A 144,179-nucleotide genomic window follows, 5' to 3' on the forward strand; every position below is an offset into this window, starting at 1 on the left:
CAAATCCCCGACCCTTCCTGGTCCGCTTTTTGAATTTCAGGGACCGGGATAGGATCCTTTCCGCAGCTCGTAAGCTCCCTTCTCTACCATATGGCAACTCCTCAATCCTACTGTTCCCGGACTTCTCGGCAGACTTGCAGCGCAAGAGAAGGTCCTTTAATGATGTCCGCAGGCGCCTACGGGAAAAGGATATTAAATACAGCATGTTATACCCCAGCCGCCTTCGGGTGCCTTATAACGGATCGGTGAAATTCTTTGACACCCCAGAGGAAGCAAATGACTGGCTGATCACTCTACGTTAATCTTCTACAGCTATCCCTACGTTGATGGGGGGTACTACTTGCCTGAATTATTATCCTGTTATGGGCTCCTGGCCTTTTTGTTTTTTGTTTTTTGGTTTTGCTGGCGGGTTGTTGATACTGCTGCTGCGGAACTCACGGGATATTACTTACCCACTGGATGGGTGGGCGTTTCTTCATCCTTCCTGCCAGCGGATGGCGTACTGACCTCCACCTCTCCTAGGGCATCTGCGGTGCTTTGCCATTGCTCGAGCTGATCCATCCTGACTCCGCTTTGTTTTTGTTTGTTTGTTTTTTTTGTTACAGGTCTTGTCCTTTTAGCTACTTCCTTTTAGCTCGGAGCTCCCCGGACGCGGGACACTTGAGGACTTATCAGTTCTTCCCCCTCATTACAGGGTTTTGTGACCTGGAATGGAGTAAGCGGCTTAGAGTGGCCGCTGCTTCGGAACTTTTTTTGTTTAAAAGTCTGGAGGTTTGAGTTTTGGTTAGGTTTTGGGTATCAAACTGGCCATGATTTTTAGTGCCCAATTGTTTTTCCCCAATTGGGGCACTCTTGGCCAGTAGGGAGTTGTGGGTTTTCTTTTTTTCTTCTCTTTTGTTATTTTAATTCCCCTTTTTTTTCTTTTTTTTTCAATGTGCACTCTGAATCCACTGTTTATCGCATCTGTTCTGTATGCTTTACTTCCATGTGTCATGCTCCCTGGCGGGCTAAGGGGTTATGGTGTAGGTATTGCTATGTTATAACATGTTCCCAGCTGTTTCAATGGATTTGAGACTGGTGTCTTGGAATGTTCGGGGTCTTAATGATAAGGTTAAAAGGGCCCTGATGTTTAAATACCTGAATAGTCATAGACCCCATGTCCTTTTTCTCCAGGAGACTCATCTTCTGGGGAATAAAATACTAGCACTGCGCAGGCCCTGGGTGAGACAAGCGTTCCATGCTACGTATTCTAGCTATGCAAGGGGTGTGGCCATCTTGCTAAGTAAGTCTTTGGCTTATAAAGTTGTTCACCTGCACACTGATCAAGGAGGCAGATTCCTTATCCTGTTATTAGAGATTGAACAGGTGGTTTATGCCTTCGTTAATGTATACCTGCCCCCCCCCTTCCATCCGCAGATCTTGTATAGGATTAGTGAACTGCTGGCTCCCCTCCAATTCTCCAGGTTGTATATAGCAGGGGATTTTAATTCCATCTTGGATCCATCTCTGGATTCGTCCAACCCAAATAGGGTATTTTCACCAGAGCTACTGCAATGGGCTCAAACTTTTAACTATACTGAGATCTGGAGATGGAAGCATGCGGGTGCTAGGGCTTACTCTTTCCACTCTTTCACACATAAATCGGGCTCCAGGATAGACATGGCCTTCGGCAACTCTGGGGCCCTGACATCGGTGAGGGGGGCACTGTATTTGCCTGCAGGTCTCTCTGATCATGCACCTTTGGAGGTTACCTTACAGTTGTCGAACGTCAGAGGTAATGCTTGTTGGCGCCTGGCGCCCAAATGGGTGCAGGATTTACGGGTGGGGGAGGAGGTCACTCCTAAACTGAATCAATACTGGGAGTTGAACGAAGGTTCTACCTCGGCACAGATGGTTTGGGACGCCTTTAAGGCCAACACTAGAGGAGAATATATTTCAGCTATCAAGGCGGTCCGCTCTGAGCTGTCGTCCCAGTTGCGGACGCTCGAGGGGGGCGAGGCCAAGGCGGCTGAGGCGTTTTCCGACTCGCCGACCTTGGAGCGCTTTACTCGATTGGCTGAGTCACGGCGGGCCTTGTCCCTTCACCTTGCTGAGGCTACTCACTTAGATTTGAAGTCCCTGGCAGGGAAAATCTTTGAATCCGGGGACAAAAACAGTAAGCTTCTTGCGAATTTAGTGGCTGATTCTAAATTTCAGACAGTGGTTTCGGAGATCCGAGGGTCCGATGGTCAGTTAGTGTCCGCACCTGATCAGATACTTACTGAATTTAAAACCTTTTATGAAAAACTGTATGCTGAAGTCCCAGGGGGATCGGTGGAAGAGCAGAGGGAGTTTCTTTCCTCTCTGGATTTGCCCACTCTATCACAAGAGGATTGTGCATTTCTAGACCAGGATTTTACCTTGGAGGAAATAGAAGAGGCAATTTGCTCGTTCCCTGGCGGGAAGACACCTGGACCCGATGGCCTACCTGGCGAGTGGTACAGGTTGTACGCCCCGCTGGTCGCTCCCAAATTGTTGAAAGTGTTCTCTGACAGCAAAACTCAGATGGCACTCCCTCCGTCCATGTATCAGGCACACATAGTGCTTATCCCCAAGCCTGGCAAGGACATCTCCCTTTGTGCCTCCTATAGACCGATTTCCCTGCTAAATTTTGACCTGAAGATTTTGACAAAAATGCTGGCCACCAGGTTACGAACGGTCCTGCCCTCCCTGATTGATATAGACCAGACCGGATTTATGCCAGGGAAGTCCACAGATATAAATAAAAGAGTTTTTACTCATTTGCAGTTGCCAACCACTGAGTCTTCCACGAGGGTAATAGTGTCATTGGATATCGAAAAAGCTTTCGATTCTGTGGCATGGCAGTTTATGTCCCTGGTGCTGGAGGTTATGGGTTTTGGAGAGGAATTTCGTAAATGGATTCACGTTTTATATAGGGAGCCCTTGGCACAGATCAAGATAGGTGGCGCCTTGTCAGCGCCTTTCGCGGTCCGGGGGGAACGAGGCAGGGTTGCCCATTGTCACCGGCTCTTTTTGCCCTGGCGATGGAGCCGCTTGCGTCGGCCCTCAGGAGGGCGGAGGGGGTTCGTGGGATACGGGTGGGTTCCATACAAGAAAAGGTAGCTTTATATGCAGACGATCTCATACTTTTTTTAAGTGACCCTGCCCAGTCTCTCCGGGAGACACTGCTCATTCTTTCCCACTTCACTGAGTGTTCGGGGTTGAAGGTAAATTGGGACAAGTCTCAAATCATGCCCATAGACAGGGGGGCTAAAGCGGCAGCGGATCCCGACCTACCATTAGTGTGGACGGACACAATCAAATACTTGGGGATTTATATCTCCTCCTCTACCTCTGATTTTTGTGCCCTTAATTTGGATCCATTGGTGCAGAAGATGAGGACTAGACTGAAGGCGTGGTCACATCTCCCTCTCACCTTGATTGGGAGGATTAATTTATTTAAGATGAAGCTTTTGCCTGCCTTCCTCTATGTTCTCAGACATGCCCCAATCTGGATTCCCAAAAAAATATTCTGCATGATCAATTCTCTCCTGGTGTCGTTTCTCTGGGGCGCTGGTCAGCCGAGGTTTCGGCTGACGGTGTTGCAGAGGCCTTGGGGGGAGGGTGGGTTGGCGTGCCCGGACCTACACTCCTATTATGTGGCGGCCCTTCTGTCCCATGCCCACAATTGGCTGGTTTCGGATGAGTCCAATGCGGCGGTGGTTCTGGAGGCGGCGTGGTTGGGGTCATATGAAGCACTGAGAAACTTGATGTATCGCGGTCTTCGGGCCCCGTTCCCTCTTACTGCCGCAATGCGGGCGGTTGTGAGGGCATGGAACGTAGCTAGCTCGATGCGCCCCGTACCTTTGGGGCACATCTCCCCGCATAGTCCTCTATGGTTTAACCCAAACTTACCGGAATTTGGTACTATTCCTGATCCTGGTGTGTGGGCCAGCAGGGGTATCAAATATATCGAGCAACTTTGTTTTGAGGGTAAAAAACAGACCTTTGACAGGCTGAAGCAACAGTACGCTTTGCCTAACTCACATTTATTCAGATTCCTGCAACTTAACCATGCCTTTCGAACACAGTTTGGAAATGCCCCAGTGGCGTTCTACACTTCGAGGCTAGAGACGCTACTCAGAGATGATGATCTGTCTAAACCTTTGTCGGCCATATACAAGGTTTTGCTCCCGAATGTTCACACCGGTCTCGAAATCCTGAGGGCAAAGTGGGAGGCGGATTCCTCCTCTTTGGACACAGAGGACTGGGAGGACGTCTTACAGTTAGTGTCAGCCAGGGATAGATTAGTGCAATTTAAAATAGTGCATAGGGTATATTATACTCCGCAACGTCTCCATAGAATCTACCCGTCTGTCCCTGCCTCCTGTTGGAGATGCAACTCACTCTCAGCGGATTTTATACATGTATTCTGGGGCTGTCCTCAAATAGCTATTTTTTGGGTGGAGGTGACTAACTTTATTCGGTCGGTTACCACCGTAACGGTACCGTTGTCTGTTGAAATATGTCTTTTGGGTTTGGTCGGTTCGCTGGCCCCACGCCGAGCGATCAGGACACTCCTGGGATTATTGTTATACTATGCCCGTAAGTCTATTGTTCTTAAGTGGAAGGCTCCATTGGCCCCCTCTATTAATTTTTGGAAGAGTTTAGTGAACACGGCTCTTCCACTGTACAAGGCCACCTATCTTTCGCGTGGCTGCGGAGCTAAATTTCATAAAGTATGGGATATCTGGACGGAGTCAAGAGACACCAATGCTGACTCGAGTGCTGACTGACAATGTTTCATTAGGACTTAATGGTGGCGTTCTAGGGTATTAACATGACTGTAGCCCTGGGTCCTCCTTACAGGGGCAGTGAGGGGTTGGTTGGGGGGGTGAAGGCTTGCATGCTTCATCCTGGGATGGCCTACAGCCTGCAGTAGAGCATGAGTGAACTAGAAGATTGTCCTGAGCAGTGAGCAGTGGTGCTAGAGTGTACGGTGGGTTTTTTCTTTTGTTGTATACGCTGGTGGCGGTTTATTGGGGGGGGGGGGGGTTGTTGTTATTGTTGACTCAGGGGGTTGTAGTAGTAATCAGCCTGGGTATGCCCAATAGGCTGTAAGTTGTTTTATGTTTTAATTGCAAACTCAATAAAAAGAATAAAAAAAAAAAAAAAAACTGTGAGAGCGCTGAAAGCTTAAAATTGGTCTGGTCAGGAAGGGGGTGTAAGTGCCCAGTATTGAGGTGGTTAATGTAATGCAGTAGATTTTAAATGTTATTCTTGAAAATGAAATGATATTAGAGACTTTTAATAAAGCAGAGAGAAAAATGCAGTGATTTAGGGCTCTTTACACATGAATGATCTGAACGTGGACCGCTCTTCAGCAGGTGTTGTATTGTCTCCTCACCGCCTGCTTTAACCCCTTGAATCTTGTACTAGCACACTGCAACAGCGTTCTAAATAGCACCTCCAAGCGTCAAAAAACGCAGCATGTTTTTGCACGCGCCAAAACACATAGTGCTGTAGTACTATACGACTGGGTCAGCCCAATTTAAAAATAAAAAAAGAGGTAGGGACTTTTTTCCTGTATCTCCTCTCCGCGGGTAGGGCAGCCCATTGAAATTAATAGGCTAACTATCTGCAGAATGCAGGTCGCACAAATGTGAACCTAGCATTAGAGTAAGCAGCAAAAATGTATGTGTTACTGCTCTTTCTACATTAAGACCACTTTCACACTGGAGTTGGCCTGTGCGGTAAAGCACCGTTTGTTTTAGTGGCACTTTTCGGCCGTTAGCGAGCCACTTTTAACCCCAAAGAAGAGGTTAAAAACGCCCATGTTGCGCCGCTTCCGAAGCACTTTTCAGGCGCTGTGCTGCTCTGCCCATTCATTGCCATGGGCAGCGGTGTTTTGGGAGCACTGTATACAGCGCTCCCAAACTGCCCCAATGATGCTGCTTGCAGGACTTTTCTAACATCGCAAGTGCACTGCCCCAGTGTGTAAGCACTGAGACTTTCACATTCGGGCGGCATGGGAGGCAGTTTTCAGGCGCTTTACAGGCACTATTTCTAGCGCTAAAGCGCCTGAAAACTGCATCAGTGTGGAAGGTGTCTATAGGTAAATCTGATTGGTTGATATGGGTTACTGAACTTTGCAAATCATCACTGCACTGTATACTGCTTTAGCACATAAGCTTACCTATGATGGTCAGTGGTGGATGTTGTGTGGCTGAATAAACGCTATTGCAGACACAATTGGAGCAGTTACCAATAGTAATTACTCAGTGGCTTGATCATCTATACTAAGTCCCATATACTGTTGTCAGATACCAACTTGTCCTGCAATCATCAGGCCAGAGGTTGTCCAAGCTATAGTCAATCCTCACTTGAAAATCTTCCTGGTTCTCCCCCTGGATGCTACTCCTCTATTACCTCAGCTGGGTTCTCCCATATTTTAGATTCTTCTTCTGTGTCTAGGCATATGCAACAGTATTCACTTTATGCCTTCAAGCAGGCCCAGACTGTCCATAGGGCACACCGGGCATTTGGCCGGTGGGGTGGGGCTGCTGGGGCCACATAACCGTGTGGGGTCCAAAGCAGCTGTGGCAGCTGGGCTGCTCCTTGAACCCATGCCACTCACTCGGCCCCTCTGTGGCTGGCCAGCTGCCCATTCAGTTCAGCCATCTGGGCCGGGGGCGGAAACCATGTCAGCTGACCTGTGAGTTACAGGCTGTGATCGTGAAGGGGAGGAGCTGGAAGAGACCCCATTGCCTGATGTGGGGATAAGTGTTACTGCTGCCATCTGCTGCAGACACCAGACCGGAGGAAAAGTGAGTGCCTGACTGCAGCGGGGTGGCAGCATATAGAGGAATCAACCTCTCCATTTTCATCCTGCAGGCTCTGAATGCCTTTGGGAGGAAGAAGAGGGGAAGCAGGCTTTCAGAGGCTGCAGGAGGAAAATGGAGATTGATAGACATGTGCATTTTCGTTTCGTTACGAATCGAAATTCGGACGAATTTTCATTATTCGGACATTCGGATGCATCCGAATTACCGAATTACAATGCTAACTAATTCAAACGAAATTAGAATCAAATTCGAAAAATGACATTTTGCAACCCGAATTTGGGGCCACGTGACCTGCCACGAGTGCCACATGACCAAGTTGTGGATTGTCCACTTGCCAAGTCACCTGCCACAAGTTGGTTCCTAGCACCAAGTGACCCGAGATATGGACAATATGTCAAGTACTTTTCTGCAGGAGAGAATGACATTTTGCGACCTAACTTTGGGGCCACGTATCTCGGGGCGACTTATAGCTAGGAGCCAAAAATGTGGTATGCAAACACAGTAGAACTAGCACTACAACATCAAAAAATTTGGGGTTTCTATCTCCAAGTGACCCAGAGTTATGGGGCCCCAAAGTCGGGTCGCAAAATGTCATTCTCTGCTGCAAAAAAGTGCTTGACATTTTGCGACCCGAATTTGGGGCCCTGTAACTCGGGGTCACTTGGAGCTAAAAAAACCAAATTTGGAAATGTTGTAGTGCTAGTTCTACTGTGTTTGCATACTAAATTTGGGGTTCCTAGCTATAAGTGGCCCCGAGATACGTGGCCCCAAATTTGGGTTGCAAAATGTCATTCTCTTCTGCAGAAAAGTACTTGACATATTGTCCATATCTCGGGTCACTTGGTGCTAGGAACAAACTTGTGGCAGGTGACGTGGCAAGTGGACAATCCACAACTTGATCATGTGGCGCTCATGGCAGGTCACGTGGCACTTGTGGCAGGTGTCATGGCAAGTGGACAATACACAACTTGTGGCAGGTGATGTGGCAAGTGGGCAATACACAACTTGTGGCAGGTGACGTGGCAAGTGGACAATGACATACAGCATATGTACTTGCCTTGCGATCGACATCCGTGACTACTTCAATCAGGCATGCTGACAACTTCATTGATGTGATAAATATAAATGAAATAAGATGTGTGTGTTTTTTTGCACTGGTAGGCCGCGTACACACGGGCGGACTGTTCGCCCAACCTTGTTCGGCAAACAGTTTCATCAAACAGTCCGCTCAAAATTTGCATGAGCGGACTTGCCCACACACGAGCGGACTGTTTGACGAACAAGGTTGGGCAAACAGTTCGCTCAACTTTTGAAATGAACGGACTCGCCCACGTAAGGCGGAGGCAAATCCGCCCATTTCGAGCGCGTGTACAGGTAGGCGGGGCCCGCGAAGGAGACGTCGCGGGCTCCGCCGCCTGGAATGGGCTTAAAGGGGAACCCCAACGCCGAAAAAAATCGGCGTGGGGGTTCCCCCCAAGTCCACACCAGACCCTTGTTCGAGCACGCTACCCGGCCGGCCAGGAAAGGGGGGCGAGCGAGCGCGCCCCCCCTCCTGAGCCGTACCAGGCCGCGTGCCCTCAACATGGGGGGTGCCTTGGGGAAGGGGGGGCCGCGCGGCCCCCCCACCCCAAAGCACCTTGTCCCCATGTTGATGAGGACAAGGGCCTCTTCCCGACAACCCTGGCCGTTGGTTGTCGGGGTCTGCGGGCGGGGGGCTTATCGGAATCCGGGAGCCCCCTTTAAGAAGGGGGCCCCGGATACCGGCCTCCCACCCTATGTGAATGAGTATGGGGTACAATGTACCCCTACCCATTCACCTGTGAACTAAAGTACAATAAAAAACACAACACAGAGAAAAAATATTTTATTGCACAGCTCCGGGGGTCTTCGGGGGTCTTCTCGCCGGACTCCTCCGCTATGTGTGTGTAGCTCTTTTGCTAGCGGAGGAGTCCGGCTTTCTTCCTCCCCGCCGCCGGCCTCTTCTCCCGACTTCGGGGGTCTTGTCCCCCTCTTCGGTTCTTCTGCCGGGCCACCGCGCCTGGTCCGGTGGCCCGGTCTTCTGTCGCCGTCTTCCGTTCTTCTGTCGCCGCCTTCGGTTCTTCTGCCGGGCCACCGCGCCTTCTTGTAGCTCTTTTACAGGCGGTGGCCCGGTCTTCTGTCGCCGCTGTCGTCGCCGCCGCCGCCGCCGCCTTCCGTTCTTGTTCTTCTTCTTGTTCTTCTTCTTCTCCTGGAGATGTTGACTCGACGAGCTCTCCGGCCAGAATGCCAGAGCCGCGCTGTGCGGTCACTTATATAGTGACAATGGGGCGGTGTCACATGGTATATGTCACATGGGTTGGTCACATGGTGACCCCGCCCCCTTACGATGTCATAGTCCCCATGTGACATCAACCCATGTGACCAACCCATGTGACATATACCATGTGACACCGCCCCATTGTCACTATATAAGTGGCAGCGGAGCGTGTCCCTGGCATTCCGGCCGGAGAGCTCGTCGAGTCAACATCTCCAGGAGAAGAAGAAGAACAAGAAGAAGAACAAGAACGGAAGGCGGCGGCGGCGGCGGCGACGACAGCGGCGACAGAAGACCGGGCCACCGCCTGTAAAAGAGCTACAAGAAGGCGCGGTGGCCCGGCAGAAGAACCGAAGGCGGCGACAGAAGAACGGAAGACGGCGACAGAAGACCGGGCCACCGGACCAGGCGCGGTGGCCCGGCAGAAGAACCGAAGAGGGGGACAAGACCCCCGAAGTCGGGAGAAGAGGCCGGCGGCGGGGAGGAAGAAAGCCGGACTCCTCCGCTAGCAAAAGAGCTACACACACATAGCGGAGGAGTCCGGCGAGAAGACCCCCGAAGACCCCCGGAGCTGTGCAATAAAATATTTTTTCTCTGTGTTGTGTTTTTTATTGTACTTTAGTTCACAGGTGAATGGGTAGGGGTACATTGTACCCCATACTCATTCACATAGGGTGGGAGGCCGGTATCCGGGGCCCCCTTCTTAAAGGGGGCTCCCGGATTCCGATAAGCCCCCCGCCCGCAGACCCCGACAACCAACGGCCAGGGTTGTCGGGAAGAGGCCCTTGTCCTCATCAACATGGGGACAAGGTGCTTTGGGGTGGGGGGGCCGCGCGGCCCCCCCTTCCCCAAGGCACCCCCCATGTTGAGGGCACGCGGCCTGGTACGGCTCAGGAGGGGGGGCGCGCTCGCTCGCCCCCCTTTCCTGGCCGGCCGGGTAGCGTGCTCGGACAAGGGTCTGGTGTGGACTTGGGGGGAACCCCCACGCCGATTTTTTTCGGCGTTGGGGTTCCCCTTTAAGCCCATTCCAGGCGGCGGAGCCCGCGACGTCTCCTTCGCGGGCCCCGCCTACCTGTACACGCGCTCGAAATGGGCGGACTTTCCGAGCGGGAACAGTCCGCTCATTTCGAAAGTACAGCGGACAAGCCCACACACGGGCGGACTGTTCGCTCAAACACAGTTTCAGCGGACAGTTTTTCGGAATTTCCGAAAGACTTTGTCCGTCCAACTGTCCGCTGAAACTGTCCGCTGAAAGCCCACACACGAGCGGACTGTCCGCCCAAACACTGTTCAGCGGACAAGGTTGGGCGAACAGTCCGCCCGTGTGTACGCGGCCGTACACTGCAAGTATGAGAAGTTGATGTGACAGATGTATATAAGTAAGTAACTAACCATCTTCCAAAATTTCTAATTCAAATAGAAAAGATTAGAAAAAAATATAATTTAATAGAATAAAATAGAAAGAATATACAACCATCTTCTGAAATTCAAATTTCAAATAAATTTGAATTTCGAATAGTATGAATTCAAATTTTTTAATTAATTCATTTTAAATTTGGATAGAAAAGATTATAATAAAATAGAAAATAGAATAGAAAAACGATAGAAAAGAACAGAATAGAATATATTATATTTTATTCTGTTCTGTTCTATTGTTTTTCTAGTCTATTCTTTTATATTCTATTAAAATCGTTTCTATTAAAATCGAAATCATTATATACTAAATTCAAATTACAGAAGATGGTGGTTTTATGATATATATATATTTCTTTCCGACATTCGAATTTCTTATAGAATATATATACTGCAGGAGATCTGATGGAAATAAATAGTAATCTGCAAAAAAAGAAAAATGAAATTTATTCTAACAGTCTGCATGAGATCTGCAAAAAAAGAAGTGAAATGGCTGTTAATAGTCTACAGGAGATCTGCTAAAAAATAAATAGATGCTTATAGTCTGCAGGAGATCTGGTGAGAAAACAAAATAGATACTAATAATCTGCAGGAGATCTGCAAAAAAAATGAAATAGATGATAATAGTCTGCAGGAGATCTGGTGAAAAAATGAAATAGATACTAATAGTCTGCAGGAGATCTGCAAAAAAATGAAATAGATGCTAATAGTCTGCAGGAGATATTATTAAAACAAAGGGTAATCAGTGTACCAGTGCAAAAAAAACACACACATCTTATTTCATTTATATTTATGGTATCAATGAAGTTGTCAGCATGCCTGATTGAAGAAGTCACGGATGTCGATCGCAAGGCAAGTGCATATGCTGTATGTCATTGTCCACTTGCCACAAGCTGTGTATTGTCCACTTGCCACGTCACCTGCCACAAGTTGTGTATTGTCCACTTGCCACGTCACCTGCCACAAGTTGTGTATTGTCCACTTGCCACGTCATCTGCCACAAGTTGTGTATTGTCCACTTGCCACGTCACCTGCCACAAGTTGTGTATTTTTGCACTTGCCACGACACCTCCCACGAGTGCCATGTGACCTGCCACGAGTGCCACGTGACCTGACATGAGTGCCATGTGACTGGCCACGAGTGCCATGTGACTGGCCACGAGTGCCACGTGACCAAGTTGTGAATTGTCCACTTGCCACGTCACCTGCCACCAAGTGACCCCAGATATGGGTAATATGCCAAGTACTTTTCTGCAGCAGAGAATTACATTTTGCGACCCGAATTTGGGGCCACATATCTCGGGGTCACTTATAGCTAGAAACACCAAATTTGGTATGCAAACATAATAGAACTAGCACTACAACATCTCCAAATTTGGTGTTTTTAGCACCAAGTGACCCTGAGATACGTGGCCCCAAAGTCGGGTCACAAAATGTCAAGCCCTTTCCTGAAGCAGAGAATTACATTTTGCGACCCGAATTTGGGGGCACATATCCCGGGGTCACGTATAGCTAGAAACACCAAATTTGGTATGCAAACAAAATAGAACTAGCACTACAACATTTCCAAATTTGGGGTTTCTAGCACCAAATGACCCCGAGATACATGGCCCTAAATTTGGGTTGCAAAATATTTTCGAATGCGGTTGAAATCATTTCGAATCATGTTGAAATCATTTCAAATTCGGTAGAAATATTTTCGAATTTGGTTGAAATATTTTCGAATGCGACCGATTTTTCGAATTTGGTAGAAAACCAAACGAAATCCGAAAACGAATTTAAGGAATTTAACGAATATAACTAAATGAAATTAATTAATTAAGGAATTAAAACGAAACAAAACTAAACACATTTTTTCCTTGTGCACATGTCTAGAGATTGATTCCTCTATATGTAGCTGCCCCCACAGATCCTCTTATCCAGCGTCTTTCTGCTGCCCCCTCCCCCACATGTTTTCTGATTCCCCCATGCTCTCCAGTCCCCCTGTGCTCTCCAGTCCCCCCCCCCCCCAGTGCTCTCCAGCCTCTCCAGTGCTCTCTGTGCTCTCCATCCCCCTAGTGCTCTCTGTGCTCTACACCCCCCCCCCCCCAGTGCTTTTCATGCTCCCCACCCCCCCAGTGCTCTCTATGCTCTCCAGCCCTTCCAGAGATTTCTGCCCCTCAGTACTCACTGTGCTCTCCAGCCCCCCAGTGTTCTCCATGCTCTTTGCCACCCCCCCGCCCCCCGTGCTCTGCGCCTCCCCTGTGCTCTCCATGTTCTCCAGCCCCCCCCCCCCCCCCCAGTGCTCTCCTCCCTCCCATCTGTGCTCTCTGCCCCCCCCCCCCCATTCAGCCTGTCTATTAATGGTTCAGCAGGAACGGGCCGAGATTTTAACCGTGGATGGCCAGCTTAAGTGTATAACCTGTGAATAATGATGGTAAAGGACTCATGTTAAATACTTGAATAATCCTGATAATTACGTTTAGTTTTGTACTATTAAAATCATGGAGTACAATGTAATTAACATGCTTTAAGAGATACTAAAGGAAACCACAGCACAGAGGCTGCAAAGCTTGTATTCTCCTCTTCATCTTACTTTCACCTTTCTGTAAATTTGTAGGTGGAAATAGGAGGAGGGAGGGGGATTTCAAATGCATATATAGGCTTTAAATACTTGTCTACTGGGCACATTCATCATGGCTGATCCTAGGCAGGGTGCGTGGGGTGCTCCGCACCCGGGCAGCGCAGAGGTGGGGGGCGCCGAAGCTCCAGAGTGCTGCTCCCCTCCCTCCTCCTCGTCTGTGTCCAGAGGCAGAGAGGTGCAGCGCATGTAGCGGGTGCTGCGGTTCCCCATACCACCAGCAACTGACAAGAGAGCATACCGCTCCCGCTGTCCCCAGAATCCATGCTGTCTGAGTACCGCTGTGGAGTCTAGTAACAGAACACGTTCCAGTAATAGACACCACTAATCTTTCTGTCCGGTGCACGTGGAGCAGTCTACTGTCTGCCCCGCCCCCTCTGCATGTGTCGGCTCTTCTCTTCTGGGTTGGCCGGAGCTGCTGCCAATCATCCAGTGCACTTCCGGAAATGCTGTTCGAGTGCCACCCTCCTAGTAACCAAGGATGCCAAGGATGCCCTGCACCCCTGCAATGTGCACGGTGCTTCTGCTCCCAAGCTACAGTGATCTATTGGACAGGTACTGATCTATGGGGACACCTTCTGTGGGGGACTCTGAGGGGGGACACCTGCTGTGGGGGGCTCTGTTGGGGGACACCTGCTGTGGGGGGGCTCTGATGGGAGACACCTGCTGTGGGAGGCTCTGATGGGGACACCTGCTGTGGGGGGGCTCTGATGGGGGATACCTGCTGTGGGGGGGCTCTGATGGGTACACCTGCTGTGGGGGGGCTCTGATGCGGGACACCTGCTGTGGGGGGCTCTGATGGGGGACACCTGCTGTGGGGGGCTCTGATGGGGGGACACCTGCGGTGGGGGGCTCTGATGGGGGGACACCTGCTGTGGGGGGGCTCTGATGGGGGACACCTGCTGTGGGGGGGGTTGATGGGGGACACCTGCTGTGGGGGGGCTCTGATGGGCACTTTGATATAAGCTGCGCATGCCGCAGGTCACTCTCCCCAGAATGTCCCTCATTCTCAACTTTAAAACTTGGGAGGTATGCAGGAGCGGATCAGGGGAGGAGAGACTGTGCCACCGCTGTCCCTGTTATCAACGGGAAGAGGGCTCTCTGTGTTTACTGCCCATCCCCCTCCCTCCTCCTGTCAGAGGAGGAGAGCGAAGCAGCCGGAGATTGGAGCACCCGTGTCTGACTAGAAAGAGCAGCTGCGGGCTCTAAACACCCCCCCTCTCCTCCTCGCACTGCTGTACTAGTGAGCGGCACTTGCCAGGTCAGCTGCCCGCTATGTTTCTTCTCCCTCCTTCATAATGGCTAGGGAAGAAATACAATAAAAAGGCAGCAGAGAATAGGATTGTGGGACATGTAGTCCTGAGGACTGGCGGCCCCATTGTGACCCGGAAACTGCAACCCACACAGCATGCTCAGCTGAATAAGAGAGGGGGGGATAGAGAGAGAGAGAGCACCAGGAGCCAGGGAAAGCTTTTGGGGAAGTGCACCCAGGACTCCAGGGAGAGGACAGTGCTGAGGGGATGCCATCAAAAAGAGAACCCTGCTGCCCTGTGCCACCAGAGGGGAAGCCGCACAGCCTGGCGTCATCCCCAGTGAAGAAAGGAATGGATTGATTGCCAGAATACAGATCTGAGCACCACCGAGCGGAGTCGCCACGGGCGACCCAGAGTGAGCTGACACCTGATCAAAAGAACTGATGTTGCTGTATCGCCGAGTCTGGTGAGAGGGCTGGTCGGCCATTATCTACTTCCATACTTAGGAACTGCAGTCTCTGACCCTCTCCTGTACTATGTCTGCAGTCTCTAACCCTCTCCTGTACTATGTCTGCAGTCTCTGACCGTCTCCTGTACTATGTCTGCAGTCTCTGACCATCTCCTGTACTAAATCTGCAGTCTCTGACCTTCTCCTGTACTATGTCTACAGTCTCAGACCATCTCCTGTACTTTGTCTGCAGTCTCTGACCGTCTCCTGTACTATGTCTACAGTCTCTGATAATCTCCTGTACTATGTCTGCAGTCTCTGACCATCTCCTGTACTATGTCTGCAGTCTCTGGCCATCTCTTGTAGTATGTCTGCAGTCTCTGACCATCTCTTGCAGTATGTCTGCAGTCTCTGACCATCTCTTGTAGTATGTCTGCAGTATCTGACCATCTCCTGTATCATGTCTGCAGTATGTCTGGGAGCTCTTTCTAACAGACTCTCTAATGGAAAGCCCTCTCTGTGTGCATTAGCGGAACCCCCCTTCAGGTCCCATTAGTGTACTCATTTTCTTTATTGTTAAAAGATCATGGTAGGATCCCAGGGTAATAAAGACTTCTTAGGGGAGCATCTACGAGTTTGAATTGTAGCCATAGAAACATTTGTAAAGGGGAGGAGTTAGTAAGAAGACCACGCCCATGTGGGGGCGCCAGAAATATTTCTGCACCCAGGCGTCTGTGACCCTAGGATCGGCCCTTACTTTCATCCCCTTCCTGACTAGGCCAATTTTCAGTTTTCAGTGCTATTGCACGTTGAATGACAAATTCGTGCTCATGCAACACTGTACCCATATTTCAATTTTTATCATTTTTTTTAGATAGATAGCACTTTCTTTTGGTGGCATTTAATCACCACGTTTTTTTTTTCTAAACAAATGAAAAAAAGACAGAACATTTTTGATAAATCTCTGAAACCTGTACATGCCCACTTCTCACACACTGGTGCTTGCCCGGTTCATTGAGGATTGCCATTGATGCCGCTGCTGTTCCATCTCTATACAGCAGGTCCAGTTTATAGTGTGTGTCAGCTGTTCCCGGTCTGCAGACTGCATCCTAAGGGCCCCCTTTGTACCGAACGCAATTGGGTGAAGTTGGATGCATTTTTAACTGCAAAGACAGACCAGAATTAAGGTAACCCTATGGGCAAAGTTCACATAATTGCAGTGCAGTTCAGCACAGTTTAAAAAAAAAGTAAAGCATGTTGCATTTTTCCACACCAAAAATGCAGAAAATGTGCTTCAAACACCACACCTGCACCACTCACCTTTCAAGTGTTTGTTAACCTAAACAAAAAAAAAACAGATCCTGTTCCCTTAAAGCATGTTATACAGCCCAGTGCTTGTGCTGTGTAAGTTGGCCCCCTGTATCACCTAAAAAACCTGGCTGTTACTGCCTGGCTATACCCTCCCCTCTGCAAACTGACCACACTAATCAGGGCTGCTGAGCCCTGACACCGTGGACAGAGTACGTGCTTGAATAACTGCAACTAAATCCTCTTATTGCCTCTGTCCTTTTTTTAAAGCCTGTGGCGTGCAAAACACACCCAAAAACTTCTACCCGGTGCCAAAAAAAGTGCACACACATCAAGAGTGAACACAAAAACGTGCAACGGGTGTCTACTGTCCTCCACTAGGAAGGACCTTACCCTGATCCCCCGGGGCGTTAGGCTCCAGACGGGGACTGAGGTACCAATACATGGCCCATCTAACCGAAGATAGAGGACCGCCTTTCTCCAGAAGGTCTGCCGAAACAGACCCACCCAGGTACTTGGATAGGGGCTCCCTCGAAGGAAGACCCCCCAAAGAGAGGGCGAACCAAAACACACAAGAATAAAATAAACAAATAAAGTGGGGAATGGATAGTGAAGAGGGAGAGTGAAAAGGTGGCCATTGTGAATACAATGACCAGGCCCTCCGGCCAGAAACCAAAAATTCCTCTGGTCCTAGCCAAAAGGCCCAGCCCTAGAGGCAGGTGTGAAAAAGCGTGTTTACAGTGAAGTGACCTTCGTGCCAGACTTCAAAGTAACAAGCACAGTGAATGCAGGGCACCCCTGAACTGCCACTTCAGAGGCACATCACCATAGGCTTTTCAACAAAAGCATCCCAGACCACAGCAGCCCTCACCCCAGCCAGAAAGGCATGGAGATCCAGGAGCTTAGTGAGAGCCCTTTGCCATCAGGCCTCACCCTCGCTCCCATCACTCCTACCTAATTACATTCAGGAAGTACTCGCCGTTCCCCCGGTGGGAGAAAGGGGAACCAATGTTCCCTCCCAAAAAATAGACCGGAGCTAAAGCTACCCCAATCCAGGCCAGAAGGCCAGGGTCCCCTCCCCTGGCACCGACCAGTGGTTCTCCATCCTCATCAGAATACTTCCCTTTCGGCTACGAACCGCTCCAGGTAACCTTCACACAAGCAGGTTTTGCATAGCAACCGCCACCCCTGCTCCACCTCGCAGGAAACAGGGACGGAAGCAAGCGCCTCCTCCTGGTAACTGATAAGAACAAATACTACACTTGATCTTAGCCAAAAGGCCAAGAAGCGATCTTATTGCCTCTGTTTTTTTTTTTTGTTTGTTTTTTTTGCCCATCAGTTCTGTTGCACTTTCAAACCAAACATCAGTAAGAACCCACAAGGATTCTCTTCACAGTCCACAGTGCTTAACACATCACCTAGGCAAGATCTCCTCTCTCAAAGAGTTCCAAACAGAATTCAACCAGCGAATATATCTTTAAAAACAAATTTAAAACAGCCAGCCAATCCTCCCCTACCTACCCCCACCTCTCCACTCTTCCCATCTCCAAAAGGCATTTGCTTCTTCCACACCCATCCGCCGCCTATCCACCAATAGCACCAAATATAATTTAGCCATACACAAATTTAAACAGTCCTCTTCCCTCACCACACGCTTACCCCTCACCTCCCAACACCTAACCTCCCACATTACCTCTTTAAATATGGCCATAAAAACCCATACTCTCCTTTTTTTATCTCTATCCCCTTTCACCAAACCAAAAAACCAAGTATAGATATCACCACCCACCACATCCAAAATCCGACCTACAAAGGGAGCCAACAACTTCTGGACCCTCTTCACAAAAACACATCCAAAGAGCGCGTGCTCCGCTGTTTCCATCCCATTACACTTCGGCCTAGGGCACCTATCAGTCCTGGACAAATCACGAGACTTCAAAAAGGCTTTAGTTAATAAGCACTCCTGAAATGCCATCCACATCACTTCCTTTTGATGATTCGAAGGCCCCATACACATAAAATTACTCCAACATTTCTCTGTCAACTTCGGACCCAACCCCCTTATGTTTGCCACCACCTCCTCCTTTCTAAGCCATTTAATCAGAGGGCCCTTCCCCACTGCTCCAACCCCTAACTTCTTTAAATCGTACATCCTGTAAAATTGTTCAAGTCTGCCATAAAAAGAGGGTGCCACCAAGGCCATAGGCCGCTGTAAATCCCTCTCACACCATCCCCACCTCGTCAAGGACCAGCCTGCAAAGTAACGTATGAGGCATGCTGCCTTACCTCCCCCAGAAAACACCTTAAAATGTCCCAACCAAAAATGCATCCCCAAAAAGGAAGCCACATCAGGAAAGCCACAGCCCCCAAGCACGACTTTCTTCATGACCACCACCCGGGCCACCCGTTCCATCTTGGCTCCCCAGAAAAACAAAAACAAAACTCTAGTCATCTTTTGGACCCATCTAACGTTAGGAGGGAAAATCACAGAAAAGTACAATAAAATAGGCAACACCACCACCTTCACCACCAACACCTTCCCGTAAATTGATAATTTCCTCAGCCTCCAGAACTCTAATTTTTTAGAAACTCTCTCCATAGCTCTCTCAGCATTAACATTATTCAAGGGGTTTCTTTCAAAATGAGTTCCCAGTATATCTATGGATTCGGAGATTTTAACTTTAGTATTTTCCAATACCAATGAACCGCTTACAACACAAGCATGACTTTTGTCCCAATTAACATTCAGACCTGATCGACTCCCAAAAATGCTTAACAATAATTCTGCCCTCCTCACCTCCCCCTCCGAAGAACAGACCACAGTAATATCATCCATGTAACAGACCGATTTTACAACATTACCGCCACTCTCTGGGACAAAAATACCTCTCAACCTTTTATCTTTTTGTAGGTGGCAAAACAACGGCTCAATTTCACATATAAACATTAAAGGGGACAATGGGCACCCCTGTCTCACACCCGACTTAACATCAAAAGTATCAGATAAGCACCCATTAACCAAGACCTGACTCTTCAAACCATAATACATCCCTTTCAAAGTCCTAAATAATGCACAGGGGAAACCCATCCTCTCCAATACACAAAATAAAAAGGAATGAGAAACCCTGTCATAAGCCTTCTCCAAATCAAAACCCAACAAGGCTAAAGGCATATTATTCAATTGGGCATAACACGTCAAATCACGCAATAGTACCAAGATATTCATCAATCTTCGCCCCGGCACAGCACAAACTTGCCCTTCACCAACTAAAACACCCGCCACCAACCCCAACCGATTTGCCAAAAGCTTTGCCATTAATTTATAATCTACGTTTAAAAGAGTAATAGGCCTCCAACTTTTAACCTCCCTCCTCTCCCCCTTTTTAAAAATCAGAGTGATCACACCTTCCTTCATAGAACTAGATGTACAACCAGACTCTATGCACAATTTCAGAACCTCCAACAAGTAGGTCTTCAGTATTGGCCAAAATTTGATATACTACTCAACTGGCAGTCCATCCTTCCCTGGGGTTTTATTTCGTGCCATACTTCTCAATGCCTCCTCCATCTCTAATTCAGTCACACTTTTAACCAAACCTTTCACTTCCATCTCTTCAAGGTTATTATTCACCACTTGACAATAGTCCACCATTTCCTCTTTCTCCACCATCTCTCGGGCACTATATAAATTCTCATAAAAAGCTCTTACCTCCTGTACCACCTCTTCACCTTCCACCTACACTCCTCCTACCAATACAGAGCTCATCACACTTTTAGATGAACAGGTTTTTTTGAAAAAGAAACGAGTGCACTGTTCCCCTTCCTCCATTTCCTTCACTTTCGCACGGAACATTATACTTTTCCCCTTCTCCCTCAACCTCCGACTTCTCTCCATTTTAACTTCTTCTAATTCTTCTGTTACCTCCACACCTGCCTTCACACATTTGTATAAAAAATGTAATTTTTTAATCAATAACTCATCTTTCCTCTTTTCCGCTCTCACCTTCTGACCACACAATCTCTTGAAGAAAAGGCCACCCGTACCTTCACCCAATCCCACCACTGCAATATGTCCCCAAAATCCTCCTTGCAGGATACCAAAGTCTCAAAAAAGACACAAAATTTTTCATAAACACCTTCATCTTCAAGAATTGAGCAATTCAATTTCCAAAAGCCTTTACCAAACTTCACTTTAGCATCCAAATCCACTTTACACGATATTAACACATGGTCGGAGAATAAAACAGGTTCCGTAACATAGTTTAAGATACCCAAAAATTCTGAAACAAAACAAAAATCTATTCTAGAGGACACCGAACCCTTGTCTGAAAAGAAAGTGCAACATCCTTTAATCGAAAATCCCCCACCAACTCATTCAACAATCTTGAGGTCACATCCATCCCACTCACATTTTCAGATCCATGTCTATCACCACTATCCCGAATACAGTTAAAATCACCCACAACCACTACAGGAATTCTTCCAGGTATATACATTCTAATAGTATCCAAGAAATCCTTGCGCTCCCTCTTCTCAGCAGGTGCATAACAATTCAGGATCCTTAAATGCCTGCCCCCAAATTCTACCACCACCTCCAAACACCTCCCTGGCACCACAATCTCATATGAAAGAATACTTATGTTGGGATTAAGAATCAAGATACCGACTCCCTCCGCTCTGGATGCACAACAAGGAGCCCACACTGCCATACCCTTCTCCCATTCTACTAAACCAATTGGATCATCAATACCGCATTCTTGCAAACAAATCACATCCGCCTGAACATATTTCAAAAAATTAAATACTGCAGTCCTCCTACAAACTGACTTCATCCCTCTCACATTAATAGAACAAATGGTCAAAGCCATGAGAAAAAACAAAAATTTAACAGCCATCATGAACATTTAAAGGTCATCATCTTCCTCTTCTTCCTTAGCTAAAAACTTCCTCTGTCTTCAAACTACAGCTGGAGAGCTGGCAACCTCTTTACCAGAGGCTCCAGAAATAGAAATTTGCAGGGGGTCTTCCCCCGAACTGTCGCTGTCCTCCCCTTCCGCTCGGGTACGTTTACCCGTAGAACCAGACTCTGCTCCAGACAGAACCTCCATTCTTTGGCCACACTCCAGTCTGGCCTCCGTTGAAGTATCCATTCCTTCCTCTTCACTAGAAAAAAGCTCTCCCAAAACTGCAACCACGGAAAGTGGCTTCTGTCCCCCCAAAGGAACTTCAGTCTGATCCCCACTCACGATATCCCGAGATGTTCCTTCAGAAAAATCTTGACCTCGTTGACTATCCTCTTCCACCACCTCCTCTTCACGGGGGGAGTCCTGGATCTTATTACCTTTTCCATCCACCACTTCCTTACCCTCTACAGCGACAGCGTCAGTAGCCTCCGGAGCAGCAGCAGAGTCCGCCACCACGTTACTCACATCTGCTTCCGGCACACCACCACCACTCTCCCCTGCTTCATTGGGCAAAGACACAGGCACCGCATCTGCAGGGAGAACGACACCAGGAGCTGCCCACACAGTGGCTCCCCGAGGTACCCCCTCCTGTGCATCACTTGCAGGCCTCCGTACCTCCTCCCCCCGGCTTCTTCTTCCGTAATATAAATCTCTTGCCTTCAGGTATTCCTTGCACTGTCTGGCCAAATGGCCAGGCTCCTTACAAATGTCACAGGTCTTTCCCATCAGACAGTCTTTAGCCTTGTGCCCTATCTGGCAACAAAACCTGCATTTCCCCATCATTTCACATTCATTAGAAAGATGTCCATACATCATACATTTCCGACAGTACTTTGGTTGTCCTTGATAGTGCAAAAATCCTCTTTCACCCCCAATTGTAAACACTGCAGGCGGACGCTTCACTCCTCCCACACAATCTTTATCTAGCTTGAATCGTCCAAAAAACCTATATTTTCCCGTCCAAATCCCGAACCGATTTAAGACTTTTTCTCCACCCTTCAATTCCTCACAGTAATTGGCCAAAAAAGCTCTTACCAAGGCAAAATCAGCAAACGGGTTATACATATGTATAATAATCATCTTTTAATCTTGCATAAATAAAGGTACCACATCTATCATCTTCATCACCTCCACATCCTTCTTCTCCTTTGAAGCTTCAAACACATTCCAACAAACCTCGACAGAACCAAATGTGACATCGTAAATTCCCTGCATGGGAAAATCCTGTAGACACACGAGATCTCTTACCTTTACATAAAAGGTGTCTATCAACACGTCCACTACAATCATCCTCAACAAAATCTTCTCCTTGAATTCTGGCTTAACCAGGAAACGCAGCGAATCTTTCATCCCACGATTCGCCATGACAGCAGAGACGCACACCCCTAGAAAGGGGGGTCGCTCCTCGTTGCCCGGGGACTAGGCCTAGGGCCAATAGCAGCAAGGGGGGGCCCTTCGAAAAGGGACGCTCCCCCCAAGGCCGACCTTCGGGTACCCCGGGCACCTCTTGACTAAGTCACTTGCAGTCAAACTACACTTGATCTTAGCCAAAAGGCCGAGAAGTGATCTTATTGCCTCTGTACCATAATAACAAGTGTCCCTGTGTCTGTGTAATGTAAAAAAAATCTTCTGTTCTGCACCTATATAAGCGTGGCTCCCTGCTCTCAGCTGACTGAGACTGAGAAAAATTCTGGACAAAAAGGAGGCCTCCCCACCATCAGACTACACTCATCAACTTCTGTACAATCAGTTCACTCATGAATGGATCGAAATTTGGCCGGTCCCTGCTGAATCAGCTGAAATGCGATCCATCTATGGCTGGTTTACTCTGTCAAACCAGATCAAGATAATAGAAAGTTTGGGGCAAGAACTGACTAGTTCTACCTAGATTTCTTTTTCCTTGACATCATTTTCCATCACCTTGTTATTTCAAATGACAGTTCTGATCTACTGCAGGACCTGCTAATATTTAGACCATAGTGAACAATGTAATGAAAGAAAAAGATAAAGAAAAGAAAACTTATAGATATGACAGTAATGTAATGCAGTAGATTTTAAAGCAGAGCTCCAGCCTGAGAAAAAAAATAATAAAAGTCAGCAGCTACAAATACTGTAGCTGCTGACTTTTAACCCCTTCGCTCCTGTGCTACAGCCAAAAGACGGCAACAGCACTAGGGATGGCCGAACTGTTTGCCCGGTGGTCGTTTTGCGGCAAATTTTGTGTGTTCGCGATTCGTCCCATCGGCGGACTATTGCCGCTGTTCGCCCGGCAGACATATGTGTTTACAGTGTGAAAGAACTTTGACCCATGATGACACATCCATCATGGGGTACAGGACAGCCAATTGAGACATTTCAGCACATGGACAATTGGACATTCCCCCTACCTTATGAATAGACCTGATCTGGCGGCCATTTTACATTCTGTCTTATGTCATTATAGGGAGAGGTTGCCGTGTGGAACAGGGAGAGACTATAGTGACACAAATCACTAGCTATTAGGTCCACAAAAGTCCTTTTAAGGACTGGTATGGTATAGGTGTAGTACAGTATAAAGGGTTCAGTGCACTGCTGTGCTGGTGATTGCAGCAGCCTGTCTTCTGTCAGTGCAGGGAGGGACAGGACACTGTGTGCAGCAGGGACAGTCAGTTTAATCACTAGCTATTACTATTAGGTCCACAAAGGTCCTTTTAAGGACTGGTATAGGTGTACAGTATATAGGGTTGTACACATATAAAATACTTTCTTCCAAATATAGAAAGAATATTATACTTGACTGCTGCTTTCCTTTATCAGTGTAGGGACTGAGGTACAGTCTGCAAATCACTAGCTACTAGTTCCACAAAGGTCCTTGTAAGGACTGGTATAGGTGTACAATATATAGGGTGCTGGTGCGCTGCTGCAGATTACTGCCCTATTCTGCAGAAGTCCTTTATCAGTGTAGGGACTGAGGTACAGTCTGCAAATCACTAGCTTCTAGGTCCACAAAAGTCCTTGTAAGGACTGGTATAGGTGTACAATATATAGGGTGCGGGTGCACTGCTGTAGATTACTGCCCTATTCTGCAGCAGTCCTTTATCAGTGTAGAGACTGAGGTACAGTCTGCAAATCATTAGCTGCTAGGTCCACAAAAGTCCTTGTAAGGACTGGTATAAGTGTACAATATATAGGGTGCTGGTGCACTGCTGCAGATTACTGCCCTATGCTGCAGCAGTCTTTTAACAGTGTAGGGACTGAGGTACAGTCTGCAAATCACTAGCTACTAGGTCCACAAAGGTCCTTGTAAGGACTAGTATAGGTATACAATATATAGGATGCTGGTGCACTGCTGCAGATTACTGCCCTATTCTGCAGCAATTCTTTATCAGTGTAGGGACTGAGGTACAGTATGCAAATCACTAGCTACTAGGTCCACAAAGGTCCTTGTAAGGGCTGGTATAGGTGTACAATATATAGGATGCTGATGCACTGCTGTAGATTACTTCCCTATTCTGCAGCAGTCCTTTATCAGTGTAGGGACTAAGGAACAGTCTGCAAATCACTAGCTACTAGGTCCACAAAGGTCCTTGTAAGGGCTGGTATAGGTGTACAATATATAGGATGCTGATGCACTGCTGTAGATTACTTCCCTATTCTGCAGCAGTCCTTTATCAGTGTAGGGACTAAGGAACAGTCTGCAAATCACTAGCTACTAGGTCCACAAAGGTCCTTGTAAGGACTGGTATAGGTGTACAATATATAGGGTGCTGGGGCACTGCTGCAGATTACTGCCCTATTCTGCAGCAGTCCTTTATCAGTGTAGGGACTGAGGTACAGTCTGCAAATCACTCGCTACTACGTCCACAAAGGTCCTTGTAAGGACTGGTATAGGTGTACAATATATAGGGTGCTGATGCACTGCTGCTGACTGCTGCCCTATTCTGCAGCAGTCCTTTATCAGTGTAGGGACTGAGGTACAGTCTGCAAATCACCACTAGCTACTAGGTCCACAAAGGTCCTTGTAAGAACTGGTATAGGTGTACAATATATAGGGTGCTGGTGCACTGCTGTAGATTACTGCCCTATTCTGCAGCAGTCCTTTATCAGTGTAGGGACTGAGGTACAGTCTGCAAATCACTAGCTACTAGGTCCACAAAGGTCCTTGTAAGGACTGGTATAGGTGTACAATATATAGGGTGCTGATGCACTGCTGCAGAATACTGCCCTATTCTGCAGCAGTCCTTTATCAGTGTAGAGACTGAGGTACAGTCTGCAAATCACTAGCTATTAGGTCCACAAAGGTCCTTGTAAGGACTGGTATAGGTGTACAATATATAGGGTGCTGGCGCACTGCTGCTGACTGCTGCCCTATTCTGCAGCAGTCCTTTATCAGTGTAGGGACTGAGGTACAGTCTGCAAATCACTAGCATCTAGGTCCACAAAGGTCCTTGTAAGGACTGGTATAGGTGTACTATTTGGTGTGCAGTATATAGGTTTGTAATACATGTATAAAATACTTGCACATATAGAAAGCATAGTATAGTGCATTTCCACTGTGCAGCATTGTGACTGCTGAGCGGTTCTGCAGAGATACTACAAAGAGTGACAAATGCAATAAAAAAAGTATTATAACTGGTGTGATAGACCAGTGGCCCCCAAAAACAAAAGATTGAAGCGGGGTGTTATATACCTTCTTCCACATACATACTGCACTTCTCTAGAGACTTTTGTCACAGGGTCATTTAAAAAATGACAGGCAGAGGAAGAGGCAGGCCCTTCCACAGGGGTGGTAGGGGTAGGGCAGGAGCAACAGACTTGAGCCAAAGTGGCAAATTGCAGAAGGTGCATGTGATTACGTCAAAGGACGCACCAGACTTGGTTGAGTGGCTCACTCAGCCTTACTCTTCTGCACCCTCCTCATCCTCTCGATCTGCACCCTCTTCTTCACTCTCTGCTATGTGCACCCCCAAAGACACTACCACCAACACCACCACCACCATATACCTTCCGCTTGAGTCACAGGAATTATTTTCTGATCCATATCAAGACATTTCCGATGCGCAGCCACTCTTGGCATTGGATCAGGAAGAGGAGGTAGCAACAACCACCGCTCAGCAGTCTGACGACAGTACCCAGATCAGCCCAAGGAGGAGGTTTGTCCCCGCTGTTGCTGCCTACTCCGAGATCTCTAATTATAGCGGTGGGGAAGGTGACGTCGATGATGACATGTCTAGTGATGCCACGTGGGTGCCCACAAGAGAGGAAGAGGAGGGGAGTTCAGAGGGAGATATGGACCAGCAGATAGGGAGGAGAAGCAGGAAGAACTTAGATTGCACAGGAGGGACAAAGCAGAATGCGAATGTATCAGGAGCAAGGCATCAACCATGTACGGTCACATCTGGCGCTCCCAGGACGCCGGCACATGGCTCCGCAGTGTGGGCTTTTTTTAACGTGTCCGCTAATGACAATAGTGTTGCCATCTGCAATCTTTGCAGTCAACGCATAAGTCGCGGTAAGCCCAACACTCACCTAGGGACGACCGCCTTAAGAAGGCACATGAGCTGCCATCACTGAGCCCAGTGGGAGCAACGGAACACACAAAGCCCCACTCCAGGCTCTCACCGTCCAGCCTCGTCTTCTACTTCTCCTTCTCCTCTCTCCTCACAATTGTCCTCCACTCACGTTTTTCTGCAAAAAGGCAGGCTTCCGTGGGCCAAATGTTCGAGCATAAAAAAATGATGATGCCGGATAACCCTCTTGCCCAACGGTTGACGGCTGGCTTTTGTCAGAACTGATAGCCCGCCAACTACTGCCATATAAACTGGTGGACTCGGAGGCCTTTCGAAAATTTGTGGCCATTGGAACACCACAATGGAAGGTCCCAGGAAGGAAGTATTTCTCACAGAAGGGCATCCCAGAGCTATATGGCCATGTTCAGCGGCAAGTGAATGTATCTCTGGCACACAGTGTCGGTGCCAAGATGCATCTGACCACAGACACGTGGTCTAGCAAACACGGGCAGGGAAGGTATATTTACTGCCCACTGGGTGAACCTTCTGATGGCCGTCAAGCATGTAACCCGTGGCACCCGTGTAGATTTGGTTTTACCGCCACGGATTGCATGCAGGCCTGGCTCTTCTTCTCCTCCTCCTCCTACTCCATCCTCCTCCCTCTCCTCCTCAGCTGACTCCTCCTTTTCCGCTGCTAGTGTCTCTTCCGCTGCGCCGCCCAAGCTCCCCAGAACCTATTCAACATGCCAGGTGAGACATTGCCATGCCGTGCTGCATCTGTTGTGCCTGGAAGCCAAGAGCCACACTGGCCCGGCACTCCTTTCAGCTTTGCGTTCACAGGCAGATCAGTGGCTAACACCGCTCAATTTGACAGTTGGTAAAGTGGTGTGTGACATCGGTGTCAATCTGTTTAGCGCATTGAAACAGGGCAAAATTACACATGTGCCATGCATGCCACACATCTTAAACTTGGTCGTGCAGCGATTCGTTGTCAAATACCCTGGGGTCCATGACATCTTGCGGCAGGCAAGGAAAATCTCGGCCCATTTCAGAAGATCTTACACAGCCATGGCTCGCCTTGCTGACATTCAGCGGCGACACAATCTGCCGGTCAGACATCTTATTTGCGATTGCCCAACGCGATGGAACTCAACCTTCTATATGCTTGATAGGCTGCTCCAGCAGAAACGTGCAGTTAACGTCTACCTGTAGGAACTCTGCGGCAGAACAGGTTCTGGGGAGCTGGGTTTTTTTTCCCTGCACCAGTGGCTGCTAATGCGCGACGCATGCAGACTTCTGTGGCCATTTGATGAGATCACCAAACTGGTCAGTCGCAGCCATGGCGCCATCAGTGACATGGTACCTTATGCCTTCTTTATGGAGCGTGCATTACGTTGTGTCATTGATCAAGCCATGGAGGAGCAGGAGCGGGAAGGTGAGGAAGTCGCAGTGCTGGATGAATTCCCAGGGGGGCTACTCTATCTGAGACAAGTCAACAACAGGAGTCTGAAGAGGAGTCAGAGGAGGATGGTGCCGGGGCGGATGAGGAGGAGCAAGAAGAGCATGCTTTAAACCTTTCTGGGATCCCTGTTGTTGTGCGTGGATGGGGAGAGGAGAACGAGGAGGATGACATTATCCTGGATGATGAGCAGGAGCCTGGCCACCACACCGCTTCCAGTTTAGTGCAAATGGGGGCCTTCATGCTCCAGTGTTTTAACAGGGACCCTCGTATAAAAAGCATAAGGGTCAAGGACCAATACTGGGTGGCAACGTACTTAGACCCCCGGTACAAACACAAAATGGCGGAAATGTTACCACCGTCACAGAGGGCTGTCAGAATGGAGCACTTCCAGGCCTTGCTTCGAGAAATGCTGCATTCTGCTTTTGCGTGCGCTGGCAGAGGAGCAATTCCCACTCCCAGAGAAAGAGTTGTGGGTACCAATCCAACAGCGCCTGCAAGAAGAGGGCGGTTTGAAGATGTGTGGTGACTTCTGATATGAGGTCATTCTTTCAGCCGACCCATCTACAGGTGTCATCCGGATCCAGCATCAGGGAACGCCTAGACCGTCAGGTGTCCGACTACATCGGATTAACGGCCAATGTGGACGCTCTAAGGAGTGATGAACCCCTGGACTACTGGGTGGGCAGGCTTGACCTCTGGCCAGAGCTTGCCCAATTTGCAATGGAACTGTTGGCTTGCCCCTCGTCCAGTGTCCTGTCCGAAAGGACGTTCAGGGCAGCAGGGGGGATCGTGACCAATAAGCGCACTCGCCTAGCTCACGACAGTGTTGACTACCTCACATTTCTAAAAATGAATGAAGCATGGATCTCGGAGGAATTCAACACATGTGACCAGTAGACCATGTATATCTCTATAAACGATTTATTTAATCGAGCACACAGACCTTTTTTCTTCATTTGGCTCACTTCCTTGTCCAAAAAAAGCACACCGTACTATATGCCCGTACCCTCCTGGTTGAAGAGGTTGAGCGGTGTCATATTTTTGGGGCCCAGCAGCAAGTTGCTGGTATCAGTGCTGCTGTCAGTGCTCTCTATCTCGGTGCTGGTGTCAGTGCTCTATATCATGGTGCTGGTGTCAGTGCTCTATATCACAGTGCTGGTGTCAGTGCACTCTATCACGGTGCTGGTGTCAGTGCTCTATATCACGGTGCTGGTGTCAGTGCACTCTATCTCAGTGCTGGTCTCAGTGCTCTCTATCATGGTGCTGGTGTCAGTGCTCTCTATCATGGTGCTGGTGTGGTGTCAGTGCTCTCTATCTCGGTGCTGGTGTGGTCTCAGTGCTCTCTATCACGGTGCTGGTGTCAATGCTCTCTATCACGGTGCTGGTGTGGTGTCAGTGCTCTCTATCTCTGTGCTGGTGTCAGTGCTCTCTATCACGGTGCTGGTGTGGTGTCAGTGCTCTCTATCTCGGTGCTGGTGTGGTCTCAGTGCTCTCTATCATGGTGCTGGTGTCAGTGCTCTCTATCATGGTGCTGGTGTGGTGTCAGTGCTCTCTATCTCGGTGCTGGTGTCAGTGCTCTCTATCACGGTGCTGGTGTGGGGTCAGTGCTCTCTATCTCGGTGCTGGTGTGGTGTCAGTGCTCTCTATCATGGTGCTGGTGTCAGTGCTCTATATCAAGGTGCTGGTGTCAGTGCACTCTATCACGGTGCTGGTGTCAGTGCTCTCTATCACGGTGCTGGTGTCAGTGCACTTTATCACGGTGCTGGTGTCAGTGCTCTATATCACAGAGCTGGTGATCATCTCCTGCACCCACTTCATAGCCTACCCTGACCTTTCCTCTCCTCCATTGCCTTCATGCGCTCCTGAGTCCTGAATTGTCAAAATTTCACATATAAAAAAAGAATGCTTGTAGTTGTCGATACCAGATTCACTTCATACATGTGTTATGTCAGTGGCCATGTGGTGGGACTATGTGTGCACAGCTAGTAATTATTTTGTGGCTGGAAATATGACCTGTAGGTTTTTAAAGTTCGCCTGCCATTGAAGTCAATGGGGCCTGCCGCGAACTTTGCGGTTCACGAACTTCGGCCTCATTCGCGTTCGCGAATCGTCCCGTCGGAACTTCGTCCATCTCTAAACAGCACAGGCCTAAATTGCTGGGAGGACATCCATGTACGTTCTCTCCTGCATGAGCTGCCACAGCCCCCTGCAGGGCGCGTGCAGTGTGCTCTGTGATCAGCGAGTCACTGAGACTTGACTGATCACAGATTGGAGTAAAAGGTCAATCCCGACCCCTTACCACGTGATCAGCTGTCAGCCAATGACAGCTGATCATGTGATGTAAACAGAGACGGTAATTGTCTATTTTTTTCCTCATGCTCACAGCATGAGGAGAGAAAAAGAGCTGAGCCCTGGCTTCTATCAGAGGGACATCATTACCGAACACGAAGAGCCACCGCCACCTCATCTGTGCCCATAAGTGCCACCTGCCAGTGCAAATCAGTGCTGCTTATCATTGCCCCCCAGTGCCCACCAGTGCAACCTATTAATGCCCACCAGTGCCACCTATCAGTGCTGCCTATCAGTGTCACCTGCCAGTAGCTATCAGTGCCCATCAGTGCCACCTATTAGTGCCCATCAGTGCCACCTATCAGTGCCCTTCAGTGTCACCTATCAGTGCCCTTTAGTGCCACCCATCAGTGCCACCTATCAATGTCACCTATCAGTGCCCACCAGTTGCACCTTATCATTGCCCATCAGTGCCGCCTTATCAGTGCCCATCAGTTCCACATTATCAGTGCCACATTATCAGTGCCCATCAGTGCAGCCTATCAGTGCCCATTAGCGCACATCAATGAAGGAGAAAATTATCTGTTTGCAAAATTTTATAAAAAAAACTATGAAAACTGATTTCTTTTTCAGAATTGTTATTCTTTTTTTGTTTGTTTAGCAAAAAATAAAAACCCCAGTAGTGATTAAATACCAACAAAAGAAGGCTCTATTTATAAAATTTTCATTTAGGTACAGTGTACCATGACTGCGCAATTGTCATTCAAAGTGCGGCAGCAATAAAAGCTGAAAATTGGCAGGAAGGGGGTTTAAGTAGGCAAGTGGTTAATATAAGGACACTTACCTGTCCAAGGACCCCATGATGTTGGCACCCCAAGCCTATCCATCGATTGGCTTTGAGTGAAGGCACTGGCATTGCAAGCAAGTGAAACCGGCAGTGAAGCCTTCACACATGTGCCTTCAGCATGTATCCCTCCCTACCCCACCTTCTCCACCCCCCCCCCCCCCATCACACCTGTTGCTCATTGAAATGCCATTTTGACTTTGACTAAGACTGTATGACTTGATGACCTGTTTTTGGTAATGTTTTTGGAAATGCTTTCAGGGTAATGCGGCGTCATGCATGATGTGATGTTTCGGGGTATTATTACTCTGCGCAACACATCAGGCATCATACCGCAGGATGAATGTAATTTATTTGTATGCTTGGAACTGTATTGTTATGTAGTGTATTTATGCGCTGCGTCGCAGTACAGTGTGGAATGTACCCTGTTCAAAGTATTTTGTTTTTTGTATATTTTCTTGCAAAATAAAGTATACATTTTCAATCAAAAAATTTGACATTTACATTGAAACCCCACTAGAATGTGACGTTCACATCAAGACTCCATCAGTATGTGAAATCTACATTGAGACTCCACCGGAATGTGAAATCCACATTGAGACGCCACCAAAAAGTGATTTTCACAGTGGGACTATACCAGAATGTGATCTTTACATGAAGACTGCACCAGCATGTGAATTTCACACTGAGACTCCACAAAAAAACACTTTCACATTGAGACTCCACAATAATGTGACATTCATATAGAGACTCCACCAGAATGTGACTTTCACATGGAGATTCCACCAAAATGTGACCTTCACATTCTGACAGGTCTATCTCTGCACAGTGAGTGGAGACAGACCTGTCATCCGCCTGTTCAGCAGTGCTGCCAACCTACCAGATTGAAAAATGACTGACACGACACTCAAAATTTACTGGCACCGTTAAGTTTTTACTGTCATATTTAAAAGTTACAAAATTACTGTTTTAAGTGCAAATTTCAGTATTTAAGCTACAAACAAGTACAATATGCAATCAGCAAAGTGATTTAAGGTAAATATTAAGGAAAAAACATATAACTTATTTTATTTTCAATATAGTAAATAAGTAGCTCGAGGTCAGGTATCGAGAGGGCAAGAAATTAGAATGGGCGGCACACACATACATGAAATTGACTCTCACAGTGACACTGTCAGCAGTGTGCAGTAGCACAGATGATGATGGCACCCAGCCAACATGTCACCTCCCCTCCTAAGTCCCAGTGAACCTCTCTCTCCATGCCAGGTGGTCCCTTCAGTCCACTCCCGGCTTGCCTTCCTCCCGTTCCACAGACCTGCACATGAGCCTCCGGCTGCTCCGTTCCCTTGCACCTTGACTTCACGCAACACATTGCCGGTGCAGTCCAAACACACTGTAGCAGGCACTCGGATGGTCTTGGCCAAACGTCACAGCCATATTTTTTACTGGCAACCTTTTTCTTTCACTGCCATTTACTGGTAGGAGAAAAGTGCCCATTTTTTACTGGCTGCCAGTAAAAATATTGGCGGATGGCAACACTTCTGCTCAGTGGGGATCAACAGAGCGATCCCCCGCTGAGCAAGCAGAGTCTGTCAAAACGGATCTGCCTTGTGTGAAAGGATCCTAGGACTGGGATGCCATTAAAGTTCATGTGCGTGCAATGGCAGGTGTCCCAATACTTTTGACAATATAGTGTAGATGAGGGATCTCCACCAGCATTGGAGTGAGAACAATAACACTAGACTAGAGCATTTCTGATTCATTCTAAACCAGAGGAAGGCAACCTGGGTCCATCCAGCTGTTGTGGAACTACATTTCCCATGAGGCATTGCAAGGCTGGCAGTTACAATTAATCCCAGGGGCATGATGGGACTTGTAGTTCTGCAACAGCTGGAGGGCCCAAGATTGCCTACCCCTGCTCTAAACTGATGTTGTAAATAAAGGTTGTTAAAGCACCACCTATAGACAAAATTAGGCACTGCCATTTTTTCGCTTTACAGTTTGACGTGTTTTTTATTTACTTGACGCAACCTCATCTTTCAGATTTTACAGAGAAACTGGGGATGATGTTGTGTTTGAGTGCATCAAAAGTCATTTTAGTGCATTTTTTTTCCTGAAAACATACATTTTAACGTTTGTGAAAAATTACAAATTTGCTCCAAAATTCAAAACCTGCAAATTCCTCTTTTTTTTTAATTTAATTTAAAATGACTCATTCTGTTCATTGTGAGCTCTGGATCGCTCCTGTTAGATTACACAAACACATGCCTGCTGGGGTATACTGGGACAGACTGGTTGGAGACCGGCCAGTGTCAGAGACGACATTGTGAAACCCACCAAAGCAATTTACAGCGAGAGAAATACGCCCCCGCCCCCCCCCCCCCCCCCTTTTCACCACTCTGAGCTGTGTGACAGCAGAACCTATGTGATCTACATATCCCCGCCTACAAACACGCCTCTTAACGGCTCTGAACTGGGACAGGCGAGGTACAGAACCAGCTCATCTACATATGCCCGCCTACAAACACGCCTCTTCGCGGCTCTGAGCTGTGTGACAGCAGAACCTATGTGATTGTGATCTACATATTCCCGCTTACAAACACGCCTCTTCGCCGCTCTGCGCTAGGGGGACAGAACCATCTCATTTACTTATCCCCGCCTACAATACAAACACGCCTCTCTGTTGACAAGGAAAGACATGGCAGAGGGAGAGCGCCCATGTTATCTGCATGTCCCCGCCCATACCTAAAAACTCCACTCAGTGAATGGGTGACAATTTTTGATCACCACTCACTTCCTTCTTTATCTATATATCACTGGCCACAGGGACACTACTCAGTGAATGGGCGGCACACTTATGAACATATCACCGCCCCCCTTAGAATAGGCGGCACCCAGATAACAGGCCACAGTTCCGCGGCGTTAATGGGCGGTACCCTCCTTATCTATATATCACCGCCCATACTTCTAGATTCGTGTTCTCCAAAGGGAAAGGGGCGTGACTCGATGAGCTTTGTGTCCGTTCACAACAGGCAGACCTCAGAAGGGGCGGCGCCTTCGAATCTTTCTAACACCGCCCACAGACACGCCTTTCTGTAGCATGCCGTGGCTGCTGTAAGAGATGATGGGCGGTCTCAGTTCGCCTTGTCCCCGCCCATGTTGATCTTCTCGCCGGTCTGTCGCTGGAGCCGCACGTAGTCAGTTGTTGTCGGATCTCCGGACAGGACGGATTCATTGAGCGATCCGCCGTGCCGGGGAATGAGTCTACGGACCGGACCTCCTTGTTGTTGTTGTCTCCAGCCTTGTAGTGTGATCCGCTCTCCTGTACGGATTGGTCTTCCCCCTGCAGAACTTTATCCGGGAGGTGTGACTGGGGGGGGCCGGTATGAGAAACCAGCAAACTTCTATCATCAGAGAGAATAATGTGTTCTTCCCGGAGATAGAGCCTCTGTCTGCCCGATCCTTCCAGACACAAAGCCACAAATCCGCCATGTGTATCACCGGCAGCAGCCGTGGCCCCGTACACAGCACCGTCCACCGAGCCCGGGCCGCCAGCGAGTGCGCCAGCCACCGAGGTAAGATTCGGGGACCCCGGGGGGCCCCCTTTTCCCAGCAACAAGGATTTCTACTTCTGTCCATCCAGTCCTGACATTTACACAGCTCTGCCACACCGTGCACGACTCCTGATTATTCTCTGCTGCGGGTCAAAGATTTGGACCCAGAAAGGAAATGTCATCTATGGCTGCGATCGCATCTCTGTGTCGCGTGAACATGCGTTCCCCCTTTTTTTTGGCGTGTTATCGCACTACACGCATGGGGCAGCACAGACATTTCTCCAATATGACAATAGAAGCGCCACCTTTTGTGGATGTTGAGCGGTTCGTTATTTACCGCACTTGGCTTGTGCTCGCAAAAACGCACGCCTGTCGGCGCAGTTGGCAATAAGCGGCTCTGCAAGACCAAGGTGCGTTTGACAGATGTCTATGTAGCCTTCCATGTGGTGACTGGGTTAGATCTCATCTTTGAGCCTTTTTATTTTTGTTGATCCTGCCAGTGATGTACTTCCTGTCCTCTGGTGACAACGCTCACCACATTGCATCTATGGAGAAGCAATGTTGTCACCCTTGGCCAGTGATGGCGAACCTTGGCACCCCAGATGTTTTAGTTCCAAAACATCTGGGGTGCCAAGGTTTGCTATCACTGACCTAGGCTGTGCAGCTGATTTGGACTACAAGCACCCCCTCCTCATCGGAGCTTGCTCACACTCTCTGAGAAGAGATCCATGATGGATGGAGGGTGGGCTGGAATGTGGTAGGTCACCAACCCCCGAAAAGCCAACACCACTGTGCCACATTGCAGCAGACGAATCTTACAGTAACTGACACTTTTTCAGGACCAGTGACACCAATACAATGATCAGTGCTAAAAATACGCACTGTCACTGTACTATTGACACTGGCAGGGAAGGGGTTAACATCAGGGGCAATCAAAGGGTTCAAAATGTTTGTATTTGAGGAAGAGATCCGTGTTCCTGCTTAGTAGAAACACAGGATCACTACCTTACCTTCTCACAGAACAGCGATCTGCCTTGTTTTTACATGGGCAGACAGCCGTTCTGCTTCTCTTGGAAACGATTGGCGGGTCCCGGCGGACTTCGTGCCAGCCGTACCGCCTGATTGGCTCCCACTGTGATTGGACACAGCGGGAGCCAATCGGACGGTACGCGTGCGTGCTTGGAAGTGCAGGTACGTGATCCTGTGCAATGGGGCCAATTTCCCTCTATCTTATCTATCTTATCTTATCTCTTCTATCTTATCTAATCTATTTTATCTCTTCTATCTATCTATCTCGGCAAGCGGTTAAACTGCCAATCAAACACAACAAGGGTATAATTTTTGCTGTGTTGAGTGTACAGCCCCTGTCTGGCTGCCTCTGCAGATTAAAGTGGTTGTAAACCTCAGACATGAAATATGAACAAAGCATATCCCTCTATAGCAGGGGTCTCCAAACTGCGGCCCGGGGGCCAGATGTGGCCCTTTGCCTGCCTTTGCCCGGCCCTTGGGGCACAATTCATCCCACTGATATGAGACACAATTCTGCCCTCTAACAACAAAAATGTGGTGCCATTTCTCCCACAGACTGGGCACTATTCTGCCCCCTAATACCAAAGATGGGGCAATGTTTAATCCCACTGATGCCAGCAAAGTTTTATTTTCCAGCTGGCCACAGTGCGGCCTCCTAAAGTCTGAAGAACAGTAAACCGTCCCTTTGTTCAGAAAAGTTTGGAGACCCCTGCTCTATAGCCTGGGTGCTCAACCTGTGACCCTCCAGCTGTTGCAAAACTACAAGTCCAATGAGGCAGTGCAGGGCTGACTGTTACAAGCATGACTTGTAGTTCTGCAGCTGGAGGGCCACAGGTTGAGCACCCAGGCTCTATAGCAGTGATGGCGAACCTTGGCGCCCCAGATGTTTTGGAACTACATTTCCCATGATGCTCATGCACCCCGCAGTGTAGATGAGCATCATGGGAAATATAGTTCCAAAACATCTGGAGAGCCAAGGTTCACTATCACTGCTCTATAGTGTGTACTTGTCTCTGCTGCTTAGTCCTCTGCTATCACCATGAGTCACTTCTGACAAGTTTTCCTGACACCAAGCGGAGAATGGTGACAGGGGAGAGATCTCCAGCAGATTTACAGCCTCAGCTCTGTTCATATGTGAAAGGGAGTGTGTCCCTTCCCTCCAATAAGCGCTCTCCTCACTGAGCTCTGCAGAGTGTAATTTCAGCTGTCCACCCCCTTTTTTTCTGACAGCTCAGACAAGCTTATAAAGTCAGCACTTTGAACAGATCTAGAGAAGATAGACAGGAGGAGGAATTGTTTCATCTCTGTATCGCCAGAGGCTAGTCACTTCACTGGGGATATGTGAGGGTTTACATCCACTTTAAAGTGGTTGTAAATCTCAGACATGAAATATGAACAAAGCCTTCTATAGTGTGTACTTGTCTCAATCCAGAGCACTATGGGGGGGGTTGATTTACTAAAACTGGAGCGTACAAAATCTGGTGCAGCTGTGCATAGAAACCAATCAGCTTCTAACTTCAGCTTGTTCAATTGGGCTGGGATCTCATATGTGCGGCCGCAGTTCCCAGCGCGAAGTTGGGTGCATTCCTGGTCACTGGTTCAGGTGCAAATGTTTGCCTGAATCGCACCCAAACATGCACAGGACCCTTTTGGGATGCGGGTCGCGGCCGCCATGAACATAGTTAGGAAGGTTGAATAAAGACACCAGAAACCTGAGCGAGTGTCTACAATTGTCCCTATCCCTGTACATTGTACCCTCACATCGGTCCCTACCCTATGACATGTGTGAACTGGCTCCATTGTGAGCCCTGGCACACTCACAAGTCATGCGAATTGGATGCAGGGAAACCCACATCCAATCTGCACATATGTGAACCGAGCCTGAAGCTTTCACACACGACTGGAAGCTGATTTATCTTTTTCTATGCAGAACTGCACAGGATTTTGTACTCTCCAATTCTAGTAAATCGATAATCGTTAATGCAGTTGAATGCATCTATGGCATTAAAGGGGTTGTAAACCCTCAGTTTTTCACCTTAATACATTCTATGCATTAAGGTGAATAACCTTCTGCGATGCAGCAGCCCCCCAGAGCCCCCCTTTTTTTTTTTTTTTTACTTTCCAGCAACACCAGCTCCAGCCAGTGTCTCCGGTCCCGATTGGATAGATTGATAGCAGCGCAGCCATTCGCTCCCACTGCTATCAATCAAATCAAATGACAGCGGGGTGGGGCCAAGTCCTGCTGTCTGTGTCAATGGAGGCAGCAGCAGGACATAGGAGCGTGCCTGCACAGGTGGCCCGAGGGAGAGTGGCTCTCCGTGGGGGCATTCGAGAAGGGGGAGGAGCCAGGAGCTCCACAGGGGTACCCCAGAAGAGGAGGATTGGGGCCGCTCTGTGCAAAATCAACTGCACAGAGGAGACGAGTTTGATTATTTATTTATTTTTATTTTTTAAACAAACATTTACATATCCTTTAATAACGCGTTTAGGGTGCGGTCGAGAAGTGTCAAAAGTGACCATGTCCCATTTTAGTATACAAACGCTGATTGGCGCTGTAGGCTTGTTGATGTGCATTAATAGACAGTCGGGAAGCGGCCAAAAACGCATCTCAGCCACCCATTTGTGAACAAGGCCCAACATAGCAGGGGAGGAGTTTTGTAGTTCAGAAAAGAGCTTGGAAAGTTGCTGAGATGGAAAGTTTACTTGCAGAGGAAGTGACAACCATGCTGGATTTCTGGCAGGATCAGCAAAAAAAAAAAAATGAGAAAACTAAAGCAGCAACCACATCTAAGGATGTGTAATCAATGACATTTCATGCAGGTCTTTTCCCTCCCCCAGCCATATGACTGGAGAGTGAAAGGAGAAGCAGCACACCGATGAGGTCACCTCTGTCATTCTGCTCTCTCCTATCATCATGAATCTTTCACAGCTGATTGGCTCTTTGTGCTGCTTCTCCTTCTTTCCTTGCTGGGTCCTGCTGTACAAGGGCTGCAAGAGGCATTGGAATAAATCAATGTCTGGATGTAGGAGTGATCACAGAGCTATGTTCATTCCTGTCTCCTCCATCTGCCTGGAGTTCAGCTTCAGAGAAACTCGTGCACAATGCTGGCTGTACAACGCCATAGGGTGGGGGAGGGGCACATACCAGCAATTACAAATCTGGGCTGCCACCGAAAAAACTCTTGCAGCAAAACGAGGAGTGCTGAGCCGGCCAAACTCCGATCAGTGTGTGCCCATCCCCCTCTCAACAGTTTTGTAAATGTACATGAAGGCCCCATGATAGTATATTATATAAACTGGGCACATTCATATACATTGCATGTGTCTCTGTACTGCATTTATCAATGTGTTCTACTGCATGTGGTGTACAGCAGGCCGCAGTCACACCAATGTGTTTTTACATGCTTTTTGCAGACATTATTTTTAACATGGGTTCCTATGGAACACGTTCACATCAATGTATTTTTGTGCCTCTGTGTTTTTGGAATCGGTCAGGAACTTTTTTTAAACGGAAAACACTGCTTTTATTTATTTAATTTTTTTGCACTTTTTCGGTTCAATAGACTTCAATGGAGAAGCTGCAGAAAAGCATGTAGTGCGTTTTTACGGCAATTTGCAGTTTGTTTGTTTACGCTGCCCAACAACAAATTTGCCCAAGAAAAAAAATACAGTACAAAACGCAAATCATGGCAAAATCACTGTAAAACTGCGGTTAAAAAAACCCCCACCAAAGTACTGCAGAAACGTCCAAAAGCAACATACATAGATGTGAATCGAGACTTGTGGACTGTGCAGAAATTGTAAAATAAGATTGTAATGTGTATGGCCAGCTGGAGATGAGCAGAATTGGTCTGTAGAGCTGGAAATGTTTGTGCACTCGTGTGTGTGTGTTTTTTTTTTTTTATTTAGATTGTGTGTGTGTGTGTGTGTGTGTGTGTATACATGCATACACTGCTCAACCATATATTTCTGTATGTGTAAAATATATAAATATAGAAATGCTAACTGTCACATTGACTGTACTCTTAACCAAACTGTCAAACCATCCAATAGCTGGTGTCCTAACGGATCACATGTGCAGCATCATGGTAGTTGAAGATTAAACAGAGGCCAAGATGGCAGCTTCTATGGCTGAAAACAATAGGAGGGTTTTGGCCCCTTTCACATTTGTGCGTCTGCAACTTGGGACCGAAAAGTCTCATGACAAGTCGTATCCCATGATTTCCAGTGAGTACCGTTCAGATCTGTGCGACTTCAAGGTAGTCCCTGCACTACTTTGGTCTGACTTTAATGCGACTTGAGGCCCATAGACCTCAAGATTACACAGGCATTGCTTCAAGTCGCGAAAGTCATGCAACTTTCAGGTGGTACAAGTGTTACAGACAGGGGCCTTATTTTCACTTTAAAGAAGTCCCTCTTTTGCCACCCAAACAGCCCCGAAGTGTCTAAACATGGACTCCACTAGACCTCTAGGTATGAGGTGGTATCTGTCACCAATCAGTCAGCAGCAGATCCTAGACATCCTGTAAGTTGTGAGGTAGGTCCTTCATGGGTTCGCACTTATTTTTCCTGCAGATCCCACAGCTGCTTGATTTGGATTGAGATCTAGAGAATTTGCAAGTCAACAACTTTGACTCATTGGAGGTTATTTACTAAAGGCAAATCCACTTTGCACTGCAAGTGCACTTGGCAGTGCAGTCGCTCTAAATCTAAGGGGTAGATCTGAAATGAGGGGAAGCTCTGCTGATGTTGTCATCCAATCATGTGCAAGCTAAAATGCTGTTTTTTATTTTCCTTGCATGTCCCCCTTGGATCTACAGTGACTTTACTTCCAAGTACACTTTCAGTGCAAAGTGGATTTTCCTTTAGTAAATAACCCCCATTGTGTTCCTCAAACCATTCTTGAATTCATTAGACCAGGCCACCTACTTCCATTGCTCTGTGGTCCAGTTCTGATGTCCATGTGCCCATTGTAGGCAATTATGTACAGTAAAACCTTGGATTGTGAGCATAGTTCGCTCTGGAAACATGCTTGTAATTCAAAGCACTCGTATATGAAAGCGAATTTCCCCATAAAAAATAACGGAAACTCAGATGATTCGTTCCACAACCATTTATTCAAAAGCCCTTCAGTCTATAGTCCATATAAAAAGATTATAGCAATGTGACTTCCGGGAATGCCTGGGCAATCTTACTGTAATGTCAGATCCAAATCATATCAATATAGATGAGGATTCTACTTACAGGAACCTTTTCTAAAGTCAGAGTGACTTCAGTAGTCCTAATGAAGACAGGTCTCATTGACTAAAATCAGGTGCAGCTGTGCATGTTAGCCAATCCACTTCTAACTTCAGCTTGTTCAGTAAGGCCCCTTTCACACTGGGGCGGTGCGGGTGTCAGCAGTATAGCGCCGCTATTTTTAGCGGTGCTTTACCGTCCTTTTAGCAGCGGTATTTGGCCGCTAGTGGGGCTGTTTTACCCCCCGCTAGTGGCTGAAAAAGGGTTAAAACCGTTCTCAAAGCGCCGCTGTGGCGGTGCTTTGCCGGCGGTATAGCCGCGCTGCCCCATTGATTTCAATGGGTAGGAACGGTGAATTCACCGCTCCAAAGATGCGGCTAGCAGGACTTTTTTTACCGTCCTGCCAGCACACCGCTGGAGTGAAAGGAGACGCTTTTTACAGGTGCTATTTTTAGCGCTGTAGCGCCTGAAATACGCCTCAGTGTGAAAGGGGCCTTAAAGTGGATGTAAACCTTTACATATACCCACTGAAGTGACTAGCCGCCCTGAAACAAATCTTCCTACATAAGTTGTATCCATCTTTCTGCAGTCTTCTCTTCTTTACGTCTGTTCAAAGTGCTGAATTTATAAAGCTTGTCTGAGTGTTCCCAGAAAAGGGGGTGGAGAGCTGAAATTGTACTCTGCAGAGCGCAGTGAGGAGAGTTATGAAAGCTGATTGGAGGGAAGTGATCCCCAGCACCCCCCCCCCCCTCCGCACACAGGAATAGAACTGAGGCTGCCAATCTGCTGGAGGTCCCTCCCTTGTCACCCTTTTTCTCTTGGTCTTACCAAAAGTCATTCATGCTGATAGCAGGGGGACAAGGCAGCTGACAAATGACACTTGGTGCTCTTAATGGAGACAAGTACACACTATCAAGAGATCTGCTTTGTCTGAGGTTTACAACCACTTTAAGCTTTGACAATAAGCCCTTGTACACACGGTCGGAGATTCCAACAACCAAATCTGTCGGATTTTGTCCAAAACTGTTGTATACACACGGTCCGACAAAGTTGTCGGAAAATTCAACGTGATGACGTTATTTCGTTACGACAGGACTACGTTCACGCTAGTAGCCAATAGCTTTGGTGTAGGAATTTGATCTGAGCATGCGTGGCACTTTGTCCGATCGGAATTCTCTACACATGATCGGAGTATGTCCAATCGGAGTATTTTGTTATGTCAAATCGCAGCAATGTAAACGGGGGCTAAAACCCGGAATCTGATTGGTTTCTATGTACAGCTGCACCAGATTTTGCACTCTGTAGTTTTAGTATATCTATCTATCTCTCTGCATTATAGTTTTATATATCTCTATCTCTCTCCTGTGTATTAACCCTACTCTGCCAATTTATAATCGCAGACAACAATCCCGCTCTCGTAGTGTTTTGCGAATACGTGTTGTTCCATGCTGGTTTCTTGAACACTGGAAAATTCCTGTTTGAACAGCAGCCAGTCCTTTTAGAAAAAGAAAGGGGATCGGTTTAGCTGGCGTTTTGCTATATCGATTTATCAGCCAAGTGTAAAAGATTGAGCCAAGTATTGGCGGTTGTTCCGGCAGCTTGCAGTCTGTCCCAGGATTTCCCCATCTGTAACCCATGCATGACTTCATCATTACTGTGAGTGTCTTTTACTATATCTTTTAGAACGCAAAAACAAAACAAAAAAACACGCACTGACCAGAGCAACCAACCAGAATACTTATTTCACTGAAAAAGATTGATTGCATGTGTCACGATTGTGCTCCATTTTCCTTGGCTTGGTTCTTTGTAAATCGGCTCCAGAGCGCCCCCTGGTGAGGTTTTGTGCTAGACGTAAAGCTGGTTGGTGTTCCACCGCCAGAGGCTCCAGTGTTTGCGATGGTTCAGGGGGTGTGACGGCTGGCTTTGGTTGCTGAGAAATGAAACTCAAAGTTTTCATAGAGCGCAACTTCAGAGCATTTTTCACAGTGATCTGTATTATGTGGAATGCATGGGGAGGGTTTTACAGCAATATGGACAGTTATGGCATTTGAAGTATGTGTTTCAGGCTGGGCTGTGAAGACCTTTTTTGTGTTTTCTGACTATGTACATATAAAGTGCACAGCAATAAAGTCTCAGATTTCAGAAGGACAATGTGGAGCAGGGGTCTCCAAACTTTCTAAACAAAGGGCCAGTTTATTGTCCTTCAGACTTCATGGGGGCCAGACTGTGGCCAGTGGGAGTGGAAGTTTTCCAAAGCATCAGTGGGAGTAAATATTGCCACATTTGGTATTAGGGCGAGGAGTAGTGCCCCTTCGTTCGTGTCAGTGGGAGGAATAGTACCCCATTATTGGCATCATTGGAGGGAATAATTCCCCATCGTTGGTGTCAGCGGGAGGAATAGTGCCCCATCATTGATGTCAGCGGGAGGAATATTGCCCCATTGATGATGTCAGTAGGATGCCCCATAGTTGGCAGAATATTTTCTTGTATCAGTAGGAGGGATAGTGCTCCAAGGGCCTAATAAAGGCAAACAAAGGTTTTGGAGACCACTGACGTAGAGGAACATCTCATTTACAAATGTCTTTTGAGGGAACTAGGCCGGCTCAAGTAAACGGGACGCTTCCCTACCAAGCAATCTTGGCTGTGCCCTTTTTCTTTAGTGTCTAATATTATTTATATTACCCATATGTATGTAGTTGCAGCATTTTCAGGGGGTTTTTGGAGTGTGTTTGCTATTCACATCAAATTCTTGGGCCAGCATATAGCAGTCACTTTCGTAAACCCACACTAGTGGGACACTAGTACCAGTTTGGTCAGAAGCCAATTAATCTATCGTTTCTATCACCGCTGCCACATGTTAAAAGCCGGAACGCCTCTTTAATGGGTTTTCATTGCATGTTGAAATCAAGGCAAACTCTGGAGAGGTGCTTTTGCAGGTGCTATTTTCCATGCTAAAACGCCTGTAAAGCTCCTCAGTGTGAAAGCAGCCTAAGCATCCACACATTAAAGGGGTTGTAAAGATTCATGTTTTTTCACCTTAATGCATCCTTTGCATTAAGGCGAAAAAACACCTGGCAGTCAGCACCATAGTAGATGCATAGTAGTCAATAGTAGTCCATTTATGCTTTACCTTTGCAGGGAATCAAAGAGGAAGTAAATCCATCAGGGTTTACTTCCTGTTTAACTGAGCCCTTTCATTCAATTGGTGGGGGCGTGCTGCCTCTCTCTCCACGGGCTCCCGGCTCTTGATTGGATAGATTGATAGCAGCGTAGCCATTGGCCCACCGCTGCTGTCAATCAAATGCCACGGGGGACGGGACAGAGTCCTGGATTCGGCCTCTATGGATGCCAAATGCTGGACTTGGGAGCATGCCTGCAAGGTAATCCCTCAGGAGAGCGCTTCTCCCAGGGGGTTATCTGATGCAGGGAGGAGCCGCGAGGGACCCCAGAGCAGGTTCGGGGCCACTCTGTGCAAAATGAGCTGCGCAGTGGAAGGAAATATGATATGTACCGTATATACTCGAGTATAAGCCGAGATTTTCAGCCTCTTTTTTGAGGCTGAAAGTGCCCCCCTCGGCTTATACTCGAGTCATCGCTGTCTGCCCGCTCGATCAGCGTGTCGAGCAGACAGACAGCGGCCATTCTATTCAAAAGCCGCGCCTCCGGCTCCGCCTTCGCCTGTGATAGGCGGAACACTGAATTTCCCAGCAGCCTGTGTTCCGCCTATCACGGACGTCGTATCATCCTCGTACTACGGACGAGGATGATACGACGTCTGTGATAGGCGGAACACAGGCTGCTGGGAAATTCAGTGTTCCGCCTATCACAGGCGAAGGCGGCGGCGCAGCTTTTGAACTTTACAATGGCCGCCGACGAAGAGGGCACGGGACGGCACGGCACGGGACGGGACGGGACGGGGGCAAGGCAAGGCACGACACGGGACGGATGCAAGGAGGCAAGGCACGGCACGGGACGGAGGCAAGGAGGCAAGGCACGGGACGGAGGCTCGGGACAAAGGTAGGCTGGACACACACACACACACACACACACACACACACACACACACACACACACACACACACACACACACACACACACACACACAGATGGAGACACACACAGGGATGGATGGATGGATGGATGGAGACACACACACACAGGGATGGATGGATGGATGGACACACACACACACAGGGATGGATGGACGGACACACAGGGATGGACGGACACACAGGGATGGACGGACACACAGGGATGGACGGACACACACACAGGGATGGACAGGCATGTCTCACCCTCGGCTTATACACGAGTCAATAAGTTTGCCAGTTTTTTTGGGGGTAAATTGGGGGCCTCGGCTTATATTCGGGTCGGCCTATACTCGAGTATATACGGTATGTTGTTTAAAAAAAAAAAGACCCTTACAATCACTTGTCGGATCTCCTCTTTAATGAGTTTGCATTGCATGCTGAAATCAATGCAAGCTCATTAAATAGTCCACATTCAGTGAAAGTTCATGTACTGCAAAGTTTGCATTGATTTTAGCATGTACAAAGTGCTTCATACCTGCTGAAAATTGTAAACTTTGCAGTACATGAACTTTCACTGTATGTGGACTGTTTAATGAGTTTGCAGCATGGATCACTTTATTGCAACAAGATCTTCTTTTTTTTTTTTTTATTAATTTCCATATTAGGCAATTGTATGCGATTGTCTGTTTGGCACACATTACAAAAGTAATAGTGACTTAGTAAATTTTACCTGCTGTTCTGGCCGCTGCCAGGGGTCCTCCTCCTCCCAAATTGTGTGCAGCTTGTCTGGCCAGTCGCTCTAACCCCCTGTACAATATAAAACCATTCGCCAACGCTGGGGGCTGAATTTGTGCAGGAGCCGGGACTCTGGAAGACAGGTCCGGGGGCACTTGGCACTTATTTTTCACACTAAACAGACCATATATAGTGAAATACAGGATTTAGAAAGCCATCTGACTGTTTACATGTTGCATTTCAAAAGCAGCGGTGTTCTGTCAGATTCGAAAACCTGTGAGATCAGCAGGTTTACCGCTGCTTTTAAAATGCAACATGTAAACTGTCCGTCGTATTTCTAAATACTGTATTTCACCATATATGGTCTGTTTACTGTTAAAAATAAGTGTGAAATGCAAAACTCCGGTGGGTGTAACAAGATGTCCGCTTGCCCCCTTCTCAGAGTATGCTTACTGTGGAGGAGTGTGGGGTGTAGCAAGATGGCGGCGGCACAACTTCACTTTTGTTACACATTCTGATGGGTCGCCTAATCTGACGAAACGCTGGGTAGTTCTTTGTAAGCTGCCAGCCATTTCTATAAACATTGGAAAGGCAAATGGTTCTTTTTAAATGAATACATTCTAAGGCTCAGTTCACACGACTTAAGCCCCATACACACTATCAGATTTTCTGCTGAGTTTTTCCTTCAGATTTACCAAAACCATATAATATGAGGTCAAACCTTAGGAGTTTCAATGTGTATGCAATCAGGCAGGCCCTTGCACTACATGGTTTTGGTAAATCTGAAGGAAAAACTCAGCAGAAAATCTGATGGTGTGTATGGGGCTTTACAGCGTGACTTTGCAAGGAGATTTGGAGGCAACTTCAGCGCAACTTACAAAGCAACTTAAAGTGGTTTGGTACCTAAAAATGAAAGTTCATGTTATTAAAATCAACAGATAGCATACTTACCTAAACGAACCCTGAAAAAAAAAAAATTATTTACTTACCTTTTATTTCTGATGTTTCAGCTGACTTCCGGGTTGTCCTCCCGTGGGAGTAGGCGTGGCTATCGTCCTCGCAATGGTCCCTGGGAAATTTCCCAAGAATCCATGGGGGACAATGAAAGTTTTTCTTTCCTTGTCACTGCTCTCACTGAGCATGTGCAAGATGGAGCGGAGCATGCTGGGAGCCAGACGTCATCATATACCAGGAAGTAAATGCCTGTGGGCTTCAGACGCCCACAGTTAAAATGGAAAACACCAGAGTAGGTTTTTATAAGTCATCCTGAGGAAAAGATTCGTCGCGCCGGGGGTCAAATAAACGCCGGACGCTGATGCCAATCGAAGGTAGCACTCGCCCACCAGTGAGACAGGTAAGAAAAAAATAAAAAAAGAGTGGAATCCCGCTTTAAAGTTGCCTCTAGGACAGGACTTTGGCTGTGGCCAATCACAGAATAATCAGCTTTGTGGGAGGGGGTTGCCTGGGCAAACGTGGGAAGTACCTGTGTAAGTTATTATTTTTTTCCTGTAAAGTCGCTTCAGTATAGATGGAGATCCGACTTGGAGGCAACTTCCATTGAAATCTATGGGTACAAGTTGCCTAGAAGTCAGCTTGAAGTAGTTCAGGAACCTTTTCTGAAGTCGGAGCAACTTCAGTAATGTACATTAAGAAGCTCTCATTCACTTCAATGGAATTTCTTATTGCCCAGCAACTTGAGGTCTGACAAGTCGGATCCCAAGTTGCTGTAGTGTGAACTGGCACTTAGGGTTTTTATTATTATTGTTCAGTCTTTATTAAAAAAATAAAATAAAATGTGTTTCACTCAATTTGGAAAGAATTTGGGGTTTTTGAACAAAGTAGGGACCATAAACTGACCAAGTGAGGCTGGAACTGATGAGAATGGGTCAATGTTCTCCAGCAATGTACGTAGTATGCTTGGGCTTTTTAAATAATAATCAGTATTTTCAGTGGCCCTTGGGTTTTCTTACCAGCAGCAGCATATTTTCTGATCCCCTTCGCTCCTTAAGGCTGGATTTGCATCTATGCATTTTTATTGCTTTTTGCATTTTGTAGATTTGCACTACAGAACGTATTCCATAGGAAACCATAGGAAACCTGGCGTGCAAATCTGCAAAAAGCACCAAAAATGCATAGGTTTGAATCCAGCCTTAGGCCTGATTCACACCTATGCAGGTTGCAGTTTCATATTCCAGGTGCTGATCAAATACCACCAAGAGAATGCTCTTTGTGTGACAAAAACAGACAAAAAATTTTGTTTGCATACAGGGTTGCATGACCACGCAATTCTTTAACGTAGCACAGCACTGAATAGCAAAAAAAAATGGCCTTGTCATGAAGGGGGGTGACATTGTGCAGGGCTCAAGCAGAGAGCTTCATCGAAGCTTGCTGAAAGCTCTGCAAATGCTTTGTCCAATGTTTGCTGTTCACACTGCTTTTATACCAGCTGAAGTCTGTGTGAAACAGGCCTAATGAATAGCAGTGCACCTACAATAAAAAAGGTTTATTGTAGGGGAGTTGCATGTAGGTGTAAAAAAAATAAATAAATAATGTTTTGCTCCGTGTGCGCATTCCTGCAACACACATTTGTGAATGGGGAGTTTCATCATATTCAGCAGAGGTTTGCTGCATGCATGTTTTGCTGATCACATTATTTCCTGGCCTAATAAAGAAGAAATCCCTTCCCTAAACAGGGACCAGTTTTGACTGAAAACAATTTACCTACCTGTGTGTGTGTGTGCACATTTTTTTTAATTTATTTTTTTCATACAGCAACATGGGTAGATAACTAGATTAAGGTTCAATCCCTCTGCGGGTTATTGAGCTTCCTACTCATGACATGGGAAGATGTTCTACCATCCCTTGCTTGGCAGTGACAGCGGATATTCAGGAGAGGGCTTTTTCTGTCGCTCTGCATCTTTCTGACCCTCTTGACCGCTAGTGAGTACTTGTGATGAATATGAGGGAATCCACTCTGGCAGGTGACCAAAGAACTTAGGTTGCTTCTAAGCTGTGTACAGCGTGAAAGCAAATGTGCCCCTCAGGGTCATAGAGAGCTGCATGTGGCCACCAGGAGACCACTGCCATACACCATTCAGACATAGAGAAGATGAATAGAGTTCTACTCGAAAGCATAGAAGGTGGCCTTTCTTGATCTGTGGTTGAGGAACCATATAATTTATTGCACAATATGGCACCGCCTTGCTGTACTTAAAGCAACATTTTAAAGATTTTTTTTTTTTTTTATTAAAATAAACATGTTATACTTGTCTGCTCTGTGCAATGCTTTTGCACAGAGCAGCTCCGATCCTCCTCTTCTAGGGTCACTTGCCACTGCGCTGCACCCATGGAAAGCCACTTTCCATGGGGAACCTGTGTGGGCGCACTCTCGAGCCTCCCTGTCTTCATCTATTGACACTATTCCTTTTTTTAACCCAGCAAAATGCTATTCCCTAATATTTAAAATGAAAAGATTGGTTAAAAGAAAAATGTCAGCTATACAATACTGCAAAGCTATAGTAGTAAACATTATCACAGATGCCACCCTGTTGTGCATAGGCCATGGGCATTGAAACCTTCCAATATGAGTGCCACGGGAAAGGTTTTGTTTACACTGGGTCAGCACAGGATTGGAAGTAATCATTCACCTCCCATGAGATGCATTTCGCACTCTTGTGTAGGTGTCTTCGTTGGTCAATGCATTCCCAGTGCAAAAGACTTTCTAGTAAACCAACTAGAGCAAGGTCAGTGCATAATCTTTGTTCATGGAGACGTGCCAGTAAGAAGTGTCAATGGGTAATACCTTTTGACCCAGTTTTTATAGGTTCATTTTAATGATCTTTCACAAAATGCTGGAAGTTAAGAAGCCATAAAACACAGCAAAAAAACATTCTAGTTTGTTACTGTCACCTGTGTTGGTTGGTGTTTGAAGTACACTGGTAGCATGGAGGTAAAACAAATCATGGCTAGCTTAAAGCGTAACTCCACTTTTGTTGAGAAACCCGTGACTTTTCCGGCCAGATTTTGGAGTTTGCAACAAGAATAATCTAGTCTCATGGCCTCTGACCCCAGAGCTTGCTAAGGAGTATATCAAAACAAGAAACCTCATGAAGACTGAGGAGATATCAAACAACAAAATTCACAATAAGCTTATGATTGGACAATAATAAAAATGTCAAAACCTTAAACATCCCCCAAAAAATGATTCAGGCTGGGTTCACACCACTGCATGCGGCTTGCGGCAGGGGTCCAGTGCGTCTCTGTCCTCCATTTTTAGGGACAAATTAGGGCCGAATTTTTACATAATTTTGGACATGACATGAAATGTAGCCAAAGACGCACAGCGTTCCTATGCAAGCTGCTCCGCGGCTGCAATGGAGATATTTGGAACAGGCTCCATAGAGAGCCGGTCAAAATCTCCTGTCATGCAAACTGGATGCGGAGAAACCCACGTCCAATTCGCATAGGTGTGAACCCAGCCTAAAGGTTTTTTAAAATAGACTACAGCTCTAAGGCATTTCTGCCTAGAAAATCCTGTTTACCAAAACTCAATGACTAGCTAAAGCTGGCAATGGCAGTGGCAACAAAGAGGCCAGTGGTAACTCCTGAATGGTCTGCAGGGAGCCACAGCTGAGATAGAAGAATTCCTGGATAGGCCTTTAGAAGGCTATTTCTGAGGAAAAAAGATCCATATTAAATCCCTTTTAAATGTAGCCAAAAGGCACACTGGATACCTACCCTTATTAGACCAAAATTGAACCTCTGGCACAAAGCCAACATGGCTGATGACACCATTCCTACGGCGCAGCATGGTAACGATAGCATCAAGTTGTGGAGATGCTGTCCTTTGGCAGCATGTAGAAGGATAAAAACTGGTCATTTCTGGAGGACAGACTATTTTAGTCTGTAGGAAACCGGAGACTGGTGATCATCTGCAAGGAATCCTAGGCAGGAGCTTAACCTGGGGTATGTATAATGATGGCCACTAAAGCCCTCATACTCCTGCAGTAAACCAAAGAAATCGTTTACCTGGCCAATTGGTGCCCCGGCCTGTCGCTTTAGAGGAGAGGATGCACTGTACTTGTAGGCAGTTGGTGGCCGATGGGTCAATTATGCCAGTAAGGCCGCGTACACACGGGCGGATTGTCTGCCCAACTAAGTTCGTCAGACAATCCGACAGACAGTCCGTTCAAAATTTGAATGAACGGACTTGAGCACACATGATGAGCAGACAGTCCGCTGAAAGCGTGCGTGATGACGTGTACAGCACGTACGACGGGACTAGAAAAACGACGTCCTATACACTGCAATACAACCTTCGGCCGTGTAAATCCTTTCTGAGCATGCGCTATACTTGGTCCATCCAACTTGCCTACACACGAGCGGACTGTCCGCCGAAACCAAGTTTGGACGGACAAAACCAAGTTTGAACGGACAAAATTACGGAAATTCCGTAAGACTTTGTTCGTCAGACTGTCCGCTGAAAAAGTCCGCTGAAGCCCACACACGAGCGGATTGTCCGCTGAAACACGGTTCAGCGGACTAAGTTGGACAGACAATCCGCCCGTGTGTACGCGGCCTAAGACATTTCAAATGAGGAAACTTTTCTGTGCCTGTTGCAATCATAAAATAGATGAGGGCAACCTACCCAGCTACCGAGCTTGGGGCAGTGGTTCTCAACCATATTGAGTAAATTATTCTAAAAAACCTTCCTTGCCCCAACTCTGGAAAAAAAAAAAAGGAAGAAAAAATAATTTTATACTTGCACAAAAAGTGAGAATACAAAATATGTATTAAAATGTTGGCAGGCTCTAGATAGGTGGGTGCCACTTTGGTGGATGAAGGTTCTGGAAAGGGTTAGGGGACTTTGCTGCAGACTTGTTAGCCCTGTAGGGAATAAGGATTCTGGGGGCAACTGTGGAGGATGAGAGTTTTGCAATGGGCGGTCTGGGGGCACTGTGGAACACTGTTGAATAAAACTATGGGAGGCTATAAGCTCTGTTGAAATTTAGGGGGCTGGCGGGTACTGAGGACTTAGTGGGCCTGGGAGAACTGTGACAGGTTGATGGGCGCTGTGGATCTCAGTGGGAGGTTGGGTGGCACTATGGCGGCTGAGAGGCACAGTGGGAGCTTATGGGATCTGCAGCTAGCTGGAGGCCTGGGAGGAGGTAGGCCAAAGCCTGGCAGTGGGCCATTGAAAACCACTGGCCTTGGCACCATTCTGCCTAAATCCATCTTTGTTGGCAATGATCATAAACTTGCAGCCAGAGCTGTTCTGAAATGGTTGTAAAGCAGGGTGACACAATCAATGCCCGGGGCGTCATAAAGAATATGTACCTACACCTCCAATGGCCCTGTAATGTCCGTGGCCAGCTGGAGATGCAATTATTTTTTTTTCTCCTACTGTACCTGTCTAGTTTCATGATTCCACTATGCACTGTCACTTTCTGTAATAATGCTGATACACGCACAATTCTTTTGCAAAACAACCTTGGCCTACAGACCATTAAACATGTACATTGCATCACACCGATCCTGCAGACAGAGACTGTATTGTGCACATTCGGAACATCCTTTATGGTATTACTCAGTCATTGCTCTACTAATGATAAACAAGGACAGCAGAAATAAACCTGCTGGAACCACTAAGAACCAGTCTGCAGTGTGACCTTACCAGGTTAATCAAAATGTAAATCCAAGTGGTGTGGTTAGAACCAGCTCAGAATGAGATATCACTAAAACATCCCATTAGCACTTAGCAGTTTAATTGTAGGGTTACGTGAGAAAGTTATACAATGCTTAAGTAACTTAGTGTCTTTGTGTAATTAGTCAACTTTGTACAGTATATTGTTTCATATGTACCTCTTTTCTTGGAACATGCATAACAACTTATTTTACTTAGTATTATGTTAATCACTCATGTATTTTCTATTTATTTTATAATTTGTCTATCATGCTCTATCTCAGTGCATCTAATGTTCTGTAGGTTACAGTGTTACTAAACCCAGGAACCTGCATTCACTATATCTAGTCTCCCACAGAATATGGAAATACAATTATTTTAGTAAATATAAACTGCTAAATAAATTTTTTCATCAGCGGTATACTGCAGACTTTTGACTTCTATCAGTGTCTGGTTAAAGCTTGTAGGATGAGTTTTCATTGTCCTCTGACTGTCCTATGAGGCTGCAGGACCCCCAAGCCTCTGTCTGGACAGTGCTGATTGGCCCTGTGCTGATCACATGCACTCTCCCAAGAAAAAAAAAAAAAAAAAAAACTCTAGCAATACACACCAAACTGAGTGTGCAGAGTGTCCCCAAAGCTCTGTTCTATTAGGAGATGGATTGGGGACACAATGCAGAAGATTAACCCCTTAGGTTCCACAGTGAGTATAACAATCATGCTTTGCTGCATATACAGACTGATTTTACTGTTGTTGGTTTAGTAACACTTTAAGGTAGTTTTAAAAAAAAAAAAATCTTTCTTTCTTTCTCTCTTTCTCTTTTTTTTTTTTTTTTTAAGTGTATGTGAAGCCAAATTATCTTTTACTAGTTGGTCCTGTTTGTTTTATTAGATATACCAGGGGTCTCCAAACTTTCTGAACAAAGGGCCGGTTTACTGTCCTTCAGACTTCAGGGGGCTGCACTGTGGCCAGCGGGAAAATACAGTTTTGCTGGCATCCGTGGGAGTAAACCATGCCCCATCTTTGGTATTGGGGGAGGAATAGTGCCCAATTGTTGGTGTCGGTGGGAGAAATGGCACCACATTTTTGTTAGAGGGCAGAATAGTGTCTCATATCAGTGAGATGAATTGTGCCCCAAGGGCCGAATTAAAGGCAGGCAAATGGACACATCTGGCCCCCAGCCCGCAGTTTGGAGACCCCTGAGATATACCATTGAAATTGTATATGTCTGATAAGTGCAAACATATACATGTTAATCCTGACAGAAATTCGGTGAGCTAGTAACTTCATCTGCTCTGTGTTGCACTACTATCATTTAGCATTTGAGGAAAGGGGGAGGCTTTCTGTAGACCTAACATGAATTTTTGGTGATCTGGTATTAGAGTGGCAATGATTCTTTTCTATAGATTCAGTACAGTGGGTGAGCATTGCCTTCCTAGGACCGTGTTACCGGCAAGACCATCAGGTGAAAATGTTAAATAAAATTCTGAAAAATAAAAACTAGTGCAGCCGCCACATCTAAGGACTAGTAAGCTGAAAAATATTACATTTCTTTCCTGGGTTTAGATGCACTTTAAAGCATAAGTTCACCTTTCGTAACATGTTCTATCCATATTCAGGGTGGCAGTTAGTGGGGTTCTCCTCCCTCCTCGCTAGTTGACACAATTAAAAAAAAAAAAATGTGCCCGTGCGTGGCTCTGCCTGCGTGGCCGCCTCACTGTTTGACAGGGCTCTGTGCTTGGTAAACGACAAGGTCCGGCACGCTTTGTGGCTGTCAGCTTGTCGATTTCAATGACCTGTGGTAGTTCAATCGTGCTTCCTGTCAGATTGTATCTACTTACCCATATAGGATGTACGGGCAAGTCGATGTGCTGGCAGATCTGCTGGAGACCTGCATTGCACCAGGGATCTGCTGATCGCTGGTGCAATGCTTTACAGACTCCAAAAAAAAAAATAATGCACTTTTTTATTACCTGCAAAAAAAGTGAGTTTTTTTTTCCCCAAAAAGTGAACTTCTCCTTTAACAAAGACTCCAGCTCTTTTTGGGGCACTACAAGACTTCTTTAGGTCAGGCGGGAGATTAGGCATGTCCCAGTGTGCCCTGTGCTAGCTCTCTGGTTGTATGAGCTTGGCATATCTACCAGGGGAACTTCCATGGGGGCAGCTATATAAAATATACTGTAAAATCCTGGCCAAATGGCACATCTTGGTTCGGAGAAGCAGTGGTTTTCTTCTTGGTCTCCTGCTCTTTGCCCCATCAGAGAAAGTAAGCCCAGCAACCCAACAAAGTCACCTCATTTCCAACACTTGCAGTCTCATTTCAAAGGTCATAAATCAATTAGATTCCAGAATGTAACTCCTTGTGTAGTTTAAAAACCCAGGATTGGATTGATAGTGGCAATATAAATATTTTTCTTTTCTCAGTGTCTCTAAATTAGCCGTATTGTTTTGCTATCTAAAGCCGGTTGCTGAAGCCCACACACCGAGCTACTGGCCTTCATGTAGACTAGAAGTAACAGGTGGAGATGAATAAGCGGAGGCCAGGACACGTGACATTTCCTCTGTCATGTGTTAACAGCTTTGACTGTCAATACACGTTTGTTGTTGGTTCGTAAGGCATGGCGAAACCTCATACCGATAATTCTATGTGCAGGATTTTTACAAGTAAATGGCATGCCCTAATACTTCACACTAATGTCAACGTGACGCTCTAATTAGCATTCAAGTTTTCACAATGTCAGAAGCTTAAGTTAGATCTGCAATTGTTCTGTATTGTACTAGAGTACATGTTTCTGCAGGAAGTCTTTAAACTAGCTGCCTTACCGGATGTGGTTTTGGATTTCTTTAAACCTTATGGTTAAATTGATCACTTGCTCACAATGGAAAGGTGCAGGACATTGGAGGGGGCAGGTCAGATGGCAAAGAAGTGCTAACATTTTCATATTATAGCACTGCAGTACTTGGGGCTGCTTGAAGACACAGGTTGATGCCTGCATTGAATGGGGCCTAAAGTGGCCTTTATAAACTAGGCTTTTTCCAGAGATTGCTAAGAGTTCCTTGAGCTGTGGCACTACAATGACAACCAATGAAATGGGAAATTCTTTCCAGTGGCCACCCTTGTATGGGGATTTCTTTTTCTAGTGTAAGAGGAATTCTTTCCAGTGAAGGAGGAATTCTTTCCAGTGGCCACCAGTGTAGGAGGAATTCTTTCCAGTGTAGGAGGAATTCTTTCCAGTGTAGGAGGAATTCTTTCCAGTGTAGGAGGAATTCTTTCCAGTGTAGGAGGAATTCTTTCCAGTGTAGGAGGAATTCTTTCCAGTGTAGGAGGAATTCTTTCCAGTGGCCACCAGCGTAGGAGGAATTCTTTATAGTGGCCTCCAGTGTAGGAGGAATTCTTTATAGTGGCCTCCAGTGTAGGAGGAATTCTTTATAGTGGCCTCCAGTGTAGGAGGAATTCTTTATAGTGGCCTCCAGTGTAGGAGGAATTCTTTATAGTGGCCTCCAGTGTAGGAGGAATTCTTTATAGTGGCCTCCAGTGTAGGAGGAATTCTTTCCATTGGCCACCAGTGTAAGAGGAATTCTTTCCAGTGTAAGAGGAATTCTTTCCAGTGTAAGAGGAATATGAATTCTTTCCAGTGGCCACCAGTGTAGGATGAATTCTTTCCAGTGGCCACCAGTATAGGATGAATTCTTTCCAGTGGCCACCAGTATAAGAGGACGAATTCTTTCCAGTGGCCACCAGTATAAGAGGACTTCTTTCCATTGGCCTCCAGTGTAGGAGGAATTCTTTCCAGTGTAGGATGAATTCTTTCCAGTGGCTACCAGTGTAAGCCCTTGTACACACGGTCGGAGATTCCGACAACCAAATCCGTCGTGATTACGTTATTCCGTTACGACGGGACTACGTTCACACTAGTAGCCAATAGCTTTGGTGTAGGAATTTGATCTGAGCATGCGTGGCACTTTGTCCGATCGGAATTCTCTACACATGATCGGAGTATGTCCGATCAGAGCATTTTGTCGGAAAATTTTACCAACAAGTTGGAAAACTTGGTCCGTCGGATACTCCGACGGAAACAGTCTGATGTAGACCACACACAGTCGGAATATCCGACAAAACGGTCCAATCGGACACATTCCGTCGGAATCTCCGACCGTGTGTACAAGGGCTAAGAGGACTTCTTTCCATTGGCCACCAGTGTAAGAGGAATTCTTTCCAGTGTAGGAATAATTATTTTCAGCGGCCACCAGTGTAAGGGGGTCCCTGTTCACTTACCACCAATGTATTAGGGAGTTCTATTCAGTGGTGACCACTGCAAGAGGGGCTTGTTTATAAAATTCATTTTTACCTTTAGTGGTCTTTAAAGTGGTCACCAGTGTAAGAAGGAATTCTTTCCAGCAAACTCTCCTTCTATCAGCATGCTCTTTGCAGTACAGCAAAACTGATTGGTTCTTTCGGCCGATTTTTCCCTTCCCCACTCTGAAGCTCTGCTGTATGGGTCCTGCAAGAGGCTGATGCCAAGTCAAATTTGGGACTTGCACTGTTTGAATTTACAAAAAATGTATTTAAGCGATATATTGATGAATATAGAGGTGCAATAATCTGTGAATTTCATATCTGCATTAAATTCAAAGAAATAAACTTTTTTTGTTTTAATGATTTTGTTATATCCATTCTGTCTTGCAAATACTCCAATATCTCTGCCAGAGTAATATGTAGCTATTAGGTTTCATTCCTAACAGCCTGGCCTTTGGAATCCCAATAAAAATGGGCACTGGCAAAGTCTTTCATGCCCTAGTAGTAGGGGTGATGGTGCTAAGCTGTGAAATATTTTAGGTGCTGGCCAATTATCCCATTTTATCAGATAACAGACTGAAAGGTTAATGCACGTAACAATGGTATAGCCCTATAAACGTATTTCTTGGCAATCTGTGATGCTGTAGCAGGCGTGAACACGGGATTGCTGCTGTATCTTTTGGGACAGTATGTTCTGGCTCGCTCTTCTTGGCTTTGTATGTTAGTGGAACACTTAGTTTGGACTTATACCTTTCCCATGAGATGAAATCCAAAAATAATTACTGGCAAGCTGACTTTATTGCAGATTTTATTTTTTAATTTTTTATCTTGATTGCTTTCTCTGTTAGAGTTACACATCCTAAGTGGCCAAACAAAGCTGTATTTTATTTTTTATTTTTTTGGCATTTACAGTGTTGGTCATTTTGTGGTGATGATAATGCACCACTTTTACCTGTTTTTACTGCTACTCTCTCCTGAAGAGGTTTTGAAAAGACATGACATGACCGATAATGGAGCGGTCTAGCTTAAAGTGATTGTAAACGATCACCTTGTAAAACAACCCATTCAGTTGAAAATGAAAGGCAAAACATTTTTGTATAGGTATATCATTTTTTTTTTATACCTTTCTTCCCTTTTTGTATAAGTGATCACATTCCCTTGTACTCAGCTGCATAAGTAAAGTGGGGGGAGGGGGGGGGGGTTGGTTGAAGCAGCAGCACACTGAGTTTCCAAGTGAATGGCTACGCAGTCAGGGCTTGTCAGGACAAGTCTGAGAACTGACCACGGTTTGCTCTCCTGCTTAGTGTGGTCAGTTTTTAATAGGAAACCAGAGGGACTGGCAGGAACACCAGGGATTTAATGTAAAAGAAGAAATACATGAAAAAAAGAAATACAAAGAGAGCAGGAGACTTTCTTATACAAGTACATGGTACAGCAGGCATCAGGAATATGAAGTGTTGGGGTAACAAACATATTAAAATTCACATATGTGAAGGCCAAGTTGTCCAACAATTGTTTTTCTTGTATAATTGCTACAACTGTGCGCCACACCAAATGCCCATATCAGATTTGCCCATTGCTGTAAATAAATTGGAGCCCTTTGTGTATTTATGGGGGGGGGGGGGGCTCATTAGGACATGTCGGGGCAGATGTCAGCGAACATTTCACCGCTGACATCCGACGCTCCATCGAGGTCTATGGAGCATCCATTCAGGTCCGCCTGAAAAACTGACAGGCGGACCTGAACGGATCGGTCGTGTGAAAGAGCCTTAACTGGCCACTACTTCAGTGATCTCCACTTGCTTCTGGGTCCTGTGCTGAGCGGGTGTCCTGCTGCAGTCGGAACATAGGCGCTTGCCCATTCGACATGGGCACCGTTCAGAGAATGTTTGGCATTTCCTACATGCATGCAAAGTGTTCCCTAATTGGACAAAGTGTAGAGTGTGAGTGATATCCAGGGCAGTAGTATCACTCAATATAGAAGGGTGTTTTTTTTTTTTGTTTGTTTTTTGTTTTTTTGCAGCAAACCTTATTTTTCTGCATTAGTATTTTGGAACTGTGAATTCCGTATTGGTTGCTCCAAGCATAGTATATGGTAAGCATGCTGCAGAACAGGTTTGTTTAGTGTTACGGATTAGTTCACTTATTTTCCTATTTTACATGCAAGATGATTGAAAAAAAAAAAATAAAAAAAAAAAATAAAGTTTAAAAGGAGCAAAAAAGAAATTCTGTTGCTGTACTTAAAGTATCAGCTGACGTTGGGCTTTAACCGCTTGCCGACCAGCCGCCGTTATACTGTGGCAGGTTGGCTCGGCTGCACGAATCGCCGTAGGTGTACGGCGGGCGCTTTAAGAGCAATAGCAGGCCTGCGGTACGTCTCTCTCTCTCTCTAATAATCTATGCCCGATTTGTCCGCCACAATGTCGAAGTTCCAAAAAAAATTGCTGATTACTAGTAAAAATAAAAAAAATTTAAAAATCCCCTATTTTGTAGACGCTTTAACTTTTGCGCAAATCAATCTATATATGCTTATTGTGATATTTTTTGGTAAAAAAAGTAGAATGCGTTTTGACCTACCGTATATACTCGAGTATAGGCCGACCCGAATATAAGCCGAGGCCCCCAATTTACCCCCAAAAAAACTGGCAAACTTATTGACTCGTGTATAAGCCGAGGGTGAGACATGCCTGTCCATCCCTGTGTGTGTGTCCGTCCATCCCTGTGTGTCCGTCCATCCCTGTGTGTCCGTCCATCCCTGTGTGTCCATCCATCCCTGTGTGTCCATCCATCCCTGTGTGTCCGTCCATCCCTGTGTGTCCGTCCATCCATCCCTGTGTGTGTCTCCATCCCTGTGTGTGTCTCCATCCGTGTGTGTGTGTGTGTGTGTGTGTGTGTGTGTGTGTGTGTGTGTGTGTGTGTCCAGCCTACCTTTGTCCCGAGCCTCCGTCCCGTGCCTTGCCTCCTTGCCTCCGTCCCGTGCCGTGACTTGCCTCCTTGCATCCGTCCCGTGTCGTGCCGTGCCTTGCCGCCGCCGTCCCGTCCCGTCCCGTGCCGTGCCTTCCCTTGCCTCCGTCCCGTGCCCTCTTCGTCGGCGGCCATTGTAAAGTTCAAAAGCTGCGCCGCCGCCTTCGCCTGTGATAGGCGGAACACTGAATTTCCCAGCAGCCTGTGTTCCGCCTATCACAGACGTCGTATCATCCTCGTCCGTAGTACGAGGATGATACGATGTCCGTGATAGGCGGAACACAGGCTGCTGGGAAATTCAGTGTTCCGCCTATCACAGGCGAAGGCGGAGCCGGAGGCGCGGCTTTTGAATAGAATGGCCGCTGTCTGTCTGCTCGACACGCTGATCGAGCGGGCAGACAGCGATGACTCGAGTATAAGCCGAGGGGGGCACTTTCAGCCTCAAAAAAGAGGCTGAAAATCTCGGCTTATACTCGAGTATATACGGTAAACTGATGAACAAATTATTATTATTTTTTTTCAAAATTGTCAGTTTTTTTTTTGTTTATAGCGCAAAAAATAAAGCGCAGAGGTGATCAAATGGCACCAAAAAAAGCTCTATTTGGGGGAAAAAAAGACATACATTTTGTTTGGGTACGACGTTGCATGATCATTAAGGGGTAAATCCTTCTGGGCTGATGCGGTTAAATCGGCGTTCCACCCATAAGTGGAACTTCCACTCATCTGATTCCTGCCCCCCTCCGATGCCACAATTGCCACCTTTCGGGGGGAGGGGGGACATGATACCTGCCTTTAACAGGTATCCTTTCCCAATTCCGGGAGCCTCAGCCATGGGTATTGCCATCACGGCTGGGGCTCCCTCCTCCTTCCCCTGTCGCCGGGCCAGTAGAGGAGAGGAACAGGCCTCGGGCATGTGCAGTAGGGTTGCCGGTGTAAAGCAGAAATGCTACGCTGCCGGGTTACCTTACCCACAATGGCGACAGCAGCACTTGACAGCTGATGGAAACATCAGCTGCGGTGCCAACATCGCTGGACTCCAAGACAGGTAAGTGTCCTATTATTAAAAGGCAGCAGCTGCACTATGTGCAGCTGCTGGTTTTTATTTTTATTCTTTTATTATTACGTTTTATTTTTATTCTTTTATTATTACGTTTTATTACGTAAACCTCTGCTTTAATCTGTCCTGTATTTAAAGTCCATTCAAAACTACAAGTACATCTAAGACTAACCTATGCCACAGGGTGACAACGCTCCTTTGGGATTTTATTGCAGAACAGACAGCTCTGTCACTGCTAAATGAAGTGGGGAAAATACCAAATCTGCTTCAACAAGTAATAAAACTGTTAGTAGGGGATTCCCCACTAGAGGCACACTAAGGCTGGATTCACACCTATGCATTTTTAGTGCCTTTTGCAATTTGCAGATTTGCACTGCAGAACGTGTTCCATAGGAAACCATGTTAAATGGACTGTAGTGCAAATCTGCAAAATGCAAAAAGCACAAAAACTGCATAGGTGTGACTCCAGCCTTCAAATGACCCCCCATCCCACCAGCTGTTGAAGTACATTGGGCACTAGGGAAAGGAGTTATTTTGATAGACTGACATCTGTGGAGCTGGCACAGCCATAGATTGACTGGAATTTGGCTGGTCCCTGCTGAACCGGTCGAGATTCAATCCATCTATGGTCAGCTTGATGCTTGTGCTACCATTGTACACCACCTTTAGAAATTGCTAGTTCCTTGCTTGTCATGTTTGTCCCACTTCACTTCTTAAAAAAAAAAAATTGCTTAAAATTCATAAAAAAATCAAAAATCAAATATGAAGAGAATTTTTTTTTTTTTACTCACCTCTAAATGCCTGTTGCTAGGGGGTTCCTTGTAGTCTGCCTCCTTCAGTGCCCGGGCTGGTGACATCACTTCCCCTCGGCGCCGCACAGTCATCTGGGACCTGTCACATGTCCCAAATGACTGTGCGGCGTATCACGGCGCCGCTCGCGCATGCGCAGTGGGTGCCCACAGTAAGAATGCCGGATTTTTACATGCAGGAGAGGAGTGGCAGAATAGGCGCGGTATGGAAGTGGTTAAAGAGCATTTTGCGTACTCGGTATAGGATTACTGTCGCTTTTTACGTATTGCAGTTTTGAAACCCAGAAATGTACCGCAAAACCTAACGAGCTCCAATTTCCTTAAGCAGAATATTACATTTGTGTAAATTGAAAGCAATTTGTCCCGTAGTGCTGCCTGAAAGATCCATTTCAGCTCTGCCTGCGCTCAGACAATCCCGTGATCGCCATCCAAAACAGAATTGCTGTTTAAGCTGAACAAAGCGTCCATTGTCTGCTGGACGGAGTGCAGGACTTTCCTTCCACGCAGCCAGATACTTCTATACACGGCTCCTTCTGTCTCTCTATTATGCCACAATTCTGTTTTTATTTTATTTTTGGGGGTTTATTTTTTTTTTATTTCCTTTTGAATTCTAAACCAGGGTTTCTGTTTCACTTAATGCTCAACTGAAATGTGTTCTGGTGTAAATAAAAAGAGTATGCGATTATTGTCCTGGCCAGGTGATGGGAGAAAGGAGTAGGATTTGTGGTTGTTTGGTTTTCTCAGCGCAGAAGCTGGTTTGGCTGCTTGTAGTAAACAGAGTGATGTCAGCAGACAGGCAGCCAATCAGAAGGTTTGTGTTGCGACCTCCCCTATGACTTCTGCTCTTCTGTACGATGTGTTTTTAATCCAGCGATCTAGAATGGTCTGAATTGTGTGCTTATGACCAACTTTTCCGAGGTCACTTTTTTTTTTTTCCGACACACGTGACACAAAACGTGACACGTGACATAAATATAATCCATACGTATTCACTGCTGTAACGGTGCTGTAATCTGTTTTTCATAAAATTTTCGTTTCTTAGGCTAGGTTCATACATATGCACTTTCAGATTTGCAGAAATGCACTACAGTCCATTTAGCATTAGTTCCTATGGGTCACGTTCACATGTATGCTATTTCCACCTGTGCATTTTTTGCAAAGATGCAGGAACTTTTTTTTTTTTTTTTTTTTTACATGTAAGACCGTGCCTTTTTGGCTCCATAGACTTTAATCGAATTGCAAAAAATGCATGGAAAAACACATGTACATTTTTGGTGCATTTTCTGCTTGACCAGACACCTCCTCCTAGCAACATTTAAAGAGTTGTACAGGCAATTTTTTATTTATTTTTTAATAATGCATTAAGATAAAAAGCCTTCTGTGTAGCAGCCCCTCCATACTTACCTGAGTCCCAGCGACGTCCCTTGGCCATCCTGGACTCTCCCTCATGATTGGCCTAGATGCGGCAGCAGTGCCATTGGCTCCAGCAGCTGTCAATCTGTCAGTGAGCCAATTGGGGAGAGAGAGAGAGGGCGGGGCCAAACAGAAGCTCCATGTCTGAATGGCCATACGAAGCTGCAGCTCGGGTGCCCCCATAGCAAGCTGCTTGCTGTGGGGGCACTCGACAGGAGGGAGGGGTTTAGGAGCAGCGAGGAGGAACCTGAGAAGGTGGAGGATCTGGGCTGCTCTGTGCAAAATCAACTGAGGAGGCAAGTATAACATGTTTGTTAAAAAAAAGTAAGGGAAAGTAACCCCCTGTCAGATGTCATTTATTTTTATTTTTTTCCAACATCTGTGTCCCATTGCCAAACAGGAAGTGCGAGGAAATCCCTACAAATTAAGGGAATTCTTTGGGGACCCCTAGGTCACCAGAACTACTGTCTCCATTGGACGATTTCCCCTCTACTTTTCTGAGGGGAAAAAATTGGATTTTCTTTTACTTTCACTTTCAATGATAATGATAAACAGGACAAATGGGGTGAATCTCCCTAATAGGGACAGAGACCAATAAAAACTGACAAGCGTACAAATTTTTTTTTTTTTCTTTGCTCAAAAACGTACTGCATTTGCAATCTGCATTTAGGGTGTCATTAGAATTGTATTGACACTTGAGGCAGATTTCACACCTAGTGTGCTTTCAACGTGGTGGAGGAAACACGTGAGAAGTTCCAGTGTGAACAAGCCCTGAGGTTAGAGTCTCTTTAAACCCACGTTTACATTGGGCTGATTTGACATGCCAAATCGGCGGTTGTTGCCGGAAATGGCACCGTCCGAATTGGAGCAGCACCAGCGTTGCGGCGCCACACCGATAACCAATAGTAGTAGTTCACTGCACCGATTACCAAAAGTAGTAGTTTCTGTATTACTTTTGGTGACTTTGGGGGCGTTTTGAATAGACCTCTGTGCAGGAACGCTCGCAGATGTTGGTCAAATCGCCCCACGAAGTTGGACTGTATTGCTGGTTTGAAATCGTGTGAGTTAAGCTATAGTAGCTATAACCTAGGCTAAATCACAGATCTACATCTGCGCTAATTAAAGTGGACCATTTAAATAGTAAGGCTTCTAGTATACCAAATTACATTATTATTAATTTATTAGTGCCAATATTTTAGGTTAGGGTCACATCTGGGCAGAAATGCGTGTAATCTCATGCATTCCCACAGCCACACACAATGTGGTGCTGCAGAGAACATGCGTTTTGCTTAGTGGCACCCCATGCACTGAAAATCGCAGTGCGGGTTTCACGCACATGGAAATGCATGGTGCAAAAGCTCCATAAGACCCCTTTCACACCAAGGGCATTTTGCAGGCGCTATAGCGTTAGAAATAGCGCCTGCAATCAGCCCTAAAACAGCTGCACCATTGTCTGTAGTATGAAAGCCCCGAGGGCTTTCACACTGCAGCGGTACGCTGGCAGGACGTCAGGAAACGTCCTACCAGCAGCTTCTTTGGAGCGGTGAAGGAGCGGTGTGTTTACCGCTCCTCCACCGCTGCTCCCCATTGAAATCAATGGGGCATCGCTGTAATGCCGCCGGCAAAACGCTGCTATTGTCAAAGCGCCCCGCTAGCGGCCGAAATGCGCCGCAAATCCGACGGTAAAACGCCGCTAAAAATAGCAGCGTTTTACCACCCACGCGGCGTGGTGTGAAAGGGGTCTTACACAGCACTTTCCATATTGTACATTCACATCAGTCCCTACTCTCAAAATGCTTACAATCTAAGGTCCCCATCATACATGCATTTTGGTTCGGACATCATAAAAAGGCATTACATTTGTTTTTAGTAAATCGACCCCATAGGAGCTCTGCAATGGATAATTTTTAGGGTCGGTTCACACTGAGGCAGCACGACTTGCAGCGCGACTGCCTCAGGCGACCTGGACATGACAGCAGCGGCGACTTGCAAAACGACTTCTCTATAGAAGTCAATACAAGTCGCCTCAAGTCACCCCCAAAGTTGTACAGGAACCTTTTTCTAAGTCGGAGCGACTTGAGTCTCTTTGATTAGGACACGTCCCGTTCTGTACAATGGAACCGACTTGTCAGGCAGCTAAGTCGCCTGACAAGTGGTCTCAGTGTGAACCGGCTCTTAGGTTTCCTGGAGTTGGGCTTTTTTTTTTTGGCAACAATCTTCATGCAATTTTTAAAGACGCTTTTTGCTGCGATTGCCAGACAACAGAATTGCGTGGCAGTAGCTGCAAAATTGCACTGGGTTTGTTGTGCCATTCATTCATGGCACCCTAAATGCGTGTTGCATGTTTTTCAGCGATTGCCATGTGATTTGGAATCGCGGGCAGAATCGCACCAATTTTCGTCTATTACAATTTCCAAATGTGAACGGGGCCTTACAGTAATATATTAATATTGTATAATTCCTTAGAATAAAGAAGTAATCCAGAACTTTTTTTTTTATTTTTTTTTTTTTTTTTTTTCCTTATCACCGTCCTGTGATTTTGATACCAATTATTTTTACATAGTAGGTGAGGTTGAAAAAAAGACACAAGTCCATCAAGTCCAACCTATGTGTGTGATTGTCAGTATTACATTGTATATCCCTGCATGTTGTGGTCGAAATTGAATGGATGATTTAGGTTTGTCCTCCTATTACATAGTTTCATACACAGATTGTATAGTGTATGGGCAGCCTTGGGTCTTTCTGAAATTTACATCTATGAAATTCTTGCTGCATTTCTTATGTGTTTTTCCTGCGTCATTATTGCTGTCAGGGGCCTTGATGACAGTGTTACTGTGCTGTGACCCTGAGCAGGTTAGTGAACAATTACTATATAACAGCTCATGTCTGGCAGCTTTGCCGGGACTTATTCATCAGCCGGTTACAGATCTCTCTATTTCTCTCTCTCTCTCTGCATCTGCCAAGAGCAGCAAACCAGCCCATCCCAGTCTGATCCAGTGTGAGTTGGTCGCCCTCCCCGTGCAGCTGCAGGCTGGTGTCCAGCAGGCTCAGGAGAGTGGGGCGGGTAGGCAGCACCATCCACACTTGTTGTGTGATTAGCATGAGGCTCAGCTCATTAACCTTTGCCAGGTGCTGAGCCTCAGCCTAATACAGCTCTCCGGTATGTGTCATCGACAACGCGGGTCAGGACACTAGGCTGGACGAGCTGCGTTTTTTGTTATTTTTAGGACATTGTTTTCTCATGGGACCATTCTGTTTAAATTGAAAATATAGAACTGCAATTTAGGTTTGTTTTTCTTTTTCTTTTTTTTTTACCCTCGTTTGAAGATCAAAGAACCTTGTACAGCTGATCCTCCTGGTCCTTTCAAGTGAAAGCTAGCTAGATTTTATTTATTTCAGGTACTTGTATAGCGCCGTCAGTTTACGCAGCGCTTTACATATACATTGTACATTCAAATCAGTCCCTACCCTCAATGAGCTTACAACCTAAGGTCCCTAACACACATTTATACATATATTTGGGCCAAATATATATATATATATATATATATATATTTATATAATTTTTTTTTTTTCTCTCTATCTATCAAGATATACATAGATTCAGATAACACTAAAACTCTAAAAATGGTAATATAAAATAAATAATCAGATAATAGGATAATTAAGTAGAATATCCCCAATTATTATAGTGCAGGTGCTCATTAGCAGATGGAAAAAGTGCAAGTGCTCAGTGTGTGTTATACACAGTCCTCAATATTGATAAACAAGAAAAAAGGTGAAACAAATAGTGTCTTCATGCAGTGTGCACTGTCCTCCATCAGGTATGCCCTCATCTTAAGGCCCCATTCACACTGGGACGGGAGGTGCGTTGGCGGTAAAGCGCCGATATTTTTAGCGGCGCTTTAGGCTGGCCATACATTTATACAATTTTCTTCTATAGATTTCCTTTAGATTTACCAAATCCATATACTATGAGGTCAAATCTGAACACTTTTTCAGTTTGTGTGCAATCAGGCAAGCCCTTGTACTCCACAGTTGCAGGTAAATCTAAAGGAAATTGAATAAGAAAATTGTATGGTGTATGGCCAGCTTTACAGTCGGATTTGCAGCGCTATTCGGCCACTAGCGGGGTGATTTTACCGCTTTGCTGGCAGTATAGCAGTGGTTCCCCATTGATTTCAATGGGCAGGAGAGGTGGAGGAGCGCTGTATACACCGCTTCAAAGATGCTGCTAGCAGGACTTTTTTTTTTTTTTTTTTTTTACACCGTCCTGTCAGCGCACCGCTCCAGTGTGAAAGCCCTGAGGGAGACAAAGCAGCGGCTGTTTCAGGGCGCTTTGCAGGCGCTATTTTTAGCACTGTATCGCCTGCAAAGCGCCCCAGTGTGAAAGGGGTTTAAGGCCTGTAAAAACAAGCCTGTAGTAAATGGTAACCGCTTAGATGGTCATCATCCATATAGTGGCTGGTTAATGGTAAACGCAGATCCCATATTCACTCCACCTCCTGGTAAGAACGCTGATCAGTAATGCCACAACTTCCATCTGGTATTTCCAAAGATCACCTCCTATGCATACAGGGAATAATAGGCATGTAATTCAGTTTAAAAGAATTTAATGGCAACTTAAAACTCATCACATTACACTCACATTTAATATACTGTATTTTAAAAACCGTATTGAGCTGTGCTGGTGTGGAAGGGTGAAATGGTCACCTGTATTCCGGAATGCAGTCCAGGCTTTTGGTGTTTCCTCTGTAGGACATACGCCATACGCCATCTCATCCAATCGTAGAACATGTTGAATACATTGAAAAAATGCAAAGCGTTCTCTGAATTGGCCCCCATGCCAAGCAAGTGACCTCCTGTGTTCACTATGCACCAGTGCAGTCACTAGGAATGGGCTGTGGGTGGAAATCACTGTAGTGGTGATTATTACAGTGCTTTCCAGCCTCCATGGGGGTCCCAAGAGTATTACACATACAGTACGTATTTATATTGGTCCAAGCTGGGCCTATGTAAAAACTAGTAAAAATACTGACGGGGCTTGAAGTTTCAGCTGAGTGATTGGCGTCGCCTACTCAAGGATGTCCATATCGTCTGGAGATGGGGAAAAGGGTGATGATGATCTGTGCCCTATGCCCCCTGGTGGATTATCAGAGAGGGCTATAAAAGTTCTACTGTACATGAATCATATTGTGTATGGCACCATCCAAAAATGATGCGTAATTTAGTAATCATCCCAAAAGATTTTCATTCTGAAGCAGAAATGAGTAGACATGTAATTAAAAATCCATTGCTGCATTATTTGACTGCATATCATGACTTCTACTCTGTAAATGGTTATAGATGCCTTGTTCACTCTCGTTTTTAAGGGTGTGCAATGATGATATGCGCACAATGTCTAAAACACTTCATTGATTGGCAGTAACACATCACATGACTTGTCTTTCAGATAATTCATTGCTTACCCAACCAGCATTTGCACAGGAAAAGAAGGAACGCTCATTTAAGGTACAGTTTTTTTTTTTTTTTTTTTTTTTTTTTTTTTTTTTTTACATTTTGCAGAATAAACTATTCCAATTTCAGCACAATCAAAAGTGGTTGAAGATGTAGGAAAGTTGCCGCATATATGCCCAACCAAAAGGGAGACTTAAAGAGGAAGTAAACCCTGATGAGTTTACTTCCTCTTTGATTCCCTGCAAAGGTAAAGCATAATGGACTACTATGCATTGCATAGTAGTCCATTATGTGTCACTTACCTGACACAGGAGCCAGTGAAGTCACCGCTGTCCCCTGTATTCCGGAGCTTCATCTTCTCGGTGGATCTCGCTGCTCCAGCGCTGTCATTCGACGAAGCCGCGATGACGTCACTCCCGCGCATGCGCACGGGAGCCGCCACTCGCGGCATATCGCCGTTGACAGCGGTGCGCTCAGTGTGCCTGCACGGGTGCCTGTGTTTTGGCAAATATCTCCTAAACCGTGTAGGTTTAGGAGATATTTCTTGGACCTACAGGTAAGCCTTAATCTAGGCTTACCTGTAGGTCAAAGTGGTTTGTAAGGGTTAACAACCACTTTACAAAGTAACTTTTAGGGACAGAAATATCGATTCTGGCACTTAGGGATGTAATTGGCAATTATAAACAGGAAATTTTACAAATAACCTGTCCAGAATGAACAAATATAAATTTGTTCTAATAGTGCGACCCTTTTCTCTCTGAGAGAGGTGTGTGTGCTGTTATTCACATGTATGCCCTCCCGTGTTTTATAGAAGAATTGTCAGTCCAATGCAAGGCAGTGAGTATCCCATGATGGCTGTCTCCTGCTTGAACTCACAGCTGATAACTGACTTCTATAGGAGGGTAAATCTCTGTTAGCAAAGACTGTAGTTTTCTGTTACATAATTATGACAGCACATTATGTAATATAGATATAAGAAGACCTAGTAATGACAGGTGCCCGCTCCCACTTCTGCAGATATCACCTAGGCCTAGAAGTTCTCCCCCCCCCCTCCCTCCCTCCATGCAGTCTTCTGGGATACGTCACATGTCCCAGAAGTGTGCCGGACCATTCAGCAGGCGCAGCGCGGCACCCACAATTGAAATGCCGGGAAGAGGAGAAGGAAAGAAGCAACAGTTTGGGTGATCACATCGCTGGGTCCTAGGACGGGTGAATGTGTGTTTTATTAAACGTGAGCAGCTACAGCTTTTCTAGGTGCTGACTTTAACTACTGGAGCTCCGCTTTAATATCATACTTTGAGCCCAGCTCTCCATTTTATTATTTTTAAATTCTTCCCAGTTGCATTGAAACAAAGTGTTTTTTATATCATTTATATATATTTTTTTATTTTTATTTTTTTATTTTTTGTAAAGCAGCTACTGCTTCAGTAGGAAAGCCTGTCCCATGCCAGCAACTCAGTGGGATTCCTGTCTGTGGTGAAGCCGTGGTGTCTCTGCAGAGGTCTGACACGTCCTCACCACTGATTTTAGACCTATAGATTTGCAGTCTGAGGGGGGGGGGGGGGGGTCAGATCTCTGCAGAGAGATCTCTGCTTCCCAGCCACTGAGAGTAAGGGTCCCACTCTGAAGCATGCTGGTAGGGGACAGGCTTTTCAACTCTGCTTTTGAAAGAGAAGCAATAGTAAATAATTGAAGACCTTTTTGTTTTAATACACCTAGACTGTAATTAAGTGATTGAACCGGAAAGTTGAATTGGGCTTTACCTCTCCTAATCCCCCCTTACTCCAGACATACAAGGTTTTTGGGCGGTGATCTCTTTTAAAAGCTAAATGCTACAGGGCTTTCTGTAACGTAAAAAAAAAAAAAAAAAACCTGCTTAGCTCTGTAATCCCATGTATTATTCAAATGGCAATATATCAGAGTCAGCATAGATATCCATCAGACGATGGAAAGTTCTCACTCTCTGTAATATGTTTGTTCTTACTTGCAGAGACACGCAGGAGATCTTGTACTGAAATCTGAACATGGTAAGTCGTATTTTGATGAATTTAATGCACATTCTTATAGAAAACAACTTGGAATTCAATACAGTAAATGATTAAATCATCTTGACAGTGCAAGTCACTTAAAGTACAACTTTTTTATTTTATTTTTCCTTTTAGCTTTTGGATAGAGTAGAGGTGGATTAGAACATCTGTCAGTTGTTTCTGTCTGTGCCCCTGTAAGGGAGATTCACTCTTTCTATTTGTCCTGTTCACCATCATTATTGAAAGTGACAGTAAAAGAAATTTTGGCCCCAGAAAAGTAATAAAGGAGAATTCTTCCACTGGGGGCACTACAGGGGACAGGAAGTGAGGGGAAATCTCCCCAATGGAACACAGATGGAAAAATAAAATAAACTGACGAGTTATGAACCTCTCTTACTCTATCCTAAATGTAAAAAAAAAAAATGTTGTCTATAGTTTGTACTTTAACCACTTCAATACCAGGTATTATACACCTTCCTGCCCAAGCCAATTTTCAGCTTTCAGCGCTGTCGCAATTTGAATGACAATTGCGCGGTCATGCTACACTGTACTCAAACAAATTTTTATCATTTTGTTTCCACAAATAGAGCTTTCTTTTGGTGGTATTTGATCACCTCTTTAATTTTTTTTATTTTTTGTTTCTGTTAAAAAAAAAAAAAAAAATTGTAAATAACTTTTCTTCTTCAATGACTGATAAGGAGGCACTGATGGGCACCGATGAGGGGGCACTGGTATGCAGTACTGATGGGCACTCATAGTTGGCACTAATGGGCACTCGCCCAGTCAGGATAACTGAACCACCGCCCAGTCGTCATTCTGCTATAGGCCGGGCGGGAAGTGGTTAACCAGTTCAGGTCTACCCTATAGCAGTTTTACGTGTCGTATCACGTGTGTGTATGTGTGTGTGTGTATGTATGTATGTATATGTATATATATGTATATATATATATATATATATATATATATGTATATATATATATATATATATGTATGTATATATATATATATATATATAATGTATATATGTATGTGAGCCAACACTTCCAAGTAGGGGGTGCACATGCAAGCCACTGGCGGCCCGCTCCCGCTGTGGTTATACACAGCGGGAGCCAATCGGCAGCTACAGCGGACGCAATGTCTGCCGGCACCCGCTAATCATGAGTAAGATCGGTACACAAATTCGCCAGTACACCATGGATCTTCAACTGCAGTTCAAAACTTTTATTGCAGAAAGATCGCATCACAAAACAATCAGTGCAGCGTTTCGGAGCTGTGCGGAACCCCTTCGTCAGGCAAGTGATGATCTCATGCCTGACAAAGGGGTCCTGCACAACCACGAAACGTTGCACTGATTCTTTTGTGATGTGTTCTTTCTGCAATAAAAGTTTTGGACTGCAGTTGAAGATCCATGGTGTACTGGCGAATATGTATACTGATCTGTGAAATATCCAGTGTCTGGCTAGCAATCATTACGGCACCCGCTACTGATGAGCCTGTAATCCAAGAATGTGTGCGATGGGAATATAGACAAGATCGCGAGGAAGGCAGATCGCTGTGCTGACAAAGCCGGGAATAAATTCCATCTCTTCTACTAGTAAAAGCACCTTCCACAATACACACAAACACTGGGTAGGCACAGATTTAACCCTTTGATTGGCCCTCATTATAACCCCCTTCCCAGCCAGTGCCATTAGTACAGTACCTGCTAATTTTTAGCACTGATCACTGTATTGGTGTCACTGGTCCCCAAAAACTGTCAAGTGATATTGTGGCAGACATGCTGACACTAACACTTGACAGTTTTTGGGGACCAGTGATATATATATATATATACTTTTTTTTTTTTTTTTTTGGTTTATTAAAATTTAAAGGCAGAGGTGATCAAATACCACCAAAAGAAAGCTCTATTTGTGGGGGGAAAAAAAGGGCATACACTTTATTTGGGTACAGCATTGCACAAAAAATGGCCTGGTCATTAAACCTTGCAGAGGTCAAGCGGTTAAAACTGAGGGTTTAGTATCATTTTAATAAATATCCCTCTCTGGCATATCTAGAAAGTTCCTGGAGTTTGAGAATAGCTATTATTACCCCTCCCCCAACACACCCCTGTTTATTGACAGTGTGCTTCCTTTTAGTTCTGTGCAGAATAGGGTGCCTTTGACTTTCCTCCACATCCCCTTTTCTGTTTCTTTTTCTGCAGTATGAGCGTCTATTCAGCTTATTGCAGCAAATATAGAAAACAGCAACTATGGCCATGTATAAAGTGTGTGGACTGTGATTGATTGAAAAGCAGATGTAGTTTACCCATACTGCCATACAGGGGGCAGCGTCCCTGTCCTACGCTCCCCAGCTGCCACTCTATATTGCTAAACATTGATAATGTCCAGTGTAAGCTTCAAATCTTCAATGAAGCCTTCCATGTGACAACCCCCAGCTCGATGATTGGCCACTCATGGCATCAAATGTGGCAGTGATGGGGCGGCAGGGTGTAATGTCTTCTATCCCCATACCTAGACGTACCAGGGATTTCCCCGGGCCATAGCTCTGTAGAGAGCATGGAAAGTACATAGAGCCTGTTTCCACTGCCTTATGAAAAGTGAGCCTTTCCCATTGCTCAGTATGTGTATGACACATTTTTGCTTTAGGGCTCGTTCACGTGTTGCGGCTGCCCCAGCCACCCCTCTACAAAGCGATCTACAGTGGACCACTTTTCAGAGGGCATTTGACAGGAATTGAGGTAATACATCGCCTACTCCCAACCTGATTTAACATTGTAAATGCCGCAGTGGCTCGGGCCCTTAGACGTGCGTTGGTCGCATTTGGCAAATGCGACATGCTGCTTAATTTTTTTACCAAGCCTGTGAAGGACAGCGCCATGTAGACCCCTGAGCATTTGCATGCATTGCTTCAGGCAGGTGGCTGTCAGCGATAAAACCGCACACGGCTCAACCCCCTGATTTTACTGCTCCCTAGCTGCACTTGTGAACAAAGCCTTAAACTTGGATTGTTCAGTCTTCAAGGCGATAATATATCAATTTTTTTTTTTTTTTTTTTTTTATATGAGATAAACCTGTGCACTCCATATTATTCAAGACCCGGCTGAAATCCTGAGCCCTGGTTCACGCTGATGCAATTTTGGATTTGTTTCAGAACGCACCAAATCGCATGTCAAGGTCGTTAACACTTGTGCATGCCAAACGTTATGAGACGCCAAAAGGGTCCTGTGCATTCTAGAGTCCCTTAGACTTGAATTAAAACTGCATTCAAATTGTATAGGTGTTCAAATTGACTGCAATTTCAGCGCATTTTCTAGGACTCTTTGTATTGGTGAGGTCCTTTCTAGAGGGAGAGATTTTGGCCAGAATAGAAACCGCAACCGTGTCCAATTCAGGGTGGATTTGATTTAAATCAAGTCGATTTTAAATCATAATTTTTAAAGGACAACTGTCATCTCTGTCCTGCAGTGGCTGCTCCTCTGACTCCCTGTTGACTCACCGACAGTCCCATTCACTTTAATGGGGCGGCTGGTGATGTGGCAGTGACACAACAAGGTGAGGGACGTGGCGGCAGCAGGTGAGTGGATGCCCACTAACAGGTTATGGATCTGAAATGACAGGTGCTCTTTAAATGTAAGGACTTATTCTTGCTGGTAGTTAGAATCTTTAATATTTGCAAACAAAATGAAGGTTTCCTATTTAGTATAATAAGCTGTCAGGTTAGTAAAACGGCGATATCAGAACCGATTCAATCATACAGTTTGTAGTGTACATAGATTCGCAAAACAATGGGATAAAGAAATATTCCTGAACTTTGTTTTAGATCATGGTTACTGTGAAATTGTGTGAATTCATCAATGCAGTGCATGTTATGTCAGCTTGCATAGCTTGTATTCATTGAATGAGTTTACCAAAAATGTAAATATTGCAGAATATACAGCCTCATGCTACGTAACTAACTTCCATTTCATGCTGAATAAACGAAATTATTAATGTGTCTTAAATAAAAACTATCTTTTTAGATAGATTTTTTTACTCCAAAAGCATTTTATTAAAATTAATTTGGTAAAAATAAAAAAATCTGATTTAAAAAAAGTGTCAAAAAATATATACACCCTGGTCCAATTGCATGAAAATCGCACGAGAATCACCCCGCAAGTGCTCCTTAATTAAAAACTAATAGAAATCGCACTGCATCAGTGTGAACCAGGGCTGAAAGATTTTGTATGAAGAGTGAACCTTTCCAGTCTGGCTTTTGGTGATACCCTAATATAGAGGAATCTTTTCAAAACCATTGATTTGAAAAGCCTCTAAAAATGTTTCTATAGTATTTTGTATTGATGTATTTCTGTTTTTTTTTTTTTTTCAGGCCTCTGTGTGTACGAGGAGAAGAGATTCCGATCGTCTTCGTTCACGTTCAGGCCGTCCAGCTCCTCTAGTGAAATTGGTAGGAAATGGTTTTTATATAAATATATTCGTTTCTTCCCCTCTTTTTCTCCTGTTTACTATATTGTTATATACCCCAATCAATTATCCATAAACCTGACATTTCAGTTATTTAAACTGAAAATATGCGTCGGCACTTACTGTTAGTAAACCAGTATAAAGACAAAAAAAATGTATATATTTCAGTATACTAATATTTAGATGCGATGGCTGCCTTAGTTTTCTACATTTAGGCCTTCCATTTTTTTCACCTGCTGATCTGTCCAGTAACACTTACTGTCTTAGCCCTTGTACACACGGTCGGAGATTCCGACAACCAAATCCGTCGGATTTTGTCCGTCGGATTTTGTCCGAAACTGTTGCATACACACGGTCGGACAAAGTTGTCGGAAAATCCGATCTTTCAGAACGTGATGACGTTATTTCGTTACGATGGGACTACGTTCAGGCTAGTAGCCAATAGCTTTGATGTAGGAATTAGATCTGAGCATGCGTGGCACTTTGTCCGATTGGAATTCTCTACACACGATCGGAGTAGGTCCGATCGGAGCATTTTGCCGGAAAATATTTCCAGCAAGTTGGAAAATTTGGTCCGAAGGATATTCCGACGGAAACAGTCCGATGTAGACCACACACAGCCGGAAAATATCTGACAAAACGCTCTGATCGGACACATTCCGTCGGAATCTCCGACCGTGTGTACAAGGGCTAAGGGTTTCTTCACCCTGGATGGAGCAGTGGAGACGCCTTTGTGTGCAGGCAGTGAGAATTAGCCTTAAAAGCTAACCATTGTAAGCATCCCTGTCAGTGTTAAATGGCTTTTCTCAACCTTCTAGTTGCCACGTTTGCTGGACAGCTTGGTATGTTTAACGACCTCAGTACCGGACTCTTTTATCTCCTTCCTGCCCAGGCCAATTTTCAGCTTTCAGCTGTTGCACTTTGAATGACAATTGCACAGTCATGCAACACTGTACCCATATGAAAGTATTTTTTATTTTTCCTGCGCTGATGGGGCTGTGCAGATGAGCCCTGATGGGCACTGATGGGACTGCGCTGATTATCAATGTAAATGTCCCTTGTCACAGTAAAGCCAGTTATCAGGTTTCCTTTCCTCAAACCGTGACAGCGATCATTCCACAAGTTGAAGAAGTTGAAAAATAACAGACTTGGGGTTCACGTCTATGCAAATTGAATGCGTTTTTTAACCGCATCCAATTTGTATAACGTGAATGTGACCGGCTTTCAGTGGAGCCAGTTCACACATGTGCGCGGCGGCCGCAGTGCAGTTTTGAAAAGAGTTCTGTGCAGTTTTGGATCCGGTTCAGGTGCGACTTCAGGGGAAAATTCACACCTGAATCCCACCTGAACCAGGGAACAGAAACTCACCGGACTCCGGACTGCAAACCGCAGCCACGTATATGTGAACCCGGCCTTACTGGTTGGATCACCAGGTGAAAAAAAAAAAAAACCCTTAAACTAAAGCAGCCACCACATCTAAGAATTAGAGCTGAAGCGGAAAAATGAGAATCGCAATTCTTTTGCTTAGAATAAAGATCACGATTCTCAAAAACTTTTATTTAAAATATTATATATATATATATATATATATATATATATATATATATATATATATATATATATATATATATATATATATATATATATATATATATATATATATATATATATATATATATATAATATATAAAAAATTTTTTTTTTTTTTTTTTTTCTTGTTGAGTTTAACTTTGATATAGATTTTTCTTTTTTTAATTAACCATTTTAAAATGTAGATTACCCCCTCCTATGTCATGGGCTTTCTGGATATCAAGTCCAAGCAAGCAGCCATAATATATTATAAGCTCACATTTGTGTTGTAAAAATCCATCGGATCAATGCTGGTGCGCACACTCCACACTCGACACTTCACAGTCACTACAATGTTTCTCGGCTGGGGTGTGAGACAAATAAACGTGGTACCGCCCAGGCATCCACCGCAGTGCATCACGCTCTCTGCCCTGCTGACGTCAGTTCCTGTTGCTGACATCTGTTCCAGTATCGGCGTCATTTGCTTTCCACGCTGGTTCCGACGGCTTCTCCTCTGGTCCAGCCTACATCCTGGGGACACCCAAAAAAATCGCGGCAATCCACGCTGGAGATCGCGGGGGGTGTGGGTGAATCGAGATCATGATTCTGTGTATGATTAATCATGCAGCTCTACTAAGAATGCAATTTAATATAATTTTGTTTTGGGGTTTAATACCACTTAAAGGTTATATTCTAGGAAGATTATTTGCTGTATTAACATAGAAATGTGCTTTGGCAACAAATATCTAGTGCTTTATAGTCACTTTAGGTTACTTAGTGGTACTTTTACAGAATTGGATACAGCAGGGAAAAATGTCTGCTGGTGTAAGGGCTACAATAGAATAAAGTTAATAAGGTGTATTTAAAGACACAATTTTTTTATTTCTACTTTGGATAATTTAAGCAAGGGTTAGGCTGGCTATACACTAGTAGAATTTCGTTTTAAAAATGTTTTATTTTTTTGTTCAAAGTTCATTAGTGGGGTCATGTGGTCATTTGGGAATTTGACTAAATGACAAAATGTGAAGGAGTGTGATGAAAATGTTTTTCTCGAACAAACAAATTTCTGACCGTGTATGTATGTGGTTTGTTCAGCAAAGTGAACTTGGTTCCAAAATTTTTCCAAAATCCCAAACTTTTAAAAGTAAACTAAATGTTTTAGGGCACATCGAATGTACTGAGTTTTCATGTGAATGTTCATTCATAAATCTAATGGGAATGACCAGCTGAAGAATTTGTAATTTTTGTTTTCGTTTTTAAACCCTGGACAAGACCTCCTCTGTTCTTTGGGTCCTGTCGGCTCTCTCATATGTTTTTTTTTTTTTTTTCCCATTTCTTTTTTAGGGCCAAGTGAGAAAAGAGTGCGCTCCTCTTCCTTCAGCCTTCTGACCGCCTTCCCTCCAAATCAGCCAGGTAACCGCACTTTCTACTATCTGAACCATGAACGAGCCCAGAGGCAATGCAGAGACTGAATTCTATTCACCTGTCACTGGTCACCACTTCTTATCTTTTCACATTGCCAGTGGGAAGGACAGATGTCACATAGTTACAGCATTCTTTCTTTCTTCATCTGCAAACAATGAACATAGCGCAGACTGGTTTAAGCTGGCCGTGCACTAATCAAAATTCCAAATTTTGTACAGTATGTGGCCATCCCCGGTTGACCTGAAGTTGATCGAATGTGCGACATTTTGTAAAATTTTCCTTGATCACACAGATTCAATTGTACTTAAAGTGGTGTTGCACACAAAAAAAAAAGATTAAAATTCCTAAAAAAAAAAGAAAAATTTGGATTTTTTTTTTTTTTTTTACTTCTAAATGTTGCTAGGGGGTCCCTCGTAGTCTGCCTCCTTCAGTGCCTGGGCTGGTGACATCACTTCCCCACGGTGCAGGGAGGGCTCAGCTCTGCCCCCTCCCTCCCTGTCAGTCATCTGGGACACGTGAATTCCCAGATGACTGCGTGGCCAATCGCGGCGAGAGTTGGGGGTGACGAGCGGAGCTTCGACCCCGTATCGCTGGACCCTGGAACAGGTAAGTGTCTGATTTTATTAAAAGTCAGCAGCTGCAATATTTGTAGCTGCTGACTTTTAATTATTTTTTTTTTTCAAATGGAAACTCCTCTTTAAATCCATTGCATTACACTGCATTTTTGAAGGATTCGTTTCAATCGATTTGCATTGAATATGGCAGGGTTCTATACAAGACCAAGGTTTTTTTTTTTTACATGTCTGAGCATTTTGTCTACTCTGCAAAACACTGAAAAGTGCATAAAAATGCACTTAAAGTGGATGCACACCCCAAAAAATGTTTGTTTTTCTTTAATTAAGACTCATATCTGTTACAGCAGAGGATGTAATGTCATCTGTGCCCAGTCTTGCCACGAATAGTTAATCCAGCTCTGAGCAATCCTCTTATCTTTCTTCAATAAGATAAAAATGCACACACAGAGAAATAGGAGTCAGTTTCTCCCCATTGCTGTGAGTGACAGGTTATCTCATGCAGGAGTGTGAGAGAGGCATTCTGTGTTCTTCACATCCCCCCCCCCCCCCCTTTTCTTCTCCAGCTCTCCCAGGATTGGCTGCTCCACACCTCAGCATGATTGGGCATGCTGAAGTCATGTGGTGACTTTGCTGGGTTTTGACTGGATGTTGGTGATCATTGGGGCATAATCCACCAGACCAGCAGAAGTTCAGTGTAAGAAATATTGATGCCTGGCCAAGGGGAGTGTAGAGGTGGACGGGGAGTCTACTGACATCACAACTCCGCCCACCTAGCCCTGGACAACAGACAGAATCTGGAGTATTGCAGAGCTCCAAAGGGGAGATATTTGACCAGTAAGAATACATGCAGGAGGCATGTATATCCTTATAGATCAGCACTGAGGAAGTAATTTAGAAATTGTGAGTGGGTTTACATCCACTTTAAGGGTTGATTTACTAAAGGCAAATAGACTGTGCACGTTGCAAAGTGCAGTTGCACTCTGCCAGAGCTTAGTAAATGAACAGAAGTTCTGCTGACTTCCATCATCCAATCATGTGCAAGCAAAAATGCTGTTTTTGTTTTATTTTTATTTTCCTTCAATGCGATTGGATGTTCTTTGCAAAGTGCATTTACTAAGCTCTGGAGCAACTGAACTTGAACTGAAAGTGCATTGTCTATTTGCCTTTAGTAAATCAACCCCTTAGTGTGAGCAAACTCTAATAGTGTTAGTCAAAGTTCCTTTTTGCTACCAGAGGCATTTTGTGTTCTTTGCGCACACAGACACACAAAAAAAAGTAGGCCTGCAGATTAGTTAAATCCCCCCTGACAAGTATATTCTGAAAACCCTAGAGCATAAAATGGTGGTAATTCCATTTTTTTTTTTATTGCACAATATTAGTGTTTTTTATATCAAGCTCGAATTTCTATTAAAATATTCACCTTGATTTTAGGTCATAGAGCCAGTAAACTCCCCAGCATGTTATCCTATGAATAATGACCCTATAATTATTGCTCTCACTCCATTGTGCATCATGATACATAACGTGTTGATCTCTTCATATTTAGATGACTCTGACAGGTGTGTTTACAGACATGTGGGGAAAGGGAGGGCTGAAAATGTTGTGTTTTTTTTGTTTTTGTTTTATCGCTTGCCACTCAAGCTATAGCTGAAAGATGGCTACAGCGCAGGCTTCCAATGCCGGAAGGGCGTCCATGGATATCCTGTGATCGCGCTGCCTGCGCACCTCCTGTGGCGTGCTCTGTGACCATTGAGTCCTTCAGACTCGGCTGATCACAGATCGGGGTGAATGGTGTTACAGGGACATCAGTCCCAGCAGTGCCCACCAGTGCCACCTCTCGGTGTTGCCAATCAGTGTCACCAATCAGTGCTGCCTATCAGTGCCACCTCTCAGAACCCATTAGTGGTAGCTATCAGTGCAGCCTTATTGGTGCCCACCAGTGTGGCCTCCTCAGCGCACAACTGTGAAGGAGAAAAATTACCAGTTTGCACAATTTTATAACAAATATGAAAATTATTTTATTTATTTTTTTTTTTTTTTTTCTGTCTTTTTTTTTTTGTTTGTTTAACAAAAAATAAAAAAACACAGTGGTGATTAAATGACACCAAGAGAAAGCTCTATTTGTGTGAAAAAAAAATATAAAAATGTTGTATTGGTACAGTGCTGCATAACTGCGCAATTTTCATTCAAAGTGTGACAGCACTGAAATCTGAAAATTGGCCTAAGCAGGAAGGGGGGTAAAACGTGCCCAGTAGGCACGTGCTTAAAGGCTTGAATGTAACTTTCATTTTCAACATAATTAACTTTGTTTTAATCAGAGTACCAAAAGTCCCCTATGTAATAGCATTTTGCTATGACAGGTCCTCCTTAATGCAACATCGAGGGTCCCGGATGTCTCACCTGTCCTCTAAAGCTAATAGAGTGCAAATGTCCTTCATTAGCTTCTCCCTGGCTACAACGGCCAGGGAAAGTGAGAGCTGAACCCAGAAGTGATGTAATGAACATTGATTGCATGTTCTTTCCAGCTTGGAGAGATCATTGAATGGAGGTTCGTTGGTCTCCTTCCCCTCTACAGGGATAATAACCAATTTTGACATTACATATGTGCTGTAAAAGTAAAACAAAAAATACCGCATAACACAATTGTTGTTATTTTTAGCATACAAAAGGTTTGTACTAAAATTCTTCCATAAATTTCCTACAGCATTGAAAAACAATGTGTTCATGCCTTCCACTCTCCTACAAGAGAGAACACAGAGGAACAATAATAACTCAGGTAAGTGCAGGAAAGAGTTGGCGTGGTTTTTCTGTGACCCCGTCCTTTTTCTGTATTAACTGCTTATAGATATGACCTTAAAGTTGGGTAGACCAGGTGTCAGTGATATGATTGAGAGATGAGGCAGATGCTATGCAAATAACTGCCCTTAGACTTTCCCTTCCATTCAGCTTTTTCAGCTTGCACTATGCACTCTTGTGCTATATTACTAACATTCTGTGAAAATTCCCAAAGCCAACAAGTGATCTTGGCTTTTACCAATGTTGAAATGTTGGTTTTTCATCAAGTGAACACCTGGGCTTTATATAATGAACACACCAGACTCCTAATTTGCTAATAATTATTGATAAAAATGGCTAACCTGATTAATTAAAAAGGAGTGTTTGTAAGCCCAAGTCTTATGACTTGGCCCTACAAGTCTTGGGATAGTGGGCTGATTGAAAATAGTGGAAAAAGTAGTATTTGCATTGCCCTTCTGAGCCATGACCTGCACCAAGAACGGCTAAATTTTGGCTGGCTCTGCAATTCAGATACTTTTTATTTCCTCAACTTTCTAAAAATCAGCCGCAGGGCTTGTTCTAGAAGAGTGGTCTCCAAACTGGCCCGTTACTTGTCTTTATCCAGCCCTTGAGGTATTTTATTCTTGACACCAACAATGGGGCACTATTCCTTCCACTGACACACAGTCTGCTACAATGATACATTACTTTTTGCTCTATAAAGAAGCAATAACTGGGCTGAGCTAACAGATTTTCCACCAAGATCAGTTGGGCTACCTAAGAGCTCAAAAACAGCCCGATCATCGCAAACTGCACTTACAATAAGGGTCCTTTCACACGGGGCGGATTGCTCCGTCGATTACCCGCTGAGCAGGAAGATGACAGGTTGGTCTCTGCACACTGCGCAGGGACGGACCTGTCAGAGTGCCGCTCTCCCCTATGGGAGATCGGATGACGACGGACCGCAGAGTCCGTCATCATCCAATCCGACGATGGATGTAAAAGTAGGTTTTTCCTCCGTCACACTTTTTCGGAGCGGGTCGGATGTCAGCAGACGTGTCACCGCTGACATCCGACACTCCATAGACCTCTATGGAGCATCTGTTCAGGTCCGCCTGAAAAAACTGACAGGCGGACCTGAACGGATCAGTAGTGTGAAAGAGGCCTAAGAGCACTAATTGTTATGGTGGGCCTTTTATAGGAAACTTCATGTTCTCATGTTGTTTTCTAATTTTACTTGGTTTTAAATGAAATGTCTTATTTTTCAGAGGAAATGTTGCATACCTGGACAGTTATTAAACCAGCAACGTTACAGCCTCCACAAGTAACTCTGTCTTCGGACATCGAGAGTTCACAGACCAGGACTGAAGAGAAGGTAGCTTCCATATCTACACATGTGTACAGTGGGTGTTGGCAATTTATGGCATGATATGAAAAAGGGAAATGTGGCAAAGTTGCCTGTAATGACCTGGAAAAGTCCCAATCAAATTATTTTATTATACGTTCTAAAAAAAAAATGAAAAAAAAATTGTAAGGGTTAATATACCAAAAACTGATACTTAAATTTTGGCGGATACTGCAGAGTTAGGCCGCGTACACACGGGCGGACTGTCTGCCCAACTTAGTCCGCTGAACAGTGTTTCAGCGGACAATCCGCTCGTGTGTGGGCTTCAGCGGACTTTTTCAGCGGACAGTCTGACGAACAAAGTCTTACGGAATTTCCGTAAGACAGTCCGTTCAAACTTGGTTTCAGCGGACAGTCCGCTCGTGTGTAGGCAAGTTGGACGGACTAAGTATGGCGCATGCTCAGAAAGGGTTTACACGGCCGAAGGTTGCATTGCAGTGTATAGGACGTCGTTTTTCTAGTCCTGTCGTACGTGCTGTACACGTCATCGCGCACGCTTTCAGCGGACTGTCTGCTCATCGTGTGTGGTCAAGTCCGTTCATGCTAATTTTGAACGGACTGTCTGTCGGATTGTCTGCCGAACTTAGTTGGGCAGACAATCCACCCGTGTGTACGCGGCCTTAGGCTACGTGACAACTTCTTCTCTTTTGGGACCTCTATTGGTGAGAACCTCCCATTCTTGTTACAGTCTTTAAGAATTGCAAATGAAAGAAATGGCGAGTAGTAGCAGCCATTGCTAGCAATCTCTTAATTAATTATTATTATTCAGGATTTATATAGCGCCAACAGTTTGCGCAGCGCTTTACAATATGAAATGTAATGAATGAGAGATAGATATAGATATATATCTATATCTATCTATCTATCTATCTATCTCATTCATTAAGAGATTGCTAGCAATGGCTGCTGCTACTCACCATTTCTTTAATTTGCAATTTTTTTATTTTTTAACTGTCTACTCCTCTCCTCCCAAGACCTCCTGCACTCTAGCTCCCTTGTCACCTCTTCTCATGCTCGCTCGCCTCCAGAGCATCTCCCATCCTCTGGAACCCCCTACCCCAACCTGTCTGGCTATTTCCTACTCTGTCTGCCTACAGCTGTTCCCTTAAAACTATTCTCAGGGAAGCCTCCCCCGCCTCCACCTAATAAACTAGACTTTTACTTTCATCAGCTCATCCCACAGTTCTTACCCTGATTATCACTTGCCCATCCCTTTTTTTAGATTGCAGGCTCTAATGAGCAAGGCCTACCTAATCCTCCTTTAATTAATTGTAATGTAACTGTACTGTCCTTTTTTATTTTGGAAAGCACTGTGCAATCTGTTGGATCTATAGAAATCCTGTATAATTGTTACTTTTTGTCATTTGCAGATCCTAGAAGAAAAGAGCAAAGCTCTGGTGAATAATGCAGGACAGCCAAAGTCTGCTCATGGATCCACCTGCATCCTGGGGATGGAAACGAGGTGAGCAGACAGAATCTAAAAGCTGTTCTAGTAGCTGAGAGAGGCAAGTGTTCTTTACTATGGCGTGTGACTAATGCTGTGTAAGGATCTGCTAGCAGGCGGAGTCTCTAATTATTGATTCCTTTTCATTGTGAGTTACTATATGTTTACAGCAGATGGTCAATGTCCAGTTCTGACCAGTGGAAACCTGAATAGTCTCCATTATCAGGAGACATGGCGCTGCCTCTGTCAATAGAGGTTCATCCTGAGTCTGCTACCATAGTACTGTCACCATGCATCCGTCCTCCTTTGTTAGATGCCTAAAATTGAGTGAAAGATTATTTATAGCCCAGCTCCCGGCAAAACATTTTTTCTTATAGTTTTAGACCGGGGTGTCCAACCTTTAGACATTCCTGGGTTATTTTAGAAGAAGAGGAATTGACTTGGGCCACACATAGAATACACTAACAATAAGAATAGCTGATGAGCAGCAAAAGTCACACAAGTTAGCGATCACTGATATAGATAATGGATCTATCCAGTAAAATAAAAATGTTTTTATTATAAAAGTAAAAGAGGACAACATAAAAATAGTGCGATATTTGACACTGTTTTTGATAAACTAATGCCGCGTACACACTGGCGGACTGTATGGCGTACTTAGTCCATCATACAATCCGATGGACAGTCCGTCATACTTTCGACTGAACGGACTTGACCACATACGGATGCACAAACAGTCCGTCGAAAGCTTGCGCGATGACGTGTACAGCACGTACGACGGGACTAGAAATAGGAAGTCCAATACACAGCAAAGCACCCTTCCGCCGTGTAAATCCTTTCTGAGCATGCACCATTCTTAGTCCGACAGAATTTCGAAAAATCCGAAATACTTAGTAGGCCAGACTGCACGCTGAAAAAGTCAGCTGAAGCCCACACACGAGCGGACTGTCCGCTGAAATGTGTTTCGACTGACTAAGTATGCCATACAGTCCGCCCGTGTGTACGCGGCATAACACAGCAATATCTGGTTGGTTGGATGGCATAGCCATTCTCAATGAATTCTCAAGGTTCTCATCAGATATTTTGGTTCTTTTTTTTTTTTTTTTTTTTTTTTTTTTCCCTTCATGTGCTTCATTCTTGAAAATAATTGCTCACAAATTATAAGTGATGCCAAAAACTGATGACATGAATAAGGCGTGATTGTGAAGAGTGGGGTAGTTTTTCTCTGGGCAGATAAAACATATCATATTTTTCTTCGGCTGCATGTGTTTGCTAAGTGTAAATGCATTTTTACAAAAGATTTAAAAAAATAATAATAATTTAAATTAACATTTTTAAGTAAGTTTATAATTTTGTGTTTGATCATATTCATAGCCGTCTTGGGTTAGACACCCAGGTTTTATAGGATCAGCCAAACCTTAGCCCTTGTACACACGGTCGGAGATTCCGTCGGAATGTTTCTTATCGGAGCGTTTTGTCGGATATTCCGACTGTGTGTGGTCAGCATTGGACTGTTTCCGTCGGGAATATCCAACGGACCAACTTTTCCAACTTGCTGGAAATATTTTCTGACAAAATGCTCCGATCAGACATACTCCGATCATGTGTAGAGAATTTCGATCGAACAAAGTGCCACACATGCTCAGATCAAATTCCTACACCAAAGCTATTGGCTCCTAGCGTGAACGTAGTCCCGTCGTAACGAGGTAACGTAATCACGTCGGATTTTCCGACAACTTTGTCCGACCGTGTGTATGCAACAGTTTCGGACAAAATCCGACGGATTTGGTTGTCGGAATCTCCGACCGTGTGTACAAGGGCTTAGAGGTTTTCTAACAAATGAAATCCTTGTGTGCCATATTACATTCTCTTTGCTTCATCTGGACCTGCTAATATGAATATGCAACAACCCTAATCAGTTATAAACTCTAAAGAAGCCTTTCTAGGTTGATCAAAGGAGATCTGCAAGGCTGGAAGCTGCCATTGCGGAGTTGCTTTTAAAGCTGTAGGTTCCAGGCCTGTTATCCTGATCCTGGCTTCACTACCTAATGAGTCACTGACCTGGAACAACCATGTGGTATAGAAGATTAGACCTTGTACACTTGAATGACTGTATGCATGTATCCAGGTGAGTGACTCTGTAGGTCGCAGGTGTCAAACTGGCAGCCTTCCAGCTGTTGCAGAACTACAAGTCCCATGAGGCATTGCAAGGCTGACAGTTGCAGGCATGATGGGACTTGTAGTTCTGCAGCAGCTGAAGGGCCACCAGTTTGATACACCTGCTCTAGGTAGCAGAGGCTCGATTGATGATTACTTTGGAACCTACAAAGCCACAGCCATATGGGATTGATAATGTACATGCTTGTATCATTTACAGATGTGTTTGCTTTTCTGATGGCATTTTGAAATGTTTTGGTTTTGTAAAACAGCAAAAACTTTTCAATAAACACTTTTTTTTTTTTTTAAAGGCACAGTCTATCGTTTTATAAATTTTTTTATAAATGTTCCCACATTTAATAAACAAAAATGTGCATTTATTGTAGAGGTGCACGATTAATCGCTAAAACGATCACGATCTCGATTCACCCCCCCCCCACGCGATCTGGGTGACCCACGATTTTCTTTTAGCGCCGCCGGTTCCACATAACCAGCGTGGAACGCAAATGGCGGATATCGGAACTGACGTCAGCCACCGGAACTGACGTCAGTCATTGGAGCGTGCGATGCGGCGTGCCGCTGCCTGGGCGTGGGAGGGTACAGTGGCCGGGAAACAGCAGTGTGTGCGCACTGCTATACACAGTAGCAGTAATAAAAGACAGGCAAGATCACAGATTAAGTATTCCCGTGAAGGTAACCTAGATAGGACAAGGCTCCAGAGGGTTTGCAACACCATTATTGAGTCATCAGAACATATTTACACACGCGGATTAAATAAAAACCCTCCAACAGACACATTTAGGAAAGTGGAAGTGTTTATCAAAAACAGATTGACGTCTGGTCCTGCATAAATCGGCAGCCAGTGTAACCATGCCACGGTGCTGCCAAAAAAATAACTGTTTGGATAAAATGTGCAGATCTATTCTGTACCGAGGCAAATTCATTACTATATCTGCAAACATCAATGGACAACATTAAACTAACAAAGCTCTGATAACCTAATGTTCTCAGAGATTGTAAGTTTTTCAAATAAAACAGTTTTTTGAGAATCGTGATCTTCATTCTAAGCAAAAGAATCGTGATTCTCATTTTTCCCAGAATCGCGCAGCTCTAATTTATTGCATTCAGGCTTGCTAAGCATTGCACAAGCAATCAGTGCATGTTGAGTGCAATGCACAGGCTCCTGCATTGGTTACCCCCCAGCCCCAGGTCCATACAAATTACAGAGGAAGTAAACAATGGACAGCAAGTGTGGTAATGTCACCGCTTTGCCGCCTGTGCAATCGGTGAGTCCCTCTGCTGTAAAGGCAGATGGGACTTGTAGTCTTCCATTTTCTGATCCCTTTGAATGGACAGACAGGCTTTGTGTCCACTAAACTTAACAAAAAAAAAAACAGATTCTGCAGACAGAAGCACCATGTAATTTAGGTAAATGGTGGGGTGTGACATGAAGGTGCGGGGGTTGGGGAATGCAACCATGTTTTCTTTCATGTTGATGACTGCTAAAAAAAAAAAAAAAAATCTCGTTTCAGGTTTAGGATGCAGCCTTTTGATCAGATGCCACCTAAATATACAACAGATTTCATCTTTGGTGAGAACATGGAAAGGAGAGTCATGGTAAGCAGCTGGCATCATCTGGCGTGTAGGTTTTATGTAGCTTCTTTGGAATGTTGAGACTAGTAGTTCCTTATTATTCCACATTCTTAACAAGCACTCAGTGACTTCTGCAGGTACTGTGGAGCAATTTAGGATCAAAGCCGCTCACAGTAGAAGAATCCAAACCTGCTCAGCTCTCCCCTTTCCAGCAACTCCACACCATTCAGTCTTCCAATCTCCAATGTAAACCCAGAGCAGGAACTCTGGAAGTGAGGAGCAGAATAACTGAGCTGCTGAGACTTAAAGTGATACTAAAGTCTTTGTTTTTTTTGGGGTAAAAAATAACAATGTTAATACTTACCTGCCTTGTGCAGTACTTTTGCACAGAGCAGCCCAGATCCTCCTCTTCTTGGGTCCTTCTTGCGCCCTCCTGGTCCCTTCCTCCTGGTGGGTTCCCCCACAGCAAGAAGCTTGCTATAGGGGCACCGAGCCAAGCTGCAGCTCCCTGTGTCCATTCAGACACTTAGCCACGGCCCAGCCCCACCCTCTCTCTCTGTACTTAAAGTATCAGCTGACGTTGGGCTTTAACCGCTTGCCGACCAGCCGCCGTTATACTGTGGCAGGTTGGCTTGGCTGCACGAATCGCCGTAGGTGTACGGCGGGCGCTTTAAGAGCAATAGCAGGCCTGCGGTACGTCGTCAGGAATCTCTCTCTCTCCTCCCTCCCCCCTCCTCCCTCCTCCCCCTCCCCCCAGCAGCAGCAGGAGCCAATGGCGCTTTGCTGCTATATCCGCCAATGGGAAGGAGAGTCCTGGACAGCTGAGTCACTCGTTCAACATAGCTAGATCGAGATGGGGCTCAGGTAAGTATGAGGGGGTCTGCTGCATATAGAAGGTTTTTTTTATCTTAATGCATAGAATGCCTTTACAACCACTTTAAATGACATCAGTGCTACTGCTGCGACCTTGAAGGATGACTTGCTCCACAGTGCCTGATGCTACATTGGTTAAGGAGAGCTTGCTAGTCTCTGAAACATAGTAAATGAAGCAAATTACAAAGGCTACTACAGGCTTCACCAGTTTGAAGTGCCCCGGAGTGTAGGGAAGTGTAGGCCACTTTCTCTGGCATATAAAGGATGAATACATGCTACAGCTATGCTAATAATATATAGTGAAGCCACTGAAAGTAGTAGGCTGGACTGTTAAAGCGGAAGTAAAGTCTGCTATAAAAAACTTTTTTTCTTTTTAGGGTCCCCCAGGTGGGATATGCCATAATGTGCTAGTATGTACAACATATTAGTACATTATGGCATACTTACCTGTCATATGGTGTCCTCCAGCACTGCAGTGGGATCGATCCACTGGGCCCCCGACGCTTCCATCACCGATTGGTCTTCTTTCCGAGTCCTGTGTCTTTGCCCATTTGATAGGCCAGGCCTCAATGATGTCACTCCCACGCATGCACACAGGAGTTGCATCACTACGGCACGGATCAGGCCCGTAAAAGTTTGCTGAGCAGCGCATGCGCTGGCTCAGTGAACATATCTAACAGGCAGAAGGATGCATTTTTGGCAGAAGAGAGACCCAATAGGATCTCTTCTGTTATTAATACCCTACCTAATAGCCATTTGTTTAAAATCCGCTTTACTTCCACTTTAATGGCAGCTGTACTGTTATGCTGTATATGGTTGGGATTTGGGAAGACCAAGGATTAAATTAAAGAATGGATCTTCTCAGTTTATGTTTATGGGTCTTGGATTTAGCCCAGAGTGCTCTGTCTGTAATGTGAATCCCAAGTCAAGTGACCGTAGTTGCCTGTGAGTTAGGATGACAGTATAATCCTATATGTTCTAGCGAGTGGAGACAGGTCATCTGCAGAAATAAGCTCCCACAGAGCTCTTAATATGGAACTGTGGCTATTTGCAGCAGCCATGAAACTGTTCCTAATGGAAGCTGTTATTATTGTACAAAGTTCTGTAAACTTAAACAAAATGCGTTTATATCAGAACAAGCATTTTAAACACTCTTTAAAAATTAAATGCAACCTACAGGCTATTGAAAGTATTGTGCTGTGTTATCTGCTCTCATTTGAAGGATGATGTGAAGCGCAGTCACTATGTTTAGAATGCATCAACTCCCAGCAGTCAATGCTCTTTTATTTTATAAAGGAGGAAAAATGATGAAATCTGATTGGTTACTTTGGAACACTGCTCCTTGAAGATGGAGTTTCACTTTGCACTGCTATATTAAATAGGCCTGAACATGTAATTTTGTAATGCACTGCGCAAACTATTGGCGCTATATAAATCCTGTATTATAATAATAATAATAATATGTTCTTTTTGCAATGATTGTGAACTGGATTTATGCAACAGAAAAAAAAAAAAAAAAACTTGGAACGATCTACAACATACAAGCCACAAACATTTATTAATAGCAAAGTGTAAGATAAACTATCCATTCTATTTTCAGAGTCCCAAGAGGCCGACACCATCTCAGACCAGAGTACCGCTGTGCAGGCGGGAATCCACGTCATCTAGATTATCATATAACAGGAACTGGCCTTATCAGAGTAAGATGTGCTTTCTGTATATATTATTCTGTAATGAGCCATGCAATGTTCAGGAATATATGTACAAAGATATGTCTGATGCCTAACTCAGGGTAGTCATACATGTTTCAGGTTCTCTCTCTTACAGCCAGAACAATAGAAAATCAATTGATCCAACCATTAAAGCTTAAGGGGTAGATGGACAAATCAATCAGCTATTGTATTCGTTTATCTGCAGCTGCCTGAATACCCAAACAGTGACTGCATCTGATAGGATATCTCTGTGGAAAGAAAGAAGATTACACAGAATACTCGTTAACTCCTTCCCACCAACGGTACGCATATACGCGGCCTCACAGAAGTGGGTCTTTATTAGGGTTGCCACCTCATCCCTTTAAACCCGAACACACATAAATTACACAGGTTCTGAGGCTAATTTAATGCAGATAAAGCACCAAGTGAGTTTAAGTACCACCTTAATTGGCCACAGAACCTGTGTAATTAATATGTTTCAGGTTTAAAGGGATGAGGTGGCAACCCTAGCCTTTATCCAGGGGCCGCATATATACAGTGGTGTGAAAAAGTGTTTGCCCCCTTCCTCATTTCCTGTTCCTTTGCATGTTTGTCACACTTAAGTGTTTCGGAACATCAAACCAATTTAAACAATAGTCAAGGACAACACAAGTAAACACAAAATGCAATTTGTAAATGAAGGTGTTTATTATTAAAGGTGAAAAAAAATCCAAACCATCATGGCCCTGTGTGAAAAAGTGATTGCCCCCCTTGTTAAAACATACTATAACTGTGGTTGTCCACACCTGAGTTCAATTTCTCTAGCCACACCCAGGCCTGATTATTGCCACACCTGTTCACAATCAAGGCATCACTTAAATAGGAGCTGCTTGACACAGTAAGGTCCACCAGAAGATCCTTAAAAGCTACACATCATGCCGAGACCCAAAGAAATTCAGGAACAATTGAGAAAGAAAGTAATTGAGATCTATCAGTCTGGAAAGGGTTATAAAGCCATTTCCAAAGCTTTGGGAATCCAGCGAACCACAGTGAGAGCCATTATCCACAAATGGCGAAGACATGGAACAGTGGTGAACCTTCCCAGGAGTGGCCGGCCGCCCAAAATTACCCCAAGAGCGCAGCGACGACTCATCCAAGAGGTCACAAAAGACCCCACAACAACGTCCAAGGAACTGCAGGCCTCACTTGCCTCAGTTAAGGTCAGCGTTCATGCCTCCACCATCAGGAAAAGACTGGGCAAAAATGGCCTGCATGGCAGAGTTCCAAGGAGAAAACCACTGCTGAGCAAAAAGAACATCAAAGCTCGTCTCAATTTCTCCACAACACATCTTGATGATCCCCAAGACTTTTGGGACAACATTCTGTGGACCGATGAGACAAAAGTGGAACTCTTTGGAAGGTGTGTGTCCAAGTATATCTGGCGTAGAAGGAACACTGCATTTCATAAAAAGAACATTATACCAACAGTAAAATATGGTGGTGGTAGTGTGATGGTCTGGGGCTGTTTTGCTGCTTCAGGACCTGGAAGACTTGCCGTGATAAAAGGAACTATGTATTCTGCTGTCTACCAAGAGATCCTGAAGGAGAATGTCCGACCATCTGTTCGTGTACTCAAGCTGAAACGAACTTGGGTTCTGCAGCAGGACAATGATCCTAAACACACCAGCAAGTCCACCACCGAATGGCTGAAGAAAAACAAAATTAAGACTTTGGAGTGGCCTAGCCAAAGTCCTGACCTGAATCCTATTGAGATGTTGTGGTATGACCTTAAAAAGGCCATTCATGCTCGAAAACCCTCTAATGTAACTGAATTAGGACAATTCTGCAAAGATGAGTGGGCCAAAATTCCTCCAGGACGCTGTAAAAGCCTCATTGCACGTTATCGCAAACGCTTGGTTGCAGTTGTTGCTGCTAAGGGTGGCCCAACCAGTTATTAGGTTTAGGGGGCAATCACTTTTTCACACAGGGCCATGATGGTTTGGATTTTTTTCACCTTTAATAATAAACACCTTCATTTACAAATTGCATTTTGTGTTTACTTGTGTTGTCCTTGACTATTGTTTAAATTGGTTTGATGTTCCGAAACACTTAAGTGTGACAAACATGCAAAGGAACAGGAAATGAGGAAGGGGGCAAACACTTTTTCACACCACTGTATGTATCTATCTTTGTGCTGGGAGCTCGCCACCAGCACAGAAACAGGACTATTGTGTTAAAGATCGGGACCCCAGAACGCCTGGTTCCAGGTCATCTGATCACTGTGATAGCCTCTGATCGGCTATCACAGTGATCAGTCACTGTGAGCCCACCCCTGTTTACTTCCTCTTCTGAATAGAAAGATAAAATGTATCTTTCTCTTGCAGGAGAGAAAGATATAAACAAACCTGTGTTAAAAAAAAAAAGAGAAAAAAAATAACCTAGATTGGGTTTTTCCAGGGTCAAAGGTCAGGGTCAGTAAATTTTGGGTAGAATAAAAAAAAAAAAAAAAAAAAAAAGAAGAAAGAAACTAGAACCAGTGTGCTTTAGGCTAAAAAAAAAAAAGCAAAATGCGCAGCATTGTTTCTGGGCTGTACTAACAACAACTAACATACACATATATGATATTGCTGAGATTGTCAGGGGCAGGAGAATTTATTTTGGTTTGTTCTTTGGTGGTAAGTTATGTTGACAGCAAGAAATATACAGCTACATTAAAAAAAAAAAAAAATTGTTTTTTTTTTTTACTATTTTTGGCCAGTTTTTCTTTAATAAATAATAAAAAAAAAAGCAGATATTCATTACCATTTACCACCAAACGTGCAATTTTTCCTGAAAAAAAATACACAAAGTAGTTGTGGTGATATGTGTAGTTTTACTCAGCTTTAACGCATGTCAAAGTTGCAAAATTGTGCTTACAGACCGCTGTACACACTGATCAAAATTGACATTTGTTTTACTCTCAGTCACTAAGGAGTTAAATTTAAAAGCAGAAATCATGTCTCCATAATAAAATATATTATGCAGTAGAGCAATCCCCTGGTGTTTTTATTCCATGATTTCTTTGAACAGGACCTGTCGTGAAGGCTGTTCCCTGTCACAGTTTAGGATTACCATCCCGGATTGGAGGCTGCCCTTGCCTGCCTTGGTCCTCTTTGGAAAGAAGGCTTTTCACTGCTCTGCCCCACAATTTGGCATTGCCTTTGGCAGTCGGGCAATAAGGCTACTTTCACACTGAGGTTTTTTTCAGGCACTAAAGGGCTAAAAATAGCGCCTGAAAAATGCATCGCCTGCCACCCGAGTGTGAAAGCTGATTGCTTTCACACTGGAGCGGTGCGCTTGCAGGATGGAAAAAAAAGTCCTGCAAGCAAAATCTTTGAGGCATTGCGGGAGCAGAGTATACACCACTTCTAAAACGCCCCTGCCATTGAATTCAATGGACAGCGCTGCCGAAGCGCCTACAAAGCGTTTCGCCAGCCGGCACTTTGTTAGCACTTTTAACCTTTTTGCAGCCACTAGCAGGGGTTAAAAGTGGCCGTAAACTGAAGGTAAAGCCGATGCCCCCCCCCCCCCCCCTGCCCCGGTGTGAAAGCGCCCTTAGACTTTTGCGTTGCATGTAATAGCCTTTAGCATGCCTCTGAATAAAAATTGTCAATGACGAATCTAATTTTTTTTTTTTTTTCTAGAGCACAGACTGCATACGAGCCTTATAGAGTCTGCTGCAGCATACACCTCCAGGCCAAGAATGAAATATGAACTGGACCAAGTGAAGGTTATCACTGGAGAAGAGTCAGAGCGCAATGTGCTACAGGTGAGGAGTGTATTGTACATGTGCAGTCCTTTTTGCTTGCTCCGACCACTCGGCAAATGCTCAGTTTTAAACCAATATATTATCTTTTGGCTAGAGGAGTTAAATGCTGGAATTTTTTTATTTTTTATTTTTTTTTGCCTTAGACCCCTACCACACTGAGGCAGTTTTCAGGCATTTTAGCGCCAGAAATAGCTTCTAAATAGCACCTTAAAACTGCCTCCCATTCATTTCAGTGTGTCTTTTCACACTAGGGGCGGTGTGCTTGTGGAACGTTAGCAAAAGTCTTGCAAGCAGCATCTTTGGGGTGGTTTGGGAGTGCAGTATACATCCCTCCCAAAACACCCTGCCCATTGAAATGAATAGGCAGCGCTTCCAAAGCACCTGAAAAGCACTTTGGAGGTACCGCAACACTGGCATTCTTAACCCCTTCTTTCGGGTGAAAAGCACCGCTAAAACGAGCAGCGCTTTAATCTCTGTAACCCTTGCAGTTATCTTTCCTGTAACACTGAGTACACACTGGTGGGGTTTTTTTTTTTTTTTTTATTCAACCAGCAGTGTTGGTGCCGCAATCTCCCCTGCTGTTCTATTGAATTCTGACAGCAGAGAGGCTCAAGCGCTGATCAGATGCTTACTTTCAGACCACTGTACACAAGTCACCCGGTTTCTGCTGAATCAGCTGGTTTTCAGCGAGTGTATACATGGCTTAACACAAACCTTCTCTCCAGCCTATTCACTAACCCCCCTTTTATTTCCAACACTATTTTTCCTGTAAGTCTCGCACCAATTTTTCTTGTAACCCTAAAGCTGGCCAAACTCAAATTTTGTCAAGTTCCTGATGAACCGCTGTTGCGGGGCCTCCTCCTGCCCAACATCCTTCAACTGAAAAGTTAAGCCCCATACACACTATCAGATTATCTGCTGAGTTTTTCCTTCAGATTTACCAAAACCATGTAGTAGAAGGGCCTGCCTGATTGCATACACATTGAAACTCCTAAGGTTTGTCCTCATATTATATAGTTTTGGTAAATCTGAAGGAAAAACTCAGCAGATAATCTGATAGGGTGTATGGGGCTTTAGAGTGATGGTAAACTCTGTAATTACCGTGACTATCTCCTAAACTTGCACTGTTTAGGAGATATTCAGAGTGTGTGCAGCCACTGATGTCACTGCTGCATGCGCTCTGAAGGTCCGGCATACTGTGCCAGACCTTTGGAGCCCATGCCATAAACGGCGGCTCCCACGCACATGCACGGGAGTGACGTCCTCTCTCCCCAAGTCAGTCATGTAGCCAGAGGCCACGTACCTGGAAGGAAGACCAGGTAAAGACGGAAACCCTCTCGGTGGTGACGGCACACTATGACATTACCTTGCAGGGGATTTTTTTTTTTTTTCTTGAACTGCGGTTTAGTACCGGTTTAACCTCCCTATCGGTAATCCCGAGTCTGGCTCGGGTTGGGATTTTGGCAACATAAGCGGTAACCCCGAGCCAGACTCGGGATCGCTTCGCTGGATACAGGGAGGACACAGGGAGAAGTTGCTTACCTTGTCCCCTGGATCCAGCGATGTCCTCCGCGCTGTGTGATCAAATCGTCCTCCGCTCGATTCACACAGTGCCCGAATGCCGCCGAGCTCCGTTCCCTGCGACTTTACGGCGCACGGGAGCGGAGATCGGCGCCAAATTCAAAAAAGTAAAAACACACAAAACACACACAGTACTGTAATCTTACAGATTACAGTACTGTATAAAAACATTACACACCTCCTTTGTCCCTAGTGGTCTGTCCAGTGCCCTGCATGCACTTTTATATTATAAATACTGTTTTTTTTCTGCCTGGAATTTGGAGATTGTCCATAGCAACCAAAAACTGTCCCTTTTTTCAGTGTTTTTGGATTTGATTACATTATTGAATAATTTTTATTATTCTTTATTATATTATAAACTTTATCATACCCGGGATGTCTGCTAGACTCTGGTTTGAACAGATTTAAGAAAGTTATTCCTAAAGCCGCATACACACGGGCGGACTGTATGGCCAACTTAGTCCGTCAGACAATCCGACGGACAGTCCGTCCTACTTTCGAATGAACGGACTTGACCACACACGGATGCAAAACAGTCCGTCGAAAGTTTGCGCGATGACGTGTACGGCACGTACGACGGGACTAGAAATAGGAAGTCCAATACACAGCAATGCAACCTTTCGCCGTGTAAATCCTTTCTGAGCATGCGCCATACTTAGTCCGTCGAACTAGCCTACTCACGAGCGGATTGTCCGCTGAAACCAAAATCTGACGGACAATATTACGGAAATTCCGAAATACTTAGTCCGCCAGACTGCACGCTGAAAAAGTCCGCTGAAGCCCACACACGAGCGGACTGTCCGCTGAAATGTGTTTCGACTGACTAAGTTGGCCAGACAGTCCGCTCGTGTGTACGCGGCTTATGAATTACAGGACTACAATATAAAACGCCAAATTTCCATGCAAAATAATTGTACCGTTTTCAGCACCTAAAACCAGAACTAATCATACCGCCAGGGAGATTAAGGCCTGATTCACACCTATGCAGGCTGCAGTTTGCATATTCCAGATGCACTTGACGTTTTTTAATAAATGTTATTGATCCATTGAAGTCTATGGAACAAAAAAACATAAAAGCCCTTGGCCCTTTCCATAAAATGCAAAGATGTGAACTATATCCATAGGAAACAATGTTAAATGGACTGTGGTGTGTTTCTGCAAAACTGGAAATGCACAAAAAAAAATGCATAGGCATGAACCAGGCCTAAGTGTGTCAGCCAAACAGTGTCAACTGCATCCAATTAGATTAGTAACCTTCTCTGGAATTTTAATGGTAACCTGAAACACTATCCCTCTCTATAAACTAAAACACTAATGCTGCGTACACACGATCGGACTTTTTGATGAACTTGGTCCGATGGACTTTGCAGCTGAGATCCGATGGACTTTCAAACAAACGAAGTTGGCCTTACACAATCACTCCAAAAGTCCGACGGATTCGAACGTTGTGACGTTGAATAAGGAAGTTCATAGCCAATAGCTACCCTAGCGTCGGTTTTAGTGCGTCGGACTAGCACACAGACAACCAGATTTTTCGACCGGACTCGAGTCCATTGGAAAGATTTGAAGCCAGTTTTCTTTCTAGGTCAGCCGGACTTTTGGGAAGAAAAAGTCAGATGGAGCCCACACACGATCGAATTGTCAGACTGATTCCAGTCCGTCGGACCAAGTCCGGTCGTGTGTACGTGGCAAAACTCTCCCTGTAACTCTCCCTGTAACCCTCATTGTAACCCTAACGCTAACCCTTCCTGTAAACTTTATACTAATCACCCCTGTAACTCTAGCCTTCCCCTGTGATTCCAACACTAAATCTGGCCATAGATAAATCAAAATTCTGCAGGGACCAGCCAAATTGAGATTAATCTAGATTAGTTGTTCTCGATCAATCAGCTGCAGCGCTGATCGGTGTATGCTGACAGCAGAATATTCCCCACTGTAAGAATTCAATGGCACAGTGGGGAGGATTCCTCCATCCACTTTGCTTGTGTGGGTAGGGAAATCTGTTTTTCGTGATCAACCTACTGGCTGATCGAAAAAATATGATCTATATCCAGCTTTACGCTCTCCCTTATTTAAACTGATACCCTTATTTGCATCTCTTCATTGTGCCAAATACCAGCTTGCTTGCACTGAAAGATGTCACTGCTGAAGTCTCCACATTTCCTGTTCCTTCTAATATTATTAATACCTCCTGCATTTTAATATAAATATATAGTATATACACGCACAGATCTGTCTGTCCATCCAATATCATCTGTTAAAGCCTGACTCACGTTTTTATTATTGTTGCTCACAGCTGCTTGTTATATCTGAACGCGGCTTATGATCTAAAACATATTGGGGTCTTCTGTCTTTAAGTCGTGGATAATGACTTGCGCTACTTTATAACTGAATGCAGCATTTTTCTTTCCACAGATTAGCTGCAAACTCTTTGTGTTTAACAAAGAAAACCAGGTGTGGACAGAAAGAGGACGGGGCTACCTTAGGCTCAATGACTTGGCTGTCAATGATGATGGACCATTGCGATCTCGTATAGGTACGGTGAAGGTTTTAAAGTGTAATTCCAGCTGAAGCTTTTTGTTCTTTAAAACTTTTTCAATAGAGGGGGGAAGGGTGAGAACCTGTCGAAGTGTAACCTGATCATCAATTGCATGCTGCTGCTAGAGGGTGTTTTTTGTATGCTGGCTTGTTCCTGTGACACTTCTCTAGCTGCCATTAAGAGAGGTGATCTCCACCAACATGTATATGTATAACAATAATGCCCTGTACACACGGTCGGACAATCCGACAACAAAATCCGTCATATTTTTTTTCGGACGGATTTTGGCCCAAACTTGTCTTGCGTACACACGGTCGCAAAAAGTTGTCGGAAAATCTGATTGTTCAGAACGAGGTGACCTAGAACACGTACGACGGGACTATAAAGAGGGCCGTAGCCAATAGTCTGATAATTTATTCTGAGCATGCGTGGCACTTTGTCCGTCTACACACGATCGGAATTTATATGATCGGATTTTGTTGTCGGAAAATTTTAGATCCTGCTCTCATACTTTGTGTCGGAAATTCCAACGGAAAAAGTCCAGTGGAGCCCACACACGATTGGATTTTCCGACAACAAGATCCGATCACACATTTTCCGTCGCAAAGTCTGACCGCATGTGTACAGGGCATAACAAGAGCATTAGAATGGGTAGGGGCTAGAACATTTATCAAGGTTTTTTTATCTGCATCCCCATTTAGTCAGTTCTGTCACTTGCTGTCTTAGTGACTGTGACAGTCAGCACAGGACGTGAGGAGAAATCTCCCCAGTGAGACATAGTGATAAAACCTACTCTAATCACCCCCACCTTAAAAATAAAAATAAAAAAAGTTAACAACATATGGGTCCTATATATTTTTCTTTGCTGCTGTACCTACAGTGGCAAAATTAAAATTCAGATTTTTAATCAGCCAGTCCTATGCTTATGTACACTGTTCAGCTGCAGCAGCCTAGCAGTTAGTGATGAACCCTCTTAGATTGTAAGCTCTAAGGAGCAGGGCCCTCTGATTCCTACTGTATTAACGTTTATTGTATTTGTACTGTCTACTCCCAAGTTGTAAAGCTCCTTGTAATCCTGTATAATAATAATAATAATAAAGTTACATCCAGGGGTAAATTTACTAAAACCGGTGCACACTGAATCTGCTGCAAATGTGCATAGTAACTAATCAGTTTCTAACTTCAGCTTGTTCATTTAAACTTTGAAAATAATTCCTAGACACTGATTGGTTACTATGCACGGTTGCACTAGATTATGCATGCACCAGTTTTAGTAAATCTCCCCATTAAGCCTAGTACACACTGGCCAGATGTCGGCCGGCAGCGGCCGGTTCATTAGAAACTGGCCGAATTTCGGCCCCTGTGAATGGCAGCTGGTCTGTTCGGCCCACTTCTATCAAAAGCTCATGACCAGAAAAGGTCTTCCGGCTCCCAGTCAGTGCTCTCAGGCAATGGCTGAGAGCGCTTACCGGTGTGTTCTGGTGGGGGGGGGGGGGGGGGACTGATGCTGATGCTGTCCCTCCTGTCAGAACACAATAGAACTACAAGGGAGATCGCCGTACTAACATCAGATTGTTAGTACATCCGCTCCTCCTGAGCTGTCAGATGTATACTAGGCTTTAGGCTGAATTCTGACAGGAGCACATTGAGTTTTTTCTATCCTGAGAATCTTGTCTAAAAAAGGCAGGGGAGGCATTTTATGCTATAATGAATGCCATGTTTGCAATGGAGAACTTTAGGCTTGAGTATTTATTTGTGAGTGATTATTCTTTTTCCACCCACTACTTTAACATCACATATTAAATCCTATGTAACAAAGTTGTATCGGTGTATAAAGAAATAAAGCCGCAAATCGTGTGTTGACCAGAGTTACCAATAAGGATGTTTATATCCGCCGAGATCCTCCCAGTGGACATGGTGTCTGCAGAGAACATGGAGCAACAGTCTCATGATTCTGCTGATTAGTATCACTTCCTCTTTGTGTTTCTCATTCATACAGCTCAGAATATAGGGGAAAGGTCATGTTCATTTTTTAAAAACAAGCGAATGCTCCGGCGTCTTCTGCTGTAGCTAATACCACAGTCAGCAGAGCAGACTTTCTTGGTCTTTGGTCTACCTACCATCTTCTCCCTCTGGTTTGTTATCAATTGTTTGCACATTCCAGAGTTTCACTCCAACACCTTCTACATTGCGTTCATAGGAAGAAAATGAATACTAGCTTTAGTTGACCGATTAGCGTTATCAGCTGCTGAAATGGTCAATTCTTTTGCATGCATTTTTCTGAACAATGCAAGACGCAGGGTGTAGGCAGTTTTCTAATTAACTGCCATGTTGACAAATTACCTTCTCTAAAACATGTCCCATAGATGAGAAATAGACAGATAGGCAAGCCTTAAAGCATTTGTTCACCCAAAAAAAGGATTCGGCTCCTTTAAAGCGTTTTATACAGCACAGTGGTTGTGCTGCGTCATTTGGCACCCTGTAACACTGCCCACCCCTTTGTAAACTGATCACAGTTCATCATGGCTGCTGAGTCCTGATACCGTGGTCATTTTATGTGCCTCCGCCATCCGCAGTCCTCCTGTCCTCCTCCCTCCCCTCCCTGCCTGTTGGATCCTGTGACAGTGCCCGCCCCCTGCAACTCCTGCTGCTCTCATAACACTTCAAATCTTAACAATCCTCCTTCTTTCCTAATGGCAGCTGCTCCTGTCTGTGTGTTTTATAAAAAAAAATGCCTACTTACCAAATTTCAGAGCGGCACCCCACGATCACGTGACCCACTGTCTCTTTCTTTCTTTCTTTCTTTCTTTCTTTCTTTCTTTCTTTCTTTCTTTCTTTCTTTCTTTCTTTCTTTCTTTCTTTCTTTCTTTCTTTCTTTCTTTCTTTCTTTCTTTCTTTCTTTCTTTCTTTCTTTCTTTCTTTCTTTCTTTCTTTCTTTCTTTCTTTCTTTCTTTCTTTCTTTCTTTCTCTCTTTCTCTCTTTCTCTCTTTCTTTCTTTCTTTCTCTCTTTCTCTCTTTCTCTCTTTCTCTCTTTCTTTCTTTCTTTCTTTCTTTTTTTAATTGTTTGATAGGGTGGCCAACTATTTAGTGCTAGCTGCTCTGTTTGTTTGATAATATTTTTTATTGCTGAGTGCTCATTGTTTCCTTTTTATTTACATATATTATGGGGTTGATTTACTAACACTGGATGGAGAGAACAAAATCTGGTGCAGCTCTGCATAGAAACCAATCAGCTTCCAGGTTTATTGTTTTTCTTTTGTCAAATCTCAATGAATAAGCAGGAGTTAGAAGCTGATTGGCTACCATGCAGAGCTACACCAGATTTTGCACTCTGCAGTTTTAGTAAATCAACCCCTGTATGTCTTAAAGACAGTAGCCTTATTCATAATTTGAAGTCTATTTCATATACATTATCCACAACGGCGCAACACATATATTAACCACTTGCCGACTGCGCCATAGCAAAATGACCGCTGCAGTGCAGCCGGCCAGCTCTGGGAGGGCATCCTATGATGTCCTCCCGTGATCGCGCTCTCTGCGGCGTGCTCTGTGATTTCTGTGTCCTCTGAACACAGATGATCACAAATCGGGGTAAAGAGCCAATCAGCGGCTTTTTACATCGTGCGTGATCAGCTGTGATTGGACACAGCTGATCAGATGGTAAACCTACTTGCCAGTTATCTGCATTTATTCCTCTCGCTGTCACAGCGAGAGAAGAGAGCCGGTAACCTAACCGGCTAGTGTAAAGGGGGACATCTGCACTGATAATCGGTGCACTATCAGTGCCCATGAATGCCGCTTATCAGTGCAGCCTCGTCAGTATAGCTATTACCTTGTAAAATTGGGAAATATTAACTTTAGTGCAATGTGTAAAGCAAAACTTAAAAAAAATCTAGTGGAAACCTGGAGGTTCTCACCTTTCCCAATTCAGCATTTGTATTACTTTGTGCCCCCATCGGAGGAACAGTATGTTCTATCTCAGAGATGATCTTCACTGAAACAGGAATTGAGGGAAATTATTGAGAAGTAGAAACCCAGCTGAGCTTCTAAAATCACTTTTGACTGGAGTTCTATTGTAAAGTATGGATAGCATGTTCACGTTATATGTACTAAGTAGAGTTGTTTTATTTCAGTGATGCGGAATCACGGCAATTTGAAGCTGATCCTGAACAGTAAAATCTTCAATGAGATGAAGCTGGAGAGAGCGAACAGGAAGAGTCTGCGTATCACCGCCACTGATCTGACTGACAGCAGCCTCAAAGTATTCCTTGTGCAGGTAAATCAATAGCCCCAAATGTTCAGCTATGAAGTCATTATAATTTTATTGAATTGTATTGTAACTGTACTTTCTGCCCTCATGTTGTAAAGCGTTTGCGCAAACTGTTGGTGCTATATAAATCCTGTATAATAATAATTGATAAAAACATATGTAAAAAATATACAGTCAGCACATTTTGGGTTTTCCCCCCTTTTGAGGGGATTTTGCCACTTTATCAGGCGTATAATTGAAGTGTCTACATTCAATGCAGACTTACCTACTTTAATCATACACATGATAAAGTATTAAGGGGCAAACCACTCCAGAGGCTCTCTATAAGTCATGCAGCCACAGGGAGCCCCTCCTGCAAACTCTGAACGCACATAACATAACACAGTAGATTGCTGAGCCAAGGAGTATGAGATTCATCAAGGAGTTTTTTTTTTCTTATTGCAGCAAATTTGGACCATGCTTTGTAAGGGTTTTTATGCCTTCCTCTGGATCTGTCTGGATTCTGTGGGTGGCATCGATGGAGGCTTCCTAATAGACTTTTTGTATTAAAGTGAATGTAAACCCATATTTTTTTTAAAATAACAAGCATGTGCTACTTCCCTGCTCTGTGCAATGGATTTGCACAGGTCACCCACGATTCTCCTCTTCTTGTGTTCCCCACCGGCGCTTATGGTACCCGCTATGGGAACGCTCACACAGGCTGGTTCCCAAGCCATGCTCTGTGTATCCATTGACGCAGACTGCGGCTCCGCTCCACCCCCTCACTGGCTGCCAGTGACACCAGCAGGAACGAAAGGCTGAGCCTATGATGAGAGAGCGAGCCGCTGCTCTCGTGCACAGCGCTGGAGCGAGATCAGGCTCAGGTAAGTGTGAAGAGGGGGTCTGAGGGATGCTGCATTAAGGTGAATGAGAATGCATTAAGGTGAGAAAACCATTAGCCTTTAGAGTCAAGTTAATTTAATTTAATGGATATATGTCTTTTTTTTTCACTCTAGAACAAATATTTTAAAGTTAGGGTGTTGACTTCACTCTGACTTGCCTTTGTTCCATGCCAGGCATCATGTACTCTTAGCCCTTGTACACACGGGCGCAGAATCCATCGAAATGTGTCCTATCGGACCGTTTTGTCGGATAATCCGACTGTGTGGTATGCATCGGACTGTTTCTGTCGGAATATCCGTCGGACCAAATTTTCCAACTTGCTGGAAATATTTTCCGACAAACTGGTCCGATCGGACATACTCCGATCATGTGTAGAGAATTCCAATCGGACCAAGTGCCACACATGCTCAGATCAAATTCCTACATCAAAGCTATTGGCTACTAGCTTGAACTTAGTCCCGTCGTAACGAAATAACGTCATCACGTTATGTACAATCGGATTTTCCGACAACTTTGTCCGACCGTGTGTATGCAGCAGTTTCGGACAAAATCCATTGGACAAAATCCAACGGATTTGGTTGTCAGAATGCCCGACCGTGTGTACAAGGGCTTAGAAGTGGGTTAGTCATGTCAGGCCATAGAATTCTTTCTTGTATCTCCTGGGGACATTTTGTAAGAGCTCTGCACAGCTTTCCCAGATCTGTGACCATTATGAGGGGTTCTCATTCATTCCACTGTTTGGATTCGTATATGTTTTTATCAGAAAATGGAACAGGAGGATTTGGAACACACATAGGTGAGTAGGAACACCCAAGACTCTCAGGTGAGATCGTAACAGGGAGATCTTACAGTCAACTAAGACACATAAGCAGCCAGGTGCTTATTTTGCCCACCAGGCTCCAACGATAGATAAGATATCAGGTTTAGATGGACTGACCCTTGTGTGGCAATGGGGTTGATTTACTAAAATCAAATAGGCTGTTCCCTTTCAAAGTGAAGTGCACTAAGCAAGGCAATTTTTATTATTAAATTCTTTTTTTCTTAATAATGTAATTATATCTGACAATTATAGTATTAAGCAGAGTTAACACTACACAGGTTTCTTCATTACGGTGAAGAGTTTAAGGGGTAGTCTGCAACTCCCCTGTCTTTTCTCTGCTGATTATTTAATATAGGCATTCATTTAAACAATAAAAAAAGCTTCTAATCATTTTCAATATCATCTTCAATGTTAATTTTACTAATTCTGCACCAGGTTCACTCATCAGTGTTTTACAATTTCCTATGCCTCTTTATTTTTCAGGCAAGTGTGAAAGATACTGCACGCCTTCATGCTGCAATCCATCATCGACTCATTGCAATGTGCAGCTTCCGAGCCAAGCAGGAGCAGAGCATGCCCATCAGTGAAGATGAGAACCGCTCCCATTCACAGCTTCTTGACACTGATTCTGAGGATGAAGAGGATGACGAAATTAAATTCTGTTCTAGCAAGATGTCAGGTATGATGACCAGTAGATTAGCTAAATGGATGAACTATCAAAACAGATGTTCTGCATAAGATGGCCATAGAATGCATTAAAGACCTGCCTTTAGAACCACTTTACCTATAAAGTCAAAACCTTTTTAGTTTGAGTGTAGGGTATTGTATTGCTGTCTTTGTCCTCATTAGGGAATTTCACCCTCACACCTCAGGTTATCCTGGTAACCATTTACATAGAGGGAAAGAAAATCTAAAATTTTGATTGACCTCAGAAGGAATAGAGGAGGGAATCTTCCAATAGGGATACTGGTAGGGCTGCACCAGTGGTGAACTATATGGGCTGGGTGTAACAAGATGTCTGCTGCCTCCTTGTGACTGCCGGTTACTGAGTGCAGGGTGTACCAAGATGGGCATCACACTGTTCAATCTCCGACAGAGACCAGGGCCTTCAATTCTGTTAACAAATGTGACGGCCCGGGAAATTGCCACAATTGTACATAGATGACAAGGAAAAACTGGCAGGGGGGTTATAACCATGAAGAGAAAAAGGTTTTGCCAATAGTTCTACATTGAAAAGGCAGACTCTATTGGATTGAGTTAATAAAGGCAAATAGCCTGCAAGTGCAGATGCTCTGGGGCTAAGTAAATGAGGGATGGCTCTACTGACTTCCATCGCCCAGTCATGTGCAAGCAAAAATGCTGGTTTTATTTTCTATTTTTTGTTTTTATTATCCTTGCATGTGATTGGGTACTGCCCTATAGCAGTTTTACTGCTACAGGGCAGCCGGCCTGCTCAGGATCACGTGTGTGTGTGTGTGTGTGTGTGTAAAATATTCTACGACCCCGCACTCCCGGGTAGAGGACGCGAATGTGCGCCACTGGCGGCTCGCTCCCACTGTGATTATGCACAGTAGGAGCCAATCAGCAGATACCGCAGACTGCTGGCACCCACTGATCGTTTGAGGCAGAACGGCGGTCTGCCTATGTAAACAAGGCAGATTGCCATTCTGTCAGTAGGGAAGGCATGGATCCTGTGCTCCTGCAAAGCAGAGGCTAGGATCTATGTCTTCCCTTTGTAAAAGTACCTCCCACACAGTTAACGCTTTGATCGCCCCTGATGTTAACCCCTTCCCAGCCAGTGTCCGTACAGTGACAGTGCATATGTTTAGCTCACTAGTCCCCAAAAAATTGTCAGTGTCCGATTTGTCCACAGCAATATCGCAGCCCCGCTGTAAGTCGCTGATCGGCGGCATTACGAGTGGGAAATTTTTTTTTCCCATAAATATATCCCATAGTTTGTAGATACTATAACTTTTGCGCAACCCAATATATATACGCTTATTGGGATTTTTTTTCTGCCAAAAATATGTAGCAGAATACATATTGGCCTAAATTGATGAAGAAATTAGATTTTTTTTATTTTGTTATTATTTATTCATTGGATGTGTTTTGTAGCAGAAAGTAAAATATATTGATTTTTTTTTTTCTTTCAAAATTGTCACCATTTTTGTTTAAAAATGGTGACAAAAAAAAAAGCGCAAAAAAACCAAAAAACGCAGTGGTGATTGAACAAGAGTTCTGCCCGCCCCCACACTGTAGCTGCTCACTTTTAATGTTGGGACACTTGCCTGTTCTGGAATCCAGCGATGTCCGCACCCCAGCCGATGTTTTCATGGGCACTCGCCATTTGTAGTAAGGGAACCCAGAAGTGAAGCCTTTCGGCTTCACTGCTGGCTGCAGTTTCTGAACGGCTCTTCGGCAGGGGAAGGAGGAGGGGTGCTGAACCTCCAAATGATCGTGGCATGATCTCTCAGAAGTAGGGACGGGTACATGTCGATCTAAAAGGTGCCAAATGTGGCAGGGGGGGGAGAAGGCTGATGAGCAGAGCTTTCACTTTTGGGTGGAACTCCGCTTTAAATACCACCATAAGAAAGCTCTATTTGTGGGGGGAAAAAGGCATATACATTTTACAGTCGCTCCACTGTGCAATTTTCAGTTAAAGTAAGGCAGTGCCATATTGCAAAAAAATACCTGGTCATGAAGGGGGGGGGGTAAATCTTCTGCATTGGTTAAAAAAATTTAAAAAAAAGTTTAATTTTGGTTTTGCATTACACCGTATCAAAATAATGATACAATATCAGAATAAAACTTTTCTACCTTTTACAGATCATCTCCGGTTGATCCGTCAGCGGCCCGTCCTGTACTCCTGACAGTTGCTTTCCGTCCATCCTCTCTGTCATGCATTTTTGTACAACATCATCTACAAGATCACCAATAACAAACTGGAATCTGAGAGAAGGAATTGCATTGAGCAAAATCGTCCTTTTATTAAAATGTACTACACAGACAAGGAGTGTCAAAATAACCAATGGATAGACTTTCCTGTCTCTGCGACATGTTTGGAATCCAGTATCTACTAAAGACTTATTTGACAGGATCGTTAATTGGGACACTTTAAGAGATATAAATATATATATATACCTCAAGAATGATGACTGAGTGCACCTTAATATTTAGCCAAAGGATCTTGAGACAAACATTCCCAATAACAACAACGTCTCTCCTCCCCTTGTTATTTAATATTCATTAATTTGGAGATCCGTGATCATGCATCATACCAGCAAGTCAAAGCCTGTATGTGTGTGAATTAAAAAAAAAAAAAAGAAAAAGGTATAACTTGGTTACAATACTGTGCATCATATTGATGGCAATGATCAAGCTTACTTTGTATATGCATTGCCATATTCGTATTGCACACCATTGCAGTCTTTTACATCCTGTTTGACATGTTTTATCATTTTTTATTTTATTTTTTGGTCACGGTGGCTGAGACTTTTGAGGGCTATATTTTTTTTTTTTTTTCTGCTAATTTGTAAAATATACCTAATCTATTGTGTATTTAAAATTGTTCTTTCTATATATCTATATATAAATATATATTTATATTTTATTAAAGGTTGTTTATGGTAGTGTAATATATATATAAATTTAGAAAAAAAACTATTTAACAGGGTTTGCTTGGCACATTTATAAAACCGTTACTCTGTTTACATGTGAATTGAATTTTGCGTTAAGTTTTCATTTCTGATGCTGTGGCGTGAGTTCCCTTCTTTGGTCACTTGGAAGGATTTGTGAAGGCAGATTAGTAGGCTTGTATGAGCAATGAGCTGCATGGCCTGAAAATAAATGTGTTTTCCAGAGCAATCAGTATTCAGTGGCAGACAGACACCAAAGGGCCCCCGTGCAAGAACAATTTTTGGTGACCCCCCCCCCATTCAACTACTTCTCAAGTACCATTGGTTATTCAATGTGTAAAGACAGACACAAACAGATGAAGATTATCTTTTTGATATTTGGATCTCTGTCTAAGCCCCTGTTCATATATGTACGATGCGGGGCGCTCAGCCATTCATAAAAGTTTCCTGCACTGCACTGAAATCGCACTCTGTTAATGCGATCTGCCACTGGTGTCATTGTTAAATTAATGACACTCCAAAACATTGCAAAAAAAAAAGCAGTGCGATTGTAAGAAGTGGTTTCATGGGTGTGAACACCCATGCGTCTGATTCAGGTGTGGCAAAAAAAGATGGCTGCACTTTTTTTGTGCGGTGCTATGCGAACTGAGCCCATACAAAATTACTGGGCTCAAAGAATTGCATGTGATTTGAAAAGGGAGTGCGATTCCTGTCCGACTCACAGGTGGTGGCACGCACTGCACAAGTGTGAACCCAGACTAAGGCGGTTACAGTCTTCTGTCATGTGAATTGGAATGCGGGAAAAAACCCACATACAAGTCGCATCAGTGTGAACCCAGCATCAAGCTTACAATACAATTTGTATAATTTCCTTTAGAGCTACCATGTACTTAGAGCTGCACAATTAATTGTTCAAAAAACGTTATCGTGATTCAATCTGCCTCACAATCTTAACCCAGCATTCCCCCCGCTTCATGTTAAGTGCAGAGCCGTTCTCTGCTCAGAGCTGTCAAAAGAAAAAAACTCAGTCCGCAAATGTTTACCAACAGCGATAAAGAAAAATCTTGTATCTTTTGTTCTTTTTAGATCAAAGGAATGAACTTCAGTCTCTAAATGAGGTCAGTTTAACCACTTACTAAATCTTTTTAGACACTTGCTGCTTACAAGTTAAAATATGTATTTTTTGCTCGAAAATTACTTAGAACCCCCAAATATATATATATTTTTTTTTTTTTTTTTTTTAGCAGAGACCCTAGAGAATAAAATTGAGATCATTGCAATATTTTATGTCGCACTGTATATGTTCAGTGGTCTTTCAAATGAAAAAATACACCTAAATTATTTAAAAAAACAAACAGTAAAGTTAGCCCAATTTTTTTGTATAATGTGAAATTGTGATCTTTATTCTAAAAAATAATTGTGATTCTCATTTTATCCAGAATTGTGAACCTCTACATGTACTACAGCCTCTTTAAAACATTTTACCCCAGAGGAACCTTTTGAAATAATTTGCAGGCCTCAGGGAACTCCAGCTAAGATTAGTACATTTTGTAGTCATTTTAAAAACCCCACTAATTTGGTGGGAAGAATGCCAGATGAAATTACCTTTTTAACTAAATAAATGTAGTATGCAGGGCGCTCCCGACCAGACCAGTATAGTGTTAAGTGGCCTCAGCCAGCAATACTCCACTAACCACGACAATGTGATGTGTTTCGCCCTTCCCCCCTGGGCTTAGTCATAGAGGGACGTGGCTAATGGGGTAGTGGGGCTTAGTCATAGAGGGACGTGGCTAATGGGGTAGTGGGGCTTAGTCATAGAGGGACGTGGCTAATGGGGTAGTGGGGCTTAGTCATAGAGGGACGTGGCTAATGGGGTAGTGGGGCTTAGTCATAGAGGGACGTGGCTAATGGGGTAGTGGGGCTTAGTCATAGAGGGACATGGCTAATGGGGTAGTGCTGGCTGAGGCCACTTATACCGGTCCGGTTGGAAGAGCAGCATCCCGTATACAGGCAGCCCCCAGATTACAATGATAGGATTTGTAGGTTCGTTTGCAAGTTGAATTTGTATGTTTGAACAGGTACATTTTTGCAACTCCAGCCCAAAAAAAAAAAAATCTGTTTTGCTGTCCATGCCCCTGTTCAGAAGATTTCACCTCACTTTCTGTCCCTGTGAGAATTGGATTTTGAAAATGTTGTCGAGGAAACAAGGAGACACCTTTATACCATGAGAACTTACAGGAGTGATTTTTCCCTTCCTAGGTGGAGATTTCCTTTCACCTCCTGTTGCCTCCCTCCATTTGTAAGTAGGAGTCGTATGTAAATTGGATGTTTGTAACTCGGGACCGCCTGTACAGCATATTACTACTACTGGATGAATTATTTGGATGACCTGCACCTGGTGCTACAAGCTTTTTCAGGTGACAGTACATAGAAAACTGGTGCCATTCTATTGGCTTTGCCAAGTGGCGATCGACTTGGAACTATGAAGGTAACGTCCAATTGGAGGTCAATTAGTCAGAGCACAAGGTACCCATAGCAACTCCTGGTGTAAACCATAGAGTTCCACAGAACCCTGGTTGAAATTGGCTCATGTGCTGTGTAGTAAGGGAGCCTGCCAGATTGAATAGTTTGGGGAGGTCCTCATAAGACAGTTTTGATAAACCTATAGTTGGTTGTGTGAAAATAATCTGGTCAGATGATATGTATGGGGAGCTTTAAAGTGGTTGTTAAACCACTATAATCTATTCATGCCATCCCCTCTGTTATATAACAATATGTGTCCCAGTGTCTGATCTATATTAAAAAATGGCGATTATACCTTATATCCGAGCGTCTGTCGGCGCTCACTTGACTCCTCGGCTCTCTTCTCTCCAGAAATTGCTTCTTTGGCTGTATAAAACTGATATCAAGGAAATTGGCAAAGTCCTCATAGGTTGAGAATAGGAAGATTTTAGAAGAGCAGCACAGTGGTTTAGTGGTTGGCACATCTGCCTCGACGCAAGGGTGGTCCTTTTCAGGACATTACCTGCAAGGAGTTTGCATGTACTCCCCGTGCTTGTGAGTGTCCTCCAGGTACCCTGGTTTCTTCTCATAATTCAGAAACATACTAATAAATTCATGTATGATATTCTAATGAGAGCCCGAGGATGGCTGCCTTACGATCTGCCCAAACAGCAGATAAAATGTGTTGGGTCCCCAAGCATGCTTTTAGGGGCATTTAACGTGTTTTATTTTTATTTTTTTTCCTGCCTCTAAAAGACTTCTCTGTATTAGCCTATGTGTCCATGCACTTGTAGGGGATTAGAGGCAGAAAGAAAAAACCCAGAGCCAGTGCATTCAGGAGAGGAGAGTTTTGTTGTACACAAAAGGCCTTCATTCATTTCAGAATAAATAAATAATTTGGACAATAAAATGAATTAACGCAAAACATTGCCATGCCTAAACGCATTTAGGCGCGTTTTTTATTGCTATTTTCTGCTGCCATTTAGGCCTGGTTCACACCTATACATTTTTTTGTTTGTTTTCAGTTTTGCAGAAACACACTACATGGTGTCCTATGGGTCATGTTCACATCTGTGCATTTTATGGACTTTTTTCTGGTTTTTGGTTCCATAGACTTCAATGGACCAAAACGTAGATTGAAAAAACGCAAAATGCACCCGGAGTATGCAAACTTCAACCTGAATGAACACGCAACAAATTCTCTGTGCTGCCCTTTGAAGAATCCACAAGAGGGCGCAGGTCACATACATACTGTATGATCTGTTCTGAACAGAATTCAATGGTTACTTGGGTCAGTGACAACCCTAGTGCCACTGAAAAAGAAGCATCACCTTGTCACAGCTGGGTTAAGGGTGGGGTGTCACTGAAAAATTAACTGGAGAAAGTTATATATATTTATTTTTTATTTATTTGCATGATGGCACTTATTAATAAAAATCAAATGTTAAAGGGAAGCTGCCAAGATGATGATATGGGAGCTGCTGATGCCAACATGGCAGCAGCAAGCCACTTGGCATGGAACCATGGAGATAGTGGAGAAACATACATTGGTCCAAGTTGGTTCAATGTAACCATGCAAAAATATGCATACAGTATCTGGAATTTCGCTTAAAGGACTGGTGCACAGCTTCTGGTGTGGGCGCTAAACGTTTCAGGGCCCATAACTCATAAATGAATCCTCATTCTATTTCTTTTTATTTTTTTATTTTTTTTTATATTTATTTTCTTCAATTTTATTGAACTGTCACAAAGTGACATTTCATTCATCTTTATTCAGTACAGTGGATTGAGATGCAGTGTATTGCAACAAATGTAGTGTATATCCCATTTTTAGGCCCATTTTCAGCACTGATGTGAAATGAACACATGAGAGACTCAAAGGCAAATTGCCCGGTCTATGTGTTGGGACTGCATTGAGCAAGACTGTCCAGCATATCTGGTGTGGATGGGCCCTTGGGTTTAAAAACGAAGCAACAGCAGCTGCCATTTCTTTCTTGACAAACACAAGACCATTTTGATTGCATTTCTTGCATATTTTTGGGTCCAAAAATATTTGGATATTTGACCCCAAAGAAGGGGAAGCACTAAATTAAATGTAATATAAACACGATGAAATATTGTCTGAACAATGTGTTTAGGGCAGAGGGATGGTAAGAATATAATGGGTTTTCAATGCATAGCAGAGAATTGCATAAAAAACAAAAAAAACTTGTTGCGGACTGTAAAGGAAAATCTGTACGGGATGCAGTGTGTTCCATCCTATCATGTTTCTGTCTTCCTATGTGCCTTGTTCTTTGCATTGTACTGTGATAGCAGAACAACTAGGAATGATGCAAGGATCCAACATTGGAGGGGGTGGGGTTCAGTTCTTGCCTATAAAATAAAAATACAACATTCTACAAACCATCTTTTTGTGTTTTGGTTTTTGTTCATCCAAATGGCAATCAGTAAACTGTATTTAAGTCCAATGACTTTATCCAATTAGATTTTTGTATTTGTAGGCAGGTGTGTGTGTAGATGGTTATCCAGCAGCCGGCCCAGACTAGGAAAGGGTTAGACATTTTCGGTTCAGTTCTTAGGCTTTTGGTTTTGGTGAGCCTGTTATATTAAAAAGGGGGACAGCTAAGATTGGGAACGCTGGAAAACAAGGCAGGGGTATAGGTGGAATGTCGATTCACCTGCGAGCGTGGGTTCTGAAGGAAACGGGGAGTCACGGGCACCATCCAAGCCATGGACTCTAACTTCAGTAGTATGCCTGGGCAGCTATGTTATGTTAGTCAGGCTCAAGGACAAGACATTATTCCTATTGTATTGCCATTCTGCATTTTAACAGTAAAAGTTATACAGTATTAACTGTTCTAAGCCTGGTTTGAATTTATTCAAAGGGTTCTATGTTGGTTCTGGTGTTTCCCAAATAATCTGGGTCTGTATTTGCACTATGAGGTATAACATAACACTGCTACAAAGGGTTTAACATGGAAAGGACAGGAAGAGTACAGGTGCTATGAGTAACCAAGAAAAGGAACAATCTACAAGCAACCGGTCGTTAGGCGTGGTACCGGGTAAGGTTATGGGTCCTCCGGTAACTAGGGGGGTCAGTGTTCTGGCTCCCTCCCTAGTGGTCCATCTCCCATGCCAACCGGGAGCAAACCAGCATTATGGAGTTCTATAGCCTGGCCACATGGTACAGAAAGAAAAGAGTTAAGTGAAGAGCACGCAGGAGATCTTCGCAAGGTACGCAGTGGGACACCATTCTCTTACTGGGAGAGGGGTAACAGAGGAACGCTGGACTGGTGAAGTGGGCGCAGGCTCAGCTTGTCCCTCTTAACATACAAGGTACAGTGTGTAGTAACAGGGGGCACTTTATTACTGCACGCAGTAAAGTTCATATCTAAGTCAGGGAACTGCCTTAATGTTAGATTCTTCACATGACCGCAGTCTCCACCTAATCCTGACCTGGGCATCTATGAGCGAGCGCCACGCAAGAGGTACCACCATGTGCACATGACTCCTCCTACATGCATTGCTGCCCTTTCTAGATCTAGAAAGGAAAAGTTCAGCCCCCATGATTCAAGTCTTAGAGAGTGTATACACTGCTCAGGTGGATGGATGATGAGCTCACCAAACTGGGTCCCGACTTGCCACCGTAGAACACAGGTACAGAAGAAAAACAGCTGCACACCACCAGGAGCTTGAATGAGGCTGGTGAGTGTATTTCAGTAGGGTCAGGCGTGTTTATAACTCCAGTTAGAGGAGAATTACTGGACGTCTACGTCAGGCATGTGATAAATGTGGGGTAACAGAATGAAGTATTTAGCCATCAACCAATCAAAAGAGAGCAAAAAGGAAACATCCACCTACCCCTTGACAGGTGTGACATCACAAGTCCTGCCAGAAGCCTAGTATGTTATCATAAATGTCACAGGCTAATCTGAAAACAAAAGTGGGCATATATAATATTGCACCACTGCATGTGTGCATTGTTTTGCAGACCATGCAAGTAAGCCTTACTACTAGAGACAGTCAGAACAGACCGGATCTTGGTTGGACGCGATCTGCCTCAATGGGCGGAGTGCCCAGACATCCTACGTTTCCATGACATTGGCGGCCCCAGCCCGGCAGCATCCCCCATTGATTAGCTATCGCCGGCCGCAGCTCGCATGCACGACCGGTTTTGTATCGAATACTGTCCCCCGTCGGATAGTGTCCGCCCTGTACTGCGCTTGCGCAGTACGGAGGACAAGGAGATGCTGTAAGTCTCCGAAGATGAAGAGCGCCTGCGCACTGAGTCCAGGTTCAAGCCCCACCATCCAAGTGGACATAGAGTTAGAATAAGAAATTGCCAAGCGAAAGGAGGCCGTGCCCGAAGCATGGTGAGAGGCCCTCTTACTAGGTGCTGTTTTACATCATCTACCGTATGTCCACTTGCAGGGTGGGGCTTGAACCTGGACTCAGGGCAGAAGGTACTATCAAGTGCGCAGGCGCCGCTCATCTTCGGAGACTTTCGGTGTCCTTGTCCTCCATACTGCGCAAGCGCATAGCTTGCGCAGTACGGGGCGGACACTATCCGATGGGGGGGACAGTTCTTGGCAGAACACCGGCAATCGCTGTTTTGTATGGATCTGACCTGCTGCTGAGCAACCACAGATCCCTGTACTGATGCCGATCTGTACACAGATCGAGCGCTGTATACTGACGTGCCTGACATCAGGTCTGTTTTGACTGTCACTAGTGACGCTTACTGCATGGTCTGCAAGACGATGTACACAGTGTCAGGGCTGGCTTAGCCCTTCCTCCTCTGGGCTGGCCGCTCAGCTGTCGGCTAATTGCCAGCTCTCTTCTCTTTCCACAGTTACCAGCTGTTCCCAATGATGCTCGTCTGACCTGCCTATTTAAAGCCTTCCAGCTCATTTTTTCCTTTGCCTTCGCGTTGGTCACATCACAAGGAACCATCTCCTGCTGTTTGTTTTAAGACTGGCTTGCTGACATCCCTCCTGGCTTCTTATCCTGCTTGCAGTTGCTCTCCTTGGATCCCTGACTTCTGGCCTGACTGATTACCCGATCTGGTTAATGAACTTTTGGACTGGCTGACTACCCAATCTGGCTACTGGACTCTGGCTTGCTTGACTACGGTTTTTCCTATTTACCTTTTTGTTTTTATTAATAAACAAGTGTGATTTGATTGTACTTCTGTCTCTGTCTATTTCATGGTTCCTGACAGAACGTGAAGGCCATGAATTCAGAAGATACAGTCAATGCACTTGTTGGTAATATTTTTCCAGATTGGATGAGCGTTACAAACGCTCCTGAATCGCACGGCTCACCTGGAATCCCCTACGGTGGCTGCTCCGGTACAACCTGAGACGCAGGCCGTCCCTGCTCCTGCGCCAGTCTCTGTGCAGGCACCCGCCTTGAGTATTACCTCTTTAAGAGGTATGTCTGGTTCTGGTCCGCTTCCCCAGCAATTTGGGGGCGATCCAGTTCAATGCAGAGGGTTTCTATATCAGGTTGAGATATACTTCGAAATGCTGCCCCAGGTGTTTCCCACGGAGAGAAGCAAAGTAGGTTTCTTGATATCTTTGCTTTCTGAGAGAGCCTTGGCCTGGGCTAACCCTCTATGGGAGACACAAAAACTTGTTGTCTTGAGTTACCCTCAGTTTGTGGCCTCCTTTAAAAGGGTTTTTGACGTTCCCGCACGCTTCCCTTCTGCTGCCAAGTGCCTCATGTACATCAAACAGAGTACGAGAACTGTTGCCGACTACGCCATTGTATTCCGTACTCAGGCAGCAGAGGTGGCTTGGAACAATGAGGCCCTCATGTCTGCTTTTTCTCATGGTCTCTCGGATTCCATCAAGGATGAGATAGCAGCCCGAGATATACCCACTGAGCTGGAGAGCTTGATCTCGTTTGCCATCCTCATTGACTCCAGACTCAGAGAAAGAGTTTCTCTTAAGGAGCGCTTGCGGAAGCCTCCTGTACATTTGCCTCCGAGCTTTGTAGTCCCACCCATGCCTCCCGGTACTGAGTTGGTCAGTGAAGATGAACCCATGCACCTGGGCTTCACGCATCTCTCTGCGGATCAGAGAGCCTTTAGGAGGAGGGAGAGATTGTGCCTTTATTGTGGCCAGGCAGGTCACTTTTTGAAGTCTTGTCCTACCCGTCCAGGGAACACCCGAACCTTGAGGTCCTGTCATGGACAGACCTTGGGTGGCATTGTTTCGTCCCCAGTTATCCAGAAGGATAAGCCCCTGGTTTTGGTCACCCTTTCTTGGGCTGTGTCATCCATTGAGATACAGGCTCTAATCGACTCTAGGGCTGCAGGCCTGTTCATTGATGCTGCATTTGTTTCGCAGCACTTGATTCCGCTGCAGTTACGTGACACTCCACTTGCCATTGAGGCTCTTGACGGGAGACCTTTACAGCCTGCCCATGTGACTCATCAGGCGGTTCCGTTGTCCATGGCCGTAGGGGCTCACCATGAGATAATCCAATTCCAAGTTATTTCCTCACCCAGGTTTCCGCTGGTTATTGGTTATCCTTGGTTACAGAGGCACAACCCCTCTTTTGATTGGCTCCGTGCTGAGGTTCTCTCCTGGTCACCACAATGCAGTGAGACATGCTTCCTGAAGGTATCCAAGGTCCTGTGCACCGCTTCACTCCCCTCCTTGCCGGAGGAGTACCGTGATTTTGGCGATGTCTTTGATAAAGGTCAAGCTGGTAGTTTGCCTCCACACTGGTCTTATGATTGCACAATTGACCTTCAATCTGGTGCCATACCTCCTCGTGGCCGAGTTTACCCTTTGTCGGTCTTGGAGGATAAGGCCATGGAGGAGTATGTTGCTGAAGCACTTTCTCGAGGTTTCATCCGCAAGTCCTCGTCTCCTGCTGGTGCTGGTCTCTTCTTTGTGAAAAAGAAGAGCGCTGAACTGAGACCTTGTATAGATTATTATTATATAGGAATTTATTAACAATGTCCTCCGAGATTTGTTGCAATTGTGTGTGGTGGTTTATCTCGATGATATCCTCATATTTTCCAAGTCCTTGGAGAGCCACCACACAGATGTCTGTCGTGTACTTCAGAAACTAAGAGAGAACAATCTCTATTGCAAACTGGAGAAGTGCGAGTTCCATCGTGAACAGGTTACATTCCTGGGCTATGTCATTTCTACTGCTGGTATTTCGATGGACCCAGAGAAACTGTCGGCAGTCCTACAGTGGCCTCGACCCGTGGGTTTACTTCCTCTGAAGCGTTTCCTGGGATTTGCCAACTACTATCGGAAGTTTATTCGTAACTTCTCGTCTCTGGTCAAGCCTCTGACTGATATGACCAGAAAGGACGGTAACCCACAGAGTTGGTCTCCGGAGTCCATTAAGGCCTTTGAGACTCTCAAGGCTGCCTTTGTTTCTGCTCCTGTGTTGGCACATCCTGATCCTACGTTGCCTTTTATCCTAGAAGTTGATGCTTCTGAGACTGGAGTTGGCGTCCTTCTGTCTCAACGTCCTAACTCTGAGAGCACTATGCATCTGTGTGGCTACTTTTCCAAGAAATTGTCACCTGCTGAGTGCAATTATGAGATTGGTGACAGAAAGCTGTTGGCGAATATTTTAGCCCTGAAAGAATGGAGACATCTCCTTGAAGGTACCACTGTGCCCATTCTTATTCTTACTGACCATAAGAATCTTACATTCTTGTCTGAGGCTAAGCGACTCTCTTCCAGAAGGGGGTGATGGGCTCTTTTCTTGTCGAGCTTTAATTACATTGTATCATTCTTACCCGGTACTAAGAATGTAAGGGCTGATGCCTTGTCACGACAATTTTCCTCCACTTCCAAGTCGGAGTCGGTTCCGGTTCCTATGATTCCTCCTGATTGTATCTTGGCTACGGTTCGCATCAGTCTTACTTCTCCTTTGGGTGACAAAATTCTTGCTGCTCAGGTCCATGCTCCTCCTGATAAACCTTGTGACCGCTGATTTGTCCCAGAGAGTCTCCGTACTGCAGTGCTCCAGACTTACCATTCTCCCAAGGCAGTTGGCCATCCTGGGAAGAATCAACTCATTTGGGCCATCTCCCAACAATTCTGCTGGCCTAGTCTACGGCTGATGTTACTGCCTTCGTAGCTGCCTGTCCCGTGTGTGCTCAGAGTAAGACTCCACGACACCTTCCAGTGGGCATCCTACAACCCATACCCAATGGAGAGAGGCCCTGGACTCACCTGTCTATGGATTTCATTGTGGAATTGCCCAACTCCCAAGGCAACACTGTTATCCTTATGGTGGTTGACCGGTTCTCAAAGATGTGTCATTGTATGCCACTTAAGAAGTGGCCAACCTCTAAGGAAATGACTTCCATTTTTGCTCGGGAGATCTTTCGCTTACACGGGCTATCCAAGGTGATTGTCTCGGATAGGGGCAGTCAGTTTGTCTCCCGGTTCTGGCGAGCCTTTTGTGCACAGTTGGGAATCCAGCTTGCGTTCTCTTCTGCGTATCACCCGCAGTCTAATGGGGCCGCAGAACGAGCCAATCAGTCCTTGGAGAAATTCCTACGTTGCTATATTTCTGACCATCATAACAACTGGTCTGACCTATTACCTTGGGCAGAGTTTGCTCACAACAGTGCCTTGAATTCTGCCTCCCGATTGTCTCCATTTATGACGAATTATGGTTTCCAACCTTCCATGTTGCCTGACTCGTTTGTTCCACAGAGTATTCCTGCGTTAGAGGAGCATCTCCGTGGTCTTCCTTCCACTTGGGTACAAGTCCAGGAGGCTTTGCGTCATGCTAATGATAGGTACAGACTTCATGCTGACCGCAGACGCCTGCCTGCACCTTCCTATCAGGTTGGGGACAGGGTCTGGCTGTCATCTCGCAACCGCCGGCTTCGTGTTCCCTCACTGAAGTTTGCACCTCGGTTTATTGGGCCTTTCCCTATCCTTCGCAGGATTAACCCAGTAGCTTACGCGTTGGACCTTCCTCCTAGTATGCGCATCTCAAATGTGTTTCATGTCTCCTTATTGAAACCGTTTGGTCTGTAACCAATTTACCACCTCGGTGCCACGTCCTCACCCTATTCTGGTAAAGAACCATGAGGAGTATGAGGTACAATCCATTGTTGACTCCCGTAGGTTCAGTGGGCGCATACAGTACGTGGTGCATCAGAAGGGGTATGGTCCGGAAGAACGCTCCTGGGATTTATCCTCGGATGTACATGCCCCTGTCCTCCTCCGCAAGTTCCATAGACAGTTTCCCCTCAAGCCCGGTGGCCCTTCGAGGGAGAGGGGTCATTGAGGGGGGGGTACTGTCAGGGCTGGCTTAGCCCTTCCTCCTCTGGGCTGGCCACTCAGCTGTCGGCTAATTGCCAGCTCTCTTCTCTTTCCACAGTTACCAGCTGTTCCCGATGATGCTCGCCTGACCTGCCTATTTAAAGCCTTCCAGCTCACTTTTTCCTTTGCCTTCACATTGGTCACATCACAAGGAACCATCTCCTGCTGTTTGTTTCAAGACTGGCTTGCTGACATCCCTCCTGGCTTCTTATCCTGCTTGCAGTTGCTCTCCTTGGATCCCTGACCTGGCCTGGCTGATTACCCGATCTGGTTAATGAACTTTGGACTGGCTGACTACCCGATCTGACTACTGGACTCTGGCTATGCTTGCCTACGATTTTTTTCTATTTACCTTTTTATTTTTCTTAATAAACAAGTGTGATTTGATTGTACTTCTGTCTCAGTCTGTTTCATGGTTTCTGACACACAGGTTGGTTGAAGGTATCAATATTATATCTGGCCACTTTTGTTTTCATGTTAACCCATGACATTTATGTTAAGATACTAGGCTTCTGGTGGGACTTGTGTTGTCACACCTGTCAAGGAGTGGGTGGATCTTTCCTTTTTTGCTCTCCTTTGGTTGATGGCTATTTAAATACTTCACACTGTTACCCCACATTTATCACCTGCCTGATGAAGGAGTCCTGCTTGACTCCAAAACATTGCACTGTTCTTGTGATGTGATCATGCAATAAACAATCTGGAAACTACTACGTTGAACCATGGTGTGCTGGCAAATATTTCCCTTGTGACTTTCTGAACCAGTTTCCAGCTGGTTGTTGCTGCAGCACCCAAACTTTTGAGAGCACATCCAGAAACGTGTGCCATGGTAATATTGAGTATTACTTGTGATTGGATTCTGTATCTTGCACCCCTGATGGCTCCACTACTCTGAGGGTCCCAGAGCCGTCTTTAATATTGATTGGACCCTGGGCAAAAAACTTTTCTTGGGCCCCCCCCCCCCCATGCAGTTTTGCTCTCCACCTGCTCTGACATACAATGAAGTGCAGCCAGACTCAAAATCAGTTACTGAATCAGATCAGGCAGCTATTGCAATTGGTTGCCAGAGCTTACAGTATCATTACCGCTCACTGACTGGTTGCTAGAGGTTACAGCACACATTATGGCTCACTGATTAGTTGCTAATCAGCACATGATTTACAGCACATGATTTCTGCTTGTTGATTGGTTGCTAGAGATTACTGTGGATATGACCTCAGGGGGGCATGATATATATATCAATGCCCCTGGTTGCCCCTATTTACATATGAATGCCGCTAATTTACATGTAAACACAGGGTCTGAAGGGGAGTCATCTGTACACAACAATAGGGAAGAGCTGGGCAGCATTAGTAGCAGCACTTCACACTGAGATATTGGAACACAGCACAGGACTAAAACCTCAAGGGATGAGGGTATTTAGACTGGGATAGTTGGCAAGAATGAGACAGCTGCTTTGGGCCCCACAACAATGACAGGGCCCAGCTCAGCTGCCCCTTTTGCCCTGCCTTAAAAACGGCCCTGGAGGGTCCTTTTGTTTGATTGTGCCAATACACAGCGTGATACGACATCCACAGATCTTCTCAATTGATTATCTTGCCAAGAGTATAGATGGAATCTGATGAAGCTACCTCCTCCCAATTTGATAGGTTTGGCAACATATGCAGCCAGGAAGAGATCGACACAAGCCTCCTTTCCCAAAGATGAAGATAAAGCATTTGAAATTGACACCGCTGCCAATCTTTTTCATGAAATCAAACAATTAAGTGTAGCGCCGGTACTCCTGAAGAGTACGCGCTATGTCTGTAAATTACATTTTTTCCCAGGACTATAGTTGAGTCTTGGGGTTAATTGCTCTAAATTGTGGTTTTGGCATCAGTTTGGCTGGGCTGTACTAATGTTCTGCCTGGTCATAGGTGTAGGTAGCACCTTTGACAGGCATTGGAATGCATTCTGGTTGGGCGCATTGGTTACCAATCTCTCTCTTGGAGCCAATCAGTGGGTGCGTTGTCTCGCTGTGTATTCCGGGAGAGGGTACTTAAGGTGATGAAGTCACGTGATTCTGGGTTCCGGTTCAGAAGTATGTTCTGACTCCATGGTCCTGGTCCTCCTGACCAGCCCCCAGAGCCCCTCATGGCCTGGGGTGCAGATTCATCCTTTTCCAATTCTCGGAACTGGCTGGTCCGAGGCCCAGTAACTGGGAGGACGATTCTAAAGTAGTCCGGTGCTGTCTCGGGTTTTGGAGAGGCCCAGCAACTCAACATGCAACCAGGGGAGGACTCTTCGGAAGAGGGCCATGTACGACACTGTCTGTCGGTAAGAGCCTGAATGTTGAGCTGTATGGACACTAATTGAATCCACATTTCTTACGGTATTGCTGGACCAGCTGCAAGATACTGGTACTGTAAGAAAGTTCCTATTTTCATCCTTTGGTTACAGCTAAGTTCCTGTGAGAGACTTTCTTTGTTCATCTAAAGAAGTTTGCAACCAAGTCTGTGGCAGAGACTTTTCTAAGTTTGAGTAATGTGTCGGCTGCTAGATCCCTAAACCAGGATTTATCCGACAGTGGAAATATCCAGTTGCGAGTGGCTATTCTCTGGATTACCTAGAGACATTTATTAAGTGTCAGCAGTTTCCAAAGTGCCTGAGTGTCATGAAAATCGCATGAAAAACGCGCGTGCGTTCGTGCGCGGCCATGTGCGCGTGCGCGTGTCCGTGTTAGCGCCAAACGGACTATTTAAACCTGTCTCTTGCTATTGGTCTCTGCTGTCTGCTCTACAGCGTTATACCTGTGAACCTGATCCATAGCATTCGTTTCTGATTGACCCGGCCTGCCTGTGACCCCTCTGCTATCTGCCTGCACCTGACCCCGGCTTGTTGTGACGATTTTCCTGCCTGTTCCCTTGTACTTCGCTTCCAGTCTGATATCTGACCCGGCTTGCTTTGACAATCCATCTGCTAAGGTGAACCTGCTTATATTGAACTGTATCATCTGCTGCAAGTAACCTGCTTATATTGAACTGTATCATCTGCTGCACGTTACCTGCTTATATAGAACTGTTTCATCTGCTGCCAGTTCCCTGCTATATTGAACTGTTTCATCTGCTGCAAGTTACCTGTCTTATTAAACTGATTCATCTGCTGCAAGTTGCCTGCTTCACTGCACTGTTTCATCTGCTGCATGTTACCTGCTTCATTGAACTGTGTCACCTGCTATAAGTTTCCGCTTTACTGAACTGTGTCATTTGCTATAAGTTACCTGCTGATCCATCCGCTGTGATTACTTGTTCCACTGGACTTTTCCCCCTGCTGTTGTGCTCCAGTCTGCAAAACTGAACCTCACCAATTCATCCCTCTCATCTGTTGATCCTGCCAGGCACCTGTACCCCTCCTTACTCCTGTGTTCCCTGTTACATTACCAGGAAACCGGTAGTGGGAGTTGTAAAGGGAGGCCTCTTTCCGCAATCCGGGCTCGCTACTATAAGGTACGTGACACTGAGCTTCCATACCTATACCCTCTATTCCCAACTGAGAGACTGTGTTTCTGTTCAACGTTTTAAGCAAATAAAAATTCCTAAAGGAATTCAAGTGTCGGTCTCTGCAGTTATTGGGCTATCAACCTCGGGAACCCCTAGACAAGAACGACGAGTCACAAGGCGGAGGAGATAAACAGTAAGCCCAAGAAAACCAGCCCCTCCTTCGGGGGTCAGTGCTACATAAGAAAGAAACAAGTTGACCTGGAATTGCAAGGCCAGAGGCTTTCTGAATACTACAGAGCAAAAAAGATACCACGTGAATTCAGTATTAAAAATCAGCCCAAGATTGGCCACCATAAACATGAGTTCTGTGAACGTTGGTGCAAATTGGCTACTCAGAACTCCCTTAACTTCATGCTGATCGTCATTGAAGAAGTTAAAGTCCAATTGTGTCAAGTTAACAGCGAGATAACTACATTGGAATCGTCGATCCAGAACAAAGACAAACAACCCGACACATTACAAAAAATCGACAGTGAGATCTCAATGTAGCAATAGGGACAACAAACATAAACCACCGTACCTTCTAGATTTTCGAGGTATTGACTGTCCCTTTTAGTGATCTATGTATCCAGTGGCATCATAGCTGTGTGCCAAATAAAAGGGTTGTGGGACGAATAGTTCCCCCATCAGATAATTGCTTTGCATGATTGTGTGCCAGGACTACATATGCCAGGGATCCATGTTGCCGGCTAAAGATTGCTGGGAGTAGTTATAAAAGCATCAGAAGCCTGCGCGGAGAGTCTCTTGGGCCTGATGCAAGACAGACCTCTCTGTGCAACGCGGAGAGAGAGGTTGTGGCCTACCACGCGGAGTCTTACTTCCAACCCGTGGCCTGAGGGGCCTAGCTCTGGTGTTTGCTGTCGGACATCCTTTCCAGCACCACTCCAGCAAGCTTCAAGTCAGGAGATTGAGACAGCGGATCCGCTACATGAGTTCCTGTTCAGAGGACATTGGGACGGTCTGGTCGTTGGTGAGAGGGCGAATTGCTCAACCTTTATCCATTCTTTGCCACCGTTAACATTGAGCAACTTTGCACAGACATCTTAACTTCAAAAGCACTTTACTGCATTATTTGAACACTGTGCTCAGACACCTTAAGCTTTCTTCTCTACAAGGAATCTACTGTTCCCACCACACCCAAATGGATTACAGTTAATAATAACTAGCCGGTGAAGAACATCAGCTCTGCAATGTAGACTTTATTACCATTACTTATAGAAAGGCCCCTATATTACTCTTCTCTAGACCCACACTCTCCCTTCCGAGGATAGTGTGTAGGCTGGCCAGGTTCCATCATCTATAGTGTGGCAGTATATGCAGTTAACTGAAACATCCACTAGGGGGTAACATTACATCTAAAGAAAGTGTACATATATGTATATAGTATTGTCACTGTTAACATATTGTTTTGTGCATTTCGGAGGAATTATTTTGCTGAGTTGGCGCTGTTGCCTAGAACTCAGCAGATTTATTGCCTCCTCTTGTGACAACTTCCCCTTTTATTGGTTCAAGTAAAATATTAATATAACCTAAATACATTGAGTTGTTTGATTATTGCCGTACAGTGATACAAGGATGTCTGAACCCAGAGTGTCAGGGAACTCCGAAACAATAGGAAGCGCTGAAGCCCCAATTATCGGAACTCAGGGTGCCCATTTTCCAGTTCCAAGAGGAGACAACAATCCAGGAGGGGCATCAAAAGGGCTCAGAATCCAACTGCCACACAGCACCCGCCGGGGCATGAAGCATCTCCAGTGATTGATTTGTCATCAAGACCTATGGTGAACGGTGAGTTACTTTCCTTTTGCCCTACTGCCATATTTCTGAGTTTTGACTTTGAGGTTGATATGTTTAAATTTGAAAGAACACTTAAGATCAAACAACATTTCCACACAGTACCCAAAATAATGCCTACCAGACCAATGACACCATTTAAACTCAAAAGCTAATTTTTTCCACCTGCACAATTCCACTCCATTGACAGCTTTATATGAGCAATCAAACATGCCATGATTAATAAAGTCTCCAATAAAACATACACCAACCTAAGTCCAGATGAGTTCACTTAAGGAGGACACAAGCATCATCATTAAACCCGCCGATAAAGGCGGTGCTATAGTCGCCATGGACTATGTGGAGTATAAGAAGGGCATAACTGCCATGTTGTCAGACACAGCAAGTTACTTTATACTCAAACAGAACCCCGTACCAAATATTAAAGTATTGAACTCTTTTATTAAAACTGGGAGATCGAATGGCTGGTTATCTGACATCATCGCCCAAATTCTATGTAATGAACACCCCGGCTGTCCTGTCATTTACGGCTTACCTAAAAGCCACAAAGGTATGAACCCTTTGAAATTCAGGCCCATTGTGTCTGGCACAGGGTCAATTGCCCAACCTTTGTCTCAGTTTCTTGACTATCTCCTACAACCTTTGGTAAAAAAGTTACCAGCCTAGGTCAGGGACACAAACAATTTTTTGGAGAAACTTAATGCATTCACAAACTTTGCTGAGGGTGGAAGCTTGCAACCATATATATAGGATCCTTATACACATGCATACCCAATGAAGCTGGATTGCAGGACTTCAAACACATGTTGACCAATACAGAATCGATACGAATACCAAAAGTGTTTCTTATCGAGTGTCTTGACTTTGTACTTACAAATAACAATTTTTCATTTTAGCGTACCAAGTAGGCACAGATTAGAAGCACAGCCATGGGGAGCTCTGCGGCCCCATCTTTTGCAAATCTCTTTATAGGTTTACATGAGGAATGTTATATTTATACCTCTGATGCTTTTGCTAACCATATCAAATGTTGGTTTCGGTACATTGATGATATTTTTCTTGATGGGCAAGGATGCCTGATTCTTCAACTTTGTTGACTTTCTGAACAGTATCTTCACAGGGGTTGTGTTTATGCCGAAAATCTCACCATATAACATTTCCTTTCTGGATGTAATGATTACTAACTCTCAAGGCTCCCTGGTTACATCTTTCTTTACAAAACCCACTAACAGAAGCACACTCTTGCACCCCAAACATCTTTTCAATAGCCTGCCTATATCTCAGTTCATGAGAGTGTCACATATTTTTTCCAATAAAGATGACAAATTACAACACTCGATCGTGCATTAACCAGGTCTAAAACCACTTACACCAAGCCAGCTGTACCTTCAGACCGACCATTGTTCATCCATACATTTAACCGTGAGTCTGATCATATCAGACAGGCCTGTGATGCAAAATCTTCACATCTTACAACCTGACAAGGCACTGACATATGGCCTTAAAACTATGCATCTAATTGCACATAGATGCAATAAAACGCTTATGCCCTGTACACATGGTTGAACTTTCCGACGGAAAATGTGCGATCGGACTGTGTTGTCTGAAATTTCTATCCTGTGTGTGCTCCATCTGACTTTTTCAGTCGGAATTTCCGACACACAAAGTTTGAGATCTTGTTCTAAAATTTTCCGACAGCAAAATCCGATCATTTAAATTCTGATGGTGTGTAGACAATTCCGACGCACAAAGTTCCACGCATGCTCAGAATAAATTACAAGACGAAAGCTATTGGCTACGTTCTGAACGATCGGATTTTCCGACAACTTTATGCGACCGTGTGTGCAAGGCAAGTTTGGGCCAAAGTTGTCGTTGAAATGTCCGGCCGTGTGTACAGGGCATTAGTGATTTTCTTGTACAAGCTGACCCCAGACACAAATACGCTAGGGCTACACCCAGAATTTCCCAGAAGACTGGCTGTTACAAATGCTATAACTGCAATGTGTTTAATTCCCTTATATGTGGTGAACATTTCACGCACCCACTTAAGGGTAACTGCAATTTTATTAAGGGGTACATGGAACACTGACTACTGTGTCTTTGTTCTCAAATACCCATGCACACTTGTTTATGTGGGCAAAACAACTGGTCCTTTCAAAGAGAGGTTTAAAACGCACAGAAATGATATTAGACTCTCCCTGTCTAAAACAGGAGGACACACAGACAGATCCTAACAAACCATTGTCAGTGCATTTTGTCAAGTATTAACATCAAATGTCCAACAGTCCATTAGAGGTGGTGACTGACCATAACCATCTGCTGCTTCAACATGAAACCTACTGGATTAATATCCTTGAGGGCTCATTGTAACCTATCATTCACATGCTTCCTAGATGAGAGATAACTGATCTGTATTTTTGGCTTGAATTGTGATCAAACTAGTATAAAAAGGTCTCCAGACTCCTTCAGTCTGATGAGAACCTCCAGGGCCAGATATAGCTGACATCCTTCTTTATGGAGTGGGTTGTGAGGCATAGTGGGTGCAAGATGGATAAAGTTATTGGGCACCAGAAACTTCTTGAATGCAAAAGAGACGTTTATTTCTCTTACAAATTTTTATGGGGGAAAGAGGGTTAGGGCCAGAACACCCTTCAGTAGTTGCATGTCCTAGCAGACTCAGAGACTTCAATTGGAGGACAGCCTTGCAGGGAAAGGCCTTGCAAAAGAAACCACATCTGCACGTGCAGGAAAGCTGTCTCCTATGGCAACAGTCTTTAACAGTTCCTAACACAAAGCGTAGCAGTTCTTTCACCTTCAGACTACAACGTCTCCTTGTAGTTCTTCAGCCCACTGAGCTTCCGGTCTCTCACGAAACCCTCTGATTCACTGCTACTGAATCCCCTAAGCTCCTCCAATCTTCATGGTGGTATCTTCCTCAACCCCGCGTCTACTGGGTCCCTAGCTTGGCACTCTAAATACCTCTCAAGTTTCACCCCCACTGGTCTGCTCGCTCCCTGGCTTGGCACACAAGGCTGCTCTGCAAGCATCACCTCCACTGGCTGGGTCCCTGACATGATCATCGCCTGAAATTTCCAGATTCTCCATTGTGCCCGTTCAGTGAGAATACTGCTCCGGTACTTGCTTCAGTTACTCACTGTGTCCCTGGCAATAAGGTGGTTGGTCCCTTAGTGTTGACAGCTTTCCTTCTACCTCCGGCCACCACAGGTTCTCCGGCCGGCAGAAACGTCACTTTTGGTTGGACTGCAAGCCACAATCCAAACCCTGCACTGCTCTCTTGCTTCTGGATAGGCCCTCAGACAGCCTAGCAGCCAGACGACCCGAGAATAGGCTCAAACCAGCCGTCCAGGTGGCACAGATCACCTGATCTCACCCAAATATGTAGGCTCTCTCAGCAGGCCAAGGGATTCAAGAAAACCCCTGCCCATTGGCTGGGGTTGCCCTTCTCATATCTAATGCCACCAAGTACCCAGCCACCTAGTGGTAGAAGAGAAAAGTGCAATAAGGCCAAACTTAGGGAGAAATCATGGATCTCTAGCAATCAACCAAGATAACTACTCCTGGCAAGTAAATTTGTGAGGAGCAACCCTGCCTAAACAGCAGGGTGCTACACTAGTTTACTATGACCATGGAGTTTTGTTTCTTTTTTTTTCTTTATCCTCTTTTCCTTTTATCTAATTTTTATCTCATTTGGGCTTGGGGGACGGCTTTATGAGACACCTATTGCAAACAATTGATAGGGTTGTTTCTGAATTGCTGTCATTATTTCACTTGTACATTCCCCTGCTAATACTGAACTTTAATTATTACACTGAATACAGTCAGTTAGTTCCTTTTGTCCTTTTGTACCCAGACCTGGCCCCCGGCCCCCCTTTCTCCTCCCTCCCCCACTTCCCCCTCCTTCCCCCCCCCCCCTTTCTTCCTCTTCCCCCCCAACCCCTATTTCTTCTTTTTTTCCCATCTCCCCCTGTTTTTCTTCTGCCTTTTTTCTTTCCTTCTTTTCCTTCATGTTTGTCTTTATCCTCCCTTTTCCCACCCCTGGTAATCTCTGTCTGAAATTACCATACCCCTTTTACTCGCCTGGCACATCACCTCCCCCCTCCCCCTCTTCCTTTTTGTTCTTTATTCATTCTTTCATTTTTCTAATTTTCTGTTTCTACTACTTTTGGTTTTTGCATCTACTTGCCTCTAGTTTCCTCTCCTCCACTTCTTTCTGACTTACTTTTTTCATTCTCTTGTTATTTTTTATCTTTTATTTAATTTAATTAAATTGTATCTATTTTAATTATATTACTTTTTTTATTTTTGCATTTATTTTTATCTTTTTTATTTTTACTTTTTTGTTATCATTTTTGCCTTTATCTTTATTACTATTACTTCTTCTCTTGATTAATGTATTTTTTTTCTCCCTCTCACTGCTTCTTCTATGTCTATTCTCATTTTTTCATCTCTAACCTTCTTATTTTTGATTTGTTGCACTTTTACCTTTTTTCTTTCCTTTTCCTTTGCCCTTTTTCTTTCCACCCCTCGTTTTTTTAAAATTTTCCTTCTCTTTGATGGGCAGAGTGCCCCGACGTTATATGTTTCCATGAAATTGGCGGTCCCGGCCCAGTAGCGTCCCTTGTTGCTTAGTTATCCCCGGCTGCATGGCTGGCTATCACTGTTTTGATTGGATCCAACCTGCTGCTGAGCAACAACGGATCCCTGCACTGACGTCGATCTGTATACAGATCAAGCACTGGATACTGACGTGCCTGATCATCAGGTCTGTTCTGACTGTCACTAGTGAGGCTATTTAAATACTTCACACTGTAACCCCACATTTATCAAGTTTGACGAAGGGTTCCTCCGTGACTCTGAAACATACTGTTCTTGTGATGTGATCATGCAATAAACAATCCATTTGGATGCTACTATGTTGATCCATAGTGTGCTGGCAAATATTTCCCTTGTAACTTTCTGAACCAGAGACTGCCTGTTCCAGGACATTTAGTTTAGAAATTGACCACAGGATTGGTGAAAGGGCACTTGCCCATTTGCAGGAAACAAAGACACTGCATGCAGACAGCATTGTTATTACTTTGCCCACACTTGCCAGGACCTGGGTCACATGGATGAGCCCCAACATACTTATCAGTAGGGAGGGGTCTGTTGGACTATTGTTATAGCATTGCCCCCTAGACAGGACTTTCCACAGTTTAGGGACTAGGAGTCATTTACTGGTTCATTTGTTTAATACCAATTATATATGTTAATTTACAACTTTTTCACATACTTGAAATGTTAATTGCCATTTTCCATTCATTGGTTTTTTTAATTGTTGTGTATTGCTACAATAAATATCAGTGTCAGAGGCAGTGCTGCCAACCTCCCGCAGCATTTGTTACTGACAAAACATGGAAAATTTACTGATAAAGCACATTTTTTACTGACAACCTGAAAAATGACAGAACTCCTTTTAACAACTAAGACAATCAATATTTAAACAGTATAAACACAATACTGAACACTGACAATACCCATAACAAGTAATTTGCCTGCTTTACACTTAAAAAGTCAACACAGCATGAAAAATTACCAGCCCCTGATATTTACAGACAGTTGTAAAAAATCACAGATTTTTACAAACTGTCTGTAAATTTACTAATGTTGGCTCCTTCGAGGGTAGCACTACTCTAGGATTTTCTTTCACTTTCACGCTTGGTGATCTTAGTAATTACATGACAGGTGATCTAATTCCTCACCATTTTTCAAAAACTAAAAAAGTTATTTCATTAGTTCTTCATTAAACATAGTACAGATTTATAATACGACACTTTTTTTTTTTACTTTTTTTTTTTTTGAGTACTTTGGTGGTTTTGATACGTGGGAATGGAATTGAGATGTTTTTCTCTACAGTATACTCACTAGGGAGGAGACCAGAAATCCCACACAGGAAAGGAACAGCTATTGCAACATATGCTGGCTTTGCCAGTTGATGTAACCACAGGACTGAAAGTCCTGTACAGATGTATTTCAACATGCACAAATCAGAAGAGATAAAGAGAACCAAATATCCCCTTGTGTCAGAACTTGGCATACTTGTTATCTGGGTCAGCATTGTTATGCTCAATATATTGCAGGCTTTGCTCCCCAGAGGACCCCCTAAATTATTTTTCAGGTCTTGGGGAACCATTTAGAAAATTAATTCATCAGAGGTCATTGGGGATAATGCCCTTTAAATTGATTGCCAGTAGAAAGAGTGCACCCTTTACAGTGGTGATTAGAATGCCGCCCTTGCATAGCTAAAAAAAAAGGTCATTACTGTCATGCTGCTGCCTCTGCCAAGTGGTGTTGGTCCCAAATATATGCAGGCACCTTTAGATGGGAGGTCAATCACTCACAGCTCACAGCTCAAAGAACATCTGGACACCTGTGGAAAACTCTAGGGTTCCACAGAGCCCTGGTTGAGACTGCCTGCTTTATAGAGACAATGGATGTAAAAATTGTGTTGACTGGGGTTTAAAGCAGGATCTCAAACTTGTGTATGTTATCAAACTGAACAATAGATCAGTCCACCTAAAGAGCCAAGAGTTTTAGAGTGCTCAACTTCAACACTACAAACGTTCTCCTCATATACTGGAATCAGGTACTGGCATCACTCCTCCACCGATAGTTCAGTGTAGCACCCTGATGTTTAGGCAGCGTTGCTAGTACATTTACCTGCCAGGCATAGTTGCCTTGGCCAATTGTTAGGGGATCAATTGATTCCAACCTAATTCTTGAATTGTTGCACTTCTCTCTTCTGTCACTGGATGGCCGGGTATCTGGTGACAGATGAGAAAAGGGCTTTGCAAGGACAGATTAGATATAGATGGGGTATCTCAGCCAATGGGCAGGGATCTTCTTGGGTCCCTTGGCCTGCTGGGAGAGCCTGTTTATTTGGGTGAGGTCAGGTGATCTGGGTACTGTGCCACCTGGATGGCTGTCTGGGTGGACATGTGTTGTGCTGCCCCGGGCTGCTTAGACAGAGCTTGAGGCCTATCCTGAGGACATTTGTGTCAGAAACCATGAATCGGACTGAGACAGAAGTACAATTAAATCATGCTTGTTTATTAAATAAAAATAAAAAGGTAAATAGAAAAAGCATAGCCAGAGTCCAGTAACTGGATCGAGTAGTCAGCCAGGCCAGAGTGCAATGACCAGATTGGGTAATTGGGTAAGTAGAGCAACAGCAAGCAGGATAAGGAGCCAGAAGGCATGTCAGCAAACCAGTCTTTAACCAGAACCGCAGGAGATGGTTTCTTGTGATGTGACCAAGGCGAAGGCAGAGGTGAAGTGAGCTGGACAGCTTTAAGTAGGCAGGTCAGACGAGCATGATCAGGAACAGCTGGTAACTGTGGAGAGAGATTAGAGCTGGCAATTAGCCGACAGCTGAGCAGCCAGCCCAGAGAAGGAAGGGCTAAGCCAGCCATGAAAATTTGACTGCTGGGCTGTCTGAGGGCCTATTCAGAAGCAAGAGAGCAATGTAGGATTGGGTCTGTAGACTGAGACTGGGAGCTCAGTGGAGTGAAGATCTACAAGAAGTGATTATAGAGGAAGTACAGAAGTTTGTTACAACTTGTGTTAGAAACTGTTATAAGACTGTTAGCATAGGAGACAGTGATCCTAAACATGCAGATGTGGTGTCTTGCTGGATGCCTTCCCCTCTCTCCCACAGTTCTGTTCAAGAGAAAATAAATCTGTTGGCATTCAAAAAGTGTCTGGTGCCCATGAATCAACCTTGCCTTACACCCACTATGCCTTGTAACCCACTCTACACAGAAGGATGTCAGCTGTCCATAACTCTGGAGGTCCTCATTAGACCAAAGAGGACCCGGGATCTTTCTACATCAGTATAATCCAAAAAATAAAGCTGTACACCAGTTTATGATTAAGCCGATTGATTAAAACTTATGGGGGGGGGGGGAGTCCTGAGGGAGAGATCATTTTCTAAAGCTTGTTGAATGATTAAAGTTTTGCCTTTGAAGTCATCATCAGTGTGTGGCTTCAAGTTTCAATTATACTCACCTAAACCTGATAGTTTCTTTACATCGGGTGTCCACAGCGAAGTCCCTCCATACACCAGGTGTCTCCAGCGGAGTCCCTTCTTACATCAGGTGTCCTCAGCAGAGTACCCAGTGGAGTCCCTCCTTACATCAGTTGTACCCAGCAGAGTCGCTCCTTACAGCAGGTGTCCCCAGTGGAGCCCCTGCTTACATCAGGTGTCCACAGCGGAGTTCCTCCTTACATCAGGTGTCCCCACTGGAGTCCCTCCTTACACCTGGTGTCCCAAGTGAACTCCCTCCGCACATCAGGCATGCCTAGCAGAGTCCCTCCTTACACCAGGTGTCCCCAGCGGTGTCCCTCCTTACACCAGGTGTCCCCAGCGGAGTCCCTCCTTACACCAAGTGTCCCCAGGAGAGTCCCTCCTTACACCAGGTGTGCCCAGCGGAGTCCCCCTTACACCAGGTGTGCCCAGCATAGTCCCTCCTTAGATCAGGTGCCCCTAGTAGAGTCCCTCCTTACATCGAGTGTCCCCAGCGGAGTCCCTCCTTATACCAGGTGTCCCCAGCGGAGTCCCTCCTTACACCAGGTGTTCCCAGCAGAGTCCCTCCTTAGATCAGGTGCCCCTAGTAGAGCCCCTCCTTACATCAAGTGTCCCCAGTGGAGTCCCTCCTTACACCAGGTGTCCTCAGCGGAGTCCCTCCTTAATATCAAGTTCCTACAGTAGCGTCCCTCCTTACACCAGGTTTCCCCAGCGGAGTCCCTCCTTACACCAGGTGTCCCCAGCGGAGTCCCTCCTTACACCAGGTGTCCCCAGCGGAGTCCCTCCTTACACCAGGTGTCCCCAGCGGAGTCCCTCCTTACACCAAGTGTCCCCAGCGGAGTCCCTCTTTACACCAGGTGTCCCCAACAGAGTCCCTCTTTACACCAGGTGTCCCCAACAGAGTCCCTCCTTACAGTAGGTGTCACCAGAGAGTCCCTCCTTAGATCAGGTGCCCCTAATGGAGTCCCTCCTTACATCAGGTGTCCCCAGTGGAGTCCCTCTTTACATTAGGTGTCCTCAGCGGAGTCCCTCCTTACATCAGGTGTCCCCAGCAGAGTCCCTCCTTACATCTGGTGTCCCCAGCAGAGTCCCTCCTTATATCAGATGTCACCAGCAGAGTCCCTCCTTATATCAGATGTCACCAGCAGAGTCCCTCCTTAAATCAGGTGTCCCCAGCAAAGTCCCTCTTTACATCAGGTGTCCCCAGCGGAGTTCTTCCTTACATCAGGTGTCCCCAGCGGAGTCCCACCTTACATCAGTTGTCCCCAGCAAAGTCCTTCCTTACATCAGGTGTCCCCAGCGGAGTCCCTACTTACATCAGGTGTCCCTAGCAGAGTCCCTCCTTACACCAGGTGTCTCCAGTGAACTCCCTCCACACACCAGGTATGCCTAGCAGAGTCCCTCCTTATATCAGGGGTCCCCAGTGGAGTCCCTCCTTACAGAAGGTGTCCCCAGCGGAGTCCCTCCTTACACCAGGTGTCCCCAGGGGTGCCCCTCCTTACACCAGGTGTCCCCAGTGGAGTCTCCCCTTACACCAGGTGTGCCCAGCACAGTCCCTCCTTAGATCAGGTGCCCCTGGTAGAGTCCCTCCTTACATCAGGTGTCCCCAGTGGAGTCCCTCTTTACATCAGGTGTCCCCAGCAGAACATCCCCTTACATCAGGTGCCCCAGTAGAATCCCTCCTTACACCAGGTGTCCCCAGCGGAGTCCCTTCTTGCACCAGGTGTCCCCAGCGGAGTCCTTCCTTAAATTAACTGCCCCCAGTAGAGTCCCTCCTTACATCAGGTGTCCTCAAAAGAGTCCCTCCTTATATGAGGTGTCCCCAGCGGAGTCCCTCCTTAATATCAGGTGCCCACAGCAGAGTCCCTCTTTACACCAAGTCTCCCCAGCAGAGTCCCTCCTTACATCAGGTGCCCCCAGCGGAGTCCCTCCTTACACCATGTGTCCCCAGCTGAGTCCCTCCTTACACCAGGTATCCTCAGCGGAGTCCCTCCTTACATCAAGTGTCCCCAGCGGAGTCCCTCCTTACACCAGGTGTCCCCAGCGGAGTCCCTCCTTACACCAGGTGTCCCCAGCGGAGTCCCTCCTTACACCAGGTGTCCCCAGCGGAGTCCCTCCTTACAGCAGGTGTCCTTGCTGGAGGTCCCTCCTTATTATGCTTTGCTCGGCATAATTATAATCTAACTCTATGTCCTCTTGGATGGTGGGGCTTGAACCTGAACTCACGGGTGGAACGCATATGGAGGCGTCGTGCAAGCGCAGTCCATTAGGTAGCCAAATGAGATGGGTCGCCATATGTGACGAAACACCCACAGAAAGGATAGAGTGGGAAGGGGGCAAAGGGCATCTTGTTACACCCACTGAAACTTTGCATTTTACACTTATTTTTAACTGTAAACTGAGGTTATATAGTAAAATACAATACTTAGAACTCCCTTTGACTGTTTAGATGTTGAATTTTAAAAGCAGCAGCAAGCCTGCTGATCTCACAGGTTTGCTAATCTGACATAAGTTTGCTGCTTTTAAAATTCGACATCTAAACTGTCAGACGGAGTTCTAAGTACTGTATTTCACTATATAAAACTCAGTTTACACTTAAAAATAAATGCAAAACTCCGGCGGGTGTAACAAGATGTCCGCTTTACCCCTTCTCGGTGTATCCTTACTGTGGGGGAATGCGGGGTGTAGAAAGATGGCTGCGACCAAACATCACTTCTGTTTCACATTCTGACGGGTCGCCTAATCTGACAAAACAGCCCTGCAGCGGGGCGCATTCTAAACAGAGAGGCGGGGGAAAGGGTGGGGCTTAGGCCAACTCCCTCTGCCCATCCTCCGCAGTCACAGCGAATGAGGCCGCTCTGTCCGCATTGGCTCCTCCCTCCTGTCAGCATCGGTGACGCGCGCAGGCCGGAAGAGAGCTTTGCGTTAGTGGATCTTGTTGTGTCCGCTCCTTTCCGGTGACCCCCCCGGGAGGAGGTGTTTCTCTCCTGCCGCTCCGGTCATGGTCTGGCGCCGGGCGCTGCTGTGCACGTGGTGCTCTACATGTGCTGGGAGTCTGGGGCCCCGGGCCCCCGCCGTCCGTTTCCTATCCCCGAGGCACGTGTCCACCCGACCTTCCCATGGAACCGACAACCCCGGGGGGTTCCGCCCGGAGAGGGTGGCCGTGGTGACCAAAACCACCCGCTATGAGTTCGAGCAGCAGCGGTTCCGGAACGCCGGCCTGTCTGAGCAGGAGCTGAAAGAGCTGGTGAGTCAGGGGCCACAGCCTGGGGATACTGGCTGCTGATCCCCACCCCATCCATAGAGAGACCACTACCTAAAGTCCTGGGGCCCCCCTACGCGGGGGCGAGACGGCTGCCACCCCTGGTCCTGGGGCCCACCCTCCGCGGGGCGAGACGGCCGCCACCAAGGTCTGGGGGGGTCCCCCCTCTGCTGGGGGAGACGGCTGTCACCTCCCGGTTTGGGGGGGTCCCCCCTCTGCTGGGGGAGACGGCTGTCCCCTCCCGGTTTGGGGGGGTCCCCCCTCTGCTGGGGGAGACGGCTGTCCCCTCCCGGTTTGGGGGGGTCCCCCCTCTGCTGGGGGAGACGGCTGTCCCCTCCCGGTTTGGGGGGGTCCCCCCTCTGCTGGGGGAGACGGCCGTCACCTCCCGGTCTTTGGGGGGGTCCCCCATCTGCTGGGGGAGACGGCCGTCACCTCCCGGTCTTTGGGGGGGTCCCCCATCTGCTGGGGGAGACGGCCGTCACCTCCCGGTCTTGGGGGGTCCCCCCCTCTGCTGGGGGAGACGGCCGTCACCTCCCGGTCTTGGGGGGGGGGGGCGGTGTTCTGGCAGATAGTGTCCTGCCATCATATAGTGTCCCGTACTAGCAGAAGTAGCTTCGGAAAATCTCCGAAGATGAACGGTGCCTGCGCCGTGAGTAGAGGTGGTAGCCCCACCATCCAAGCGGACATAGGGTTGGGAAAATTAGAGGGCCCCTCGCGGGCGAGCTTCGCTTGCCACGCTTCAGGCTCGGCTCTTTTATATTCCTACTCTATGTCCACTTGGATGGTGGGGATAGAACCTGGATTCACGGCACAGGCGCCATTCATCCTCGGGTATTTTCGGAATCTGTGTGTGCTGTGTACTGCGCATGCGCAGTATACAGCGGACACTATCCGATGGGGGACCATAAATGATAGGACACCGGTCCTGGGGCCCCCTTTACTGGGGGGGGGGCGGCTGCCACGTTCGGTCCTGGGGCCCTTCCCAGTAGATCCCCCTCCAGCTTTGAGCTGCCATACAGGATGTCAGTAGATGGCTCCCATCCCTCTCTGCCTGTGCAGTGTTTACACTACACGAGCAGAGCTTGCAGGGATTGCTGCTCTCCTCCCTCCCACTCTGATCTGAGCAGAGGACAGGCAAAGTGATTGGTCCAACTCTCCTGTTCTCTCTGCTGTATCATTCCTCATAAACAAAGGGGCCGCCTCCACTTGTTAGGTGCAACTTTTTTTTATGTTTAGAAGAGTGTTCCTGGCATATGCTTGCATCATGCTTTAATTCCACCTATAAGCTCCACTTTTTTATGTCCTCCGCTAGGCAACTGATACCTGCCTATTGGAGGACGACGACCACCCCCCCATTGTCACGGTGGGTATCGATTATGAATGACACCATGAGAATGGAGGAGGTGTTGGCACTGTACAATGACACTTACGCCAAATTTGTTTCTCAGTGGTCGATCTGGCTCCGCTTCTCTTCTTCTGACACTTTAATGAACCAAATCTTAAACGCATAAGGCCGCTGTGGGCTCTCCCTTACCCTACCCCCCCTATCCAATTCCTTCCCCCTCCCCCCCCTTCCTCCCTCTTTCCCTTCCTCTCCTCTTGCTATTTAGCTTTCCCCTATACTGCCTTGCTCCTCTTTACTTTGCTCTTTTCTCTTCTCTCTTCCTTTTTATCTTTTTTATATTATTTTCTAAAATCTGCGTCATGTAGTAACCCATGGGTGCTTCTCCCTACTGTGACCTTAGGGACCCGAGCACAGGCCGTCTTTTCTACCCTCCAAGCTTCCTGTCAGAGACCGGCTGGGGCCGAATGTCGTTAGCCGATCTCTTTTATTTGTACCTCTGTTACTGTTCCTGTCTGTATATGCCTCATGATGGTTACTGTTTATTGTTTTTACTTGACATGTCTTAATAAAAAATATTTTCAACACTAATTCCACCTATAATGTATAGAGAAACTTTTAGCTGTCATCCACGGTCCATCTATATCAGTGGTTCTCAACCCCCCTAGTGCCATGACCCCTCGATAAAATTTCCTCAGTTGTGGGGACCCCCAACAGAAAGTATTTTAGTAGTGTGGGGTGTCAGCACCCAAAGCAAGTAATTTGTGCTCCTAACTCACGGATATTTATTGGTCCCTTCCACTTAAAGAATATTAAAACCCCTTATGGTACATTTTAGGATGTACTACTCTTTCTCGTGGTTCGCCTTTCTTTCCCGTTTTATCTCTCACTATCCGACTTTCTTGTGTGTTTTTTTTTTTTCCTCCCCATCCCTCTCTCTCTAGCCCAGTGGTTCTCAACCAGTGGGTCGAATGATGATTTGCCAGGGGTCTCCAAATCCTGGGCTGTTCCTGAAGCCCGCAGCATTTTTGCGGCCGCCCAACCTCCCCTGGAGCCTGTAGCCACCCAGCTAATCTGTTCCTAGAGCACGCGGCAGCCCAAACCTTAGAATACATGGAGGGGAGGGGAAAAGAGGGGGCGGAACAAAGAAAAAGGGAGACAGAACAAGAAACACGGCTAGAGAGGGATAAGGATAAGAAATTAGGATAGAGGAAAAAAGGAAGAACAAAGAGAAAAAGTAGTACATACTGAAATGTACCATAAGGGGTTTCAATACTGTACAAGTGGAAGGGACTCAGGAAGCGCTAAATGTCCATTAGGGGCGCAAGTTACTTGTCTTGCCTTGGGTGCTTACAACCCATGCTGAGAAAATAATTTTACTGTTGGGGTCCCCTCAACTTGGGAAACTTTATCAAGGGGTCACGGCACTAGCAAGGTTGAGAACCACTGATCTAGCCATCTTTCTTGTTCTTTCTCTCCCTTTTCTTTGTTCCTTCCCCTCCTTTTCTTCTCCCTTCCATGTATTCTCCATTTTTTTATTCCTTCTCTTAATCCTCGGTGGGGGGGTGGGATCAGTGGCAATGCTAGGGGGAGTTCAGCCAACTTAGGTGCTCTTGATCGAGATCATCTGCTGATCTGAGAACTGTAGTGGGGACATTTAATGGCAACTATAATCACAGGTAGTGTTACTCGCTGTCTCCGGCTTCACTGTGTCTCTGACTTTGTGGTGTCTCACAACAGTGATACCTGTGCCAAAATCGGGAGATGGGGTCTCCTCCAGCCCCTCCCACTTCACATTCCTCACCAGTCAGCTGACCTCGAGTCTCTACCCCCCAGCCATACCGTTAACTGAATGGATGGCTGCGAAGAGGCTGAGTGGGCAGCCGCGGGCTCCAGGAAGAGCCCTGATGGGCAGCCGTGAAAAGGCTGGGAGAGCGGTACGGGGCTTCAGGTACAGCCCAGGATTCTGTGGCAAATCGTCTTTTGACCCCGAGGGGGTCCCGACATCCAGGTTGAGGACCACTGCTCTATATATAATCTGTACAGGAAGACTTCCACTTCCAGTCAAGCAATCACCCCCTCCCCCCACACTGTTTACACTGTACTCTTTCCACCTCGTGGTCATCAGATGTATTGGGACCAAAGAAAGGTTCCTTGAGCAGCCATTCCAGCTATTTCCCCTATCTGCAAAAATCTTTGGTTGTGTTCGGATGCTGTTCCATTTTCTCCTTCCAGGATGAGGAGCCTTCTGGGATGAACTGTCTGCAGAACTAGTTCCTGTAGTCCTATGGGACCATGATATGGAGCCAGCAATTTTTCGAATGCTTTTTTTTGGAAAAAAAACAGTTTTGTGCTTAAAAAAAAAAAACCCCCAGTAAAGTCAGCCCAATTTTTGCATAATGTGAAAGATGAAGTTACACCGAGTAAATCGATACCTAACATGTCACTCTTCAAAATTGCACAGGCTCGTGGAATGGCGCCAAACGTCGCTACATAAAAATCCCCATAGGCGACGATTTAATTTTTTTTTTTTACTGGTTATATGTTTTGAGTTACAGAGGAGGTCTAGGGCTAGAATTATTGCTCTCGCTCTAACGTTCGCAGCGATACCTCACATGTGTGGTTTGAACACCGTTTTCATATGTGGGCGGGACTTACATATGCGTTCGCTTCTGCATGCGAGCACATGGGGACAGGGGCGCTTTAAAAAAAATAAAAAAAAATGTTATTGTTCATTTTACTTTATTTATTTTAGTTTGACATTTTTTTTTCCCCAAAAATAAATTTTTTGATCACTTTTATTCCTATTACAAGGAATGTAAACATCCCTTGTAATAGGAATATGGCATGACAGGTCCTCTTTACAGTGAGATATGGGGTCAATAAGACCCACATCTCACCTCTAAGCTGGGAAGCCTGAAAAAAAAAAAAAGATTCTGGATTTGATCGTATTGGCGAGTCGGTAGAAGCACAGGAGGGCGGCGGGAGGGGGGTCTATGGCTGGGTATTGCAGGGTATCACCGACTATGGCTGGGTATATCAGAGTATGGCTGGGTATATCAGAGTATGGCTGGGTATATCAGAGTATGGCGTTGCAGAGTATTGCGTTGCAGAGCATTGCAGGATATTGGCGGGTGTTGCAGAGTGTTGCACGGTATTGGCGGGTGTTGCACGGTATTGGCGGGTGTTGCAGAGCGTTGCACGGTAATGCAGGGTTATTGCAGGGTTAATTTTCGGTGAGCAGCGATGTGGGCACTGCAGATGCAGCCCACATCGCTGCTGACACCGATCTCTTCCCCCTCCGCTGTTCCGATCGGTACAGAGAGGGGGAGGGAGGAACCGGCGTCATAACATGACGCTGGTTTGTTTACAAGTGATCACTCCGTCATTTGACGGAGCGATCACGTGGTAAACGGCCGCTATGAGCGGCCTTTTACCGTGATCCGTCGGGTCCTGTGGACCCGGCGGTCACGGATGCTCTCGAGTGCGCGCCATTCTGGGAGGACGTCATATAACGGCCTCCCAGAGTTAAGAAACCGCCCTGAAGCCGTCATTCGGCTATAGGGCGGTTATTAAGTGGTTAAAGTCTGAGGAGCTGTGGACTCATCCGAGAGCTGTGGGCTTTATTGCCGAAGAGATTAGAGCACACCATTTGTATAGTCCCTAACACAGGGAATCCTCCAGACTCCTAATGGCATAGGCCTTATGTCTAACTCTGCCTGAAAGAATAGTCATTGTGGCTCTTCGCCATAGGACTCTTCCATCCTTTTCCAAGCTGGACAGTTCATACAATGTGGTTGCTCTGGGTGGTACAATGGTCGGTTAGAGAGGTTGGCAGTTAAATCTCTCTATAAAAGTTGTCTTTTGTGTGATTGTAGTTATATTTTACTAGTTTCCAATCCGGCTGTCAGTATGTTCATTGACAGCCTGATGACAATCGGGGCATTGTCGCTGTCATGTAATCAGGGGGATAGGGGGAGCAGGAGGGCACAGTACAGGGGATAGGTAAGTGGACACAGTACAGAGGCAGTAATGAATGTTACAGATATGGTCTCCTCAAGCAGAGCTGCTCAGGGAAGCTGCTCTCACAGATCCCACCTATTCTGGCAGGCTGTCACTTGGCTAAATCTACATTGGAATGAAAAATCCCCCTCTGCCTTTCCCTACAGAGTTTTTTGCTCTCTTGCGGGACTTTGCAGGGGTTAAGAAAGGACCCTGAGGTGGAACGTCTTATTACTGCTGCTGCTTGTGTGGGTGGGATGTGTACTGCACCAATATGAATAGGAGAGGGGGGTCAGCAGGGACTGGTGCAGCACACATCCCACCCACACAAACAGCAGCAATAGTAAGATGCTCTGCCTCTGGGTTCTTTCTTAGCCCCTGAAAAAATGGCAGTCAGGATGGAGCTGGGAACCACGGGGTAAGGGAGTAGGAGGAGAGTTGAAAAAGGGGGGGGGGGGAGTGGGTAGGAGATGGGGAATGGGTAGGGGAGAAGGAAAGATGAAAGGAAATAAAAAAAAAAAAAAAAAAAATTAAAGAAGGAGGATGAAGGGAGAAAAATAGATGGAGGAAGAGAGGAAAAAAAAGTAGAAAGATAAAGAGAGAGAGAAAGATAGAAAAAGGTAGAAAGATAGATAGAGGGAGAGAGAAAGAGACAGATGGAGATAGAAAAAAAAAAAAAGATAAAGGGAGGGAGAAACAAAGATCGGTAAAGATAGAGGAATAGAGAAAGCAAGATAGATGGAGGGGGGAGAGAAGGGCATCCCTACATCGGTGTACTCACTCGGAGGCAGGAGTCACTGGATGGATGGATGGATGGATCAGACTCCATCTTTCCTTTACGTTTGCTGGACTTTAGCTTGAATCTTCCCGCCCACATCCCCTTCTCTTAGGTAGGAGAACCGTGTCTGTCGGGGAGAGTGGGCGGGGCAGACAGAGGAGGGGGAGGAGTAGAAGCAGCTCTCTACTCTGACTGGCTGTGCGGGCAGCAGGAGGAGGGAAGAAGTGTCAGAGAGCTGGGCGTATCACAGACAGCTCTATCTGGAGCTCTCGGTGAGCTCTGATCACTCGCTGATCTGTCCTGCTTGTGGTCGGTTTTCTCTGCCACTGGGAGGACTCTGCGCTGTGCTGGTGACAGGAATCTCTGCTGATAGAAGAGGCGACTCTGTTATAAGGTAAACTAGGCAGCCGTGAGGCCCCTCTGATTGTGGGGCCTGAGGCGACTGCCTAATTAGAGAGCTACCTCTGCTCATACTTTTATAGAGTAGACTGCCTGTAACAACAATCATGTACGCTTTCCTTCTTTATGGCCTCTTGTATTGGTTTACTTCAAAGGCATTTAGACTTTTGCAACTGCTTTTTTTTTTTAAGCTGAAAGTGGAACTTTAGTCAGTCTTGCTAGATGACGCCCAACTAGCCCTTTTGTAGGTATAGCTATATAAAACCGTAAAATGTTCCTAATACTGTTTATAATCCAGTAATACTCTCACCCTGCTTTGCACATGCTTAGTTGCCCTCTATTTTTAGGCACTGCCAAATTTGTAGAGGCCGATCTGACAGCCTTAAACCCAAATGAAACCCTCCTATCCTTTACAGTCGTGGAAGCTGCTTCTGTTTGATCTGCAACTGCCATGGCGCTGCACATGTGATCAGTTATAACACCCAGCCATTTGATGGTTTGACAGTTTGGTTAAGGAAACAAGCAAATGTGAGAGTTGGCAATCCTGGCACTCCAGGAATGTAACTTTTTTTGAAACTGTTAAATCGATGGGTTTAGTTCCACTTTGATTTACTTCTGCTCAGGGGCTCTGGGCTTCAGAAAAATGGCAGCCTCCAGCAAGAAGAAACAGGAGACATGCTGGGTGAAATTTACAGCACACACTATTGTTGGCAGCATCATTATTAACCACTTGCCGACCAGCCACCGTCGTTATCACCGTAGAAGTACGACTGCTCCTTTAAGGAGCCTTAGCTGGAGTGTGCCTGCTGTATGGCAGGGGACCCGATGCGCACAGCCGCGATGTCTGCCAGCCACCCGTGATCACGGGAACGAGAGCCAGATCGGGGATCTGTCAACGTAAACAGACAGATCTTTGTTCAGACAGGGGAGTTACAGAAAAGGGAGATCTGCTGAACCTAGTGATCGGGATCAGCAATGTCTCTCCTCCTCCAGTCAGCCCAGCCCCCATACAGTTAGTAATACTCCCAGGGAGCACACTTAACCCCTTGATCGCCCCCTAATGTTAAGCCCTTCCTTGCCAGTGCTATTTATACAGTAACTGTGGCTATTTTTAGCTCTGCTGTATAAATGT

The 144,179-nt window shown here is 45.3% G+C and overlaps 2 protein-coding genes and 1 pseudogene across 2 annotated transcripts in view; 2 read left to right on the plus strand and 1 right to left on the minus strand.

The window, feature by feature from the left end:
• Window positions 1–17,340: 17,340 nt before the first annotated feature.
• Window positions 17,341–17,472, minus strand: LOC143941767 (U2 spliceosomal RNA; annotated as a pseudogene).
• A 16,925-nt stretch (window positions 17,473–34,397) lies between these two features.
• Window positions 34,398–108,106, plus strand: RANBP3L (RAN binding protein 3 like). Its single transcript, XM_077462855.1, has 15 exons — window positions 34,398–34,803; window positions 68,490–68,548; window positions 70,485–70,521; window positions 74,887–74,964; window positions 77,895–77,963; window positions 81,255–81,326; window positions 82,594–82,700; window positions 84,101–84,192; window positions 87,864–87,948; window positions 90,398–90,497; window positions 94,172–94,296; window positions 98,293–98,413; window positions 102,550–102,692; window positions 104,872–105,067; window positions 107,215–108,106. Exons 1-15 carry the CDS (start codon window positions 34,614–34,616, stop codon window positions 107,256–107,258), a joined length of 1,518 nt encoding a protein of 505 aa, XP_077318981.1. The 5' UTR covers window positions 34,398–34,613; the 3' UTR covers window positions 107,259–108,106.
• A 28,039-nt stretch (window positions 108,107–136,145) lies between these two features.
• The window catches only part of NADK2 (NAD kinase 2, mitochondrial), a 59,176-nt gene continuing 51,142 nt past the window's right edge, over window positions 136,146–144,179 (plus strand). Inside the window, 1 exon segment of the mRNA XM_077462856.1 lies at window positions 136,146–136,511. Coding sequence (XP_077318982.1) covers window positions 136,266–136,511 — 246 coding nt within the window. The 5' untranslated portion in view covers window positions 136,146–136,265.

Source organism: Lithobates pipiens, unplaced genomic scaffold (assembly GCF_037356315.1).
Source record: "Lithobates pipiens isolate NorthernLeopardFrog02 unplaced genomic scaffold, aLitPip1_a1.2 Scaffold_3, whole genome shotgun sequence".
NCBI lineage: Eukaryota > Metazoa > Chordata > Amphibia > Anura > Ranidae > Lithobates > Lithobates pipiens.

Coding starts and splice junctions, on each gene's coding strand:
- RANBP3L (XM_077462855.1), top strand. CDS start 34,614: ATGAGAAACCAGCAAACTTCTATCATCAGAGAGAATAATGTGTTCTTC. Junction 74,965..77,894: donor CAGCTCCTCTAGTGAAATTG/GTAGGAAATGGT, acceptor TTTCTTTTTTAG/GGCCAAGTGAGAAAAGAGTG. Junction 94,297..98,292: donor CAGAGCGCAATGTGCTACAG/GTGAGGAGTGTA, acceptor TTCTTTCCACAG/ATTAGCTGCAAACTCTTTGT.